Below are 144,179 nucleotides of genomic sequence, written 5' to 3' on the forward strand. Positions count from 1 at the left end.
GAGAATAATATGTACAGAAAGCAATGCTTTGGAAATCTTAGGAAGTACATCGCATGAACCCAGCACACAAGAAAAAAAAAACAAAGTTGGGAGATTCTTTGTCTCGAGGAAAAGAACACCCAAGACTTAAGTGCAGCTGGTCCAGGGTTGCTATCTATAAATTTCAGAAAGAAGAGAATATGTATGAATCTTCAGTGAGCATAAACCTGCGATAGATACATATGGGAAAATTACTATGGTCAGAGACGATGTGTACATGTAGACTCCAAGTCGCAAGCAGCCATTGTTTAAGTTTGCTTGCTGGAGTTCGTAAGTACATGCGAAACTTCGACTACAAAGAGGTGTGATAATTTCAGAAGTTGACCAGAAGTAACACCTTTTGAGCAGCGAGCGTCACTTCCAACGGAAATTCCGCCAGCCAGAACCAAACCTAGGATTTCGCAGCTCCCCTCACCTCACCAGAGAAAAACCGAGGAACGGAGCATTCCATGTAGAATCCTTCACCCCTGTAGATAATTTTACTTCCACAAGTAATTCTTTCAATACTGTAAAGATTTTCTTGGTATTTCGCTATTGTAGAATATAGCTTAGGTTAGTCGCTGTATTGTGTTATTTTAGTGTCGTATCAAAAAAGGCTTATTTCAGTACAGGACGGCAAGTCCGGCAGTACTTCATGGAAGGAATGCATGATAGCTGTAAGAGCATAAACATCCGGTATCTTAGCAGGCGACGTCCTGAGGGGAAAAACTGCACCAACAAGGGAGAAAATGTAAAACTTCTATGGTTTTAAGATATGACAGCATGTCACACTTGCAAATAAGCTGTCTTATTGTATATAGGTGTTAGTTCTCGTGTGTGGTATGTTGACAAACATTTTAACTTAACAAAAACAATGAAAATATGACAACTTCACATAGCAACTCCTCCAGAGGTGAATGGGCGAGGAGAAATCCCGCTAGGTGTCAGGACCGTCAGGTCTGCATGAGAGCAGCGTGTCCTCTCAGCCGAAAATTAAGCAATTTTTGTGAGAAAAACATAAAATACATGGTTAATAAGAACATGATTAGTGAAGTGCTATACATCATTTTAAAGCTAGACATTTCAGCTATACTGTGGATACATCAGTTTGCGAGTATCTATTAACAATTTTAAATGATATACATTAGAAACAGTGAAAGTGTAAATTCAGGTCAGAGGGGACAATGACCTCTGTAGGCAACCCCTTTTCTTCCCCACTTCGCCCCGTCATAGGACTGGCAAAAGCTATAAGGCGAGCCCAGTTTTTTGTGTGGAAGGTGGTTTTGACAAAACCAAGGAGGTAGGGGGAAGAAAGGCAATTCGTGTCTGGTGATCGGAAGAGAGGTATCGCGCTCGCATAGAGAAACTCGGTTTTGACGGATAGAGAAATTGGTGTGTCTGTTATACTAAGAGACAGTGTTAGCGACAAACATTTAAGCCCGTCAGATCTTCGTAAAATGTGTATATATATTATATCTCGTTGTTAATCCTGCGCGACGAACTTCGCAACTGTGTGCGTCAAGTACAGGACAGTGGTGTACGAACATTTAATAACGTATGAGCAGGATATAATATAATCTGTTAAACGAACCTTATAGTGTCATCTTCCCCTTTTCTATTGGGGGTGATGAAGTTAGATAGTCGAGCAATAGCCACCTAACAGGCTGGATCGCGTTAGGATAGGCGAAGCTACCTGTGCTGAGATCCTGATCCACTGCAGGCACAAGATCCAGAGATATGTTAATTATTCTCTGATTATCCGACCGGAGACAAACCAGGAGGAAAGCAGAGTATTTTCATGTTCAATGTGGAAGAAAACGTGACCTCCGCGGGACCTACGTTCTGCTAAAAAGGGAAGACAGCAGAGCCATCGGAAGCAGCAAGAAGAGGACCAGGAGGACATCCAGGAGAAGAGGAGAACCATTGAAGATGCGCTAAATCGTGCACGAACATTTAATCTAAACAAATAAGGCCTTACTTTTGAAATTAAACATTTCGGCGAAAGTTCAAAATTTAATTTTTTTTTATTATTTTATCACAGTGTATAGTGTTTATGCGTGTGTTGTTACATCTCATTAAAAGTCTATCTCATGAATCTCGTGTGCACTTCATTCTCCACAGGAAGTCTGACAAGGTATGTGCTCAGTGTAATATTCTCATGTCTTTCTTTCAGCTGCTCCGGAGTTGTCCATATCCGGTAAAATACGGTCTCTCACAACCAAGTGTTGTTGTGTGAGTGAGAAGTAGTATTGTCTCTAACCACCTGGGGAAACACGTAGACCAGTAAAATAGAGTCTCTCTTTTGGATTTTGAAATGCTATACTAAATTATTTCATTTTGTTCATTAAATTACTTTATCTTTTTATATTACATATTTTGCTCTACCGACATTTTAAACTTAAAAGCTCTACCGACTTAGCTAGTTATTTACATATTCATCAGAACATTAGCATTTCAAGATTAGTATATTCAAATTTATTTAAATTTTGATTTAATTTGCATAATAATTAATTTATTTTTCACTCTACGGCCATTCCCCTTTACAAACTGTCACCATAAGATAGAACAACTAACTGTATTTGGCTATAATTTTCTCGGTTAACATCAATTCTAATTACCGGGAGGGTTTGTTGTAGAGGAATAGAAAGCAGTCACTGTAAAGGCCGACGAAATTTGAAAGATATCACCTACAAGAATTTCCGTCAAAGTGAAGTCAGTTTCGTAGAATACTACTATGTAGGCCTATAATGGGATTTTCAAGCAATAGTTGAAATTAAACTGTGAAACGTTTTAAAGTCATAAATAAATAAATAAAACTGGGAGAAAGCGGTTTCAGCCTTTAATCGGCGTTACTTTGCACCGGTCCAAAGTAATCCCTTAGATAGGAAAGTATTACTACTGGAACCTCCTGCATTCTAAATTTAGGTAAATTTCCTATCTAAGTAGATGTCGGAATGAATTTCTTGTTGGAAAGTAAATTATGGACAGTGGCGGATCCAGGAAAGCAGTTTGGGAGGGGATTCACTCACAAAGCCTTCGTTTTTTTTAGAAATCACTAGACTTGCGGGGAGACTTGCAGCTTATACGCATAGGAATGACTAACATTAGATTTGTTTTTTAAAAAAGAAACCATGCAATTTGGGTGGATTTCAGCCTAAAAGTCCCAAACCCCGTAAATCTTCCACTTATTACGGTTGGGATAATATTCTAAGACATAAGGAATAACCAAGACCTGTTATTCCAAGACCAAGATGTTTTTTATGTCCTTTGAAGGTTACAAAATGTTTCATGTTTCTATCTGCTTTGGTTTCTTCAGAAGACGGGCCTTAGTGTTATTCGTGGAACGCACTGTATATGTACAGAGTGTCCCAGGAGGAAGGGGCAATATGGTAGTATGGCTGATTCTAAGCAAAACAGTTCATATGAACATAGTTCCTAATCTTAACGGTTTGAGAGCTACAGGTTGTGAACCAGTTTTGACTTTGTTTCGTATTGGCCATCCTTAATTTTCTTTACATCCGTAAGACATAGCGAATTTGAAAGGTAATGAAATGGCTTTTCGAACGGTATCCAACATCTGGCAGTGGTATCTTTGGAAGGAAAGCTATTGAGGGAAATTTGAACAAGTTAAGGTTATTTAAAGAAATTGGAGGCCAATACTAATTCCCAAATATCCCTCAATAGCTTCTCTTCCAAAGAAAACACTGCCACATATTGCATACCGATGGAAAAGCCATATCATCATCTTTCAATTCCGCTATGTCTTACCTCTATATATTACCACAGGGTGAGCAATATGCAATATAAGTTCAAAAATAGTTCATAACCCGTAGCTCTCAAACCGTTGGGATTAGGACCCATGCGCATATGAACTTTTCTGCTTACAAGTGAACATTCCGATTTGGTTAATTCAATTGCTGAAAATGATTGCTAGCACTGGATTCAGCACCAAAAGAAACAGGGAAAAAGAGCGTGTTTAGTGGCAGACCATATACAGAGTGGGAGATAAGTTAAGGCAAAGTGCGAAGATAGAACGTAGGAAATGTCTAGAAATGCCATGTCAATTTTGAAACAAGTAGAGAGATTGAGGTCAAATGTTGGTCATGAGGAATACATGTAGAACTCCACTGAATAGGTGTACTCGAATCATGGGGGAATCTGAAAAGCCGCCATGTTGAAATTAGCGCAGGAAGAATATACGGGAAAGGGGTCATGTGACATATAGCTCTTGATGCACATCATCTATTGAATTCAGTTTGAGATCTCTGTTTAATTGCAGCTGCTATGCACCTTAAGAATGATTGTGTGGTTGATACAAAATTGGAGACAACAGAGAGCACATTTGAAAATAATAAAGATGGACAATCGGGCTTGTCACAGCTGTCTCCGGTATTGAAATTGAAGCAGTAGTCGAAAGGTCTCATGAATGCACTAGCTACTGTTTGCAAATATCCAATATTGTAGAAAGCATATCTAATCATAGCGTGGAACTTTGGCGCTGTGAACTGGAAGTGGGTGAGTGATTACAGGTTAATGAAGTTGTTCCGTTGTCATATTTTAAAGTCAGATGCAGAAAAACGATGACTGTTATATGGCTTATTTTACGAAATTCTTATACGGACGAGACGTGCAACCATCAGGAATAAGGAGTCGGGTAAGTCCTACATTGTCCGGTTTCTGCACCAACTGTTCATCTTTATTGGTTCTCCATAAATCAGCGAGGAGCAGCAGTTCTATAAGAAGTCAGAAAACGACAGTCATGAACTCTTTCAGGTTGTCCTTGGTCATATTTGAACTATTACCAACATAGGAACGAATAATGTAGGGGTCCTCCTGGTCAGTGAAATGAGGGAAAACTTAGGGGGAAATGGTGCAGTTCAGGGAAACGCAGAAAAAGAAGACTGCAAATCAGTGAAAGTCAGGGAAATTTTATAAAATATATTTTTTCTAACATTAATTGTACACCAATTTCAGCTTAGCCAATCATTAATGATCACAGTATGGAACGTTGCTCAGATTTTTATGGATGATATGTGGAATGTACGTATGAGCAATTGATTATTGTTTGTCTCTGTGGAATAAATGTTTTCATATATAAATGTTCAAACTTATTTATTCCTTATATGTCAACGTCATCTGACACCTGTTATGAAAGTCGGGGAAAGTCGGTAGTTATTTCCTACCAAAGGTCAGGGAAGGTCAATTAGAAGTCGGGGAAATAGATTTCTCCAGATCAGTAGGAACCCTTTGTTGGGTGGATCGAGAGGTTTGTTGGCAGGAAAGTGGTCACATTCACGTTTGTGGTTGTTCTTCATTCAAGTCACCTTCACTACAATATTGATACATTGACATAGCGTGGAACGCCTTCTATCACAGAGGTTTCGAACTGTATTGGCCACGATTGCAATAGACGTTGTTGCTCAAGAGCTATATACCACATGGCCCCTTCCCGTATATTCTTCTTGCGCTAATTTCAACATGGCGGCTTTTTTAGATTCGTGCGGCAATGCTTCCGCATCCAACAATTGAAAGATTCTCGGCCGCATCAACGTGTCCCTTTTCTTTCGAGGGAGGTACGGGAAATCACATATCGACAACAGCGCCAGCAAGGGCACAGTTGAAATAAAAAGGCTCTAGTCACCTCTGCTGTGTCCTAGCTTTTCGACCAAACCAGAGCACTAATTCTGGGATTTGGGCAGTACTTCTTAATTAAAACAATTTTTAATATTAATTATCTTTACCTTTAACTTGGTTTCCTCCAACTTAACTCATGCGTTCTTGCAATATCTTTCGCATCTCACGAATCAATATACAGAAGGTCGTTTCATGTTCATGGTAACGATTTCTAACACTAGAAAGCAGCACATATTCATAGGAGAGAGCAACCAGAGCTGTTAGTGCGAAAGTGTTGTGTGTTGACTTGCAAAGGCGACGTATCGTATGTGCGAAAGTGGTTACATGGCACCGAAAATCCCAGTCTTCTGGAAGGGGTATATCTGTGCCCTTTTCCATATGAGTTATAGCCAGATAATTAAACAGTGCAAGACGAAATCCTTCCATGTGTCAAAGAAGGGCATAAACGCAGTGTTGAATTACCGAAAAGCGTGCACCGTACCTGTTTCTGGAACCAGTCAATGTTGACCTGGAACATATCGGAAGCCTAAGTATCCCCTCACTGTTGTACGGAAAGTGAGCTCCCTGGTGCGATGTCAAAACCCGGTAACACGAAGAGTAATTGCATAGGCGGTGCTTCCTCCGCAACTGTAAGTGGGTGGCTATTTGAAGCGATCGCAAAGCGCATTTATTGCTCATGCGTATGCTTGAAATACGCTGACCATGTATTTAAATCTGAGCGGCTAAACATGAACGCGAAAGCAATAAAATCGCTAAGAAAACGCCGGCTCGAGCGTATTTGGTGCAGGTCGGAACAATAGACCGCCTGCTGTTTAAAAGATTTCAAAAGGAAGGACAGAAAGGAAAGACGTGTTGCCAGGCAAGGGGATTGTAACAAGAAACAGCTGCTTGGAAGACGCTTTGTGCAGAGATTGGAACTCTGCTGTTATAAAGTATCTGTGTGTATAACGAAAGAAAATTCACAAAAATAGAAGGAAATTCCGAAAATTAGCTAATCACAGAAAAATCTATGTAACACAATAGGGTGATTTCTCGTGATACACTTGATTGACACTTAGCTGGTGCCATGGTGATCTGTAAGCAAAATATTTGGCTTTAGGCAAAAGATGAAACAACGAAATAACTTGAATTTGAGCCCCTATCTCCGAAGCTCGAACTCCACCCCCAAACAGATAACCACAAGTGTAATCACAAAGAGAAATTTTCAGTTGTGTTTGAAAACGTGTACTGTGTACATATCCAGTCATGGTTAGTGTGTTTAACACAGAGGCGTTTATAATCGAAATACAAAATAGGCCATGCCTATATGATTTAAGAGATCCGAACTACATGAATCGTGACTTAAAAATAAAAATGTGGAGAGAAGTGGCTGCGATATTTGTTCCAGACTAGGAGGGAATGGAACGGAATTCTCAGAATGAAGAAAGTAAGAATATTCTTATTTTATGATTTCATTTAATACTGTTAAGTAGAGCTACATCGAGCCAAATTGTATGTTCACTATGAATAATAATAATAATAATAATAATAATAATAATAATAATAATAATAATAATAATAATAATAATAATAATAATAAATACTTTGTTAAAGTTGTGCCAACTCCAATATACCTAATATATACCAAACCTTAAGGCGCAACAGCTCGAAAGGGCCAGGGTCGACTATGCGTCATTTTATGGGGTGGATATTTTAGATGATGGAACAATTGCCCTTAGATGGTCTAAGCCATAGATGTGTGCACAGTAGAAAGGCGGAAAATGCCACCTCTAATAGTTTGGTACTTAGGTATATCGAAAATGTTTTAAACAGCAAAGACCATAATTTTAAATTGGGATTCAATACATCTTATTCTCTTTCCAGTCTTTGAAATGACCGAAAAACTACGTTGCCTAATTATTTCGAAACTTAGTTTTGTAAAACAAACACATAATGTTTCAGTTTCCAGACATTTCTTCCCATGCAGCTTAGAAATATTCCTGGGAAAGATATGTTTATTTTATTTTATTTATTTATTTTAACTGTAACTGCTCGTGTTTTATCAACTTTGTTCTGAAACTGAAACTAAGGTGCTAAAATTGGTAGAGGGTAGGAATTTCAGAAGAAGCCAAAATCATGAGAGGAAAAAATTAAAAGTTTAAACCAGAGAATTGGTTAAAAATATCATGATGTAAATTTTATAGTTGGTGGCTTGGAATTTAGCGGTCCTTTCAGCACCGAAGCTATACAAGATGTGAACCTACAGTTTAAGGTGGAATCTAAACTACCTTTATGCGCTGAAACTTTTCAATGATCTCCCACAGGATTCGAATCCGGAACCCCATTCTCCAAAGGCACGTGCATAGCTAGTAAAGTATAAAGTAGTGTAAATGTTGGAATGTATTGATTGGGGTCTAATATTTGTTTTTGATACAGAGGATATCTTTAAAAACAAATGCCTCTTGCTCCGTCTCTTTCGACTATATCAGCGAGGCTACATCAGACGTGAACTACAGCTCAACGTGGGATCCTAACCACATAAGCTCCTGCCTAGAATCGAATCCAGGTCTACCACTTCTGGTGCGGGAAATGAAAAAAGACCTGGAAACCCTGACTGGCTCATAGTATGATTTACAACTTTGGTGAAACTAAAATTACCGTGTAGCCACTTAGGCCGCGTTCGCTGTGGGGGGTAACGCTTTGTCGACTAGCCTAGTACTAAATCGCATCATAGGCCAAGATTTACAACTCGTGCGGAAGCACAAGGCTCATCTTCGTAAGCTACGTGCTTTGTTACTAGAAAATACTATAACGGGAAACTCCCATTACACAGAGTGGGCATAGTGGCTAAATTCAATGCTGTCTATTACCAGAAGAACATTTTGGAGCCACTCTAAAGATATGATATTCTTCTCTGTATGGCAGCGACACATGTGTGGTCATCCAGGTAGACATCCTGTCATACAGCAAAGTCCACGTAGGCATACATGGGTCAGATGGCACGTGAAACAGGCATTCATGCAATAACCTTTACAGACATCCCTGTTAAATCCTTCGGTGTCACTCCCATTAACTTTTGTGGATTTCCGTTGTGGAAATGGGCCTTGGGAAGCAGATGTCCCCGCACAATTGAGGGTCTTTGGGAAGCGTCAGAAGGAATGGGATCATTTGAACCAGTGTTCTTTAACGCGGTCTCCTGCAATGAAAACTCCGCTGCAGGGCTTTCACTGTAAGAAACGGGTATCATGTGGAACACAATCGCTGGTGGTGTCACGGTTTGTCTTAAGGTGATGTGAATTCAAACTTTGTTACCATGGACGTGAAACGACCTTCTGTAAACTAGGTAACCAAGATACAAGCAAGAACGTGTTTATTCTCTGATTCCTTTATTTCATTCATATTAACTTAATTAACAATATTCATTTATATATATTGCCTCCAAGCCTTTAATTGCTTGTACTCAATTTTGTATTACGTAAATTAATTAATTCTTCTTATTAAGAACCTAACATGTAATCATAACTACTAGAATCATAACTTCAACACTTCTTCTTCTTCTTCTTCATACACCTTTATCGGTGAAAGTGTAAGTGCACCAGACATAATGTGCTAGTGTACTACAAATGCGAAAATTGTTTTATGATTAAATGTTTTTAAGCGTATGATTATTTTGAAATATCATAGAATGACGGCAGATATGTATTTTTCTCTAGGTTGTCTTAAATCTATCTTTGTTTTAATCCAGAATTATCTTATATTGTTTTATATTTTATTCTTATAGTCTTATATGATGCACAATGTCGTCCGCCGTCATTTGCATTATAAATGCTGAGTTAAATTCGTAAAAAGTAACATGTTATTTTTATAAATGATATTGTATCTTATATCTTCGCTTGAACAAATGTCAAAATGGGCTTGTAGTCATAGCAAGTGTGTTTATAATAATAATAATAATTAAAATAAAAGTAAATTCATAGTTAATTGTATTGTCATTAATTAAGTTGATTGTCACTTGTTTGAGTTAAAAATATTTATGATTATTTTTGCATTTTTAGCACAAATCATTATTGTATTAATTGTTTTCTCACTAGTAATTAATTTGATACAATTGGTAGTGCAAATAAAATAACTAAAGCGCCACAAAGTACTTGTGAACGATTCGAAAGCAATCACACACCACAGATACTCTTGCTCACACAGTCGCCATCTTGGATAAAATACCAAAAATAATTAACTTTTCTTCCTTTTCTTCTTGAGAGTTCCTTCCAGTTTACTGAAACATTTATAACTCAACCTACTCTTTATTACTAGAAGTTCAAATATGACAGGGCCTTACTTTGAAACTTTTTCTGAGCGGGTAATCCTTAATATTTAGGGTCCCTAGAAAAATATGAAATTTAGGCTCCGTAGCATTTTAAATCGTAATTAACATTTTTATTATTTCTAGGGTTTCCAGTTGGTCTTTTTCTGAAGTAGAACCCATACTGCATATATGTTCTATCTTACGGAAATATGTTTTGCTCAGATGAGAGGGCTGCATAGAGTAGCATTTTATTATTATTATTATTATTATTATTATTATTATTATTATTATTATTATTATTATTATTATTATTATTTTGAGGTAGTATGGTATGTCCAATCCAGGCTTCACAAGTTATTATTATGTGACTTTAATAATAGACATTTAGTGAAATGGGCCCAGACAGTCTTGGGAAGTAACGTAAGGGAAGTAACGCGTTTCTTTTTAAGTAACGTTTCCTAGTAACGCTTTAAAGTTTTCCAAAATAACTGTAACGGTAATGCGTTACAAATTTTTAAGTAACGTTACCTAGTTTGCGTTACATTTTGGATGAGTAACTACAATATATTATAACATAAAATTATATTATAATATGAATATTTTTCAGAAACAAATGTTTCTTTCTTGTAAGTGAAATTTCTCAATAATAAATAGTAACAATAATAGTGGAGTAGTAGCAGTAGTAGTAGAAGTATGGAAATTGAAATATTAAGTTTTTTTTTCTTATTTTACATATTCAAAATTTCGGACCTAAAAGTAACGCGTTACTTTCCAAGGACGATAATATTTACTTTTTGGGCAAGTAACGCGTTACATTTTAAGGGAAAGCAAAGTAACTTATGACGTGGTACATTTTTACAATTAACTTACCAAAGATTGGGCCCAGATCACATATTTGCTTCGTTTCAATTGAAGACGCACTGTAGGAAACAATGTAAGTGCCAAAAAGAAAAGTTACTGTAACAGTAGAAACAAAAGATAGTACTAAATTGTGCCCAAGCGTCGCAAAATAGAAAATATTATTGCTTAGAAATATAACCTAGCATATAACGATGTATGAAAATCTAACTAACAGTGATGCCAACCTGAAATTATAAAATCCCATCTGGAGAGACAGAAATTCCCATTTTCATCTTGAACTTCCCACGCTCTACAAGATTTTTAAAATTAATAAAATATGAAAAGTTAAGCTACTGCATGTCAGTTTATGAATAAATAATTAAGAAAGAGAATTGAAAATGCTGATGAAAGCAAATATCTTTTGTTGTTAGAAATTAGTATTTGCATCACGCATTTGTATCGTAATCTTTGATGGAACGCAATGAAACTAGACAAGACAAGCTTCATTCTCCAATAATTTCGTGTGGAGCGTTTTGGAAGATGGTTATTTCCGTTTGGTATTTTTTTAAATAGCAGAGTTGTTAATATAACTTCCATGGTGATTTTTTTATTCTCAAGTCACTGGATAAATCACTTGCATATTGCATTTTACAGTAATAAAATTTTGACATCGATGAAGTAATTGTAAATATTGTTATTTTCTACGAAAATTCCCTTTATACTTATTGGAGAAATTAATGTCAAAAAATCCCACAAAATGGGATTTTTCCCATGGGTTGGCATCACTGAGGCATAAACGTATTTAAAAAATAAAATAAGTGAAACAATTGCAAGGTGACACTTACATTGTTTTCTACAGCGAGTCTCCAATTGTTGTTTTTAGGATGTGAATATATTCCATGCTTTACTTATACATTCAAGCACTAGCGTATCTTTTGGAGTAGCTAAGTTTTATCTTGAAATAAGCACCCCTTCTCGAAACGACAGGCATCTTAAATGGGAGTACAGTTGCCCCTCCTGCCCCTACACAAGTTACGGACCTGAAGTCTAGCTAACATCAATTCAACGTGATAGTAACTCAAAATAAACGCAATGTCATTAAGATTGAATTACAGTTCTAACATAAAATTGTCTGCTGTGAGAATCATTAAAAGACCTTGTAATTATTCTCTCATCTTTGATTACGTAATCATGAATTATAGTGTTCAGTCACACATTATAAGCTTATTACAATTATTAGATGTGTTTTTTCCTTGCTAATATCCTGCCTGTAGCATTAGATTCTCTAAGGCATTATATCATTTCAAAGAGTTTTATTCGCTCGGGAAAAAATAAAATAAAGAATTAATATTATACTTGTGCTGTTATATGTACAAGCAGGGTGGGAAATAACTAGACATTAAACATTTGATGTTTTTTTAAATTTAAACAATTTCAACGAAACTTTGTGCGAATACATGGGTAAAAGCGGAGAGACGACGCGGGAGGACAGATGACGCATCACATAATTAACAAAGAAAGTATAGGCTGTTGGCGTCACTATCTCACAATTGAAGGGGAGTCATCACTGCCATCTGAAGAAGTAAGACTTGTGATCACCAAAAAGCAAAGAATAAAGAATCATCACATCTTATAAGTTGTCAGAACATACTTAGTAAGTGAAATTAATCGCTTTTGTATAGACACAGTGACAACAGTTATAAGTACATTTTTGGAAATCTGGTCTACACTTCTGTAGCTATGGTGGGCATTTAGATCAGTACTACCAACAGGTTAGATATTTTGAGAAACATTCATGGAGTAAGATGGCGTAATCTAGGTTAGGAGAGATGGTGGGGTTTTCTACTGCTATAGAAAATATTCCAAAGTCTAGGAATCAGTTCTAGAGACTTAAGCTACCCTATATTTTCCAGTGATCAAATGTAACGACACCACAACTCCGTACTGTACATCCAGAGATACTCCAGAACCTCCAAACGATTCCAAAACAACTAAATATACATGGTTACACTAGAGGTCAAAACAATTGGGAACTAATGACTACCATCAATACAACTGGATTTATTTCCTCAGATTTTACTGTACAAAGACCATAAACAACATAAAGAAAACTAATAGTCTAGCTGATGTAATCACTAACTAAAAGTTTATTTAGAAAATTGAGTTAAAGTCTGAGGCTCTGAAAAATAAAATACAAGGTTAAAATTGGATGATCTACCGAACACATTGCATCTCTTCACTTTAGTCATCATCTGCTTCTCCACTTTTGCTATCTGATAGGAACGATTCTATGACTGAAATGAGTGCCTAGAAGTATGTGAAGGTAGAGTGTCTACATCAGTCCTTATGGTTGCATGAAACTTGCTCACTTTACGTACATGAGTTCTCGGCATGTAGAAGGGTGAATAATCGATGCTAAGAAGAAGCTGTAGTATAACAAATTGCTGTTTTCAAATCTTGTATTTATTGTGCCATTTGTCCTAACTTGTTGGGGAAGATAGACGAGAGGAATGTCTTTTTTGGAACTATATATATGGACTCATAATGATTAAGAAATTAAAAATTTTACTTCTTTGATATATAAAGATTGAAATTTCATCTAATCTACATTGCAAGGTAATAATCCGATAAATAATCACTGTTCTCCCTTGACAAAAAGTGAGTCATCTATCCCCATTTACCGTATGAAATTTGCTTGAAAATCAATACCTCAATGACTATCTTTCTCATACGTTAACCGATTTTTCAAATTATTCTTGTAGATGATGGCTACATTGGTTCTTTATGGATCCGAGAGGTGTATGTTGTATATGTTCAATGTTCAGGAAAGGTAAGGGCACAAGAGATGCAAGTGGACTATTAAGGGTAATTAGTGAATGGTTTATGGAAATATTGAAAAAGGCGTATGTGGTATTTATAGACCTCTTTCAGTTTTTCTATAAACCTTTCACTGATTATCTTTAATAATCCAATTGCATCTCTTAAGCCACTTACTTTTTCTGAACCAGAACTATTACTCCTTAACTTTCTAATTTGTTCTTCCATACAACCTTCTGTTCATTTTCAAAGCAAAGTTTTTGTTGCATGATATATGAGACTAATAGTTCTATCTCACTACTCTTTGGGTTCGATTTGTTAGCCATCGCTATCACAATCGTTGTCAGAAAATCTTTTGGCCACTTTTCTTTTCTATATATTTCATTATAGATTCGGAACAATTTTTTCTTGTCCTTGTCTCTCTTTTTCTTTATGAATTCTATTGGTAGATTATCTATCCCGATTACCGTTCCATTCATAATCTCGGAAATAGCTTTTTCAAACTCATCCCGAAGAATGGTAAACCTTTGTCACCTTCGAATAATTCATTTTCTACTTCAATATCTCGGCCAATTGGTCTATCCCTATTCTCATATAAGTTCTCAATATATTCTTTCCATCATCCTTAAACTTCACTTCACGCAGAGTACCTCCCCATCCTTATTTTCTAGTGCCATCGTAATACTCTCTTTTTTCCTCCGAAGTTCCATACATTTCACCTCCATGTACATTTCCTCATATTTCCCAACTCTTTCTAATTCTTCTATGTCCTTGCATTTTCTTTTGTAAAACTCTTCCCTCGCTTTGTCCGTTTCCCTTCATAACTCGTTGTTTAACTTCATGTACATATTTCTGCTCTTTGATGTATCAAGCTATTTCCACATCTTCCTTTTCTTAATTTTCTGTAACGTCTGTTCTGAAACCCAAAACACTTTCTATTGAGGGATCCACATGATTACTGGCAGACAACCAATAAGAATTTAACGGCTTTGTGGCTACTGCAACAGATGTCCGGAGTTGTGGCACTTGATGTATTGTTTAACAAAACTTTCCGAGTTACTATTTACAGTGTTACAGATGTACCATCATTCTAATAATTTGTTCCATTCTTACATCTTTTAAAATTATAGTCCCAAGCGGAACACGCTTTATTGTTAGTGTTATTAAATCTAGGAAGTTCAGATGAGCAGATCATGTTGCCAGCTTCAAATTTGTTTACTGGAAACTCAATCGGGAAAGAATCGAGGCAAAGAAGGTAGGACTATTTTCAGATCGATGTTTCAGGAATAGGAATACAAAATAGAAATTGAATCCAGCTGGCCAGGAACAGATGTCAATGGAGAGCTCTCGTGAATGTGGTATTGAACTTCCAGATTCCATAGGCCATAGAGTTAGGGTAAAGACATGCCGAAGATGTTTCACGGTCGAGGTCGAGGTTTAGGTCGCGATAGCTGCCTCGATAACGGTACAAACACATGGATTCAAATGGGTAAGCACGTGCCAGAGATATATGCTACCTGGAGACCTAGAGGTCGAGTTTGTTTTTACATCAATGTTCAGTGGAAGCATCGTTATGGCTCTTGTTCTCATTGGTTCTCCTTGAAGCGCTACATGGAATAAAATCTTCATTTATTCAGAATTTTGTCTGCAAAGGATTATGTGTGTCTATGCTCGAGAGTTTTTCTGGATTGTTAAATTTGATTATGAAAGACATATTAATAAAATAGTGAAAAATGTTTCAGTAATATGGGATAAAATGTACAAACAACATCATAATACGATGCTCGTTTTAAATAGAGAATGGAAGAAAATAGCAACTCAAATGGCAATATCAGGTAAGCTATTCATATTTATTTGAGAATTATGCTGTAACTTATTATTATATTAGGCAGTTGGGGAAGGGGCTTTCGGGCTGAAGGACTCAAATGCTCAAATTTTTAAAGAAAAGGAAGCTCATGTTAATCATATCTATTCTTAAAAACTTCAAGTCTCCCCAAATCTGAGATTAACAAAAAATATTTTTTCTCTAAATTTGTTACTGATATAGATAAATGAATAGTTGTACATGGTTTAGCAATACTTGAATTTACAAAATCAAATTAACAATAAAACATGCACGGAATAATTTCATACGCGTCATAGCAATGTTTCTCCTCAAACTAAGAACTTACAGCGAGGATGCGACCTCTTCGCTATGTGTGTCCTTCATTTATCGCAATCTAGACATCGAGATAGCGGCCGCGACTTAAACCTTTACCTCGACCGCGAGGCATCTTCGGCATGTCTTCACCTTTAGTATTAAAAAAGGATCTGTTGATGAAAGATTCATAAGTGTTCTTGTAAAAATGTCTGAGAAATTTCTTTATTGCTATCTATGTACAAAATAATAACACATATAATTATCGTATTGTAGTTTAGTACATTGTTTGCTGTTGATGATAAGAGATTCGATATACTTTTAAATTTATAATAAATAAATAAAACAGTGGTATAAGTATTAATTGAAAGATCTTCATAAGAATGACGATGACTTTATTGCAATTTATTTTTAACATTTTATTCACTTTTTTCAGCCTTTTTCTTCCTGTAAGCTTGGATATAAAAGTTGAGGAAAAGTACAATAAGCAAGAGTCCAATATTAAGGATGAACACAACGCCCATTTTAGGATAGCCACAGTCGTAGAAGAACAGAATTGATGCGTGTATGAGTACAATGAAGAATTGCACCTGTAAAAGGAAAAATACAAAGGGTGTTAATAACAATTCATGTTGTATCCTATTTGCTACACTAATACCTTAGGGTTGCCATTATTTCAAATTTTAAAAATCAGGGTAAGTTTCAACAAATGAATTTTATGACATAATTTTCACAGATTTCTCGCTATTTTTTTCTTCAGGAAACATGTTTCAGAAACGACACGATCATAATAATATCCACATATTATGTGTTTCAAATTATAAAAGGATGTGTCTATTTTTTTTAACTCTTTGGAGCACGGTGGTATATGAAATGTGGTATAATATTAGTACCACCGTGCTTCAAAGAGTTAAAGGCGAAGGACTTCATGTTGAAATATAACACAGAAAAATGTTTTTAATATATATAAAATTGGCTTTATTTTGACAGTAATTTTATGACATTAATGTTTGAATATGATTTCGGGCATGTGACCACCGCACCTATCGCGTACATGGAGTAATCTGGAGATATAATTTTCACACACTCTTCACAGTAAATCAGGCTATATTTCGGCATTAACGTGTCGAATATTGGCTTCCAAGTGCTCAATTGTTTCTGGTTTCTCGGCGTAGACACGTGACTTTAAATATCCCCAGAGAAAATAATCTTATGGCGTCAAATCGCACGAACGAGGTGAGGTGGCCAGTTAACAGGTCCAATTCGTGAAACTAATCGTTCGTAAAACGTTTCTTTCAGTAAATAATTGTAGCGCGCGCTGTGTGGCATGTTGGGCCATCCTGCTGAAACCACACGTCTGCAACATTAATGTCTTGCAGTTTAGGCAAGAAATGTTAGTAATCATGTCTCTGTACTGCTCACCGTTGGCTGTAATGTTATGAAAAGCATCATTCTTTAAGACATAAGGACCAATGATTCCACCGGCCCATAAGACGTCTTAACGCGATGCCTATTATCGTTTAGAGTAAACGCATTAGGGAAAAAACTATCCATAGTTTCTAGAATTAATCGCACTGATCGACGATTATGAGCACCATAAAATGCACGTAATGCCTGATGAGTTTGTAGAATTGAACCATGGTTTTGAAAATTAATTTGCACAATTTGCAAGCGTTGCTCCGGCGTGAGTCTATTCATGATAAATTGCCAAACAAAATAACCTCAAAACAACCGAAAACTGTAACATCAGCTGTCACAGAAGACAGTGTTGCCAGTTTAAAGTTTGCCGCCTCTAAAAAGACACTCTTTACAAACCTATTCAAACAACTTATTCAAATGATTTTCAGTGTTAACATTCAAACAAAACAGTAATAAAATGGTTGGGTTAATTTAATACAATGGGTCTGCGTTACCCTAGTTGTGTTAAATTCCGACATATAATTGGCATTACAGTACTTCATCGGTTTCTGAAGTAAAGTGTTAAAATGGTAGTCGGTTAAATCTACTAATTAACATGATGCGGAGTCATTTTAATAGCACATTGCTGGTATTATTTTATATACAGTTGCCAAATAATTACTTTTAATAAAACATTTTCTTTCGTATTAAACGGGTATGACTCATATGAGGGGTCATAAGATGAGCCTTATAACTAGTTACAACGAACGAAATATAGTCAGTGACGAAGATGAATATAGTGAAAATTGGAACAACAGATGGCAGCACATCTACTTATGCAGATGTTCTGGAGTCAATTACAAAATTTTCCAGTTTAGTATTCTATGATTATACTTTGAGGCTCGGGGAGACGGTGATGATGAAATGAACGAAATGATGACATGAAAAAGTTCGAGGAAAAGAGAGGCCTTTGAGAAAATCCACACACGCACATGGTGTTTATCCACCACAAAACCCACTTCGTGCGAGCCGAAATCGAACTTGACACATACTGATCCAAGGAGCCTAACCTCTCTTGTGTATGTTAATGTGCTAGCTAGGACCAAGTGTAGCATACGCATTTGTGAGCACAGCACACGTACAACACTTAGAGGGTTGACGGAAGTTTTCACTTTCGGAGGGCAAACTTGCTTTTTGAATCTCATTCATGATCTATTCTTTCATTTTCATTTTCATTTGGGCTTCGGCCCTAGGATTCATCATCACTATGGCGGACTCTGGCAATTCACTCGGACAATCGAATCTTGGTCGACATTCTGGCTTACCACAAACGCTTCATGCAAATCCAAGCACTTCACTATCACAACCGGCATACCGAGGACCATCCACTCGCACCCGGCATTTCTCGTGGGGAAACGAGCCTTTGCCAAACACATCTAAAGATCGACATCCATCTAGCGAGTCTACACAGTCTGCTAAACGTATACGGTTTCGTTCACCTCTAGCTTTAATGGATATCGAGGTCGATCCACAGCATAACCCTACTGCGGTGTCTTCAAATCCCGTTTCAACACAAGCTAATATCGAACTTCATCACTTCCTTCTTACTGACTACGACGTTAAATACACCAATCCAAAAATGATCTTTCTTCAAATAATGAAGTACGTTCCTCGAGTACGGGACACCCTAGCTCAAATAGTTAAGACCAAAAATGGCTATATTCTTAAATTGAAGGATCCAAATTTTGGAATAACTATACGGAATAAAGCTTCTTACGAAATCTTTGGTAAGAATGCTAAACTGTCGAAACTAACGGACAAACGACAGAAGCAGCCTCCGCCACCTAGAAAACCACCTTTTCTAACAGTTGTGATCAAAGGTGTTTCACCCGATCTAACAGATGCAGAAATTCAGGAGGAACTTAAACAAGAAGGCATTTCAGTTGACAAATGCATTCGCATTAGAAATAATAATGGCCCGACATATCTAGTCCGCGTTCTGTCACAGCGACAAGACACAATTGATTATCTTCTTCGTTTTGGTGCACCTATATATAAGCGAATACATCGGGTTGAACTGTCTAAGACTAACGGACCATTACCGATTCGCTGTGAAAAGTGTCAGATATACAATGATCACAATACAGCCAACTGTCCTAATCAACCGAAATGTGGCTATTGTTCGGGGCTCCATGACACCAAAACGTGCCCTAATCTGAAAGGGCCACCTAAATGCAACACATATGGTAGTGGACTTCATCCTACGTACAGCTACCGTTGCAAAGCTAAACCAGCACCAGCTCCTGAACGTCCATAATTAACTGTGCCATTAAAAACAACAGACACTACAGTTCAACCCAATCAATCCATATTACCTCCACTCACAGTAGAAGAGTTTCTCCGCTTTACCAATTTAGTTCTTCAAAACATTTTTCCATTCCAGAGAGCCCATATCACGCAACATATCATTTCTGCCGCAAAATCAATTTTTCACATAAATCTTCATGCCACCTACTCCAACAATTATGTTCATTTCCATGTTGGATCTCTGGAAACTGCTGTCTAAATTCATATATATATACTTTTCATTATGGAGATTAGTTTTCTCTTTGTTAATATTCTATCATTTTTTCAACATAGACGTTTATTAGAAGCTCTGTTACTCTAGGAACATATCAATGTATTTGCACTCAATGAAAGTGCGTTGAAACCAAATATAGTACCTCGCATTCCTGGATATCTACTACTACGTCATTATTATCACGACAACATGGCTCGTGCCCAAGGTGGAGTCGCAATAGGACATTCTCCAAAATATCCAATTAGAACATATACCCCACAAGCTTTCGAGAATATCCCGGAATACCTACTTTGTTCCATATACTTCCCATCAATAACCATAAATTTCAGCACAATCTATATTAGACCACGCCAACCTTTACCGTTAGAATATTTCAGATACATAGCGAATGCCTTTTCCAATATCATTATCATGGCAGATATTAATATCCACAGTCGGAGTGCCCGAGAAAAAGATGAATTTCAGCAGTATATAACTGATCATCATCTTTATATTCATATTCTTCCTATGCACACCAGGCCTATAAGCCAAACTACACCAGATGTTGTAATTACAACTCTGAATCTCATAAATAAGTGCCAGCTGGAGGTGCTTGATTCTATTGGTAGTGACCATCATCCAGTTAAACTAACGTTAACACATGGACTTCCAGCTCGTCCTGGTATTGCGTCTCGCTCCGTCTTGAGATACAATAAGGCTCATTGGCCTGAATTCCGACAAGAAATTGAGGATACTCTTCATAATGTAACACCACCTTCTAATGATATCGACCTCGCTTCTTGTCTCAACACTATAACTACTGCAATACAATATAACTCTCAACATCACATTCCAATAGAACAAGTTCATCCTTATAAACCGAAATTGCCTCCAAGCTACCTCGTACTTGCACAAAAGGCGCGACAACATTTTCGCGATTATTATCGAACAGGAAACCGTGAATCTCTTCAGCACCACCGTCAATGGCAACGCACAGTTAAGAACTATCTGGATGCATATAAACGCAGGAATAGGCTTAAAACCTGTACCAACTTATCTGAGGCTGCACATCCTTCTTGATATTGGAAGCCTTTCAATCAACTTGCTGGAAAGAACATCAAAACTACCTATCCTCTCATTGACCATGGCACACCTCTGTTTTCGGATCAAGATAAAGCAAACGCCTTTGCTGCTCAGTTACAGGCAGTATTTACTCCTTCTGCCGCTTCCACACGTTCAGAACGGATAAACATATCTAGCATCCCCGCTCTGCAGCCCTCCACAGAGCATGTCATAGATCCGGAACATCCTCTTACAGCACCTATCACCACTGCTGAACTTCACACCGTACTAAAGAGGAAAAGGAATACAGCACCAGGAATTGATAACATCTCTTACCGTCATATCCAAGAAGCTCCACAATCACTACTGGTCCTCCTTGTTGCAATCTTCAATTTCATCCTACAAACTGGTTACTATCGACTGGAATGGAAAGTATCGAAAGTCTGCATGTTTCACAAACCAAAAAAACCTATACATTCTGTCAGCTCATATAGACCAATCCAACTTACTTCAGTGTTCAGTAAGCTACTAGAAAAAATTCTCGTGTGCCGGCTTCATTCATATCTGGAAGCACACAACATACTAGCTATTTATCAAGCAGGCTTCAGACCACGTTTCTCAAATTAATGACCAATTGCTTCGCCTTAGCACTATAATCACAAACCAGTATAACAAAGCATTCCCATCATGTCTTATATTCATGGATTTAGAAAAGGCTTTTGATAAGGTTTGGCATTATGGACTAATTCAAAAACTTCAGTCACTCAACCTTCCGATGTGCTATTTGAGGCTCATTCTTTCTTTTCTAACACATCGTATTGCTTACGTCACTGTTGGTAATATGCTCTCTTGGCCTATATTTCCGTTTACTGGAGTTCCTCAGGGATCAGCTCTTAGCCCCTTACTTTATATACTTTATTCTTCCGACATACCTCCAACTCCGCACAATGTATTTACTTTTCAATATGCAGACGATACGGCTTTCCTCGCTCTTGGCAAAACTGTACATCAACCTAATACTGCTCTTCAAACTGCACTCAATAATTTCATCACCTGGTGTAAGAAGTTGCATCTAACTATCAACGAAGAAAAAACACAAGCAATAGTGTTCTTGCCACCTAAAAGACGTTCCAGAATTCACAGGAACCCAACTCTTTTCCGAGTCACCGTAGATGGATATCTTATACATCCTACATCGACTGTTACCTACTTAGGCGTGGTCTTCGATTCCAAGCTCACTTGGAACGCCCACTTGAAGAGGCTAACAGATAAGGCTAACAATAGAGTGAATCTATTACGCCGACTCACTGGAACAACATGGGGCCTAAAAGCGGATGTCTTGCTACACACCTATAAGGCGTTTCTCCGCCCCGTCCTCACTTATGGACATACGGCCTGGTGCAATGCTTCTGCTTCATATTACGAAAAGCTCTGCATACTAGAGAGACACGTGATTCGTCTAGCCTATCGCCTTAAACTACCATATCTCACATGGCTCACCTATGAATACATCTCCTTTCCAAAAATTACGGAACATCTTGCAGAACTTCGTATTAGATACGTCAACTCTCGCATACACACAGGTCATCCGCTCTTTTTAGACATCCTTCACTCCGACGCTCTCACCGACCCCACCTTTCGGTACAAACTTTCACCATTAAATATATTTATATCTCTATATATCAACAACACGCACCTGACACCGGACGAACGAGAAATCTACGGCATTTATTTCATTGGTGATCACATTCCTCATCTTTTTCCATTATTGCACAGAGATCCTCACCATTAACAAGGGCTTCCCCCTGTGTTCATCAGTCCCGAGCCGCCCCGGGACAGAAGATATAACCCTGCATCTGTCTGATTAACACATTTATGTTTGTGACGTTCTAGCACTTCATCTCATTTCTCATCTTCATTAGTTTACAATTTCTCTGGCCACATGTTGCACCTATTCCTTATCTTTGATTCTCTTGCACTATATCATATGTATGTTTTTTTGCACTATATCATTATGCACTGTAACAGTTAATGTAGTTCTAGTTCTATTATGTTTATTAGCATAAATAAAAATAAATGTAAAATGATGATATGAAATTAAATGATGATGAGTATTATAAACCCTCTTAATAGATGTTCCACTTCAGCTGATAATAAAGAATATTCCTTAGCCCATCCCACACCTTTTCCTGCGCCTATTTTGTATATAAGAATCACATGCCAAAGAGAGGGCGTAACCGTCTGAGAGGCAGGAGGATAAAATCTATTACTCATAGACTCGAATTCTCTCTAAGAGAAATATAATGTCTCTTCCTCCTTAACTAAAAAAAAAAAATCGAACTTGTGACCAGATGCACCAGAATTCAGTACTTTATCATTGATTCACCACGATCCCTAATACACTACTTGTATACCGAGATGTAATTTCGTAAAACATTCAACTTCTTACCATATTAATTATATTGTAAGGATCCCCACATCACAAGAAAAGCACATGTATAACAAACATGCCATTATTTACAAAAGCAGACGATACATTAATGAGGAAGACACGAAGGAAACCGAAAGAAGACGGACCACACGAAAGGATCCGAAGGAGGACGAGCCACCCGATGAGGACACATAAAAGAGGAACCACGGAGGACCTGGCATCAGTCAACCAACTGATCACAAACTATCGTAAACCCTAGAGGCTGCTATGAAGCTAAGGGGTTCTCCTAACCACAACTAAACCCTGGAGGCTACTATGAAGCTAAGAGGTCCAACTTAGGCTGTACCGAACCTCGCAAAGGCTGCTATTAGCCGAGGTTTCCTAGAACCGAATCCTTGAGAACCCTGGAGGCTGCTATGAAGCTAAGGGGTTACCCGTACAGAACATTACAACCTGCAAACCTTGGTCATTATAGAGAAACTTTGTTATTAGAACTTCTGTAGACACAAAAGAATTTATTTTACAATAAATTGGTGAAGGAATAAATCCCAGTCCATTATTTGACTCTACCCATAAAATTATTTCAATATTCATAGATATTTTTAAATTCAGTCCTCCTTGCCAGGTTCAATGTACACGATTACTAACAGAGGTCAGTGGTGAATATACAATGTAAAAACTGGGGGGAGGGCAGCCAAAACCCAGAGTATGATAGGTATATCATGAGTTTACGCAAATCATTTTAATTCAAAATCCATTTACACACTCCGTTAACAGAAACTATGAATAAAAAAAATAAAGCATTCCTTCCACCAGTTACAGTTTGACATGAAGTGCGAATCAGTAGTTAATAAATTGTAGGCATTTACAAGTATGATAGCTAAACAGATTAGTTATAAGACTAATTAATTCGTCGATTGAGTGTGTTTGCAAATTGTGTAAAAACAAAAACACGGATATATCATTATTTAAAAAGTATAATGATTCAATGTAAAAAAAAAAATGTTCCAAGCTCCCTCGCAGGATCCCAGACGGGGTCCAACTCAAAATGTTGAAATGGAAAGGAGTTCAAGTTGAGTATCGTATGAAAGCTGATGTAAGTGAAAGAAGAGAAAACAAGTTTCGATTCTTGATAAAAAAAAAAAAAAAGTCTATGACCACTCCTATTAATCTGAAACGGTGAGACAGGTCTAGAAACAAAACCAACAAAAAAAAAAAAAAAAAAAAACTAGAATGTATCAAAGGAAATGACCCGCTGCCATTTTCTACTGCTTATCGACAGTTGAGACTTGTCCAATTCTGTATCATTTAACACGAGCTTTTGTATGATGTGCTTATTTACCCCCCTTGGCATTTGAAACTTTTGAGTTGGACCTCGTCTGGGATCCTGCTGTTGAAACTGGGACATTTCTATTTTCTTTTGATACATTCTAGTCTTTTTTTGTTTGTTTTTACACCTGTCTCACCGTTTCAGATTAATATGAGTGGCCATTAACTTTTCAATGACGCTTGTGTTGACATTTTGACCCAGCGCTATTTTGCACAGGCTTATCACCTAGAGTCGATACTTGTTTCCTCTTCTTTCACTTAACATCAGCTTTCATACGACTCTCAACTTCCCATTTCCCTTCCATTTCAACATTTTGAGTTGGATCCTATCTGGGACCCTACAAGGGACCCTGGAACATTTTTTTTTACTTTGAATCATTATACTTTTTAAATAATGACACATCCGTATTTTTGTTTCTACACCTATCTCACCGTTCCAGATTCATACGAATGCCATAGACTTTACAATGAAGATTGTGTTTGTATTTTGACCCACCACTATTTTGCACAAGCTTATCGTAGAGAGTCGCGACTTGATTTACCTTCTTTTATTTAACACCAACTTTCATATAATATGCAAGTTGAAGCCCCTTTCCATTTAAAAATTTTGAGTTAGATCCCGTTTGGGAACCTGGGACAATTTATTTTACGTTGATACACTGTATTTTTGAAATGATGAAAGACATGTTTTCTGTTTTCGTATCTGTCTCGCCGTTTCAGATTTTTCGGGGGTTGTAAAGGGCTTTATGGACACGCTTGAAGATTTTAATAAAAATGAGTAACATGCTGCCCTCAAGCGGAATGCTTGAGACCTCCCCAATTTGGTAACCGGTTTTGATCTTACCTTGACCCAAGCTTGCAGGAAATATATACATCATCCCCATTTTGTGGGTTCAGGTTCAAGTACACCCCTAGTAAAAGTTGTCCGTAAGTTTCAAAGCGTTAAGATAATATAAGTATAGTCTATGAGGTCAAAATCCTCAAATTTGAATTTTGGCATTTTTTACTCTTAAAAGGACAAATTAAACCATCCAAATTTACAAAAGTTCTAGGGAACAATTATGATTTTTTTGACAATTCCAAAATTTCAGGGTGGGCTAAATATACTTCTAATGAAATTTAAGTAATTGAAATTCATTCAAAGTCACTTACCAATTGCATCTGAGTGAGAGACTTCTTTAAGCTGAGTTTGTTCTTGAATCCAGGGTATATCATTGTTGTGAGATAATAGGAATACATAATAACGTGGATAAAAGTATTCATTAATCCACACAACCATGCTTGGCCACCTGAAAAGAGAGAGAGAAAAAGAATATTAATTATTAATAGGTCAAATAGGAATATGTCCTAATAGTAACTATCTGCACTAGTCAAAAATGAAGTTTTGATAGGTCAATTCATTGAGGTTTAATGCAATTTTCTGCTCCGAGGCTATATGAGACGAACTTTCAGTTTAAACTAGGACCCCAAACACTACTTGGGGTTTGTATTCCGAACAAATACTCCCTCCCGAAATTGATCTCGGAACCACGTACACAGAAAGCACTTTGTCGGGATCTCATTCACGAAAGAAGTATAGTTTAGGAAGAGTTTTAAATATCATTTGAACTCTTATACGTTTATTAAAAGTTCATAAAAAAAAGTGATAAAAAAATCTACTTCAACTTGGGTTTCAATACTATAAGGTTCCGTACCCTTAAGTGTAACCACTTACTACAAACACATGCTTCAAACCACGAACACGTGTTATTGTGTTCAAAACATAATCAGCAACTGACGATGGAAGGAAGATACCAGGAAAACACAAAGTTGGTTCGGAAGGAAATTGAAGATGGCCTCTCCTCACGGACCTCCCCTTCAGAGAACATTCATAAAAGAGGACGTCAAGTGGGCGGAGGAATCAGTTCCAGTGCTGATCGCTAACCTTCCTGAACTATCTCCCGAGACCGCCTTGGGTTACGGAGATATCCTTAAATCCTAACTCATGAAGAAAAGTAGTATTTCTATAATACCTACTCCGGAGGTTGCAATGAGCTAATGGCCAACCCTTAGCTATACTATCTCCAGAAACTGCTATGCGTAAGGGAGATATCCTTTGAATCACCGTCCGACGCCGATGTGCACTAGGACATTTTTATCTTTTGTATCTGAAGCCACTTTTTGTGTGTTAAAGTTTTGTCTCCACACAGGAAAATATCTTATCAACTTTGTATTATTTACAAGAACTTTGTAAATTTTATAAGACATTACTTTTATAATAAGACGGTGAAAGGTTCCCAGACTTTTTATTATACTCTACCGAACAAAACATTGTAATATTTATTTTCATAAAATAAAACTAAACAAACTAAGGATAAAATGTTTTTGATATGGAATCAGCAGTTCAAGAACATGTTTCGGTTTCAGTCGTAATAGATCAAACACTTAAGATTGTTTTTGCTGTTCACTGAACTTTAGCGTCGGTTGTAGGCCGTGGGGCTATATCAGACAAGAGTGGTGGAATACAAACCATCACAATTTGTTCAATTGAACCGGAAATTGAACCTGGGGCTCATATGTACCAAGGCCCACCAAGATGTATAAGGTCCACCTGCTAGCCACTAGGCCAAGGAACAGGGTTCTAGTATTACTTCCTGGTTTTAATAGTGTTCTCATAGAGCGATAATGGTAACAGAAAGTGAGAAACAGTTTCTTCCGGTATAAATTTAGCGTCCCAATAATAGGTTTCAATTTCCACTCCAATCCCTTTGTTGTATCTTTAAGTAGGTCGTTACATGTATAGGCCGAAACGGTGTACGAACGAAACGGCATAGATTCGAAAACCTGTATACAATCCAGGGGGACGATCGGGGCAATCGTCCCTCCCCCACCAGCAGGGGAAACTTTCTTATTTTAAGTATATAAATAAAACCATCCCAGAGTTTGGTGCTCTTAAAAGTATCTCTAAGTAGCAGTATTACAACCCATCGCCCCCCCCAGAAGTATGTCCTGGATCCGCCCCTGATGCAATCGAAATAATAACAGTAAAACATTATTTTATAATTACTTAATATTAATTAATAATCACTGTCTTAAAGATTTATATAGAGGAAAATCTTCATACGATCGAAACGGTTTAGGAACGAAGCGACCTAGAACCGAAACAGTTCTGAGCTGACGTTTCGGTCGTATGGCGTTTCGGTTCTACGCCGCATTCCCTCTTCAAGTGACAGAAATCTATTTCCAGCTTTTTTTACAAGTTCATAGTTATTTCTTACCTGGAAAATACTTAGTGATACCCCATGCGAGTCCAACCATTCCTCCGTGGTGATATAAATGTAGGAACGTAACTTGACTTTGCTTTTTCCTCATAACAAAGAATATCTGAAATTATAAATTAATTATCTTGATTACTTATTCAAAGATTAATGAGATAACTTTAGTTGATTTATATTGATAACATATATATCCGACTATAAGACGAGAATTCCCGCCCCCCACCCACCCCTTAAATTAGTAATTTAAAAAAATACGGGGTCATCTTCTTAAATTAAGGTTTGATAGTTGAGGTCAATATTTTTATTTTGTGCAATAGCTTATACCGGGAAGTTAAAAAATCTCTCATTACCCATGCAGGGAGAATGGATCCTTAGCGCCTGGAATAGGACTTCAAATAGATTCATAGTGAAAATATTTAATCAGTTGTGCATATTATCCAACGCCATGCACAGGAAAAAAAGAACGTATGTGGTGTACGTAAAAACGTAGGTTACATGCGTAAATCCTGTAGTTTTTTGACTTAAAATACGACTATATATAATGGTAACGACGAGGGACATGTCAGTGGTACTACCGTTTAAAACCTAGCATCATTCTGAACAAAACAAAGTACAAACCATGATCGTAGGGCAAATAGAGATTTTTCAAAGAATTTCTGAATTTTTCCCCTATTACACATTTTTAGTCAATGTGTTTAGTAAAGTAGCTACAGTGTCATCCCTATTTGTCGTAGGATCATGGTAACTACCGCGTTTTGTTTGTAATGATACAACGTTTTCAACGGTACCAGTACCGTTGCGCTGTCACCTGAAGAGACTTGAAGAGACAAATTTCCGAAAAATGGAATTTTTGAAAATTTGAATTTCCCGCTGCTTCTTTATACATTTTATGCGGGAATTCCTTCTCTCAGGTACATGATAGGGACATGAAAGTGTTACGATTGGAAACGATGCTTCATTACGAACAAAATTAGGTACAAATCATAATCCTATAATAAATAGTCTTGATGCTACAGCTGATTTACTAAATTTCCCTTCCCATTTTTGGGTTATAAATACTAATGTATTGTTATTCAATAAGCTCTAGCGTCAAGGTTATTCATTGTAGGACCATGGTTCGTACCTCATTTTGTTTGTAACGAAGCAACGGTTCAAACTATACCACGTGGCGCTAGCATGTACCTGAGGGAACACATTCCCGAAAAAAATTTTTTTCCCAACAAAAGTATTTTTTCCCAATTTGAGCTGGAATTTTCCACTTCTGGTAGATAATAGGAAATTTGAGTGGCACAGTGGGGAAAATATTGCTTTATTACCATATAATGAGGTACGAACTATGATCCTACGATAAAGAGACTTGACACTAGAGCTTATTGAATGACAATAGATTAGGGAAAAAATGGGTCGGGGTAACAATAGTAAATGAATTTTAGCACCAAGGCTATTTACCCAGGATCATGGTTCATACATCGTTTTGTTTGGAATGAAGCAAAGTGTTTTGGTAGCATTCGCACGTCCGTGTCGTGTACCGGAGAGGAGAAATTCGCGGGAAACAGAACTTTAAAAAAAAAAAATTTCACCCCACTTTGGGTGGGATTTTATTAGCTTCGGTACAAATTAGGGAAATTTGACTGATACAGTTGGAAACACAGCTTCATTCCAAACAAAACAAGGTATTAACCATGATCCTACGATAAATAGTCTCGACGCAATAGCTGCTTGACTGAAAGTCTAAAATTTACCTAGAAAAAAGTGGAAGTCTTTAAAGGGTTAAAGATAACATGTAAAAATGATCAAATCGGGCATTGTGTTTTCGTATTGAATTGGATTAACCCAAAACATTTCATTGTGCTATAAATCATTGCAGTGAATGGCTTTCTGCAACTCGATTGAAACATATTGCACTGCAGTTTGTTCATTTTACACCAGATAGGGGTGTCTTACTGTTGTAACAAAATACTGTGCCAATCTTTACTGTTATCGCAGCCTAGGCTTGTCAGGTATAAGATAATTTATCATGATATACGATATTTAAACCTTAATGTTTTTATACGGTAATCCCTTTGCGATAATAGGTGAATATAGACTGCGAAAATTTTAGAACGCACACTTTTTTTTTCAGTTTTTTGAATCTGGAAATAAATTGTGGACGTGCATTAAATAATTATAAAACACACACGCTGAGATTTTAAACAGATATTCTCGCTAAAATAAATCAATACCGATTTGACAATTGGCAAATGACAACCCTACATCCATTCTTTATTTGGACTGTTAAGGGTCTTCACTACAGCGAAATTAAACTACCGCTAATTTTAGAGTTTTTCTGTAATATTTTCAAAACAAATAAAAATATTCGAAAAGCAGAAACGTAGTGAACTAGACAAAAAGATTTTGCATATGATACCGTTATCACAACTCATCTATCTGCTTTCGATTTGCAACTGTAGATAGATCTAGCATTTTTTGCGGGTTCTGTAAATAGCGGCATACCAAAAGCAGGTAAGTGAAATGTGGTAAAGGTATCACATGCACAATTGTATTGTCTAGTTCACTACGTTTCTGCTTTTCGAATATTTTGATTTGTTTTGAAGATATTACAGAAAAACTCTAAAATTAGCGGTAGTTAATTTCGCTGTAGTGAAGACCCTTAATCTCTAAATTTCATCTGCGTATGGGGTCTACCTTGCTAACGAAATGTGTGAAAGGATTTTATAGGTTGTTGACGAAAGAGAGATACCTCGTTGTTGACGAGAAAATGGCGGGCCACCGAAAAAAATGGTTCATGTATAATTTCATATTATTTTCAAATAACAATAAATATATTATCAATTTTGACCTTCAAAGACCTAATATTCTGTGTTCCAAATCTCATGTCCATTTTACTCGTGCCAAGTTATCAGTCCTGGTTCGAAACTTCTGGGATTGTCTCTGAGCAAGTACATTTAATTCTTTTATTCTTTATTTCACTTCCAGAAAGCAGAAAGGTGCTAAGCGCCAAAATGAAATTTTCTCATGAGATGAACAAAAACAAATGAAACACTAATTAATTCCGATTCTTTCTTTCTTCTAGAATTCAGTTTTCACTGCAGACCGTTCATATTGTCTCATTTCCTCACAACGTTAAACATGAATAGTCAGGATATGCACTTAGTTGGAAATCAAGGAGAATGGCGCTTAGCACCTTTCTGCTTTTTGGGGGCGATTTATTTATTTTTACAGAATAAACCTTACTCCAACCCCTCAAGCTGGAGTGCCAACCTTTGTCGTTTGTCCACGACTGCTTATTCAATATATTCGCTAGGGATGCGCACGAGACGAGTCGAGACAGGATTTTCCTGACAAAATTCGAGTCAAGACACGGCTCTTCCAATAGAGAAATATACATTTTTCGAGTCGAGATAGCCACAAATCTTGTATTGTGCGCATCCCTAATATTCGCAGCCAACCTCCATATTTAGAGGCCTTCTCTTCGATATGCAACTGAGGACGCGCCATGGCGTAGCGACAGGAATAATAATAATAATAAGGAAAATTAATAAAATAAAATAAAACTATTGATTAATTCTATAGGAAGCTTCCCAGAAAGGTGAAAGTTTTTGTAATATGCAATGTTACTTACAGTATCTAAGAGCTCCGATATCTTCAACATAAAGTAAAGCCAACATGCTCGTGCTTCCTGCAATAGAGAAAGAAAATATCAATTTTTCAAAGTACTTAATCGACGTTGAAAGAGTAACAACAATTGATGGGTTCAGAGCACAAAGGAATCAAGTCCATCTTTTTTTGGTCATTTTTGTCATATTTCGTATTTAAGATCTCTATCAGAAGCTCCTTTCAGAACTTAAAAGATTTATGTCCAGATATTGTAAGTAATTCTTATAATGTAAGTAAATGTTAATTTTTCGTGTACGTATATTTAACCGTCTTGTACGAACTGTGACTCTTTCTGTCACAACTTTGGTAATTTGATTTGATTCTGTTGTGCTCTGAACGCCCAATTGTCATTGCATAAGTTGATAATTTCATATTTTGTGTCACCAAATATGATTTTTACCATAACAATAAATTTCAAATATATTCAGTACATTAATTTTATTCTGTTCATATAATCTTGTTTATATATATATATATATATATATATATATGGCAATGTCCTATATGGTTAGCATTCACTTCTTCCGTGTAGCAGACTCGGGTAGGATTCTTTGTGGAAGCTCATATGGTTCCGATCCCATGTTAAAAATAAATTAAATCTTACAGGTTTATGTCCCACGATTATGCCATGTTAGATAAAGGTAACGGTGATTATGAGAATTGAACGAAATCGTGGGATGAAGCAAGTGAGAGGAAACAGAAAATCCCCGAGAAAACCCACGCACGCGGTATTTGTCCACCACAAAGCCCATTTGACGCGAGCTGGGAAAGAACCAATGACCAGAGGTGCCCGAACTCATGAGATCGGCGTGAAGTGAGCGTGAGGTCGAGTGATATCGACATGCCGATGTGAGCGTGATGTCGAAAGGATGTTGTAAGCATGAGATCGAATGAGCGTGATGTCGAGATAATGCTGTGAGCGTGAGGATGGTTGAGCGTGTTGTCTGGTTGACGATGTGGGTATGAGGTCGAGTGAGCGTGATGTCGAAAGGATATTGTGAATGTGAGGTCAAGCGAGCGTGATGTCGAAAAGATGTTGTAAGCGTGAGGTCATAATGATGTTGTGAGCGTGACGTCGTGTGAGCTTGATGTCGAGATGATGCTGTGAGCGTGCTGTCGGGCTGACGATGTGAGCGTGAGGTTGAGCGAGCATGATGTCGAAAGGATGTTGTGAATATGAGATCGAGTGAGCGTGAGGTCGTGTGAGCTTAATTCGAGATTATGCTGTGAGCGTGAGGTCGGGTGAGCGTGATGTCGAGTTGACGAGTAATCGTGAGGTCGATTAAGCTTAATGTGGAAATGATGTGAGCGTGATGTCGAAAGGATGTTTCGAATGTGAAGTCGAGTAAGGGTGATGTCGAAAAGATGTGAGCGTGAGGTCATAATGCTGTGAGCGCTAGTCGAGTAAGCGTGATGTCAAGTTGACGATGTGAGTGTGAGGTCGAGTGAACGTGAGGTCGAAATGATGTTGTGAGCGTTAGTTTGAGTGAGGTTAGTCCGAAGTAGGCACATTTGCCACGACTTCACGCATGAGCACAACCACTTCGCTATCAAGGCTGCATGATCCCACATTAACATGTAGATGTACGTTTCAAATTGCCTTAGTGTGCTGAAACTTTCCTGCAAGAGTTACTACCTAGGTAAATTCCAACACAACCAACTTTAAAAAATGGCAACCCATCTTAATTTGTAAGTAAAATACGCATTATCCTAAAACATTGTTCTTCATTGGATTTTTTTTTGTATGTCCAACACTAGCTCAGTCCAACTATATTTATTACGTTTTATTATCCTTAATGAATTCATTTGGAGCGCTGATTGAGCCTTACTTAGGAACCATAAAGTTGCACAACATAATATTTTACAAGCTTATTTAACATAATATTTCGCAAGCTTATTTAACATAATATTTCACAAGCTTATTTAACATAATATTTCACAAGCTTATTTAACAATATTTCACAAGCTTATTTAACAGGTCAAGGTCAACTACCATGCAAAGTTTGATCCCAATCGGGTGAGTTCGATGCATTTCTTTTGTTTATTTGTTTTTGTTTTTAATAATTCGAGGAATGATCGGAAAAAAAGTTACAAAGCCTATTATGGCTTATATGTGAGACATATCTGGAAGATGAGCACTCAACAATAGCCCTCGATGAAATCACAGCTTTTATTGAACCACTTATCAGAACGGTAGATAAAGTTTGCTATACCATTTGCATAGAAATCCGCGTTAAGTTGTCGTAGCCAACGTGAGGCAGTGGTTTTTAGATGCCAGATAATGATGGCCAGCCATTTTTTTTTTTTTTTTGCTTTAGAACAAGGAAAAGGTGAAAGTCACTGGGGCTAGATCAGGGCTGTAGTAGGGTTGCTCTAGTCGTTCCGAGCATAACGTCAGGGTTGAAGTACCGAGTCTACCGCTGTATCCCAGGTTGTTATTAAGAATATTGGTCCATCTTTCTTTGAAGGCAAGACATCACTTCCCTACATGTTGTTTTGAAACTTAACCCTTCCCCATACATCTCAACAATCTGCCTTTAAATGTCAGCAAGTTTGACCCACAGGAACAGCAATATTGACCTCACTTTTACCCTTGAACAATTTTCCAGACGAGTCATCATTTTAATGTCCGCTTATCGGGTATAAAAGATCATAATTCGAAGTTTTCAAACCTGCACCAAGACAGACATGTTTTAATCTACAAATAAATTTTCGTTAAGTTACAATGGATAACATAGAAGTTTCATGATTTGTAACCATTTTTTCGATCATTCCTCGTATATGACTCAAAATTATTGACTACCCATAATTCTGAAACCGACAATATGTACAGCATAACATTTCATTCTCTTAAATAGCAGGTCAAGGTCAAGTAGATGCCAAGTTTGATTCCGACCAGGTCCTTGATTATTCTTTGGAGAAAATCGAAATAAAGGACGAGAAAGTAATATTCTTGTAACGTTATACAAAGTCTTGGAAGCTATAAGATTTGCACAAGTAAAAGAAATGTAACCCAAATTTTGATTGAGTATATTTTTTGAAGTAAGGATGATAGAAAAAAAAAGTGACAAAAGTTAGCGTTGTTTATGGAAATAGTTTGATAATAAAACCAATAAGAGAAATTGTAATGCTGAATATAAGTAATTGTTAAATGACCAGAAATGAAAATAAAAAAAATGCAAATTGCTTATCAATTGCGAGGGAAAAAAAAAGAATTAATCGCGGTAATTCTTAATGTAAATGTTTAGTACGCATCAATATTTACAGCATGGGGCAAAAACTGCATGTTGTTGTCCAGCGTTGACAGTTGTAAAAGTTATTTTTTAAGTATTCAGAAAAAAACGCCTTTTTAAGTAAAAATGCATTCTGGCAACAATGTTCCAGCAAAAATATTACTACAGGTATAACTCATCCTCGCACATTTTGAGCAATGATTTATCAATAAAATAATAAATATATAAATTGGTCTCAAAGTTTGGGTTGCATTTCTTTAGGATACTCTGTAGTAAAACTTTTGATAGAGAAAAAGCGTTTTTTGATAAGATGGAACTTATTTTGTGAATGCTGACTCTACATTCACAAAATAAGTTCCATCTTTCCCTTGACTGAAACCGGAACTAATAATAAATTATTATTTTCGGTTAGAATATTACACTCAGGGCCGTCGCGTGGGTGGGGCGATCGTGGCGATTGTCCCGGGCGCCGATACCAAGGGGGCGCCGGGACTACAAAGAAACAAAGTTCAAATAGGCTAATTCAGATTCTTCTGTCATTTAAGCAAATGATTTTTTTTAATAATGTTAATTGAGATATTTTATTAATGATCAGGCTACGGCTAAGTAAAATTACCGGTAATGCAAAACATCGTCTACGATTATTCAACTGGAACTATGTCCAGCCCTCTGTGAGAAGAGATGTTATCGTGGAAAGCTGACCGAGATCTGTTACTACTTATTTCTTATCCGTATGACAGTTTGATACAAATTGAAGAAACTTCAGTAGAATTCAATAACATTTCTATATTCCTATTCCGTAAAAGAAATGCTCAACTAATAGATTGGGTATTTACGCTCAACAATGGCCCAGGAAAGACTTAATTCATTGGCCATACTAGCTATTGGAAATGATGAAACCAGAAAGTTAGATTTCAAATAGGTATTGTCCACATTTTCTCACAGAAAAGTCAGAAGAATGCCATTTAGTGTTTGAATACAGTATGTACATGTCATAACGCAGTTAATTTTGCTAATTTATATTGTAATTTATTAGTATTTTTATGTTATCATTATATGATCCTTACACTAGGGGGATCTACATGTTTTGGAACAACGTATCGTTAACATAGTCTTGTAGAACAAACATTAACAAACCGCACATTTTGATTTTGAACATAAATTATAAATGTAGGATTGAATTGAAGCAAATGCTCACAAATAATTAGACATCACCTGAAGAAAGTTACTTAAGTTATCCAACGCTATGATAACTTTACTGAAAAATTGGTATTAATCACAAGAAAAAAAGTTTAATTTGATGGATTTTAGCGAAAGTCAGAAAACTACAGTTTTTGTTGTCACTTACAGATTGGATTTTAATATTTATATATTTCTATGCTATTATTAAATCTAAGAGTACAGAATAAACTGTGGTTGTTTTTCATAACACAGTGCGGGGGAGGGGGCGCCTGAGAATTCTCGCCCCGGGCGCTTAAAACCTACGCGGCGGCCCTGATTACGTAGTTTTAAATATATACTGTAATTTTCACATTGTGAAACGAAACTCAACTTGTTTTTAAGTATAATATTTTAACTTATGTAAAAGGTCTGACAGATTTTTTTTCTATGACCTTCAAAAATTTCCATCTACAAAGCTATTGACCTGTGTTCCAACACTATAATAATACAAATCTCTTTCACAATTATAAAGATGATGACTTTCCTATGATCTACCCGCAGTACGCTTCCCACTCATGGAAATTCTTTGCAGCAATAAGAATCTTCAATTACAATAACGACAGTAACGATAAACGTAATTATACGATAGAGAAGGGACATTATGATGAAAAAAAAAAACGCAAATTCTCCGGGTAAAACCTAGGATAATTAATTTCAAGAAAAATGTATAATATTTGTGTTGAAAGGATTATAGCGTACAGACAGACACAAGTAAAGATGGCAAGCAAACATGTACTGCTGCCAAATAATGAAAGGGAAAAGTTACAAAAATCATAATTTTAAAATGAAATGAAATCTTTGAGTTTTACGTCCCACAGTTATGCCGGCTAGGCTAAAGGAGACGGTGATGATGAGAAATGAATGAAATGGTAGAGTGAAGAAAGTGGGAGGAAAGGGAGAATCCCGATAAAACTCATGCACATGGTGTTTGTTCACCACAAAGCCCACTTGGCGCGAGCTGAGATCGAACCGGGGGTACCATGCGGCCGAAGTGAACGCTCTACCACCGCGGCCCCATCATAATCTTGTATTACGCAAGATGCACTCATAAAGTAACTGAATTTTAACAAAAAGCAGCCAACTTCCACCTCAAACATATAAGTCTCAAGAATGTTACAGTAGCGAAAACATTGCAAAGACTCAGTGTTGCCAAAACGTTTACATAGAAAGACGCTAAACGAGAGATCAAAACATTGTAATTTTGGAGAAAAGTTGCCAAAAATTATTCCTGAAATCTCTTGTCTGTATTCACTATTGTCAAGGAGGCCCGGGTTCGATTCCCGGCGGGAGCTCATGTGGTTCGGATTCCACGTTAATCAGTAGGTCCACGTCTCATATAGCCTCGCTGCTGAACGGGACGTTAAACTCAAAATCAACTCAACTCAACTCACTATTGTCAACTTTCGTACTTAGCTCTGTAACTTGCGTTTCCAAAAGGGCAAGGTCTATTCATTGCTACTACCATCACACAAACTAATATGCTCTATCAGGGGCGCCCGAAGAAAATTTTCTAGGGTGCCCATCTCCATGTGGTTGCTATATTACGTCTGCTCTTTCTCATATTTAATATACGTAGTTTGCTGTATTACGTATAAATTTTCGTGAGCCAGGGGGGGTGGGGCGAGCCCCCGCCACCCATTTGGGCGCCCATGTGCTCTAGTCATGTCTTTGTTGACAGGACGCAGCCAACCTTGAATTCGAGAATTTCGCAACCAACCATTTCCTATATCTGGTACTTTTGTTCCTATTTTGAAGCAATACCGTCAATTCACGTTTTGCCTGGGTGGGTTACAAGACTTAGCCATATGTAAGTACAATTTTAGCTTTTATATTAATATATTGTTATGGTAATACCCACTTTATTTTTAACTCGCATTTCTGCACTTGTCGGCTGGCTATCGGAAATGATGTATTACTTATGCTTCTCAATATAAGTTCTTCAAACTAAAGGACAAAGATAGTTGGAATTGTTCTTCATTAGAGGGCAAAGGGTAACAGAAAATTAAGTGAAAGGGTACACAAGTAGTATATTTGCACAAATTCTTGTCATATTCACTGATTAAAACAAACTAAAAAAACGTAAAATAAGCATATCAAACTTCTTGGAACTAAATAACAGTGCATGATTACAGCAGGACAAGTTTGCAGCACAAAAATCGCTAGATTCGTAGGTAAGCCCCTAGATTGCTATTTAAAAATCACCGAAAAATCGCCATTCGGAAAATTGATTATTCGTCTCTACCCTGAAAGCTAAATTCCCTAGATTTATCGACTTTTGCCAACAAATTGGCAACACTGGAAAGACACGCGAAAATGAGGATGATCCAACGCCAAAACTCCCTTGAAGGCCAAGGAATGAGGAAAACATGGAAAAATCTTGTCCACTGGTAAGAGACAATAGACATGCAACTACATAGCAACTGTCATCAGTGTTGCCAATTTGGAGGCAAAAGTCGTAAATCTAGGGGATTTGCCTTCCAGGATAGCGACCAAAAATAATTTTTCCGATTAGCGACTTTTTTGGTGATTTTGAAATGACGATTTGGTGACTTACAAATCTAGCGACTTTTGCGCTGTGAACAACTTGTCATAAAATAAGTACTATTTGCTCGAATCAGTTTAGATATATATTTCTTTTCCTTCTGCTTATACGCCTTATACACCTTTTTTGAGCACCTTATACGCCTAAAAAAATAGTACATATCTGTCCATTCATCTTCTTAACTATTTGTTTTTAGAATTTGGCTCCATAGTTCCTAGAAATTAATCTTAAAAAGCTTATTGCCGTATCATGATACAGCCAAGAGGTGCCTCCTTGTTTCACATGAGTTGAAGAAAATATACGTAGCGTACAATCATCATCATCATCATAGGCATTCTGCCATTATTGACAGGTCACTTGCCGCAACTGGCAAGCTTTCATGCTCCACGGTCTTCCGCTGACCTCTTCGTCTTTATGTACGATTTCTCTGTTTTGATATCGTTCATTATTTGTAGTCTTCTCCGCTCGCTCCATCTTTTTTCCTGCTACCATACCCTCTAGCATGTCCCTCATGATACAGTTTCTTCTTAGCCAAGTCCCAACAAGTTTCTCTTCCTCTTCCTAATAATATCTAAAAGTGTTCTTTTCTCCCCCGCCATTTCTAACACCCTCTCACTCGTTTTCCGCTCAACTCAGCTGATTCTCTTCATTCTCTTCACACACACATTACTGTATTTAAGGTCCCATAAAATAGTATGTTCTTCCTCCTAAAGGTTCCTTTCGCCACTCCTATCCATGCTTTTATTTCACGTTCACATTTTATATCATCACTAATAATACTACCGAGGTATAGAAAACTAGTAACCTGTTCTATTTTCTTCCCTCCTACTTTTATATTTGACACCGACCCCTTCGTTCCAATCACCACGGCTTTTGTCTTTCTACAGGGTGTCCAATATACAATGCAACCCGATAGCATAACTTTTGAACCTGAGGTGATACACAAATAATGGTTATACCAAAATGAAGCCTTGTTCATGCATATATTTTTAAACTAGGAATCAACGATTGAAGTACACTAAGAACCACACAGTGTTGCCAGATGTAACCGAAGGTGCAAATCTTTTTTTTTTTTTTTTTTTTTTTTTTTTTTTTTTGCAAAACACGTAAATTCACTCAACTTATACGTATGGATGTTCTGTCATTAATTTTCAGTTTGCTTAGTTGGAGTAGCTTGCAAAATATGGACCACAAAAAAGAATTTTTCGTTTCCACCGATAACTAATCGGATGAGGCCTCTGTAAGGGGAAACTAGGGAAATCGTAGTTTTCATAAATTAACACTCTGAATTGGCAACTCTGCTGATGTTTCAGTGCATCAAAAGATGTGTTAAGGATCTGTCTACATTATGCAATTCCTGAAAACAGTGAAAAACAAACTTTGAATTTATCATGATAAAATTTTTACTTACATGTATACGGCAAGACTTATTCATTTCTATGGGGCTATTTAAAGCAAGAGGTATACAAGAACAATTCTCTAACTATTCAAGACCTGGAAACGAACATTCGCAGTTCCAATGAGAACATTAACATTTCTAATCTTCCTAAAGTTGTTGCCAACCTGATGAAACGTGTGAACCAGTGTTTGAATCAAAACAGGGGACACTCGCAGCATCCACTGTAGAGCTGGTAACTCATTTCTGATAGTAGTAGTGTTGCCGGGTGCATATAAGTAAACGTTTTATCATAATAAATTTCAAAGTTTGTTTTCATTGTTTTCAGGAATTGCATAATGTAGACAGATCCTTAACACACCTTTTAATGCACTGAAACATCAGCAAAGCTGCCAATTTAGAGTGTTAATTTATGAAAACTACGATTTCCCTTGTTTCCCCTTACAGAGGCCTCATCCAATTAGTTATCGGTGGAAATTAAAAATTCTTTTTACTGGTCCATAGTTTCCAAGCTACTCCAACTTTACAAACAGATAATTAACGTCGGAACAACCATACGTATGAGTTATGAGTAAATTTACATGTTTTGCAAAAGAATTGATTTACACCTTCGGTTACATCTGGCAACACTATGTGGTCCCTAGTGTACTTTAATCGTTGCTTCCTAGTTTAAAAATATATGCATGAACGAGGATTCATTTTGGCATAATCATTATTCGTGTATCACTTCAGGTTCAAAAGTTCTACTATCCCAAACACCGGGTTGTATTGTCTATTGGACACCCTGTATCATTTATTTTCCTTCCCATATTCTTCACAGCCCTTCCTCAAGTTTTCTAACATTTTATTGAATTTCTTTTCTGATTCCACAACAAGCACCATATCATTGGCAAGTTATATACATCTAATCATTCTACCTCCTAAAGAAATGCAGTCTTCGGTATGTAGACTCTTTTTCACTATCTCTTCTAGATAAATACTAAATAATGTTGGGGCGAGAGATAGCAACCCTGTCGAAGTCCCCTTTCAATTGTACTCCCCTCTGTCATTTCCTCCCCTATTCCAACACTTACTTGTTGGTTCTTGTACAAGTTTCTTATAAGTCTTCGATCTTTCCATTCCAACCCAACCTTCTTTTCGAACTTCCAATAACAATTCCCAATTCACGCGATCGAAAGCCTTTTCTAGATCAATAAAAACACCCTGTATACCGTATAATTATTATAAAATTGTATTAGAAATAAAGAGGACTTACCCGTAAACCCAACTCTGTGGTTCTGTCGACAGTTTGGCATTTAATATTTATTCCTCGTAGCCATAACGTGTGGAAAACCTGATACATAAAAATAAAAACAAATAGTAATAAAACGTTTGAAACAAAAATTCATAATTATGAAAACAAAAAAAGGTTTCTCAATATATTGGTCGCGTAAAAATAGTCATCATAAACGTAGTCCTTATAGGGGTTGAGTATTTTATTGCCTTGTAAGTTTATTTCCATTCATATACGAGGTATGTTCAAAATATATCGAACCTTTGATTGGCAATACCCTATTGATTTGAAAATTCAAACACTAATCCCCTTCAAAGTAGTCTCTTGGTAATGCACACACTTCTCCCAGCCCTCACGCCACTATTGGAAACACTTCTGGAACCCAGTTTTTGGAATGGTAAGCAAACGTGCAATCGCATTCAGTATGATGTCTTCTCTTGACTCAAGTCGGGTCCCTTTTAGTGCCATTTTCAGCTTAGGAAATAATCAAAGGTCACATGGAGCCATGTCCTGTGAGTAGGGAGACTGACGACACAGAGGAATATTGTGTATGGCGATGAAAGCCTGAATCAAATTTCGCGGACACTCTTCTCATGCCCAGATTCTCGTTCAAAATTAAATGTTCCGATCCGATTGAATGGTTTTCGCTTGGGTATAGCCAAGTTTTTGCCAAAATTTGATGAAATATAGCTGCTCAAGTTTTCCTCTCACTTTACAAAAAAAAAAAAAAAAAAAAAACCTGAAATCCAATAACCGTTCACTATACGTCTTCATTCGTTGATCGACTGCCAGCGGCTGGCGGGAAAAAAAATCACGACTGCGCATGAGTGTTCCCTCTACATCTACACTGAAGAAAGCCCCGTGCTTCATTAGTTTATGCGGGAAAGGTTAGATACTTTTCGAACACACCTCGTATACGAGAAATTATCACTATACAGGAATTGGTATGGATAATTTAAGTATATGATCACACTAGAACTATTCAATAGTATCTCATTCAACAAGTTAAGAACGGTGCGCAAGAATAGGTAATATGGAAACTGGAATTATGAAACATATTTGAAAATACAAGTGCAACAGTTGGGAAATCAGACCTTTTATTATTATTATTATTATTATTATTATTATTATTATTATTATTATTATTATTATTATTATTATTATTATTATTATTATTATTATTATTATTAACATAGATTTAGCACGAAATTTTTCCTTGGTGATAGATCTTGTGTGTGACCTTTGGAACACATGACAGAAATTTCCAGCTCGGCCAATAGCCAGTGTATTGCTGCTACGTAAAGCTGGAGTGATGTCTTGATATTGTTTCAATATTGGAACAAAGAGTCAACATTGAGAAACCCCACGAACACGATGTTGTCAACCACAAACTTACTTGGCCGGGGATGGAACCAGAGACCCCCACGCACCAGAAGTAAGCGCTCTACCAGTGAGCCACCGTGCCCCATTTGCAAAATCCTGTTTTTGTTCTATCTTTATTTTCTAATATTAATTTCTAGTACTCTGAAGAAGGCATGAAAATTTATGACCTAAGATATGGTCTGAAAGTTACACATTCATTCAACTAAGAACTTTACTTTATCAAATTTTACTGTTGATGTCGAAGGCATTATTAGAAACCGAAATATGGATTATTTTTTACATTAATTTTGGAAAATTGTTAGTACTGAAGTTAACTTCTTAATAACGACCTTTTTGTCAATAATTATTAACATACCTTTATTTATTTATTATTATTTATTTATTTAACAATCACTAGATACAGCTCAGAGGCCATTTTACACCGGATATCCAACAACAACAATAACAATGGAAAGGATTTGGGAAGGTATCGGCCAGGGCCTGTTTAGTAGGTACCATCCCGGCATTTGCCTGGTAGGACTGAGGGAAACCCTAGAAAACCTCAGTCAGGATGGTCGGCAGCGGGATTCGAACCCACGACCTCCCGAATGCGAAGCCAACGCTCTACCACTTGAGCTTGGCGTCCTTGGACTAATTTTAAATGTTGATTTTCCTTTCTTAAAATTTTATGAGCACTCAAATAATGTACCTGTACAACCTTGTAATAGTCAGTAAATAATAAAAAAAAATTACCAGGAAAGATTTTAGGAATAATGTACAGGGTGACCCATCATTAGGCGTAAGATGTTTCAAAGACTTCGGTAAAGAAACTAGTAGCATAACTTGAATATAAACACATTACTCCCATACCTTTTATTACAAGAATTTTAATTTATGTTTTCTATGACATGGTTCATTAACGCATCACCTAAATCGAAACATGTCTGGAGGTGAAGAGAAACGTTGACAGAAGCAACTTGAGAGACCCCGTACTGGTATCCTGTGGAACTCTTCTGTGATAGCTTCCCGTAATTCGGCCAAATTGCGTACTAATTGATGTTGATACACTTTGTTCTTTAAAACAACCCATAAGAAAAAAAAGCCTGGTAGTATTTAAATCGGGAGATCGAGCTGGCCACTCCACAAACCCACGTTGACCAATCCAGCAGTTTGGGAATGTTTTCTTCAGCCACTCTTGCACTGGTATGACAGTAACGGTTCTAAGTCCAATGACCGTTATCCCCACTCTCAGACTACACAGTGTTGCCATATCGAAACTTTCTGTCCAGAATTACAAATAGGGCTACTACAGTCAGTCAAAAATAGTACACATAATTATGGATCACCCTGTGTAATCTTATATTAAAGAGTAAATCCGGGTTGCATAAACCTGAACAAAACTTAAATATTCTTAATGTTTATTATGAACGTAAGACATGCTGACAATCCCGCTAATTTCTAACAGTTCAGAGTCAGGCTAAATAATTGTTTCTAACTTTTCTGCCTCCTACCTGATGCCAAAACAATGTCGTTACCGTGCAAGCAACTTGTACACAAACCGAATCCTTACGGAGAATACCTAGTAAACAATTAACGAAGTTACTGATAAACGGAACTCACCTCACAGAAAAGTAATAAGTTTGACATTATTTGTACACAGTTGTATACTTTGACCAGTGTGTCTATTTCAAATCGCTTCCTATTGGCCATCAGTTGTGGTCCCAGGAATTTACATATATATACATATGTAAATACTAAAGTAAGCCATGGGATTGGCGAACTGACCATAAACCAATTATTTGTTCTGGGATCTGAAATGTAAAGCAAAATTAAGAGTTGTACTCAGTGGCGGTTCGTTAAATTGCACCAATGAAAATTGCAAGTTTATAGCTACTATTGTGTACTATTAAAACAACAGATGGCAGCACTTTTATTCATGCAAATGTCAAGAAATGAATATTCTTACCAAGGATGTTATAAAATAGAGGATCTGCCCATACGTATCTTCAACATATGAACTCAATGAAGCCAAAAAAACAACCGAGCATCGTCTGATCCGGCAAGTCTGATTGGCTACTCTCGTTTTCATCATGATTGTTGGCTCAAAACATCGCGATCTTAGTGGCGCGAAGTGGGCAGAGTAGGTGTGGTGAAACTGTGACGTATGGCTTCACGATTTTGCTGTATGAGCAGATCCTTTATTTTACAACATCCTTGATTCTTACAAAGTTATTTTCTTGAAGGATTACAAGAAATATAATTCATTGTTCGTTACTTGGTATAAAGGCCATATATACCGCATAAAGCTTCGTTCATAGCAAAAAAAAATCTTATGATTAGTTGTTAAAACGTGGGACAAACTTGTTGACATATTGCCTAAGTCAATGAACTACAAGCTGTGACGCGGCGTTGTCATATGGTAAAGAGGTGTGGCTGAGCAGACGCACTGCGGTGCAAGCAGGTGGCAGATAGACTAACATAAATGTATGCACAGAGGTGGCAACAAATGCAGTCCTCTCATTTGCTAACAGCGTTTTAAAAAAGCTACATTCAAATGTCAACAAGCTTGTCTAACGCCTGAGATATTTCTGATACACTAGGAAAGCGAAGACTTTGGTGTTGACATAACACGCTAACATTTGTAGACAACCTGAGTTCTTTTTAACACTTCGTTGTTTGCTATGTACATCGCATTTATTAGTGAAAAGTCATTTATCAAATCATACGTAACTTATAGAATAGTTCTGGCCAACTACAAGCAAAAATTCATTTACATTATCTAGTTTCGGCCAATCAGAATCAAGCATTTGTTGATGTTTTGAGTTCCAATTTTCTAGTGTTTCATACCCATGACATTCTAGAAGTAGACTGAATATTTAAATTCAATTCTTTTTTCAACGAACAAGGTTTAAATAAGGCATATAAAACAATGTTTCAAACTGAGATGAAAATACATGTTTATCAAACAGGTTAGGTAAATAAAAGAAAAAACCTCATTCGTTCCCTAGATACAAATATTCGGAATGTATAAAGATAACCAAGAAAGTTCTATCACTCTTTCACCCACCACCTTCGAACATCGATATGCCACCTAAGACGGACCAAGAAGATCAAAAATAGTCCCCATCAACATCGACGACTTTCTGTCAACGTTCTGGAAGGCCATGGATTCCATTGCGGTAGACATTGGTGAGCTGTGAAGCGAAGAAGGTATAAAGTGCATTTTGAACCTTTACTAGAGATATGAACTGGCGTCCTCTAAGGTGATTGTCCAAGGAATGGGACAGGTGATAATCGGACGGTGCAATGCTCGGTGAGTATGGCGAATGCGATAGTGTTTTTCATTCAAGGCGTAGAATGGTGTCCCAGGTCATCCTAACCACGTGGGGCTTAGCGTCGCCCTGTAACAGGAGGACCCCTTTGCGATTCAGAAGTCTTGGCTCCAGAGTTTTGAGTTTTTCTTGAACACAGCTCAACTGCTGACAGTACATAGTTGCATTGATACTCTGATCAACTGGTAGCAGTTCCCGATACACAATGTCGCGAGCAGTCCACCACACAGGAGGACCTTCTGGTGCAGTGCTGGTTTCGGCTGTTTTGGAACCAGTTCTTGGGATGCTAACCAATGATGATGGCGCTGTGGAGCTTCGTACAGGACTCACTTCTCATCACATTTCAACACCCTGTCCAGAAATGGCTTCTTCCTCAGACGAGACAGCAAAGAAACGCAGGTGTCTGCTCACGTCGCCTTCTGGCCCGTTGTCAAATCATGTGGGACCCATCGAACAAGTTGATGGAGGTGCTTCCGAATGTTTCTCCACTCACACTGAATTGTAGTCCCAGTTCCTTACATTTCTGGTCACTGTTCGCCTCAATTGCTGCCTAAAGATATTTATTTTGTACATGCGTTGGTCTTTCGGCAAGTGCTGCCTCTTCGAGTGTTTCGTCACCGTCCTTAAACTTGTTATACCACCGCTGCAGTATCCGCGTAGTCACGACACCCTTACCCAAGGCCTGTCATGTCTTCCGCCTAGCTGCAGCGGCGTTTGACCCTAGTTTGAACTAGTACAGCATACACGCCTTTATAATGCTCTGTGCAGGTCCCATATTCACTCTGTCCTGACGCAATTTCACGGTGTAACTGAACTCTCACAACCAGATGTACGTTGGATATACTCACACCAACAACTGACCTTCGCCTTATCTCCATTCGCATTGAACTTACGGTGTGAAGGCCAATTGAACAAGACCTCCACAAAAAGCGACAGAACTTTCTTGGTTACCTTTATAATTAGGCATCTTTCCAAATTACTTAGAGCCGTTATCTCCAACTTTTTTGATTAACGACACATGTTACGAAATGCCCACACCATCGTGAAACATTGTTTGATTTGTTATTCTCCATGCCGTAGGCGTTGGAGGACCACCAATGGGCAACTAGAGATATCTCGCCAAAAATTGGCAGCCTCGCAGCGACGATCTGCGGTGGCCGCACTTCCATTTTGAAAATTATACCACCAGCGGCAGAGACGCGAAGAAACGCCAATGAACAACAAAATTACTCCCCCAAAATATGTTAAATCGCCTATATGCGTAATTTGTTACATTAAGGAGAGTAAAAAAAAAAAACACTTTAAAAAAGTAAAAAAAGAAAAACGTATCCTAGAGTAGGCGCGAACCACCAACCTTTGAAATATTAGGCGCGTGCTCTTCGACTTGGCCACAGAGGCGATGAACAAAGTGTCGCTTGTAGAGGCTCGTTGAGGTATTTCTAATTTAACTAATCAGAGTGCTCCTGTAACCGTGTATATTCGACAATAACCGTTTGAGATTAGATAAAATCCGTTCACCATGTAATTTTATAACAAAATGACGCGCGTCTATTTACATGTTTCTCCCATATTCACTTTCAAATGATCGGCTACAGTTGTCATATAAATCCATACAATTATACGCACTCATCTCAAGATTTTTACTTCATGATGTAGAGGCAGGGGTTATTATTGACCCCCGTAGCTCACTTTAGGAACAATTCGTCAGGAAAAAATAATATATAATAATAACCGCATGCACATGACTTGCGATAGTTCGTGTTGGTCCCTTCGCGATTCTCCGCGACAAATCGAAGAAGCGCGGACCAAAATGAAGTTCTCGCTGCTATGCGGTGGTAACTTCAATACCCCGACTCTAGAAATCTCCTTCGACTCGACGAAACCCTGCAGCCAGTGGCGCACTAGCGGCAGTCCTTCGACGCGTCGCTGCAACGACGATCGACATTTACCGGCAAGTGGGCCACTAGGTGTTGGCGACATTTACGGCATGGGATTATTATTAATAGTAATAATAATATAAATTATAATAGTGTAAACATGTAAGTTTTTATATGGTAGTGACTATGTGAGATATTCTGAGTAGTAAGGCCAAATTTAACACCGGATCACTTGTTTCATTTTCGAGCGATAATCTATATATATAAAAGAGAACGCACAAATCCTTTGTTACCTCATCACGCTAATACGGCTGAACCAATTTCTTTTATTTTTGGGGGGTTATTAGGATTTGGACCCTAGATGGTTTTTATCATATCACTTTAATTTTTAATTACCAGTGTCTTGAGATAATTGACCATTCAAGTGTCCATAACGTACAAATCCTTTGTTAGTTCATCATAGGTAAAAATAAACGTATTTATATGCAACCCGCATGACCGTGTCACTCGGCGGGTTAACATAAATGACAGGCGATATAATGTTAACATTTACTGCAATCTACTATGATTTTTATCATATCACTTGAAAGCGAAAACTTCCGGGGTGACCGCAGCGAAGCGGGGCGGGTTAACATAAATGACAGGCGATATAATGTTAACATTTACTGCAATCTTCTATGGTTTTTATCATATCACTTGAAAGCGAAAAAGTAAAAATTATCTAAGTAACAAAGTTTATTGCGTTCCGGGGTGACCGCAGCGAAGCGGGGTGAACGCTGCTAGTAATATTATATATAGTTTTAAACTTAACTCATTAACTACCGATTTATTTTATTTTTTATTTATATTTGAATTTTTTCCCTTTAATACCATTCATTTACATCAAAATAGTAAGAAAGGCACCCATTTTCAAGTACTGCAGCAACATTATTTGGAGAAATTTCAAATTCTAGTCCGATTCCCCACAATTTGGGAATGGTGACACACACATCATTTAGGTATTTTTGATATCATTGTACCCATGGAAAAGTGTTATTATCATAAATAATCAACATTCAGCAAAAATCGAGAAAAAGCACGACTACCTAAATAAGCCTCGATTTGCAACGTCTCATCTGATTCAATTTGCAACGTTTCGCGTTTGTGATAAGAGGTAAGTGAGGCGGGAAAATGAGCAAGTGTGCTCAACATAAATCACGCACGTAAACACGTTAGGTTCGTTGCTACACGTGACATCCCGTGGAAGAAGAGAACGTCTTAGTTTTCTCTTCTAGACACACAGATGGTGTTGTTAGCCGGATTAAAGTATATGATTCTAAATTTCTTGAAACCGGTTCAAAATAATTTTATATATTTTCCATATACCAATATCTCTAAAAAATTTGTAGTGTAGCATGTCATTTCTCTGGAGGGAAGAAAAATCAGAAGGAGTAGTTTACTTTTCGAGGTTACTTGTTTCTGGACGATTTGGTCAAACATAACTCAGTTGATTTTATTCATACTTCATAAATAGGGGGTCTAAGTGTTTTATTAAGTGACGGACAATATGGATAATTTGTTTGTTCTGAAGAACCTCAAGGAATAGTTTGTTCTTGAGCGGAGTTTTCAGATGATTTTCTCAAAAGCGCCTAAAGTGTTTTTGTTCACTAGAGATGACATGGGTCAATGAAAACGACCCACGACCCACTGACCCACACCCACCATGAACCACTCTGACCTATGATCCACCATGAACCACCATCCACCGTGTCCCACTGGTGAGATATTGAATTTTTCGCAAAAATTCGGAACCCCACCAACCCTTTAGGATATGTATTATAATGAAAGCGATATGATAACATCACAGTTGGGATTGGGGCCTAACTATACGGTATACCAAAAGTCATTTCATTTGGTTTTGCCATTTGGCCGTGATGATCACACACACATAGCTACATTTATTTTATATATATATATTCATATATTAGAAGTGATTCAAAAATATATTTTCACAGTAGTCAGCTCCTCAAAAACCGCACAGGCACCGCGGCCCCCTGCGTACTTTGAAACGTAGAATGAGTAGTAAACAGATTTCACTAATGCAATACTTAGATGCTGTTGCTCATTGTATGTGGAAGACAAATAGCATCTTATATAGATGTTCTGTACTTATTTTGTTAAACGAATAAACAAATCAAATTGTATCTATGAATGTATTTGCAAGCCTACCAACATAAAGTTCGTAAGGCGAAACGGGAAAATTCACATCGAAATTTTCCGTTCTGCCTTACATCAAGATGGAAAGTGATAACAGGTTTTACATGCAAATTTCGTTGCTAGAGGTCATAAGGCGAAACGGGAAAAGGCGAACAGTGCAGGAATCATTCATGAAGTATGAACCAAACTGACTGAGTCATGTTTCAGAAAATCGTCCAGAAAGAGTTAACCCTGAAGATTAAACTACCCCTTTCGAATTTTTCTCAGCGTTAGAACTTACACAACTATAGAGTTGTTAATGAAATGCCGAGCTATGAAATATAAACAAAATTCTCAGAGCCATTTTCAAGACACTTTCATTTTTTTTTTATTTTCACCCTTCAGTAAACTACCCTTATTTTTGGAAGTAGGAAGAAAATTCGAAAGCTTTCTAATCAGGAATCTTAATGAAACCCTTAAGTTTAAAGTCTTATATCCTATCGTCGCTCGCAAGTGAAAAAAATAACCTCATGTTGAGTTTGCTCCTTACTAGAGTCTTTCTATTTCATATGTGCCCTCGGAAAATATGTGAAGTATACTTCGGCCTCACCCCCGCCGCTCTCTTACGGAGAAAACCAAGGATGTTAATAGAGGATCTTGCCCATATGTATCTTCATCCTATTAAATCGATGAGGCCAAAAACCAACCGAGCATCGGCACGTCTGATTGGCTACTCTCGTTTCTGCCATTGTCTGATTGGATACTTTCGTTTCCGCCATGATTGTTGGCTCAAAACATTGCGATCCTATTGGGTGGACTGGGCAGAGTAGGGGTGGCGAAACTGTGACGTATCGCTTCAAGATTTTGTTGTAAGGGCAGATCCTCTATTTTATAAGATCCTTGGAGAAAACTCTCCCTTTGCTTTAGGGGAAAAAGTGATTGATCTCGTCTATTTTGCCAATTTGTCATTCAATCATTTGGTCTTGACGAGTGAAGATTGTAGTGTACTTAGAATGGCTGACAAGACAGTGCACAACAGAGCCCATGAAATAATTCGGAATATTTCAATGCGGCAAACCCTCTCCACATCCAACTATTGAAGGACCTCAGCCAAAGCAATTTGTTCTTTCTCTTTCGAGGGAGGTATGGGAAAACCAAGGATGTTATAAAATAGAGGATCTGCCCATACGTAGCTTCATCATATGAACTATATGAAGCCAAAAAACAACCGAGCATCGTCCGAGCTGGCACGTCTGATTGACTACTCTCGTTTCCGCCATGATTGTTTGCTCGAAACATTGTGATCTTAGTGGCTCGGAGTGGGCAGAGTAGGTGTGGCGAAATGTGACGTACGGCTTCACGATTTTGTTGTATAGGCAGATCCTCTATTTTATAACATCCTTGGGGAAAACACATATCAACAGCAGGGCCTATTTGAAATAGATAGGATGAAGATACATATGACACATACTTTACTTGAAATAGGAAGGGTCTACGAGAAACGCCTGAAGTACTGAGCATTTTTGCTGCCACTGGAGGCGTTGATTGTAGTCTTCAAAATTAATTTTCACAAATTATTGAATAATTCATAATTTTTAAAATCTAAAATTTCGCAACAAACCCTATCGGACTGCGTGACACACGTGTGGTCCCACGTAGCGTAGTCGCTAAACGGTTGCGTCTTTAGTGTGAGCGGTCCTGTTTCGATTCTCGGTGGGGACATTTGGTCGAAAAAGTGTAAAAGCTTCGTTAGTCAGTCATCTGGTGTGACATTTTTCTCATTCACACCAGCCAAATACCGGAATGATACCTAACATAATTGTCCCAGGTCGCTTCCTTCTTTTCTTCCTACCAGATTCCCCGGGTAGTGTGATTCCTGAGGGATGCCATCCCTCAAAGTCATCCCACGGCATGAGCATAGATGCCGAAAGCCCAAAAATTTATTTCCTAATCCTAATCCTGTGCGATACACCTGTTAAGAAACACTGACTTAGAGGACACTACGTATAAATCTAACTTTTTACTCAACATTTGTAAAGAAGGCCACGGTGGCTCAGTGGTAGAGTGTTCTCCTCTGGTGTATGGGGTCCTTTGGTTCGATCGCAGCTCGCGCCAAGTGAGCCTTGTGGTGGGCAAATATGATATATGTTGGTTTTCTCGTGGTCCTCCCGTTTCTTCCCACTTTCTTCATTACACCATTTCATTCATTTCTCATCATCACTGTCTCCTTTAGACTAGCCGTCATAAGCGTGGGACATAAAAGTTAAACATTTCATTTCATTTCCAACATTTATTTTTTTTTATATATGGAATATGTTTTTGGGGTAAATTAGGCTATTTACTTTTTTTTTACACATATTTAAAATTTTCTTTTCATATTTTGGGGTTTTGCTTCTTCTACTGCCTTGACACATTTCCTCTGTGTAATACTCCTTCAATCCACCCCTGCTGACCTACTCCAACTACATCATTTGCAAATTAACACGTGCTTGCCAGACAGTGCTGACCCAGACTCGCGTAATGTACAAGAAGAGAATGAAATATTATTTATTAATTGATGTAACTTTTTTTTTTTGTTTTGTTTTAACATTTATAAGCTAAGGTTAGCAAATTTACGTAATATCGTCATTCTTAGAATTCTTGTATAGGCTACATTACATAAGATTTCTTGTGTATAACAATTTAGGATATTAGATAAGAGTTCTTTCCTGAGCTTGTAATATTTTATTTTTTTTTTTGTATTTTTATTTTTTAATTTTTTTTCCTTACCAATCTGACTCCCTTCACAATTCGCAACTGGATTTACTACTAGGAAATTATGTATTAAAAAATGTATATAACATATTATCTTATATAGCAGAAATTAAAAGGGTATGAAAAAAAAGCAGTTTAATAAAAATATAGTGAGTGAACAGAAAGAATGTAGAAATTTAATTGATACTTCAACGTTATATTAGACCGTCTTCATGTATAATTAAGGTTAGTAACAAAAGACAAAAATCACAATTTTTTCTCTTTGTTTTAACCTTAATCATAAGGTTAGTAACAAAAGTCAAAAATCACAATTTTTTCTCTTTGTTTTAACCTTAATCATAGGCCTACTGGAATTAAAATTGCCTTTAGTATTTCATGGACATTTAGTGTATTACACACACACACACACACACACACACACACACATATATATATATATATATATATATATATATATATATATATATATATATATATATATATATATATATATATATATATATATATATATATATACAGGGTGCCTCATATATATTACATACAGGGTGCCCCAAAAGTAGGTATACAGTATCGTACTGTTCAGCTCACTGTATATCATATCATTTCTTATTGTTATCCATTAGGCAGACTTAGTTTCTTTATTATTTGTTCTTAATGTGTTTTTACTTGTATCTTAAGCTCGGAAGAGCGGAAGCAAATAAACCCATAAACTAGAATGTTATACTTGATGAATGCAGGGTGTATACCTACTTTTGGGTCACCCTATATATATATATATATATATATATATATATATATATATATATATATATATATATATATATATATATACCTGTCGAGACTTGGGCCGTTTCTGCTGTTTCTTTGGGTCGGGCCGGGCTTGGGCGGGCCGACACTGTTATTTCTTTGGGCCGGACCGGGCTTGGGCTGGCTGACACTGATTTCTCTTCAGGTCGGGCCGAGCTGGGGCCGATAAATTGCAATTCTTTAATAATTATTGACTTTCGTTAAACGATAATTGGAATAAAGCCAAACGTTGAAGAAGTGTGTTCGTGTAAAATGTTACAAAGAATGCAATAGCTATTTACAGTTTGTGTTGCTTATGGGGCGTTTACACTTGGTCGATTTAGTCGCACGGCTAAATCGACTCGCTGCATTTGCGACTAAATCGAAGCAACTAGACCGAATGAGATCGATGGATGTGTTCAATTGTTTCAACCGAAATTAAATGCTCCTTGTCGACTCGCTCTCCTCTGGTCGATTGGAAATCGACTGGCAATTTTAAAAATGTCCAAGCAAAAAGTAATTGGTACAATTTGCGGTGTTATAGCAGAAGAAAATAGAATCGACCACAGAAAATAGAACGTCTTTCAATTCAGTTACTAGTCGATTAGTCGCTTTCGATCAACAAGCGATTAAGTTGAAGTCCTGTTTACACGGTCGATTAAGTTGAAAGTGACGTCAATTCAACTGAATCGAACGCAAATCGACTAAGTGTAAACGCCCCATTAGCGGCTCCACATTCACTATAGAGGATTGCTGGCATTATGCGGTAAATTGAGCTCTGACCTTGACCTTCACTGAACTCAAAATATAAAAAGAAGGGGTGGGAATGCTTTGCCTGTCGCTAAACAATATTGCCATCTTCAGTTTATGCTAAAATCAATTAAGTTAGATTTTTGTTACAGGGAATGGAGTTTTTGTTCTCTCGATGACAGGCAAAGTTCTAGGAGGCAATGGTACCATTCGGGAGGCAAACGACAGGTTGTAAACCAGAGTTTAGAAAATGTTTCTGAGGGTTAGGTCAAATTTAGTACTAAATTTTGAGAAAGATTGGGGCTCGAGCTAACTTTTTTAAAAAGTTATCGGGCCGGGGTCGGGCCAAAAACTTTAAAAATTTATCGGGCCCGGGCCGGGCTTGGGCCAAGAATTGTAAAAAACTTATCGGGCCGGGCTCGGGCCGAAAATCTCCAAAACTTTTCGGGCCCGGGCTGGGCCGGGCCTAGGTACGTTCGGGCTGGATTGGGCTCGGGCCGAAAAATTCGGCCCGTGCAGGTCTCTACTGTCGAGTCCTCGTCTGGAGACACAAATTGAACTATGTGGCAAAGTCCCAAATAATTAAAAAAAAAACATAGATTAGATCTACCAATCTATTCAAAGTTCCATCGATTCTTTCCAGATGGCAGCTCAAGTCGATATTGATTAACACTAGCATCACTTATTAGTATAGCAATCGATTCAACTGCTTGTTCTATTCGTAAAGTAATACTAATGGCTCCAAGTTAATCTGCGACGTTCCCCATAAAATATGGGCTATATAAAATAGGTGTCGTAGTAACACAGAAGCGGAGTCAAACTAACACCAGAAAGTGTGTTAATCTGGTGGTCTGACCTTGAATTTTAACACAGGGAGTGTTGAATTAACACCAAAACGGTGTTACTTATACGGCTTTGACCTTGAATTATGACACAGATTGTGTATTGAAATAAAAAGGAAATGATGTTGAATGTTGTAATATTAACAGTAAATAATTAACAGACTACACACTGTGTTACTTTCTTCTTGTTGGTGCAACACCACCACAAATAACAATCAACACTTTTCCTTACACTTCCGACCCTGACATGGTGTCGAATCAACACCAAAAATACTAACACAGATCCGAATTTAACACCGCTCAACACCGGTTGTGTGTTAAAAACGTAACACAGCCACTGTGTTAAACGCCAACACCGCGGGATCTGTGTTGAATTATCACCGCATAGCTGTAGTCACGCTGGAACCACTGCCCTGTGTTAAATTTGAGTTGAATTAACACAACCATTTTTTACTGTGTAGAGGTGTCCGGACCCCCAGAACCCACCCCCTACGTACGTTCCCAGCAATAAATGCATTCTCAGATTTGACCTCCAAACGAGTCAATATATATATATATAATATATTTTTAAGATAACCTGATAGTTCTACGAGGGTAATTTCTGATCCTCTAATAAAGTTTATGCTTTCTCATTAATTATATTTTAGTTCATCTTACTTGCTTGAAATTTATACAACAAATCATAATACGTTGATAACATCATTGATAGTTGCAGTTGAAGTTTTAATTGACATGAATTCCCGATTAATTTCGAATTCTAACACATTCTTCAAAAATAAAAATTAATGTAACTCATGAAATGCATTTATCGGAGACTTAATTAATTCTATTAGAATTAGGGATTAGATTTCTAGGCTTTCAGCATCTATGGCCATGTTATCCCGTCACTAGGATTAGAATTAGGAATTAGATTTCTAGGCTTTCGGCATCTATGGCCATGTTAGCCCGTCACTAGGATTAGTATTAGGAATTAGATTTCTAGGCTTTCGGCATCTATCCCCATGTTAGCCCGTCACTAGGATTAGTGTTAGGAATTAGATTTCTAGGCTTTAGGCATCTATCCCATGTTAGCCCGTCACTAGGATTAGGATTAGGAATTAGATTTCTAGGCTTTCGCCATCTATGGCCATGTTAGCCTGTCACTAGGACTAAGATTAGGAATCAGATTTCTAGGCTTTCGGCATCTATGGCCATGTTAGCCCGTCACTAGGATTAGGATTAGGAATTAGATTTCTAGGTTTTCGCCATCTACGGCCATATTACCCCGTCATACATATGAGGGATGACATCCTTCGGCGATCACACTACCGGGGGAATTGGAGAAAAAGAAAGGAATGGGGAAGCAGCCTGGGACAATTGTTAGGTACCATCCCAGCATTTGTCTGGTGTGTATGAGGAAAACCCAAGAAAAACCTCACTCAGGATGGCAGGCCTGAGAAAGCTGTTACACCTTTCGAACCGAGTGTCTCCACCGAGAATCGAACCCTGGGACCGCTCGCACTAAAGGCGAGAGCGTTAGCGACTACGCTACGCGAGGCCACTTATCTGAATCGAGACAGTAGATAATAATATCTTTTATACCAAAGAATGACTGATCATTTGCTGAGATATAAATAAAATATAATTAAAGCATCTCTGTAAACTAGTTTTGTTTTAAGAAAAATCACATTAATGGTTTTATAAACTGTGGTGTGTAATTACTATTATTAATAATATTTAATACTATTTTATGTTATTACTGAAATAAAGAACAAAGCTTTGTATAATAAATAATATGGTTTTTGCATGAAAGCAATTAACTAGTCGTGTTTTATATAACTCTTACTTGTAGCAACTTACATACAAAAGAATTTACTGTTAGTTACAAATAAAAGTGTTTAGATAAGACGTACCTGCAAGGTCAGTGAATATATAATTCCAAGTCCGTGTAATGCTCCCTATAAGCTCCGTCATTTTCCTACAGAAAAAAGAAAAAAAATAGAGAATGAATGTTTAGCAATTAAAAGTATTAGTAAAATAATATAATATAGGGGTGTTGATGGTATTATGAGCCTGTCATGTATTATGGCCACTGTCAATATCTATTAATACAGCCCCTCAACCTGCTAGTGGCGACTTGAACTGTTAGCTTAGTAATGCACTTTGCCATCAGAGTGTCCTTAATCAGTTGTGGACTGTAATTTGTCAATGAACACGTTTTTTTTCTGTTTTTTCTTTTGTTTTGTTTTCTCGATCTGAAAAACTTTGAAAAGTTATTGTTTTGCATTCAATTACAGTGCAAGAAAAAAACAGAAAGAGTTCAGGCTCAACAGAAAAGAAAGAACTTAAATTTAAAAAAAATGGCAACAGCCTATTAAGAAAACTCAAATTAAAAGAAAGCAGGCAGTAAAAAGAAGCTTCTTGAAGATTCAGATAAAAAGTAATTATAATGTTAATCAGATATCGTCTCTGGGTAATATGTCTTACGAGGGAGAATCAGAAACTAAGGTTACAGTGCCAATATTTGTGGAGTTTCGTCTGTTATAGAGGACTGAGGAGTGTATGGTAATTTTAACACATGGGGTTTGGAACTGTGTGCAGAGTTTCAGTCACCCGCCACCTAAGGCACTAGTTTGAAAACTCTGCTCAGGTATTCGAAACATGTAATCGCGGCTGTAATTCACCCACAGCTGTTGAGGTTTACGGAGATACTGTAATATCTCGTCAGCATGTCGTAGAATGGTGTCGAAAGTTTGTGGCTGGTAGCGAAAACGTCACCGGCGAGAAGCGCAGTGGCCGGCCCAGCACGGCATCAAAAAGATTTAAACACAGCTCGCGTGGAGGACACACAGCGCATGTCCCTATAGCTCGGGCCTCCCTCCAAGGACATGTTCTCGCACTTGAAGGAGCCTGTAGGAGGCTGTCCCTGCGCTTCAGACGAGAAGATTAAACACTTCACGTGGAAACGTTTTGAGCGATGCTAGTATACCAAGGTTGCATTCTTACGAGAAAATGGAAATGATATTATTATTATTATTATTATTATTATTATTATTATTATTATTATTATTATTATTATTATTATTATTATTATTATTATTATTATTATTATTATATTAGTAATAGTAGCAGTATAAAAGGCAGATACATATGAACTGGGTGATCCAGCTCAGGTATAATGGGAAATGTTTACTGTTCTGCTTTTGTTCCAATATGGCTAAGGAACTTATCTGACCTTTGTACACACTGACAAAAAAATTGTAGGTGGCATACTTCAAAAGGTAGGTTACATGCGCAATTCCTGTAGTTTTTGGACTTAACGTACAGCAGAAGTATAACTGAAAACTCATGTTTTCTAATACTTTCCGTATAAATGTTCCATCTATACGTACTTTCCGTATGAAACAATGTAGGCGGTCAAGATCTCACATACAAAAGGACGTATATAACATGTAGCTGAGGAATGTAACATAAGTAGGGTAACTTCGGCAAATAACGCCAGTCGGGTAATAACGCCATTTAAAGCTTTCCACAATGCTAGCATAAACACGTGGTTCGTAAGGTGACCGCTTATGAGTGTGTCATAAACAGTGATGCCTGTTGTCTTTGTAGATACAAAGACTAGAGGTTAGCCAGGCGCCAGTAAAGAGAAACCGGTGAACAAATGTTGACGTGACAGCCGCGGAGCAGAGGAAACAGCTCGCAAATTTTAAGTGTGTCAAACGAGGTAGGCGAATTGTTTGGGTAAAAGTGAGATTTTACTATTACTAAAGGTATACGTTGATAGGGCCATACTTGCATAATATTATGATATAGATAAAATATGCAGGACCGCTATTCTTGATATAGAAATAATAACCAAAACAAAGTCTATTGTTTCTGAAAATAACGCCACTCCATCTAACCGCTAATCGAAACTAATACTAGTGTTAAAAGTTTGTTTTTCTTTGTGATAGACCAGAAAAGTCTAGTTTTATGCTTTCATGGCAAGACATTCGAATATCGTGTGCAGAAAAGCGGAGAATATGAGCTATGGTAAACTCATGCGTTTCAACAGAACTATGAACGAATTGTATACGCTATTGGGAAATACACTTGATGCTATGAACCTTTTGTGACAATCCTGAACTTATTTACAATGCAGATTAAATGCAGGACTATAACTAACGTACAACAGTAGCCTAAAAATTTTGGCACAGAAAGGGAGCAAGCGAGTACTTAATGCCACACATGGTGAAAAAAGTGAAACTGTGAGTGTTATTGCGTGCACTAATGTATCAGATTCAAATTAGATCCCTCCGATGGTGTTATACAAGGGAAAGTATAAAAAAAAATAGTTTAGTGATGATCTTCCTCCAGGTAACACCTATTCAATGGCACCTAAAGGCTATGTTACAAAGGGAGAATTCCATACATTTCTGAAACATTTCAACAGACATCGGATCTCTGGCCGAGCATTGCTTATTGTAGATTGCCATCGCAGTCATCTAAATATTACCATTTTAAATGCTGCTGAGACCATGGATATTAAACTGCTGTACTTGCCTGCACATTGCACCCATGAACTTCAACCGCTCGACAAGAGCTTCTTCAAATCGTTAAAATTGTACTGCTCTGAAGCAGTTGACAGTTATCGACGAACGCATCCCGGAATAACACTTGGGAAGCTTTCCAAAACTTTTTTCACAGGCAACCGTTCAGGAACACCTCAGACCACAATTTCAGGCTTCAGCGCTATAGGGCATCCTCTTAACAAAAATGCTATATCCGATATCGCGTTTTCCCCAAATGATGTCTCAGAGCAACAACAACCTCCACCAACACCTCCAAGCACATAGCCAGCCTCCATATCTCCTTCAGCACCACCGAGTGCCCACTCCATCCACGAGCTTCTGCCTACAGCTAAAATAACTAGGAGCAAATCTCATCCCAGGTGGATTTCTCTTACTGCCAGAGAAGTATTGGTAACACTAGATCTATCCGCAAGAGCGGCCCTTTAACTTATTCCGGCACGAAGAAAAATGCATCCTCTGGAAAGACGAAGGATGGAAATATGATCCGTGGGGACTGTAGAGGATATTACTATGATCGCAGGGGTCTTAAAACGTGGATTCAATGTAATGAATGCAAGATTTGGTTTCACGAATTATGTGATTCTGACAGCATTGTTAAATGTGGCTTCTGAACATTTGTGACGCTGGTTGTCTGGCTCCGACGAGTAGTGCTCCATATGACTGCAGCTGTTATGTTAAGAGGTTCGCAATCATCAGAAGACTTATCGGTTAACGACATGTACGATGACCATGAGTTTTGTGTACCAGCAAAGCAGGTAGCACATTGCCAAAGACATTGTTTAGTTGTGTTCAAAATGTATTTCGTTACGATTTCAACACCTTTCCGTTGTTGTAAAGCAAGTGGCGTTATTTGCCGACAAGTCTGGTAATAACGCCATTTCATACTCACTCCGATTCTCAGTGCATTGTGGTCGACATTATGTATGTAGGATCTTTGTTTTCTCATTGCATTATAATGGAGGGTTCACTCCATCTTCCATGTAATTAGCACGGTTCTAAATATAAAAACACTTAAACACCAGAACAATATGTTGCATTGGTGGCGTTATTTGCCGAAGTTACCCTATATGCATGTGATATACGGAAAACTGTTAGATGTCAGACATCCTGCAACGGCATGATGTAACATCTAAGGGCAGTGCATATGCAGTATGTGGATAACGTATGCTCCATACTGATTTCTGTAGTAAGCAAAAGGATTCCGTATACAATATACCGCTGTCCGGATAACGGATTTTTCTCAGTGCAGTGGGTACTTGGTGGAAACTTGCAGATAGATTAAGACGGGTGGAGAGTAGTGTTGAATTCATTAGCTAGTGAGGAGCCTTTCACTCTGGGCCTCGTATGGCCTGTTCCCAATGAGGAATGTCCTTTACCTCTGTTTTTAATTAATAGTTAGTAGTCCCAGACCGCTGTAGTAGGGTGTCTGAAAAACTTCTGTACCCTAGTTTTTGAGTATCTCAGAAATCAATGTCAGTGTCATTTTAGTGTATTTATTTACTGTGCTAAATGCTGTAATTGACTATTTAGATACACGAAGTTAGATTAATACGAAAAAGCTAATTAGATTAATTAAGATATGTTTAAATGAATCCCAAAGTAAAGTCTGGTTAGGAAAATACTTCTCCATGAGCTTCCACGTCGAGAATGGCCTGAAGCAAGGAGATGCGTTGTCGCCATTATTACCGAGTATTCAACTTTGTACTGGAGTACGCTATAAGAAAAATCAGAGATAGTAACCAGGGTCTTGAGTTGAATGATATTCACCAGGTTAAAGCGTATGATGATGATGTAATTTTAATAGGGGATGACAGGAGAGTAATAGAAAGAAATGCGGAGGTCTTATTAAGAGGCCTTATCACTGCGAAATTAAAATACCGCGAATTTTACAGTTATTTTGTGATATCTTCAAACAGAAAAAATATAATCAAAAATGTGGAACAAGATCACTCTAGACAGTATTATTTTGTATGAGGTACCCTTATCACGAATCACCTAGTAGTTTTCTGTTTGCAGCCATTTAGGAACGCGAAAATAAATGCCGATTATCTAACTGGCTGAAAATCGAAAGCAGATAAGTGAATCGTGATAACGGTATCTCATGCAAAATAAAATTGTCTAGGGCGATCTTGTTCCACTTTTCGATTATCTTTTATCTATTTGAAGATATCACATAATTACTGTAAAATTCGCGGTATTTTAATTTCACCGTGGTGCGGCCTCTTAAACGCTTGCAGGGACATGGGTTTAAGAAGTAAATGCAGAGAAAACTAAATACATGGAAATTCGTTGGGATTGTAATACGGCAAATTATGGATACGTTAAAATATGGAGCAATACTTTCGACAGAGTGTAACATTTTCAAGTATAGTAAATCAACATTAACAGACCAAAATCAAATTTACGAAGAAATTAAATGTCAACTAAAAGCAGGCTACTCCTGTTATTATTTAGTTTAAAATCTTTTGTCATTGCGAATTCTGTCGAGAAATTTGAAGCTTAAAATATATAAAATGATAATCGTGCCTGTTGTCCTGTACGATTGCGAAACACGGTCGCTTATTCTGAGGGAAGAATGTAGACTTAAAGTATTTGAGAATAAAATCCTGATACGAATCTCGACCCAAGAAGAACGGGAATGGTGAACGGCAGAACTGTATATTTTTACCAAACATTGTTAGGGCCATCAAGTCAAGAAGGCTCAGATGGGTAGGTCATGTAACTAAAATGGAAGAAAATAGGACCGCTTTCAAATTTTTAAGTGGAAATTTTCAATCGGAAAACGACTATTAGGAAGACCTAGGTGCAGATGTGAGGACAATATTAAGATGGATCTCGCAGAAAAAGGAATACAGGTAGAAATTAGATACAGTTGGTTAAGGACAGAAATCAGTGGAGAGTCTTTGTGACCGCGACATTGAACCTCCGAGCTCCATAGACCATAGAGTTAGACAGATATACAAAGTATGTGTCCAGCGGAATGTATCTGTGGATGTACCCACATGCATATACCGCTAAACAATTCCTCCTACAGATGTGTAGCTGCAACCACTCACATTAATCATGGCTTCACAACGGTGACCTTAAACGTAAGAGATACCAGACAGTACTGACATTACAGCAGTGTTACTAGTATCTCTCTACTAAATTACATTGGCATTGTTGATTGTGATATTCTAATCTAAAGATAGGAGTACTTCACGGGTCTCTGTAGATAAAGTAAAGTTTGCCGCCCTTCATCTCTTGGAGCAGACCATGATGGCCCAAGGGTTGTGTGTGGACAGGGGCGTCGTTAAGGGGGGGTAAAGGGGGGGGAGCCTCCCCCCCCCAAAGTTACCAATCGCTTGACAAGTTGGCAAATTAAAGTACATAGTTGGCAATTTGAAGAATGCCGTTTTGTTCAATTGACTTATTCGGTTTAACATTTTCTTAGGTAGCCAGTTGCTGTAAAACATTATCAGTTCTTTTATAGACTTGGCATAAATTTTGTGTAGTTACCTATCTTGAAATAAATTGATTTATTCGTTTAAAGCTTCTTTACTTGTTGCAAGTGATTACACTTCACTTTTCTTCATTTGATATTCGTAAACATTTTGAAGAATCTTTAATGAAAATCGGAAATTGTACCACTGACAAAAGCAGAATGGAGTTGGCATGCAAAGACAGACAGAAAAGGCGTTTCGGTGGCAAGTAGAGAATTTACGCAAAAGCATTTGATACAAGAGCGTATACAAGGCAACAGGTAGTGACTGAAAGAATTGATATTAATAAAACAAGAACAAGGCAGTGACTGGTTAGTATTAAGCCTACTGTTCGTCCCGTATAAAACGGGACAGTCCCGATTTTGGGCCCGAGAATACCGCGTCCCAATAAATTTAGTCAGGACAGGCAAATGTCCCATATTTTAATTCCATCCCATTTCTCCTATCAATATAAGCTTATTCGAAAAGTAATGAAGTGGCTGGGATAATGTGAATGAACGATAAAGTGTAGCATGTAACAGTTTTGATCAAGTTATCACAATACCCTGTCCGACTTGATAGCGAGCGAAATTTGCAACAATGCTTTTTCCATTGTACCTGGTGGAAACTCGGATACTCTCCAACATAAAAAAAAGAAAAAAAAGTAAGATGGCTTTGAGTGTTTCTACATGTACAAGCACAGGAAAGATGAGTGACTTTTTCTTCATAGAGACATTAAATAAAGTAACAAGAATTATAATATTTTTGAGATGTTATGGGCACAGAATTGTGCTTGGTCCAGGGCTTAGAAATATGTAAATCTGGTCCTGATAATTATACACGACACAAGGAGAAAAATCAACTTTTCATCAGATTAAACTGACAAACGTAATTTTGGCAAATACTACCATGTAAATAAATATTGCTAAACACGCGAAGAATATTGAATGTAGATTGTATGACTGATTTGAACCGTTTGCATATTGTTTTTCTGTAAAGCATTTATATAAGACATTATCTTAAGTTTTTAAGGCATTTTTTTATTGTAGTTGGATTGTAAACATCTTCAGTCCGTCAAGTTAATTGCAGGGAACGACGAGAGAAAAGTAGCTGCAGCTTAGGAAACTTCCGCCTATTATATTGTTGAAAAAAATAAATGTTGGCTAGGCTAAAGGAGATGGTGATGATGATAAATGAATGAAATGGTGGAATGAAGAAAGTGGGAGGAAACGGGAGAACCCCGAGACGCACACGGTGTTTTTCCACTACAAAGCTCACTGGAAGTGAGCTGGGATCGAACCAAGGATCCCATGCACCAGAAATGAACGCTATACCACTGAGCCACCGCGGCCTATTATACTGTTATTCATAACCAGAGGTACAGTTTATTGGATTTTGTTGGAAAGTTTTTGGGGGGAAAGGGGATCTAAGATCCCGTATTCCCATGAAGAAAACATGGCAGGTTTATTAGCATAAACCTTTTACTATGTATAGTATGTGAATTTGACAAATTTAAGAGTTTTTTTCTAATAGTAAAGTGTCAAAGGGAAGTAGATTTTTATACCAGAGTGAATATACTTTGTATTGTGTAACCGTGTATGCTTTGTGTGTGAATAAACCTTTCGCTTTGAAACAAAAGGTGGTCATATTAATATAGAGGACAAGGATAGCGTATTTCAGTTCTGTTTTGCAGTAAGACTTTCTATTTACAGGGCTTTTCGAGTAGGGAGAACTGAACAAAAGTGTGTTTTGGGAATGATATCATCAGTGCCTTGCATAACGGGGGTGATAGCTCCGGGCTCCGAAGAAAGGGGGCGCAAAATTGGGGAGAAAAATGAAAAAAGAGAATGAAAGAAAGAGAGAGACAGGAAAAATTATTTGGAATACAACTAGTATGTACTTAAATCCTCTTTCTGCTTTAGGAAATGGTCCTATAATGTTACTCATGTTAGGAAAATATATGTGCACATATATAAAATGGAAGGAAAAAAGTAATAAAAGGTGTTCAAAATCAAGGAAAAGCAGGGTTTATTTTTGAAAATTTTCTTACGCTTCGCGCCAACCATGGTGGCGCTTCGCGGATGATCTGTCCCCTAACTCATATGTACGAGGACGCCGTCATACTCTCGCCCCGGCTGCTGATTTTCCATGCCACGGCACAGGGGAACACAGTAGGTTTCTGGAAATGTTGTTCGATGGACGAAAGCTACAATTCATGAGTCAAGTCGTTCTGTCTCTTCCGCTATGAACCTAAGTGCATGATTCCAAAAGTCACATTTTGGGGGGGCCAAACAATACGTCTGCTGGGTGAAAGCATAGACCGGTGTGTGTTTCACTTCATTTTCATACAAATGTGTTGCCTGTCCTACTTCATTTTTAGTCACGTAGTTGGTTCTTTCGGAAAGTAAAACAAAAATTGCAATTCTTCCTTTCTTTATAGTATTTATAAGTCAAAGCATTACGTAATCATTGTATGTTACTTACGTAGCTCATGGGGGAGCAAGTGGGGCACGTGCCCCGGGCTTGTGGTTGGAGGGGCGCCTAAAAGGGAGGTTATATATTAGTATTTTTCTTGCTGGTATTTAATAATTTTCATCAGAGTGCGAAATTATGAAATCGAAGTGGGAGGAGACTGGAGGACAGAAGAGAAAAAAACTCTCCGCATTTCTGGTGAGGACTGACTGGCGCAGACTATCAAAACTAGCCATAAGTTGTCAAATTAACAGTTGTATATCGTGGGAGATGATAGTGATTCTGAGTTGAGGTGTGAAACTTTACTCGAAACCGGGGGCTGTTCGTCCGTCACTCAGATGGGGCACGGAATGGGGCGAATATGAAAATAAGGTTGCTGTGAAGTTTTCCGCAGAGTTGGTAAAAGTGAGACTAAGATTTTCGAAACACTTGATATATATATATATATATATATATATATATATATATATATATATATATATATATATATATATATATATATATATATATATATATATATATATAATCAAGACTTGGCAATTTCAAGTTTCATCCCCCCCCCAATCTTGTAATGCTCGCTACGCCGCTGTGTGTGGAGCTGAAGGCTCCTAAACTGTGTTGAATTCGGCACTCATAGAAATGATGTAGTCAACAGTACGCTCCGATATTTCCTCGGTTTGCCCCAGTTACCCATTTTAAAGAGGCTGGGTAGCGGCATTGGAACAAGGGTAGGCCTATAATGATAAAAATTTGCCATCTACATCAGGTATTGAACACGTGTCCCCCAACTGGCACATGGATACCAATCGATGCCCAGACCAATTACTTCAACGGAGCTCTAGTAGTAGTAATAGTAGTAGTAGTAGTAGTAGATGATAAAGTAATTACAAGGAAGTTTCGAAACTGATAGACCTTGCATTATTTCCCATAATTCTTTCTTTGTAGCGATCTTTATTTGAAAATGGTTACTAATCTCTGTGACTGCTTGCATAAACTGAACACACAATAGTCACATTTACTAGTTACAAAATGAAATAAAAATGCATTTATGCTCTCACTATGATTGTTGTAATAATTTCAATTTCCGCTTCGTCTATGATGTTCACATCCGCCTTAACTAATTTTAGCATTATTTCCTTTTGAATATTTCGCAATGGACACCACAGAGATATTAAGCAAACTCTTCTATGAAAGAAAGGTTATGGAAATGTTAATAAGCGTATTTACTCTTTAAAAAAAAAAAAAAAAAAAAAGTAATCATTAAAGCAAATGGGAAATCCCAATCAGATTTTACTACCTTCATGTGAACAATGTTCAAAAAAAAAAAAAAAAAATCTTTAGGAAGAGTACCCATGTTTCCTTCTAGATGGTTACATCATTACATTGTTCCGTCTTTGAGATGGCAGCTCATCATAACAAGTAAAAGCTTAAAAATAGGGGCAATGGGAAGAATAATTGACGGATAAAAGCTCCTACTCCAAAAGAAGGGAATACTCAGACCCATAGGGTTTGGTTGACAACAACAGAACCCTGGGTCCACATTGTGAGGAAGTGTTCTCCGAGGTCGCAGAAAGATAGGACAGGCTACAAGTGCAGGTATCCTATTATGATAATTCATACAAGGCGCGCACCAAAAATTATTTGTTCGGGAGGGTCCCAAACCTTGAAGACTGGGCTCAATACTACAAGCTACTACGTCTATTAAACGGGAATTATTCTGCACCCCAAAAGACGATAAGTAATTGTAAAATACTTCCACCTATATTTTGAGAAAAATAAAACTAGATTCTTTTCATAAGAGAAAAAGTACGAATGAAGCGTAAGATCAAATTTTCATGTTACATTAATCATTTCCCTGTTAAACAAGTAGAGTTTTATTGACAGATGTACAAATGCAAGTTGACTTAGAAAGTTTTTTTTTGGGAGGGGGGAGTCAGGATCCAGTGGACCTCCTCCTCTTGGGTGTGCCCTGAGTAAGGGCGCCGATTTATCCTTGCACGTACGTTGCGTCCCTGCATACGTGCCCAGTGTGTTCGTTTTAGAAGGGGCCTGGGAGAATTGATTCATTTGTACTTACGTGTCTTGTCAACAGTGAAGCTATATAATGTTTAAAATCAGTATATAAACACCATTTGGTCAAGGAAACCTGTTATTGATTGATTAATACTTACTTGTATTTATTGACATAGTGCGAGTTATGCAACCCCCATTGCATAAGTGGTTACGGGCTACCGTTTACAAATGAACACACCCATTCCCTCACTCTAACACGGTCCTTCTCTTCTATTCTCCCTCAAAAGTCATATTAGCTACAAAAATTGTCCTAGGTTCGAAAACCGTGAAATGAACTGAACTTTAATGATAAGCGACCCTTACCCATACCCTTCCTAAGAAACAGCTCCTTCCACAAGCATGACCACAAGTGACCACAAAAGTGTTTTCTGCACGTGCTGAGGGACAAGGTTGTCACATTTTTTTCTTGAAAATGTCTGGACACCATATGTTCTTTCTTCTAGAGAGAGCCATTGAGAAAACCGTAGTAGAAACGTATTGACTCGTGAATTGTGTAATAAAAAGTGGTCTAAGAAAAATGTTACGATCGAGTGCCAACAAAATTCAAATAGGGCGAAAATACCAAAACTGAACACGAATTATTTATGAGTTTTTAAAAAGATATACACTATTATATTTAAAAAAATAAAGATTATATCTAAAGTGACTTACTCATCAATACCTTACTCAAACTATTATAGATAGAAACATGGATTTGTACAGAATATTCCTTTGTCAAAAGGCAAGGGCTAATAAAACAATTTTAAAAATATATGTCCTATAGGAGACAAAGAGAGGGTTTTTTTTTTTTTTTTTTTTTTTTTTTTTTTTTTTTTACAAAAATAGAATATATCATAAATTCTTGAGGTTAAGAAGATGGAACTAAGGGATAAATTCTTCATTAAAATTAACAGAAAACACGTTTCAATGATTGCGAGAACTTCGCTCCTATAGGAGAAAACAGAGGGTTTGTATTAATAATCAAATTACCGATTATTTGTTTAGAAAATGCCGAATGTGAGGATTCGCTTAAGAAGGCGTAAAATTCGGCACATACACTTCTCATTAAAAAAAATTACAGGCCGCGACCTTCGGATTTTCTTTCTTTCTTTCTTTTAAATTCTGTTCCTGAGAAGGGGGAATGGGGTCAATTTCTATAATATTCTAATTTTAGTTTTACTAAAGAAATATCCTCAGGTAATTAGAAACAAAGATTAGTGCAAAATGTCAGTAAAATTGCAAATTTGACTAGCACTCGGTTGATAAATCTGTCAGTACAGAAACTTAAAATAAAATTGAAAACAAGCTGTTGAGAATTATATCTGTAAATACTTTACTTTTGTATTGAAATCAATGTAATTCAATTGAGTGCAAGTATCTTACATGAAAACGTATCCTAAGGTTAGTGACGTGGGCTGGCTGTATGGTTTCATCATTGAAGCCAATAAACTGGTGATATTAAATAAATGTTGTTTAGAATTATTTTATATTATTCCGATATGCGATCTTCTTTGATTAAAGTAAGGTCACTGGTTTGGGACGCGCAAAAAGTATTTAACTCAGCCTTGACTAGTGTTGTCCACGAGAGGAGACGTCTTGTTAAGGTTGAAGAAGTCTCGTTTTGTCTCGATTCTCAAATAATCTTTGTCCTCTCTTTCGAAAATGTTCTCTTTTTTTTATGTAATTTTATATCCTTGACTTTTGAGAGTAATGTACGTCAATTTTTACACTTAGTAATAAGAAAATTAAATGCTTTGTGGGGATAAGTGTTGAATAATTAGCATTAATTAAAAAAGATACATATCGCCCGGATTTCTTAACCAATATTCATATCGAAACCAGACCTTAGCTAGGGGCAGCTAGGGTTTGAGCCCTTTTCGACCACCTTCAGCCCTCTGAAACTTTCATGTTTTGCTTCCTCTGCTTTGCTTCACTTCCAAGTACACGATTCTTTTATTTGTTACTTAGACTTTTCTGGCCAGAAGGACTAGGTTGCTTATCCTTTGGTACCCCCGAAAGAAATTAGACATTTCCAATCAGCAAGAAAATACGTAGACACCACCAGCATACTACAATCTCTTCGAACAAAATCTCAAGGGAAAGTAGGGAACTAAAACTTACCAACTGACAACTGTGAAAACCATTGATGGCCATAAACAATAAATTGAAGCGTTCTATAAGGAATGAAATTTTTTGAGAAAGCATTCCAAGCTAAGATTTTCACTTCCTTCTCTTCGTTTCTTTAATTTGCAAAACAATACAAAAAAGTTTTAACTTTTAACTTCTTTTTGTGTTGTTACTCAATCGTGGATGAATACGTAAGACATACTGTGTTTCCTTCTTTCTTTCTTTATATATACACTTCAAAAAAATCATGCTTAAATTTACAAATATATGATTCATTTTATTATGGCTTGCAAACATCGGAAAACTATAAAGGGAAGAAAGGAAAATCACCCTACTACCTGCCTTAAGTTGTAAACTATAGCGCCAAAAGTTAGGCTCTTGCAGAAATTGAGAATAAATCAATAAATATTTACCTTTTAAGTGCGTAAATTTTTCCCTTTCCATACTTTTTTTCCTTTAAAAAAAATGTCACCCTGAAGAAAATAGAATCCGTTTTTAAAAAAATGAGATACTTCGTTAGCTCATTTTCCCTACAGATCTTTTATGGGCAATAAATAAACATATCACTTTATCGAAAACTTTCGAATACAAACATAATGCAAGTTGGGTCTAGGTTGAACTAAAAAGTAAGTTTTTACTTCTGCTCTCTGCTGTTCCCATATGACAACCTGGAATGGAAACCTTCAAAACAGAGAGGAACCAGTACATTCAGTTTAGAAATCTGGCATCATTGAGTCCTTCGCGACCTCCAGTGCAGTTTGCGGTTGCTAAGCCACAGGGGGTAGAGGAAAGTCTTCCTTCTTCCAGGAAAAATAGTCGCTTATCCATGGCCCCGACTTTATATGGTTAGGACATGTTGAATTTTTGGATTTTTTTTTTTAAAAAGATCCAATATTGTAACCAAATACAAAGTGTCACTTAACTCAGTACGATTTGCTTATTCCGTAAAAAAATATCAAAACTAGATTTAGGCGCCGTTCAAAAATTTTGTAGCCTTTGATCCAAAACATCCAATATATTTCAATCAAAAATGTTCTTGTAAGCCTTACATCTGGAGAACTACATATAATGTAGCCAAAAGCAAAATATCACGTAACTCAGTATGATGTGCTTATTCCGTAAAAAATACTAAAATTTAGGGACCGTTCAAAAATTTTATGGCCCCTGCTTCAAAAACTAATTATTGACCAAGTTCGCAATCTTTTGATCCATTCTTGGATCATTCCTAAAATCCCTGTTCAGGGTATATTTCGTTCTGGTATGTGGGTGATTCTATGGCCGATTTTTTTTATTTTATTTTTTTATTTATTTATTTATTTATTTATTTATTTTTTACAAAAAGCTACTTTTTGAGAAAAATGTGCGAAAATTTTCTTGAATTTATGGGTCATGATCCATGTGTGTGTGGTATCAGTCGAAATCTTGCTGCTTCATTCTGAAGACAGTAATGTAAAAAACAGAGGTGGATCCAGGAGGACTTCTTGGGGAACGGGGAGCGGTGGGTTGTAATACTGCTACTTAGAGATATTTTTAAGAGCTCCAAACTCTGGGATGGGTTTCATTTATATATAAAATAAAGTTTCCTCTTCCGAAGGAGGGGTCAATCGCCCCGATCGCCCCCTCCGGATTCGCCCGTAGTAAGAACCATGAATCTAAAGTAATTAGGGTCAAGTATGAGCTTCCTAAAGTGTTTTATTATTAATATTATTTACCCAATTTTAAGTTGGAAAATACTTTTAAAAAAACCTTCATAACTGTTAGCTATCCGCATTTCAGTAATTCGAAAACCATCTCATAGCAAGGATATGTATTTTTTTTTTTTTTTTAACAGGACGGATTAATCCATAGAGGCACGGGGCTAGAAAAAATGTGTCCCTTGCTGATTTCACCTAATACATTTCTGTAAAAGTACAGCAGGAAAGTTAAGGAAATACACGTAGTTCTACGACATCAACTATGCCATGCATTAGATGATATTATGCCTTATGGAAATTTTCAAATACATAAAAAAAAACATACACACAAAGCTTCCCTATTATATAAATGTAATAAATGAGAAATGATGATTATTGAAACTTGTATGATTCTTTTTAGACAGCTAGTTGAGATTTTGATCGGAGTGGAGGCCCAGGGCTACATCTTCCTTAAGCCCCCCTTAATCTCCTCAGTCCTAACGTCTCCTACAGGGAACATGAAATAGCTGTTTTTTTAAAAGAAGTCTAGTAAGCAATGATTGGAGTTTGCAACATTGACTTCCGTCTCTACATATTGTTGATAGATGTCAGTACCTAATGTGATGTATTTTTCGCGCCAAAATTTTGAAGTTCGCTTCTCAAATGGGTTGGAAATATGTCGTAGTCAAAAAAGAATGGAATTTCAGCGAGCAGATGTAGTTAAGTACATTAATTTTTAGTTAGAGTTGTTCCTTGAATATTGAAGATAAGTTTAATTAATCATAAAAAATGGGGAAGACATACGTAAGAGTAATATGTCATTGTACTCTCGTGGATAGTACAGTAAACTGTAAACTTGAATGTCCCCTACAGGAGGGGACATGGGGTTATTAGTAACCCACCGTAAACACTAAAATTTTGGGGTCATTTTACGATCATTTAGGGTCTATATTAAATATATGTAAAGGAAAATTAGAAATTTGAGACAAAAAATTTTCCCAGGACTGAGGAGGTTAATCCGACTCTTCTTTTTGAGATATCTTTCTTGTGGCAGTTATATTGGCTTGGAAAATAATTTTCTTGAAAATTCTCATAAATTGACCGAATTTTGCAACCGGTAAGTTGTATGTATGTGGTAACATTTGAAATCCTGATTGATTCTGAACACAATGATGTCTTATTCAACCCTAGTCACTGGGTACCCACTTCTCTTTGAAACACTTACATTCTTACCCACAATCAGAATTAAATAGAAAATTTGTTGAGCTGAGTTGAATTTAAGTTTAGCGTCCCTTTCAGCAGCGAGACTATATGAGACGTGGACCTACTGATTAACGTGGAATCCGAACCACATGAGCTCCCACCGGGATTCGAACCCGGGTCTCCCACGCCAAAAGCGCGTACACTAACCGCTTAGCCACGAATGAGCTCCTAGAAAATTTGTAGAATTTGTTTTTAAATCAATTTAAATGTTTATTTAGAGCTAAAGAATAAGAATTTTCTTCGTACGGACGCCAGAGTATGGTCTATTAAATCAAGCCAGGTAGCTAAGACGTTTTAAACAAGACTATATTAATTTATAACAACTAAGGCTAGAGCAACATGTTTCTTGGTCAAAGTCTATAATTTCCTTTAAAACCCTTGATTTTAAAAGAGATGCAGAACAGGATCTAATATTTAAAGTGAGGTCCAAGGGCGCCCATCAGGTGGGGCAAGGTGGGACGCTTGCCTCCCCTTTTAGAGGAAATAGTGCTTCGGAAGATCGAAAACCCAATAGATATTTTAGAATAGTTACCGCAAAATGAGACTACATTTGAAATGTCGCTTATACTTGCCCCCCCTTGGAAACCACAATATGGTGGGCACCCTTGGTGAGATCTGAGCTCCCCACTTCCTGCACTGGAAGCATGAGCGTAGTGTTAATACTCTTGGAAAATGTATACACGACTGCTACTGAATTATTCTATACCTTTATTCTTAATCTGTACCAACCGCAACTCAGTTAATTATCTCCATGGTATTCTACAATTACACTAACATGGGTATTTGTCTCAATCAGGGTTGCCACACTCGAGACTCGCGACGATGCCAAACACGCGTCTGAATTATGCTAGATTTTTGTAAATTATGCCAGATTTTCAAATTATCTTTCCTAATTAATTTTAAAGACCCGCCCCCTACTTATCTTCATTATTTTAACGAAGTGTTTTAACTGTATTCGAGTACAAAGCTAATATGACGCTGTCAGGAATGACAATGAAATAAATTTGAAAATGACACATTATAGAGAAGGAAGGTCGAATTTATATTTTATGAATGGATAACATTTTAAGAAATATATGCACAACATACCGCTTCGGACACAGCCCTGAAGAATTCTTTTAGTGTATTACTAGCTGTCCCCTGTCGCTCATATCCCTCCCCTCTCAAGCTGTAAACTGAAAGGGACAGAAACATTCCAGATAACCACACATTCAGGTTTCAGTTGACAGTAATAAAACTATAGGTAAGTAAATATGTTTTGCAGGGTCACATTTTGCTATTTTTGAACATTTCTCTGAATTCAACAATAAATTACAACTGTGGAAATACTGACTGGTTTTCATTGCTCCAACCATCGCTTCAACTAAAAAGAATAACTCCCGACGGTCCTTGAACCATCTATATTTTCGTTCTTTTTCTGTTCTCCAGAGGAAAGAATGAAATTATGCTAGATTTGGCCAAGATGCTAAAGTCAAGATGCTAGATGCTAAATGCATGTAAATTATGCTAGATCTAGCACCAAGATGCCAGATATGGCTTCACTGGTCTCAATATTACTCTAATAAACAAACCATACTATATCTTCAGTAAATAATCTTTTCAGATCAATCTATCTTCAATCAATATCTAGTTATTTAATATTCCTAATCTTTATAGTCAACTTGTATAAACAAATCGATCAATATGTATTACAAATCGTGATTCCAAATATTCCACATTCATCTAGATTTCACTCAATCCATTTTAATCTATATCCATTTCATGAACTAACTGTTCACACCGTATATCCCTTAGCAACATACCAATATGGGTATGTGTAATTATATCAAAACCTTGTAAGCACGTGGCCTCATATTATACCTACCAATAAGTAGCAACTATAAAGACCAGCGACGAGGGGAAAACAAAGGGAATAGAAGGGAACCATAGTGCAGGAAGTTTCTAATTTTATCGCCAGGTGAGCTAGCAGTAACTGTAAAACACATGATTCATTTGCATTTGATGGCCTTATTTTGAAATCAATGCGAGCACGAAAAAATTGCAATATTATTAATGATGCTCTGAAAAGCTAACACAAACACTGAAGATCAATAAAAGATTAAACCATGACATCCTAAATTCTTTTATCTAAACCTCTGAACTCCACAATTTTTAATCAGGAAAAGAAGACCGATTTTCAAACAAGAATAGGCAATGAAGACATCTGCAGATGTTTTGAGATTGGCAGCGGAAGAGATTTACTCCAATACTTGGAAAATATGCTATTTTCCAGTTGTGATCATTGTGTGGTTCGTCTTCAGGAATTGCAGTGGTCAAACAGAAGAAAAATTTCCATAAAATTTCATATCATGAATGGGCAAAGTAGCGCAAGCTCTCTTCCTCTGTGTTCACCTCCGGTGCTTGGGGTCCCTGGTTCGACTCCCAGCTCGCGCCGTGTGTGAACTTTGTGGTGGACAAACACCGTGCTCGTGGGTTTTCTCGGGGTTCTCACGTTTCCTCCCACTTTCTTCACTACATAATTTCACTCATCTCTCATCATCACCGTCTCCTTTAGCCTAACCGGCATAACCGTGGGACGTAAAAGTTAAAAATTTCATTTCATTTTTTCTCTTTCTCTGCTTGACGAAATAAACTTATTGCTTTTGTTTGTTCGTTTGGCAAAAATCAGCAATATTCCTGCTTCTCATCGCACAAGAAAACAGGTCAATGAGAAAAGTGTCGAATAAAAACATCCATTTACATATATATATATATATATATATATATATATATATATATATATATATATATATATATATATATATATATATATATATAAAAGGATCAGTCAAATTGAGAAGGAGAAGCCTTCAAACGAGTTTACGTCCAATGCATAGCTTATAATAATGAACACACAACTTATTAAAGGGGCGGATCCAGAGGGGGCGATCGCCCTCCAGAAGAGGAAACTCTTATTTTATATGTAAATAAAATCCATCCCAGAGTTGGGAGCTCTTAAAAGTAGGTCTAAGTAGCAGTATTACAACCCACCGCCCCCCCAGAAGTCCGTCCTGGATCCGCCCCTGATTGTTATTACTAACATTTTGTTTTAATCTCTGCTGCTTATAGGTGTACATACTTAAATGTTTACTTTTACTTAGCGCTATATCAATATTTGATTCTGATTAATGTTTCATGTTTTTTTTTTTAATTTTAGATTCTTTCAACATACATTTTTTTTTTTTTTGTATTTTTATATCATTTTGTTTCATGTTTCTGAAATATTTCGCCGTTTCTTTTTAAATTAAGAAACGTAAGGAAAGTCAGTTAAATATGAACATAGTTAATGAAAATACTAATATATCTCAAAAATGATGTATTACAAAAAGTAAAAGCTCTTACTAAAAAAAAAAAATCGTCTGCAAACGCTAAAAAGTGAAAGGTTAAATAGGAAGATTTTTTAAAAACTCATGGATTTTATTTGGCCCTAGAATTTCTAACTGAAGTCCGATTTTCATGCGGTTTGTGATCAATGGTCAAGGAAGGATGGGAAATTTATGGCACTATGTTTACTGGTTTAAATTCATCCGCAGTAATGTCGACCACGCCCCAAGAAAAATAACAAATATTCGCCAGTGTACCTTACAATTGGAATGAGGTTTTGGAGCTTTGAAGGGAAATGAGGAATACAAATTAAGTGTAAGTGAGAATACAAATTAAGTGTTAGTGGTAACATCCACAAATCACATATTGAATACCTATAGCCGGGTTCTTGCGACAAACAACGGAGAGATTTACTTGGGCGACCTAAGAAGTCCTTAACTGACATCTTCCTCAACACCAGCCTGCGGAGTCTGATGCTTCCCTGTCTTACTCAGAATAGGGGCGGATCCAGGATGGACTTCTGGGGGAGCGGTGGGTTGTAATACTGCTACTTAGAGCTACTTTTAAGAGCTCCAAATTCTGGGATGGGTTTTATTTATATATAAAATTTAAAAAGTTTCCTCTTTTGGGGAGGGCAATTGCCCCGATCGCCTCCCTGGATCCGCCCCTGACTCAGAAGCGATCCATTTTCTTCCAATTTATTCACTAGCGACCATATGTTCCTGTCTGGGGCAGAACGTTAGGTAAATTTATTTCTAAATGCCCTTTGCGCAGCAACGACAGATTCCGTTCTCTAAAAACTTTTAACGATAAACTCACGTTGCTCCAAAGAGTACGGTACACTACTTTTACTGTATCCTGATCATACTCACACAGTAGCACAGAACTATATAGCACAATTCTCAATACGACGACTAGCTTTCCTGTTTCTTATTGACTTGGCAAGGTTGCCATCTAACGAAGAAACCTCAAATCTCCACACCGCACCGCACCTCATTCCAATTGTAAGGTACACTGGTTAATATTTACTGTTTTCCTTGAGGCGTGGCCGATATTACCCCGGATGAATTTAAACCACTAAACATAGTCTCATAAATCTCCCATCCTTCCTTGACCATTTGCAACAAACCGCATGAAAATCGGACTTCAGTTATAAATTCCAGACCCATATGAAATCCGTGAGTTTTTAAAAAATCACTCTGTACTTTTGTTCGTGAATAATAAACACGTTAGTAAGGCAGGTGGGCAGTGCTCGTATTTTCCGTAGTACAAGGGTAATATGAAGACTTCCTAGGGCAAATATGACCAGTATTTCTTTTTTTTAATATTTTCACATAAAATACAAAGCAGATACATAAAATGTACAAAAGAAGAGATAAAACGTAAATTATTACAATAACGAGCAAAAGATAGTTGCATATACACATAAAACACAGTTCATTTCAAGAGTTCTGTCTGTTGATGTAACGTAAATAACTCGGCATTAAATCTAATACAATAATCACAAACGAAGAACTTAGGACACTGAACGTTCACACAAAGAACATGATACCAGTCTCGGCACATATCACACTTGATCCATTCTTCCTCTTTGGAGTCATCACTAAACTTTCCTTCACAAATATGGCAAATACTACCATTTTTCTTACACTGTGTGTATGAGCCTGTCTTCTTTCTTGGCGTAGCATTTATGAGGTTTTCTTCAATAGAACTATCATTATCCGCCTGAGCTTTAGATTTATTTATGGATGTCTGCTTGTTCTCCTTTGCAGGAAGTCTTAATTTTGAAGTGCCTTTGGACTGAAATTGTGTTATGAATTAGCTTGATGTAAGTTCTCGTGCTTTCCCTTTACGTCTTCCTTTTATTGTTGCTTTGACTTTGATTAGCAGAAAGAGGAAAAAGTGATATCACAATTTTCCGCGATGTTTGAGGAACTTACTTGATACTGTTTCCTGAGTCGCTTGATGGTCCATGTTAAGGTTCAGTGTTTGCGAAACAGGCAAGTTCTTGACCTGTGGATGTATTGGTTGGTGATGTGTGCACTATAGCAAGATTAGATAGTGTAGAAGGGCTTGTTGTGTCATTATTATCAGCAGATGATCTTAAAGTGTCATGAGAAACATCGGGAGAATAATCCTCTGCAAAATAAGCACAATCTGGAATAGCATGTACATCTACTGGCCACAGTCTAGTCACTTTAAACGCACTCGAAAGAATTCCAACAGTAGCATTAGTATTCCATGCTTTCGTGATCATTTCAGCAAATTCTAATTTGGTAAATGTCCTACTATATTCTCGAATAAAATTAGAACAATGGAAATAAAACTTGCTTTTGAAAGATGCGAAAAATGCACTGTAATCAGCCAATTGTATGTGGAGGAAAGCACAAAATGCATACACCACTTTAGGTAACATCTGCAAAAGCTGCTCACATTCATTTCTCTCATTACTTTAAAAAAATACCTGTGCCCATATTAAACTGAATTTAAAAGTTCATATTTCACCGACTGCTGATATTTTAACGTGTTGTAGTTGGCAACTCTGTTAATAGGAAAGAAGTGAACAAAACACTGTTTTCCTAGACAGAACAGACTATAAATCCAGTGAAAACTTATAAACAACGCATATATCAGGGTTGCCAACTGGCCGGTTTTTCACCGGCCTGGCCGGAAATATTGCTGTTATTTTGATTGAAGCCAATGACCGGTAGAAACTTCTTACCAGCCCCTTTTTGATCGTTTTTTTTTTCAAATGTGTATGTTCGAAGCAAACCCATCTAGTTCATAGTATAGATTTAAAAAGTAACTTTCATTTTGTAAATCCAAAACTGTCACCTTTCACCATCTATCAACGATTAATATATTTTGTTCATTAGTTTAGATAACTCTAAAGAGGTGACAGGGAAAATTTGAAATTTACTTGTAAGGAATTTTATACATTTATTGAGAGTGAAAATGGACTTCTTAAAGCAATTTCCTGTAGTTGAAGTTTAAGAAAGAATAAATTTCATTCTCCAAATCCAAAATTGTCACATAAAGATTAATATACTTTTGTTCGTCTGTTTCGAAAATTTTAAAGAAGTGGTAGTTACAGGTAAATACAGTAAAATAATCAATACAGACTTCAGTTTCTCATTTATAGTACAAAGTATCTATTAAGCTTATTAGTGAATGTACTAAGGATATGCAGAATACAGATGTTAATGCACTTTTGTTCACGATACTACATTTCCTTTCCATGCATGGGTCCGAACAGTGATATTTCACACTTAGACCTATATTGTTGGGAATTTTGAGGGCGTGCCGGTTTTTTCTTTTTCCAGAGTTGGCAACCCTAGCATAGACACCAAGTTTTAGCTTATTATCCATTACCGTGATTTAACTATAGCTTCAAAAAGCTACATTTTTTAAAAAAAAATTCTACATACCTGTAAATTTGTCTTTTATTTCACAAGAAGTGAGGCGAATGAGCTTGGGCTCCTCTCCGCAAATTCATGGAACTCCAAACAATGCTACCACCTTCGTTGTTTTCCCCTTGAGCAAGGTGTATATGTGCGCTGTATGAGTTTATGCTTCGTGCTGCTCATATTTTTGGGACTGCTCATCTTAAACTGACCTTCCCTATTGTTGTATATGAGGAATATATGGGTTAAAATCCTTTGCTCTTCGCATTGTTTATATTCGTCGTGTAGTAATGTATTCTAAAACAACGTATGTAAGTGGTAAAGGTCTTAGGCTAAAGAACCTTAACTTCACCACGTAAAGGAGGTCGTAAATAAATAATTCTCATATAATTACTTCTTTGATGTTGTTGGTTTTGATAATAAGACCCATCCTGCCATTAAATCATTCATTCGTTACATTTGTCCTTCTTAATTTCACCCCCCCCCTCTTGTACCCCGAAAAACAAAACAAAACAAAAAAGCCATAACTTTTTAGTAGTGAAATAAAATTGTTACCGTAGACCAGCGTTTCCCAACCTTTTTCAACTTGCGGCACACCAGGGTAACTTGAATTCTCGCGGCACACATATTATTATTATTATTATTGTTATTATTATTATTATTATTATTATTATTATTATTATTATTATTATTATTATTATTATTATTATTTGAAAATATAAAATACTGTAGTATTATTTTCTGATTACTGACATCCTTCTCACAGAGAAGAAAGCTAGACCACTGTTTTTTCCCCGTGGTAAATCATTATGCTTATTTTTCATTTTAATTTAAAAATAGAAAACAATTACAATAAGATATAGGGCTCAAGTTGTTAAAAATACATTTTTTTTTCGAAAACTGTATCCAACCTTTCATTAAGAAGGAGGATCACTAAATAACGAACGAACAAACGAACCTCTTTTACTTTTAAAACACAAATATAGGTAATTCGTATGCATGTTTACTTTGCCGGAAGGATTGAATAATATTTTAAAATTTCAAGTTACGAAATAGTCTGCAACAATAAAGAAGCAATAATGGTCATAACAATGATAACACTTTTTTTTTTCAAAATTAGAAATTTACAGAAAAATGTTCTACAGAAAAGTAACACAGTATGAAACTTTAAATTTTAGATTCATAGTAGTAATTTGAAATACAAATATACCTTTTTCTGTATGTCTTGCAATTTGATTGCTATAGAATTAATAATTTTGTTCCGATTTCCTCGCGGCACACCAGCGACCCATTCGCGGCACACCACTGTGCCGCGGCATACCGGTTGGGAAACGCTGCCGTAGACTGTTTCTAAGAAGTTACTACGATCAAATGATTTCCCTTTTTGTGTGTGTGAATTGCCATGTTATATGCTGTGATGATGTAATGCTTAACACCGTACTGGTCTTGTTTAACATTTTGTAAGTGATTAGAAGTTAGTTATAAAATTTTAAAGATTTTGCGTTTTCTTTTCACTACTATAAGGCGGGGTGCCCTTCAGGGGCAACAAAATATGAAAAGAATTGCAGAGTCCTCTGTCGGTAAAACCATGAACTGTAAAGAGAAAGTTTCAACTGTCACCGTAAGATAGAACATCTAATTGGATTTTGGCTATAATGTTGGCGGTTAACATCAATTCTAATTACTCGGAGGGTTTGTTGATGTAGAGGTGTGGAAAGCAGTCACTGTAAAGGTCGACAAAATTTGAAAGATATCACGTACAAGAAATTCCGTCAAAGTTAAGTCAGTTTCGTAGAATACTACTGTGTATAATGGGACTTTGAAGCAATAGTTGAAATTGAAGTGTGAAACGTTTTAAAGTCATAAAAAGAAATAAAACTGAGAGAAGGCGGTTTCTGCCTCTAGTTAGGGTTACTTTACACCAGTCAAAAGTAATCCCTTTGATAGGAAATTACGACTTCTGGTAAGTTCTGCCTTCTAATTTTAGGTAAATTTTCTATTTAGTTAGATGCCAGAATGGATTTGTTGTTGGAAAATAAATTACGAATAGTGGCGGATCCAGAAAAATTGTTTGACAGAGGTTTCACTCAGAAAAGCTTAATTTTTTTAGAAATCACTAGACTTTTTCTGAGGGGATTGAAGCTAATATGCACAGGAATAACTAACATTAGATCTTTTAAAAAAGAAATCATGCAATTTGGGTGGACTTCAGCCTGAAATCCCCAAATCCCATAAATATTCCACTGATTACGTTTGGGATGATATTCTTGGACATAAAGAGCAACCAAGGCAAATCAGTTCACTTTTTTTATATGTTTTTTTTTTCCTGAGTGAGCATTTTTGTAAGGCACATGTTAAACTATCAAAATTTTCTTTACAAATATCGATAGTTCATACTAAGTACTGATACCAGTACCATCATTCTAATAACAATGTTTGTAGACTGCATGCAGTTTTGTGTAGGAAATGAAATGTATAAATACTGAAGGGAAAACATTGCACAGAAATATTATGTGTTACGTTTGTAAGTTACATGTGATTTTCTTTATAATCTGCTGCAAAGTCTTTACAGCAGAAAGAAAAGATAAAATAAAATCTTTTTTCCTATTTGTAATAATTTTATTTTATTTTTTTCCCTTTCCGTTGAGATTCAATTTTCCTTCAGAGTTACACTAACCATTACTATCTGTACTAGGAACACCCTGTCTATAAATCTGAAATGCATGGGATTCTTCCTATGAGAGTGGGAACATAGTGGGATAGTGGTAGGGCGTTCATCTTTGATGCGAGAAGCTTCTGATTCGATTTGAGGCCATGTGAATTTGTGAAAAATCTTTTATGTTTTACGTCCCACGATTATGCTGGCTAGGCTAAAGAAGACGGTGATGATGAATGTAATAGTGGAATGAACAAAGTAGGAGGAAACGGAAGAACCCCGCGAAAACCCATGCAAACGGTGTTTGTCCACCACAAAGTTCATTTCGCGCAAGCTGGAATCGAATCAAGGGCCTCATGCTAAACGTTCTACCACAGAGTCACCGCGGCCCATGTGAATTTGTACTGGACAATATCGTCTGAATGTGTTTTCTCTGAGTTTTCCCGTTTCCTCCTACTTTCCAATTCTACTATTTTTCCATTTTCATTAATGATCCATCTTATTTTTCTTTTTTAACCTAAAGCACTGGTTCTCAAACTTGTTCTTACCGCAACCCACGTTAAACATTAAAATGTACTTTGTGGCCCATCTACTTTTATTCGTCATTCTACGTAATGGTGGTATTTCAATTTTGTAAATCATAATTCTAATTTTTCCATATAAAGGTAACACAGAGCTCACACTATTCTCAACGCAATGCCCTACCCCGTGACAGATTTTGACTCGCACATTCTCTTTCCATCCTAACACAGCATCTCTACTGATAGTACTTTCTTTAGAAGATATGTTTCTACATCAAAATACAATGTTCACAATTCAAAGGCAAAACTTCTCGCGACCCACCAAAGAAACGGTCCACGACTCACCAATGGGTCGCGACCCACACTTTGAGAAAGACTGACCTAAAGAATATAACGGTGGGACTTCAATAAGTTAAAGATTTCATGTCATTTCATTCCTTTATATCATATAGAATTTCAGAATCTCATATTTGTACTACGAGAATCCGGAATTTGATCAGAAAAGAAGTTTCTCATTTGTATCAAAAGATCCAATATATTTCAATCAAAAATTTTCTTGTAGGCCTTATATCTGGAGAACTACATATAGCGTAGCAAAACCCAAACTATCACTTACCTCAGTATGATGTGCTTATTCCGTACAAAATACGAAAACTCGATTTAGGGGCCGTTCAATCATTTTGTGGTCTCTGGTCCAAAAACGAATTATTGGTCAAGATCACAGTCTTGTGATCCATACTTTGGAGATCATTCCTATATATATATTTATTTATTTATTTATTTGTTGATTAAAACTTGCTTCCACATCACAGCTGTAAACGAGCTGGTCTACGTAAAAATAGTTTCAAGGTCAAACATAAATTCGGTTCCCGGTCAGGGTAGAATTTTGAGAGTTCCTGGAGAAAGAGAGAGAGAGAGGAAGACTCGGGGAATACACTATCCGTGGAATGGGGGAATTAAAAAGAAATCAAGAAGGAACGAAGCGATTGGGGACCTGTATGCTAAATCCCAGGAAAAAACTCACTCAGGATCTCTAGCCTGATAAAGCTGTTATACTTTTTAACCGAGCGTTCCCACCGGTGCCAATAAATAAGAACAAAAAGTCAAAACTTACCTCTATAGAAAACAGGCAAAGAACCTTCCATTACACGAATCGCTATACAATCTAGGCGAAGTACACACTAGAAGAATTACTGTTGTAAAAGCCGGTAAGAGATCATCTTTGTTAACAGTAGAGGAACTTAAGAAACAAAATGCTCTTAGATCGCGTTTAACCTATCCAACAACATATCTCAGATCAAATTCCATTTTACTAAATTTTCTTACATTCTAAGTTACATTCTACCAGTCACTACAAACACGAAAATAAAATATCGGTAGAACAGTGGAAATAATAAAACATGAAATAGATGATTATTTTTTAAAATGCAAAGAAATATAAAATTAACGAGTTTTATATTTACGTATACTATTATCGTAAATACACTTTAGCGTTTAATTATAACTGAATTGATGAGGTGCTTATGATGAAATCAAAGAATACACTTCTACATCCATTTCAGGGTCAATGTTAATAATTAACCCCTGATTGATTAGAATTGTAGTTTCATAAAGTAAACTGCTATACCTGAAGACATTCTTTAATTGAAAAATGATGACTTCTGGGTAATTATGATGATAGAAGATTTGACATAGCTATTCACACATACTCGAAAGAACTGATGACTTACATTTAAGAGATCTTTCCTAGCGTGGCTGAAAATAATTTTAGATGTACACAGAGGCGGGTCGAGAAGGCTAAACCTAGGGGGACAGCCAGAACCCAGAATATGATGGAATATCATGAGTTTACTATAAACTCCCAAAAATATGTAAGTACTAACTTGAATTATTTTTGTCACTCAAAAAATTGAGGGGGCAGGCCCCATGGCCCCGGACTATATCCGCCTCTGCACAGTAATTAAAGAAGTTGAATTGAACCTAGTTGTGACTTTGGTTGAAAAGGGACTCTCTCTCTCTCTTGAGAAACGAGCTAGAAGGTACAGTGGAAGGAAAAAGATGGAGGTAGAGAAAGGGGCTGCAGTCGATGGAAGGTATTAAAAGATAAAATTCCTACTTGAAGTTGAAGAGGTTAGTAAAACATCCCAATCACGACAGGTTGAAATTATGTATGACTTCGAGGAATAACTAGATCTCGTGCAGCCGTCCACGCCAATAAAAGTTTTCTGTGATTGGCCCACCCTTTCTTCCAATTTGTAATGCTTGTTATTAATGTTACAAGTAGCATATAAATAAAGAAGTATGTCACCAATGGCGTAACTGTTCGGGCAAACGGTGCTTGTGCTCCGGGCGCCAGATTGGGAGGGCGCAAAATCGGGCAAATATTTAGGGGAGCGTTTTAGTTTGGTTGGTCAGGGAGGCACTATGGCGAGTTCTTGCTTCGGGCGACAACTACCATAGTTGCGTCGATGTATGTCATAGTTACAAGAAAAGAACAACAGACATGAACTGTTTTATTATTGATTTTCTCAAAAATTACTCATGAGAATTTATACGGTGGCAACTCCTTCAGTTTTTATAATCTGTCGATTAATATATTTCTTATTTTTGGAGAATGTTATAAGCGAACAATAATTAAATTTGAAGAGTCGGTGTTAATTGTTGTATATATCTCATTAATCGTAATATTCCTTTAGGCATTATTGTCATCTAGCATCATAGTAGAGAGCTTAAGAGGCAACATCACGGCGAAATTAAAATACCGCGAATTTTACAGTAATTATGTGATATCTTCAAATAGATAAAAGATAATCGAAAAGTGGAACAAGAGCTCAATAAACAATATTGTTTTACATGAGATACCGCTATCATGACTCACTTATCTGCTTTCAATTTCCAGCCATTTAGAAAATCGGCATTTATATGCGCGTTTTTAAATGGCTGCAAATAGAAAGCTACTATTAGGTGACTCGTGATAACGGTACCTCATGCAAAATAATATTGTCTAGCGCGCTCTTGTTCCACATTTCGATTATCTTTTATCTGTTTGAAGATATCATATAATTACTGTAAAATTAGCGGTATTTTAATTTCACAGTGATTAGACCTCTTAATATTGACAACTGCATTCCACTAGAATGTGTTTAGGGACGAGAAAAAACTAATTTAACTTTTAATACCAGTGTGAGGAATCGATTCTCCGCTCACACTCCTTTGTGAGTAGTAAAAATGAATAAGCGTAAACCCATTTCGTTTGCTGTGTAGTGGATCCAAATAAAAACAAAGATTTTTTAACGTACGAGAAATTTAATGTAAGACTCAGGGTTGATGTATGTGCATGGGTGTGTTTCCAAGTGGTTCTAACTAGTGGTGCTATTCAACCGGTTGACAACGAGTTCACAAGAATCGATTGTTAAAATAGTTTGAGCTGGAAGAATGTTTGTTATACCCAGACATAACAGTAAATTTTACTTAGTTATACTTGTTTTTAAGAAATTCTTACAGCTACAAGGTTGAACATGTGATCTCTCGGAACATGGTTTAAGCGTTTATTTTTTAATCTCAAATGCTCAGATATCAAGAGTGAGAACTGGGATCACATGAGTTTAGTGGTGAGGGTTATTTATGTTTGAAACGGGCATACCCCTACATACCATTATCAATAATTGTTGCTGGATTAACCCTTCAGTACACGGGTTGTGCCTGAGAAGCACAGAGCAAGCCGTAAGAATATATTTATCTGTTTTTTCAATAGATGGCAGATGGATACAATTGTGTCACTCAGTGTACCTTTTTTTGTGATTACCGAGAATCAATTGCTTATATTTATATAGGTCGTACTTGAGTTGTCTGTGAGCGGGAAGCTATTGTTTTTGTTGTGTGCCTGTCAGGCACCACCTGTGTACTTGCGCAACATAGAAAGCATTGACTTAAAATTACGTTAAGACACTTGTAAGTTGTGTTTTATAGAAAATGTCAAAGAAATTGACTGTAGAAAAGACGAAAAATTTGACCGAAAACGGTGACTTGTTGACATTAGAGTTTTCGGACGATGATTCCACTTTTCAACTTGCCAGTTCTCATACTAGTGAAACTGAGTTTCAAAAGTGCACCCTGGTTTCTTGTGTTCCGAAGAAAGGGGAACGTGTAGTAGTGTTACTTCCGCCAATGCACCACTAAGACAAAATTGACAGTGAAACCTGCGATAGTAGAAAGCCTGAAATTACTGTATAACATTTTACGACAGGATAAAGGGAGGGGTGGATGCGGTAGATGCAATGTGCGCATTATATGACGTAGGTAGAAATGTACGCAGACCGCCACTGCGTTTATTCTATACATTGATTAACATTTCTGGAATAGTGTCTCGATCAATTACTATTTCACAGAACTCCATATCAAGGCAGCTTCTCAAGTACTTAGGACTTATAAGACGTTCGTTAAGGGTTTTCACTACAGCGAAATTAAACTATCGCTAATTTTAGTTTTTTTTTTTTTTTTTTTTTTGTAATATCTTCAAAACAAATAAAAATATTCGAAAAGCAGAAACGTAGTGAACTAGACAATACGATTTTGCATGTGATTTTTTTCTTACAATTCACCTATCTGCTTTTGGTATGCCGCTATTTACAGAACCCGCAAAAAATGCTAAATCTATCTGCAGTTGCAAATCGAAAGCAGATAGATGAGTTATAATAATGGTATCATATGCAAAATCATATTGTCTAGTTCACTACTTTTCTGCTTTTCGAATATATTTAATTGTTTTGAAGATATTACAAAAAAAAAAAAAAAAAAAACTAAAATTAGCGGTAGTTTAATTTCGCTCTAGTGAAGACCCTTAATTGTGATACAAAAACGAAATTATAAATTCAAGAACTCACCTAATCCTCCGGACAAGAAATAAAGGTAGGAACACTTTTCAAAGTGCAAAAAGCAATAAGAAGTAAAAGTGGAACCGATCGTATCACATATATAGTGAACTTTCGATCAAAAATAAAATTAGAAAAACAGTTTACTTAACGGACACGGTAAAAGTGTAAACATATATTATTGGAAAGCACGGAAGACCTTGGTGAAAATCAAACTATTTCATAAACAATTCTCTCTTCATGGCCTTCAACTTCCGCGAGAATGAAATAACAAATAGAAAAAGGAAAGTGTGGATATTTGTAAGAAAGTGACCATAGAAACCCTAACAAATTCTACTAGAGCATCATTCAACATTCACTCCCGATCAAAGAATTATCTGGCTTTCATCCTTCGGACTCACTTCGTTCAGAACTTCAACATGGAGTCTCTGTGTAGCGGTCGTCAGTAACTCAAGAAGAGAGTATAACTAATGTACGGTCTAGTATGACAAGTTAAAATTAACTATTAGCAATTTACATATTTTTGTAGTAATTGTATGCTTCTTTCATTTAGTAATATATTTGTGCATTTGACTTATAAGTAATTGTTTCTTTTATTCTAGATATTAATTCATTACATTATGCATTCTTATTATTTTTTATTCAATCTCTTTTATTCTTCTATCTGTCATGTCTGAATGAAACGACATGGATCGTTTGGGTACGGTCTCCATGTGACAGGCAATGCAATACACTATAACTATATTTCCACTATACTACCTGTTCCATTATTGTGGTACACTAATACACTTTTATCTATCACACTGTTAGGACTCAATTTATTTATTTATTTATTTTTATATTAGTTGCCGAACAAATTAGGAAAGGAGCTCAGCTGCGTTATCTGTCGCGCTGCAAGCAGGGGAGGATCCAGGACGGATTTCTGGGGGAGAGCGTTGGGTGGTAATACTGCTACTTAGAGTTACTTTTAAGAGCTCTAAACTCTGGGATGGGTTTTATTTATATAAAGTTTCCTCTTCCGAGGGGGAGGGGGAGCGATCGCTCCGATCGCCCCATCCTGGATCCGCCTCTGGCTGCAAGACTGTTAGATTTTATACCAGAACAAAAGGAAAATCCACTGCAAGGAAAAAAGATGGAAATGCTGGAAGTGCAAAAACAGTGGAACGTTCTTTTTTAAGTTGTGCAAAAAGTGGCTGTGCCTCAAACACTATGAAATGTTATGCTCGGAATGAATTCACGACAATTTGCGTGGGTGAAAATGGGTTGTTTTTGACTTGTGGTTCAAACAATACACTGCACACTTCTGAGTCTCAATACGTTTATTTATGTTTACACATTTTATTCTTAATGTTTCATGTATGTAATCAGATGCTACTTCTCAGAAGTCGTAATTTTACTGCCTAATATCTGATTGTATCCGTTATTCATGTGGTAAAACAAACATGATTGCTAAATATAAAAAAAGAACATATAAATAAAGAGTTTCGTGTTTCCTTCCAACATTATATATCAATAAGTAATACATGTATCCCTTGAAACATAGAAGTATCTTATTTAAAAAAAGTATTTTATGTATTTTTAACTTAATTAAATTTCCTAGCCTAGCCAACAGTCTCAGAGACACAACCCGTCCACTCACGTAACAACAATTTCACTCGTGTACTCTAGGCTTAAGGTCTTTCCAATAGTTTTTGACAACCATTTTGGATAATTCGTTTCCAAGATATTCGCTGTGCTAGCTAATTTCCTCACACCACTTTGTATTAGGATGCTGTTTAGGTTGCAATTTGTCACTTATGGCATCCAGTAAAAAACTTTGATTTCTAAGAATTTTATCTATCTATCTACCTATACATATCCATCTACTATCTCTCTCTCTCTCTCTCTCTCTCTCTCTCTCTCTATGTTTGTGTTTGTGTATGTGTGTGTGTGTTGTTAAAAAATTAGAATAACACCACTGGTTCTAACAGAACCCACGAATTGCCAGCAAGCGTAACATTTCATACGAGCTAGACTAACCTGCTAGTGTCGTGACTTCTTTCCCACGGTGTTGCTGTAGTACTTTTGCTGTTAAGCTTGTGATCGGCGGCGGCCGCGATGAACCTATATATTTCCGTTGGCTCTGCTGCGATGAACCCGAACAAAGTTCTGGCCTTATCTTCACTCATCTTTGAATTAGTAATCGAACAGATGTAGTTGGTCTTGGAGTACAGCAAAGTAGTTGTTAAACTGATTAATAACAGTCGCAGTCAATAGATTACCGGCTGAGAGTACAGACGAAAGACTAAGACCGATAGCAATAAGTGGCAGCAAAAAGACAAGAGCCAAAGACCCAGCGTGACAAACGGTCCCAGGCTGATGATCGACGTTGGACAAATCCCGGAATTATCCAAATCTTAATATTTCATATGGGTTCAACGCCTCCTTATCTCATTGTTCTGCCATTCTTGAATTAGTTGCTTTGTTTATGGTTTCGGCATCGGATGATTCTCATATTGCTCAATGCGTGTGCGTAAGATGGGATTTTTTTTTTTTTTTTGACAATTCGTGGACTCTACTACGCGTTTCTTGAAAACGCACAGGAAATTACAACGTGGGCTCTTTCTCAATATTTCCGCGTTACAAAATAATATTCGTTTACATTTGTATTCTTCTAGAGGTTATTCTCTTTTACTTTTGTTTCATCTACTAGACTTTTCCACTTTCCTAGTTCATTGTCCTGAGTGACTGTTATCCTACACATAAATTAAGAGTAATACCACATTATGAGGTTAAATTTCAATGTTAGTTTAATCTCAGTGAAGTGGCATAGTTCTCATACACAATTTTTTTCATGGTTCTCATACGCGCTACCCTAGCCAGCTCTTTTAAGTTGGTCACAAGCAAGCAGGTGAGGTTAGATTTCATGAAAGTTGCACTACCCAAGTGTGACATATTATCATGGGGGTCAAGGTGGAACAAAACTATGGATGCGCACGAGTCGAGATTTAATCCTCTGTCTTGACTAGTCTCGACAAAATATGTTTCTGTCTGGACTCGTATCTCAACTCGACTCGAACTCGAGACAAGACGTCTCGAAATTCGAGTCCGAGACAAAATATAGGCGTTAAAATATACGTACACATCAGTCAGAACATTATGATCACCTACCTAATTGTCAGTATGTCCACCTTTTGACACGGATAACAACGGCAACGCGTCTTGGCATGGACGCAATGATACTTTGTAGGTCGGTGGAGAGAGTTGGTACCACGTGTGCACATACAGGCCACCTATTTCCCGTAAATTCCGGTGAAAGAGCGATGCACTCTGACGTCATGTTCAATTACATGACATTGAAACTCGCCCCTGTGTCGACTCGTCTCGGTCGCTCAGCTATGTTTAGTAATGCAAGTAAATTACTTTCTTTATCAATAAAGTTGTATGTGCAAAGTCTTTCCCCCTTCTGGTGCCTCCAGCACCTCCTCCTCTCTATCACCCAACTACCTCCTACAAGCCCTCGCTTTCAGGGCCCCACTTCCTACTTTCCTGTTGGTTCATATAACGTCATTGCTTTATAAGGGCTATCAGAAATCTCTAGGTAGATGGTGGAAAAAGCACAATTTATGCATTATATATTACGTACAAGGGAAAATTAGTATTATTTTCATCTTATTTTAATGAGAAAAGTTTTATGATTTTTTTTTTAAATAAACCTTTCCTTGGCCGAGTTTGAACCCACATCAAAAAAGATTTTCATTCTTGTCCCACTTACTAGCACACTCGGCTATAAGAGCCGACAGGAGCTGGTCTTTGCTTTGTGCTATGTATGCTACGTGGCGATAAACGAATAACTCCAACCAATCAGAACCATGTATGTAGTTCCTATCGCTAGAGTCGAGCGTGATTGAAATATATGCTTCTCATGCAGCGTCATTTTTTTAGGTTTACAAATAAATTTATTTTCCTCCATTTTGTCGAAAACTACGCATGAGATTTCATACTCTCGTATATCATTTCGTTCAGCTCAATAAGTCTTATCAATTGGAACATGTCTCATCTTTGAACATTTTATTTCTTTTCTTTCTTACTTTTTTTTCTTTTTCTTTTTTTTTTAATTCTAATAATATAGAATTTCTTGTCACCTCGCAATGAACTTTCACGTTTAAAGTAGCCATTACGGTTAGCGTTCGCGACTTTGGCGTGGGAAACCCGGCTTCGATTCCCGGCGGAAGCTCATGTGTTTCGGATCCCATGTTAATCAGTAGGTCCACGTCTCATATACTCTCGCTGCTGAACGGGACGTTAAACTCAACTCAAAGTAGCCACAAGTTTATTGCCAAAAAAAAAAACAACTACAATTTAGATTTTTTGAGGGTATGGTCCCTTTCAGCAGTGAAGCTATACAAACGTGTGAACATACAGCTTAAAGTACAATCCGAACCACATGAGCTTCCGTCGAGAATCGAACCCAAGTCTCTCACAAAAATCTTTATACAGGCTGATCTATTATTATGCTCCTATATTTAGCACACTAGACATATGATGTACTACGGTTCTTCTTGCCATTTCATATTTCACAGCATTAGTAACACGCCGTCGCCGTCGCCAACGTTCGTGATATAGCCTCGCGCATGACAGATCTCCCAACACTGTTTCCATAGTATCCAAATCACATGGTTTTCTGGCACATACTTTCTCTCTAAAGTACCTCCAAAGAAATTAATCCAGTGAGGTCAAATTAGAATTTCCCGATGGTTACTCAACATTTTCGCGACGTCCGATGAAGGACGAGTGACGGCCGTGCCAAGAGATATGGGATTTAGGATTTAGATTTCTGGCCTTTCGGCATCTAAGGCCATTTAGCCCTTGACGTTTTGAGGGATGACGTCCCTCGGCGAGCACACGATCCGGGAAAAGGGAAAGAAGAAGGGATTGAAGAAGGAAGGAAGCGACCTGGGACCTATAAATTAGGTACCACTCCGGTATTTGCCTGGTGTGAATGAGGAAAACCCAGGAAAACCTCATTCAGGGCGGCTCGCCTGAAAAAGCGTTGTACACTTTTTCGGCCGAGTGCCACCCCCGGGAATCGAACCCGGGACCGGTCGCACCGAAGGCGAGAGCGGTGTCAAGAGATATCTTGTAACGGTCCATCATGTACGTTGGACTTCGTCTGCTACGATATGTTACTGATGCTGATCCCCATGTCGAAATGTAAAATGGAAAGGATTATAGTAGGCTATATCATACAATTGAAAGTGACCATGTAACTTCATTAATGACATATTTATAGAGACAAATAAAAATAAAGACACGGTAATAGATCATCCTGGATATCAGCTCTTATATTGCTATTCCCCTTTCTAAGGGCCTATTCGCAATGACTTCACTAGGAGAACGCCATATGCAAGCTCATGAGACTAACATGTCTGGCACATTTTAGAAATTTCTGATTAATTATCTGTTAGCACAGAGTAATATCGTTTGAAGTAGCATATGATTACGCAGTTTTAAAGGCTACGATAAAAAAAAAGAAAATATTTAAAAGAGTTTAAACAGGGTTGTCCAAAAGAGTGAAAACACCCAATTTAAATTGAATTTTGCTGAAAATATGAAATAATAGCCCACGGATGAGGTAACAGGAGAGAAGACAAACACAGAATATATGAGGACCAGATCAGATAGCTTGAAACGGTAACAGATATCGACAAATGCTTTTTATTTCAATCCGTTCATTGTGTCAAGAGAACATATCACCACCTGAAACACTCTAACGCAAGCAGAAGGGGATGAAATTTACTAGTATTTCCGGTTTCAAATACAGATTTCCATAGAATAAAAACGGTAATTGATATCAGGAGATGGTTTCTAACAATCGATTTACTGTCTTAAGAATAGATTTCATCTCTTCCATTGATTTCGTAAGTGGTAGAAATCAACCACTTCCGGTTTCAGCGTTTATCGCTATATAACAGAAACAATAATAGACATCGATAAGTGTTTTCTTGCAAATCAATTCAGCGTCTTGAGAGAACATAGCACAGACAAAACTCTACAAGACACCGGAAGTGGTTGGTATTTACTATAGCACTTCCGGTTTCAATACTTGTTTCCACAGAACAAAAACTGTTTCTAACAGGTGTAGTTCCCTAAGAATGAGCTTCATCTGGACTTTTAACTAGTGGTGGGCACAAAAACCGGTTTTTCGGATTTCTTCAAAACCGGTTCGGTTTTCTCCGAAACGGTTATCGGTTTTCTCCAAAACCGGTTCGGTTTTTCACCTGATCCGGTTCCGCTTTTTTCAAAACTTGTTCTATTTCTGACCAGAATGGTGTTTCGTTGTTTTCCGGAAACCGAATCCATTTCCACAGAAATAGTCTTAGGTGTTTTCGAAAAGTTTTCACCGAAACCGGTTTTGGAGAAAACCGAAACCGGTTTCGCTGAAAAACCGAACCGGTTTTGGAGAAAACAGAAATGTAGGTTTTTCGGTTTTTATAGAAACCGGTTTTCGGTTTTTATAAAAACCGGTTTTTCCCATCCCTACTTAACTAACTGTTGATACTGGAAGTAGTGATAATTCCTTAATTTTTCGATTACAACTTTGACTCCATAATGGATAAAAATGGAAATAGTTAGCGAGAAACAGATTTTTTTATATGGATTCAGTACCAAGAATATGTTTTATTTTCTGATTTTATTCTTTTTATTGCATCCGAAAGTGATATACATCAATTATTACTTCCGATTTTAATATTAATCTCCATAACAGTAAGATATGGATTCAGTGTTTAAGGAACAGAATCTATTCAGTGCCGAGGAACAAAATCCAAGCGAAGACATCAACCTTTATTGATTTATTCTTAGAATTTTTAGTGCATCAGCTGTTTTCGTGAACGAACACAACATGCAAGTAGTTGCATTTGGCATATCAGCGAAAAGCTTAAGAGTCCTCATCCCGGCGAAATTAGAATACCGCTAATTTTACAGTAATTATGCGATAACTTCAAATACATAAAAAGATAATCGAAATGTGGAACAAGAGCGCCCTAGACAATATTATTTTGCTTGAGGTACCGTTATCACAAGTCACCTAATGACTTTCTGTTTTCAACCATTTAGAAACGCGAAAATAAAAGCCGATTTTTCAAAATGGCTCGAAATCGAAAGCAGATAAGTGAGTCGTGATAACGGTATCTCATGTAAAATGATATTGCCTAGGGCGCTCTTGTTCCACATTTCGATTATCTTTTATCTATTTAAAGATATCACATAATTACTGTAAAAATTAGCGGTGTTTTATTTTCGCCGGGATGAGGCCTCGTAATTGCTTAGAAACACTGTGTTCGCAGAACAAAACGAAAAGGGCTTTGCCCTATTTCTAAAGCTAAAATTTCTATTTCCCATTGTTTACAATGAGAATTCGTGCGCCAAATGCTTTTCCAATATTAAGAAGTCTATCGGAAGACTAATTTTCGGTGATTATTCCTCAAAATGATATGTCCGATCGGGACATGTGACACCTTTACGACACTGAGCGCGCGCTCTCGTCTCACCATGTCAAATTTGGTTAAGAGGCCTCATCCCGGCGAAATTAAATTACCACTAATTTTACAGAAATTATGTGATATCTTCAAATAGATAAAAGATAACACTAGTTAACAAAGGTTTCGTTACATAAAAGGAAATACCTGTTCTTAAAGGAACTTTTTGCGCTGAATTCGAATATGCACTCGGTTTTTCTCCATCACGTACGATTTTCCCGTAACAGAGGGATTTTCGGGAAAATCCCTCAAAAATTTCCCTTTTCGTTTATTTTACACCCCAAGATCTTGTCCCCTTGCATATACTAACATAGAAATTATACCTAAGTATACTTTGATTCATATTTAACAAACCCTCCAAGTTTCGTAATAATCGCTTTATTCTTTCTAGAGAAATAAATATGTTTGTATGTATACTGTGTGTACTGTTTATTGCACCTTATAGTAATGCTTTCAGATCTCTTAAGTTGAGGTAAAACGTTTTGCTTTATTACCACAAACACATATATAAAATATAATACAATATAATTTACAAGTGTGACAATTTACAATGAACAATAATGCAAATGTACCAAAAGGTCATGAAAAGACAATCAAAACTATCACAAAATATGAAACTTCCATTGGGTTACAAAAACGTACACTACTTCCTTCTTTTGTAAGAAATGTTGCATTCTCTAACAAGACCCCAACAATAGTCCCCCATCATTGAAGGATCCCATCGTCCCTGGTACCTTTTCTCCATTGCCATTATATCTTGGTGGAATCTTTCCCCCTGTTCGTCGCTGAGAGCACTTAGGTTAGCAGGAAAGAAGCTGAGGTGGGAGTGCAAAAAGTGGATTTTTAAAGACATCCTACAACCCAACTCTTTGTATTTCTGTATCATGTCCTGTACGATTTCTGTGTAACTCTCAGCTTTGTTATTGCCCAGAAAGTTACGCACAACACACTTAAATGCTGTCCAGGCAGCTAGCTCAGCACTGTTTAACTTGCTGTCAAAGCTATCATCAAGCATTAATTTCCTAATTTGGGGACCAATAAACACTCCCGCTGAAATCTTAGCATCACTCAGGTTAGGGAACTTATCTCGTAAATACTTGAAACCTTCACCAGATGTGTCCATGGCTTTGACAAAGTTTTTCATAAATCCTAACTTGATATGAAGTGGCGGTAGTAATATCTTATTAGGATCTACCAAAGGAGCGTATTTGACGTTGCATTCTCCAGGTACGTAATTCACTCTAGGTTCCCATTCCTTCACTTCATAATGTTTGTCATCAGCTCGGCTATCCCATAAACATAAAAAACATTGGTACTTCGTGTAACCGCACTGCAGTCCTAATAAAATACCAACTATCTTGAGATCACAACATATTTGGCAACAATGGTCCTTGTAATTTATAAGATTTAGCAAAGTTGACATGGTGTCATAGGATTCCTTAATCTTCATTGAGTGCGCAAGTGGTATAGAAGGTTTTTTATTTCCATTATGTAAAAGGACAGCTTTAAGGCTGACTTTTGACGCGTCGATAAATAACCTCCATTCTTCTGGAACGTAAGGAATTCTTAGCTCCGCCATCAACCCATTTATATCCGTACATACGCACACATTATCTTGCATTGAGAAATAGCTTGAAAATTGAACATGCCTTTTCCTGTACACTGATATGTTCGTTTCTGCATTCAATAAGTTCCACTGCTGGAGCCTTGATCCCAGAAGTTCCGCCTCTTGTTTTGTCAGGTGCAAATCACGGACTAGGTCATTAAGTTCACATTGCCGGATGAAATGTGGGTCGCGAACACAGTCAGGGATGAACGTTGGATCCTTGGATCTACATGTTGATGTCGATGGTTCATCAAGGTCATGATCATCATCAGAGTCTTTTGGCCATATCTCTTCCCAGTTGGTAGGGGGCTCGGGAAGTGGAAGTTCATCCCCGTGTGGAATAGGTCTAATTGCGGATTTAACGTTGGGATAACTTATTGTGTATTTGCTTTTTTTTTTTTTTAGAATGTCCCTTAACTACTGTGAGACAAAAATAACAATCATCCAGATGGTTGGTGGGTTCTCTCCACACCATTCTGTTACATTTGATAACAAATATTGATAACCATTTCATGAACAAAACGAAAAAACTTGGAGAATTGTATATATATGTATTAAGATATACATATATTGTACGTTTTAAAAAAATATACGTTGGAAGTACATTCTATTTTTATACACGTTTCTAATTTACAGAGAGCAATACAAGTGTGTTGTTGACTATTGTAAATATTCATTTTTATGTCTGTGTTTGTAGTAATAAAGCAAATCGTTTTTACCCCAACTCAGGAGATCTGAAAGCATTACTATCAGGTGCAATGAACAGTGCACACAGTATACATACAAATATATTTATTTCTCTAGAAAGAATAAAGCGATTTTTACGAAACTTTTAGGGTTTATTAAATATAAATCAAGGTATACTTAGGTATAATTTCTATGTTACTATATGTAAGGGGACAGGAGCTAGGGGAATAAAATATCTGAAAAAGGGAAATTTTGAGGGAATTTCCCGAAAATCCCTCTGTTACGGGAAAACTGTACGTGATGGAGAGAAACCGAGTGCATATTCGAATTCAGCGCAAAAAGTTCCTTTAAGATCAGGTGATTTTTCTCATGTAACAAACAAAAAGTTTAAATTTGTTAACTAGTGTAATTGAAATGTGGAACAGGAGCGCCTTAGACAATATAATTTTCGGGTGAGATACCGTTATCACAAGCCACCTAGTGGCTTTCCGTTTTCAGCCGTTTAGAAACGCGAAAATAAAAGCCGATTTTTCAAAATGGTTCGAAATCGAAAGCAGAAAAGGGAGTCGTGATAACGGTATCTCATGTAAAATGATATTGTCTAGGGCGCTCTTGTTCCACATTTCGATTAGCTTTTATATATTTGAAGATATCACATAATTACTGTGAAATTAGCGGTATTTTAATTTCGCTGGAATGAGGCCTTTTAAGAGAGGTTCAAGCATGTCGGAGGATTATCCGAACAAACGAACGCCTAAGTGGAAAAAACAGGAACTATTATTATTATTATTATTATTATTATTATTATTATTATTATTATTATTATTATTATTATTATTATTATTATTATTATTATTATTATTATCAGGGCTATCAAACATGTAAATCCATTCAAATCTCGTGCTAATTTTTTTTGGTAATCGTTTTACTTTCTTCTCTCGTATCGATAATCGCTAAAAGCAAAAAATAATATTTTTTTAAATAAATACTTACGATGACTTTGTAGAACTGATGATGGTATATGGTTTTTGAATTTCCATTTTTTTTTCCCTCAGTGCTAAGTTGACAACACAAATAACACAAATTTAAGCAGTCAACGTAGAGAACACACGTATTTTCACCTATGTATGCATAAACTATTTAAGTAAATACATCTGTATTCTGAACGTAAATCTGACCTTCGTTTGTTCAATAAAGGTAAAAGGTTATCCACTTTTTTTCCGCTTCACTAGACGTTCAGTCCAAGCACGTAACTCGTCATGGCTTGCGACTGTTACGCTTTGTTTAATAGAGATAAAACTGATTCTTTAATTGTCTCATTATAGACAACCAATCAGCAACAACTGTAATAATTTGATCCACTAAAAAGAACGTAGAACGCTCTGTGAGTGCAAATACGTACGTTATAATACAGATTTTTGTTCTGGGAAAGCGGTTCTTTATTGCAAACAGGTATGACACGAAATATTTCAGTTTTACGTCCCACGATTATGCTGTATCTAGGCTAAAGGAGAAGGTGATGATGAGAATTGAATGTAATGGTGTAATGAAGAACGTAGGAGGAAAGAGAGAATTACTTGACAACCCACCACACGATTTGCCCTTCACAAGATCCACTTAACGTGAACTGGGATCGAACCCGGGACTCTACGCACCAGAGGTGAACGCTCTACCACTGAGCGAGCCATGGTATAAATCCTGTAAGATCTATAAGTTTAGACTAGTCGTTCCAATCTATGAAAATGCGTGGTCCACAGTGGCGGATCCAGGGGGGACGCCCCTCAGAAGAGCATACTTTCTTATTTTATATATATATATAAATAAAACCCATTCCAGAGTTTGAAGCTCTTAAAAGTAGCTCTAAGTAGCAGTATGACCCACCCCCCTCCAGAAGTCGGTCTTGGATCCGCCCCTGGTGGTCCATGGAGTGTGTCGCGAAATTTTAGAATTTGAAAAATATGAAGTATTTAAATAATTAGTTAACAATCAATTTTGCGACAGAGTGTACCAACTAACGCCGTCCAGTAAAGTGTCGTTAGTCGAAGAAGGTTGGGGACCTTCAGTCTAGATTTTATACACATTTAATTTTTACGATGACGCCTTTAATCTTGGAAGTACTCGCTGGAATCTGTAGAATAGGGCTACCGACCCCCGTTTATATTTGTACTGTGAATTAACTTTTACAAGTCTATTGCAGGAAACTTACTGTAAATTAATTCCCAGTCTCAGGTTACGAAAACATATCTTTATGTACTAAATCTTATGAAACGTATGCTGTAATGTTACGAGCAGCGAGTTCTGCTTGCGAAGGTGTTCGTCAGACAGTTGCACGGAGAGAAAGATAGAGTGTATTTAAGGTTGGATTAAAGGGACAAGTTTTGCCGATAGATGTCACTACAGTCTTCGTACCTCTCTCATGTATTTTTTACCTTTCACGAAAATTTACGATTTCTCTTACAAATTTCAACCTTGAGACTTCAAATTTTTAGAGAAGGAACTTCATAACCTATCGAAGGCAACAATCCGTGCCGATTTTTTATTTAGAATTTTCTTCATTGTTGAAATGGCTGGATTGTTGAAATGGATATCCAAACCGTTAACAATATAACTGTTTCACCAATGAAGAGTCGATCAAATTTTCAACTGGGAGGTTCATATCATTTCACTTTGACAGTGCAACTTAAGGGAGGGTGTTAAAATGATCGAAAATGACCGATATTAGTGTTGAATCTATAGTTTTCAGGGTCACTGAGATGAATAGTGACACTTTCGATGTTATTTAAATCCAAAATCAGCCTCTATTGATTCTCCGAATGGCGAAGGATGGTGAGATGTAAAAATAATTGAAAATGACTGACATTAGTGTGGAATTCTTAATTTTGGAAGAGGCTCTAAGTTGATTGCTGGCAGTTTTAGTGCCCTTTATGTTCAAAATGTAACACATTCTTCCCGTGCGAAGAACGAGCATTCTGCTAGTATACAATAATTTTTACAACATATATTAAAAAGATACAAGTAGTCATACTTGAAATCATGTTTAACAAGCTCAACACATCCTTGTTTCATCATTATTATTATTATTATTATTTTGGAGATAATTGAAAAATTACTCTCTGTGCAAGGTCGTGGACATGATTCTTTTTATTTTTATGTATTTTTATGCATGTTTTTATGCACTCGAAATTCAAGGTTATAATGGCAACAAAAATGACTAGTTTTTATTTTTATAAATGTTATTTATAATATTAGAATATTTTTCTACAGGATTTACCGTATTTACTCGCGTAATTTTCGCACTTTTTTAGAGGAAAAAAGTTGTTTTGAAACAAGGGTGCGTAAATTATGCGGGGAAAAATTAGCCACATCAGTCAACATCATCTAATTTTTTTTCCCCAGTCAAAATGACATGAAAATACCGGTACACATTTTCTTTGTTAGCAAGAATTGACAACAAACAACTAATTCTAAATTTGTAGAAAAATAACATTAAAAAATTGATTAAGAAGTCGTGTGGTTTCTTACAAATCACTGTCAAATCCTCGCGTGCGCAAATTACGCGAGGAAAATAAAATATACAGAAAATGCCCTTCAAAATTGGGATGCGAAAATTATGCGAGGGCGCAAAATTACGCGCGTATTTACGGTAAGAATTCTAAGAAGGTGGGTGTATTTTAAGGATAGGAAAAATAAAATAAATTAGTTGAAATATTTAACAATCTTGTAGTTAACAATTGTAACTCTCACCCTTTTTTCGTCCTGCTTTTCCCGTTCCCTTGTAGGGGAAGTGTCAAAATTTGCTGAAACACGTCTTTAATTATTTGAAATGAAAAGTCTAAATGACAAATTTCATATAGCTCTATATCTTTCCTTCAGAGATTTCGATATGTCAACTTTTTACTGTAATAATTCACATCCCTACTTCACAACCCTTTATCATCGAATTAAAAAAAAATAATCTTGAGTTGAACCTTACACTGAGAAAAAATTGTATGTGGCATACGTAAAATCGTATGTTACATTTATAAATCCTGTAGTTTTTGGACTTAACGTACAGCAAACGTATAATTGAAAACGCATGTTTTATAATACTTTCTGTATAAGTGTTCCATCTATACGTAATAGAAACAATATAGGCGGTCAGGATCTCACATACAAATAGACGTATATAACATGTAGCTGACGAAGGTAACATACATATATGTATGTAATATAAAGAAGACTGTTAGATATCAGACTTTCTGGAACGGCATGATGTAACATCTAAGGGCAGTGCCTATGAAGCATACGGATAATGTATGCTCTGTATTGATTTCTGTAGTAAGCAAGATGATTCCGTATATTTGTATCATACAATATACCGCTGTCCGGAGAACGGATTTCTCTCAGGGTACGCTACAAGTCCTATACCCTGTCCAAATTTCATTTCCTAGCTTAAGTGGTTCAGCCTGGGTGCTGATCAGTCAGTCACTTGTTCACCCAGGACTTCTTGTATACATAGAGATTACAATTGATACAGAGTGATCAAAAAGTCCTGTTACCCCATGCATTTCATAGATGTTAATGAATTGTTGTTTCTTATTGTTGCAGGTGCTGATATACATCTATAACAAGACTGAAGAGTCGACTTACCCAATGGAGGAACGGATCGTAATGTGGGCTCACGAACGACCCCGTATGGGAAAATCAATGAAAGATAGTCAGCATGATTTCGCTTTAAGGTTTCAGAAACCATTCCCCAACAATTTCAAGGTTGCATCTGGTTACATGAAAGATAAGTCCCGTTTAGAACGACCACCAATACAACTGGACATGTGTGTGGAGCTGCAGTGTCTTTCGCAAAAAAAAAAAAAAAAAAAAAAAGTCCATTCCTAAGCGGTCATAGGAATTGGGTATTCCATACTCGATATTACAAAAACATATGAAGAAGAATTTGCAATTAAAGGTATTTAGACCTTTGTGTGTAAACAAATTGAGTGATAGTAACATGCAAAAACACCAGCAGGTTTGTAGGCGAATGTCTATACAATTCTTCCTTCAAGGGGATGTTTTTCTTGGACAAGTGTTTAATATATCGCAGTGCAAAAGCCACAAATGTTTATTTGTGGAGTAAAGAAAATCCACATTTTTTATGAAGAACTTAAACACAACCCGCCACATGTCATGATCCGGGCTGCAAGGTCTGCAATCCACTTGGTAAGTCTATATTTCTTTGATGGTGCTGTAAGTATCTCACCATGTTAGATGATTGGTTAATTCAACATGTCCAAGGTCGGAGAGTGCTCGGTCGTGTATGGTTCTAGCAGGATTGAGCAACAACATTATGCTATTGTTGTCAGAGAATATCTGAATGAGTTATTTCCTGATAAATGGATTGGACGTGGTTCTGCCCATTTGCCTGCACCTTTGGAGTGGCCACTTCGAAGTCCTGATCTATCATCTTGCGACAATGCATTATGCGGATTCGTAAAACAAAAGGTTGCTATCTATTTAGCATCATCAAGTCAAGATATTGAAGAGAATTTCACATCGTACATGGAGGAAAAACATACTCCATTATGAAAACGATGGTGTACACGCAGACACCGTGGAATAAATAGTAAAGAATAGTCACACTACCTCAAAGTTATTCTTTGGCATAATCCCACATTAATACAATGCGACTATCTATGAATAAGTTGACACGTGATAGATAGTAACGGAACTTTGTGATCACCCTGTACAGTTCATTATTTGTATAATCTATACATTTTGATATTATCAACTATGTTGTGTGATATATAAATTCACTTTAATTTTATTTTATGTCTTTTTTTTTTTTTGGATTAAAGTTTAATCTAAGATAATTTCACTCGAGGGCCATTTGTGGTTCGAGGACCATATCGTAAATACTGTAAAGCAACACTTAAACAGCCAACTGTGATGTTCGAGCGGTTGGCGATAAGATGGTTGGGAATTGCAAGACTGTCTACCAAGGGCGCCGATCCTGGGGGGCCAAGGGGGCCCCCAAAGCTCATGTGGGCTCCCTCCTTGTATTTGTAAATTTACAATATTTGGCATAATTTGAATGCAATTTGTCTCAAAATCCTCATATATGCTTTCTGCATCTGAATGGGGCTCCCCAAAGTTACAGAGAAATCAGCGCCCTTGCTGTGTACCTAGAGTTCGTAACCCGCTTGGAGACGTCCTTTTACAATTCATTTAATCATCATTCATTTCTTATCGTTCTTGAACCTAAAGAACAAAACTGTATGACGTGAAGGTCAAAAACAAATTAACAAACAAGGAAAAACCACAAAAATATTGTAAAATCTTTCCACTTTTACGAGAAATCATCTATTTTCTGCGAGGACAACTTCACTTTGTCTCCAGTTAATTAGTGGAATATGTGAGGTGTCCCATTCACTTGTTATGTAATAATTACCAAACAAGATGCGATTTATTCTTTCTTTCTATTTATTTCCCAAGGTCAAGTTCGAAATCTGACATTCTTCAATTCTTCAAGGGAACTTTTTCTCTCTGGGTCATTTTCACGCGACCGGTTTCGTGACAAACAATGCAATTTTCTTTCTTTTTTTTACATGTACTATTTTAGTATGCTTGTTTCTGCATAATTGTATACGTGTAAAAAAAATTGCAGGACGTCATTTGGGGAGGAAGGGGAGATAATTGCCCCCCTGCTGAATTTTAGAAGCATGCTTTCTGATAAATCGTGTACTAATAGTATACGCTAAACTCTTCGTATATGTTAGTGGATAACCTTGCACCTCTAGCCTTCCAGCTCAATCGGAAATTACGTAGTCTTAACATTTAAGCTCATGTCCTTTAGGTTAAGAGAGAAGGATAATAATTAATGAAAGAGAACGAAAATTAAAGAATCGGTGGAACGACAATGTGCGAGGAAACGGGAGAACAACGAGAAAATCCAGGAAAATGTTATCCTAATGCAAACTCGCGTGACCGGGAATCAAACCGGAAGCCTTTCTCTCATCAGAGATTAGCGCCTTAGTACTGAATAACCGAGTCACCTATATACAGGATGTTAAAGGATTTTACTGACAAACTGTAAAAGGTGATTTCTCACTTCAAAATAACAAAAGAAAAAGTTTCGTATAGACCTGTCGTAAGAAAAAGTGTATAGTTTCGGAGCTAAGGCCGTCCAAAAAGCGTGAAAGTATGTGTCGTAAAACGCGTTTTCTGGAACACGAGGAACCGTGGAATTGAAAGTCCGTGACTGCGTAAAAAGAAGTCACATATAAACATACCGTAATATCTACAAGTGCATACACTGTAAAAAATATCGGGAAGGTTTCTCACCTTCGGGGAACCTTTTTGCAAAGAAAAGTCTAGGTTTCCGGATAAATTAACAGAACGTTTCTCCATTTTAACAAAAATAAGACATTTTCCGTAAGAAATCAGAAAGGATTCGGTGTGGTCAGAAATATGTACAATCCTTTTATCATCGGAAACAAGTTTTCTTTATTTTTAAGGAATTTTCTCATACATTTCCCATAATTTGATGTTACTTTTCCTTTATTTCACGGTAAACTGGCTTTACCAGGCTACTCGGAAACTTTTTGGTGATGCATCATGGGAGTAATAACATCCATGTTTATTTAATGAGTAGTGCTATTATTTATATTACGCCTTTTTGTCGATTAATTTGGAAATAAATAATCAGAGCGTCGAGTAAATGGTAGGGTACAATGTATTAAACAGTTTTATTATTTTTTATTATTTGTGGTTACAGTTGTGATTATTTAATTCATGTTTTTAGCATAATGAATGAGCGTAAACAGTAATGCGGCCTTGTACATAATGCGCGTAAACACTCATAATATTATTAGTTTTGGGTTCACTCAAACACGCAGTTCGGGTTATGTTTAGCAGAAGGGTCCAGAAGCACGTAAAAAAAAGCACAACATTTACAGGAGAAGTGGATGATGCAAGTATTTAGACCAAAATAAGGTAACCAAATCTGGGTTCAATCGAGCAGATGGTTCTACCAGATAGAAAATCTATAGGTAAAATACGATGTGAAACACTTTTGTGAATAAATGAGAGTGTGAATATAAGTAGTTAGTGTGAGTGCACAGCATACTGAAATGACAAATAGGCATATGCTTTATAACTATCCTCGTTTATGCGTATACTCTCCATCGCTGACGCGCCTGCTCCCTACGGATGCACCCCTCGCCGACGCTCGTGCCTCCTTACTGCGCTCCTGCCCTGACTCGGTTAAATAGCATTCGTGCTTTTTAATGGCCATCTAGCACATATTGGTACGTGTTTTATGCACTGTAGTTTTTATGTTACATGTCCAAACTGTATTTATACTAATCCCTCCTGCAGTCAGTTTGTAAGTGATGATGGAGTTCCTCATTTCGTGCATGCTCTGCTAAAATAAATATAAAGATTTGACCTAACCTGAAAAGGTAAGAAATATATCTAAATTTGGTAGAACCGTCTGCTCGAGTAATGCCTCAAATCTAATCTAAGCTAACCTGAACTAGCTGATATTAACCTAACGTTAGTAGAAGTAAGCAAAATTCGGTAAGAGTGCACTTTGTGCAGAACGTTCATAGTTGGGCGTCCGCTTTCGCCACGTTTTTTCGCTGTTATCTCCTTTGCACACTTTCTGCAATTTGTTATTAGGTTCATTAATCCGTGCTCTTCACAAACTTATAAAAGATTTTGCTCGTTATCAACGTATTGCTTCACAAATGTTAAAACTGTTAGTTCATTGCCCTTGTACATTCGCCATGTTGATGACATAAATGCTCGTTTCTTTCCCTCAATGCAACTGTTCGGTTACCTTGCACCAAGTAGTTCCCTCCGCTCGCCGTATAGTCCCATGTTTATAGCCACTTATATATAACAAATAAACATATTTTTCGGGACTCTCATATATTATCAAGCGCACAAACGATCAAATTATCCATATCTTTCATGTAAATTTTAAAAATTTTGCTGGAAACGGACGCCCAACTTTGGAACTTAACCCGTTAGGAACTATAGCTAAACAACCCTACGGGGCTTCTAACCTCCTTCGCTCGCTCAATTATGTTTCGTGAAATAAGTAACACTTCAGATCTTATATTTGCAAGATTGGGAGAAAAATTAAAATATACCCACAATCTTACCCGGAATTCTATAATTTTTTTCGAAAATTTTGCTAGACCTCTACACTACCGTAATCTAACATAATATAACCTAATCTAAACTAACCTAATGTAAAGACAAATTACCAAAATTGTAATATTTTTTAGAAACAATTGCTGAACTCTTTCTGCTAAATATAAGCCGATGGTCAAGGGAGGATGTAGAAGGTGAAATCTGGGGGGGGGGAGCAGCCAGAATCCCAGACTATGGTAGGTATATCATGATATGACTACAAGCTTCCAAAAATATATAAATAGTAAGTAAAATGATGTTTGTCACAAAAAAGGGGGATCCTAGGTTCCCCCGGCCCCGGCCTAGATCCACCACTGACGACGGATCTACCAAATAAAATTCATTTCAATATGCTGTAGACTGACAGTAATTACTTATATTCACACTGTCGTTTATTCATGAAAAATGTTTCACATCGTATTTTGCCTATAAATTTTCTGAGTGAGAGTAAAAGTATTGTAAATGTGCTCTTCCACTATTCTCGTTTATGCGTATACCCCCGTCGCTCACGCGTCTAATCGCTACGGACTAACCTCTTCGCTACCTGGTCTTCCTGCTGCGCTCCTGCCCTGACTCGTTTAGCCCTTTTAGGATTTATGGTATGTTTATATACCATGGCGGAGTATCGTGTTTGACAACTTATTTAGGTTCTATACCAGGTATGTAAGTCATTTTTTACTGGTCAAATCAAGGATGGACCAAAGAACAACCCAGGTGCGTCTTGGAAGCGGATGGTCAACTTACTGGCGCGGAGGGGCATGACTTTTTTTTCCTAAGGCAAATTTCTCACGCTCTTAGTTTTCAAGATAACAAATTGAAACTTTGCACATGGATTGTGTGTACTTTTGTGTATGTATCAGATTTTTTTAGATCCTTACGTGAAACTGGGACCGGGCCCGAGGCGCGCAAGTGTTCCCAGAAATGACTTTTTCAGAAAAATTCCCGATTATCCGGGTTCACATGTATTGTACGGATATGTGAGTGATACCGTTGAAAAACGCTCGTTATTCTAAGCAAGATGACGTTTGAACCATGACTTTAGGCCAAACAGTAATGACGCAGTAAATTTTTGAAGTATTATATACGCACATTATTTATATCTTTTTTGGAAAAATAAATCAGATCCCTACGTGAACTCAGGGCCGGACCAGAGGGGGAGGGGTGAAAAAATCTAGATTGTTTTCGATAAATCTCCCGGTTTATCCCGTTTCAGTTTAATACGAACACCGTTGGCGAGTGATACCGTTGGAAAGAATGCTCTATCGTAAAAAAAAAAAAAAAAAAAAAAAAAAAGAGAGAGAGAGAGAGAGAGAGATGAGTCATGATTCTACGATAAATAGTAAGGAAGCAGTAACCCTTTGAGTGAAAGCCTAAAATTTACCTCAAAAATGTAAAATCCTAAGAGAGTTGGATAGCATTTTTGCTTTTTAGTGGCCACCTAGCACAAGTTGGGTTGTACTTTATGCACTTTGGTTTTTAAGCCTTACTAAGCCCACATGAAATCAATCTGGAAGTGGTAATAGAGCTCCTCATATAGTGCATGCGCTGCTAAAAAAAAAAAAAAAAAAAAAAAAAACTTGACCCTTGAAATTGTAAGGAATGTGTTAAAATTTGGTAGATCCGTCTTCCCGACTAAAGCCTTATTTTTCACAAACGTCCTATACATGGAGTAGACGTCGTATACCATTACCGTATAATTAATGAGAAGTGTCTTTCTTAAGCTTAAATGGCTGCGGGCACGGGGGGTGGTATGTGCGAACGAGCTCATCAACTTTAGAAAATTTTGGACTGTATATATAGGCGAAAGGAATACTTGGCGCAATGGTATCAATAATACCAAGACAACAACGCCTAAGTTTACCTAACCTCCGTCAGTGGGAACGCAAAGGTTCAGAACCTAACTAACTAACATATGTCACTGGAGACGCAATCAATCAGTATTTTCGCGCGTTTTACTTTGTCAGCGGCAGACGCAAGTGGCCACTAAATCTGGCGGACTAATCGTAAGACTATGACATATTTTGAAGTCTAAACAGTTTCTTCTGACTTTTTTTTTTTTTTTTTTTGTAAATAATGTGCAACGGGACATATTAGAACGCAGGACATCAGTGTAGTATTTAGTCGTTTCTACAAAATTTGCTCGTGAGCTTCTCCGTGGCTAAGCGGTTAGCGTACGCGCTTTTGCGTGGGAGACCCGGGTTCGATTCCTGCGGATGCTCATGTGGTTCGGATTCCACGTTAATCAGTAGGTCCCGTCACATATAGCCTCGCTACTGAAAGGGACGCTAAACTCAAAATCAACTCAACTCAATATTCGATCGATCTTCCAGTACTTACTGCTTAATGAGCTTCTTCGGCACATTACTCACGGTGGGTATATTCTTTTTATTGAATGGTAAATCATAGAGACAGATAGGATAGATAACATAGGATTGTTTGAGCACAAGGGAACGTTACGCAAAGTGTGTTTGTAGGCTTGTACAGATCCTTTTTCTACCGTATGTTTTAACATTATGGATGTCAATAGTAGGCACACACACACACAACAATGGTAGGCACGTATACACCTGAAACTAATTGTATTAAGTACAAGAGGCAAAACTGTACTAATCAGTCCTCAAATCATAAATAAGTTTTGGTATCGTTTTTGTCCTTGTACTTAATGCAATTCTGACAAACTGGTTAGGTTAGCTTATCTTAAATCACCTATTGTTATGATAGAGCGCGGTAGATCGAGGGTATGTCCAAGTGGGCCCACCCCAAAAGAAGCGGTTTTTTTTTCGATTTTGACCCACTTGGAAACCTGCCTGGGTAAGACAAACGAAGTTCCACTATGAGCGTCTTACCAAAGGGTTTTAGTGTATGAGCACTTTCGGCCGACATCTTGGAAAATGGCGTTTTTCTCTACATCTTCGGTACATATGGGAAAATTTTGACCCAACAAGCGAGGTTCGATTCAGAGCGACTAGACATCGGGCTTACTACAATGATTTTATTTTACTTTTTCTCCCTTTGCTTCGCAATTTCTTGGAATATATTTACCAAACGAATGTTCTTTGGTTCAACTTAATGTGCTTAAATGTGTTTCGAGTGATATCTTCCAGTGCCCAGGACGTAACAGGGTTTACCCAAGTGGGCCCAGCCCAAAAAAAAAAAAAAAAAAAAAAACGGTTCGGATTGGACGCACCTGAAAACCCACCCGGGTTTTTGAGCTTTTAGTTAGTGTATTATTGGTACAACTAAGGTGATCACATTGAAAGTGATTTTTATCAGATTTTGGACTTTCCTTGGGCGAATTAGATGATTTTATGTTAAAGTATACAACAACAACATAGTTCTGAATGCACGGATATATATTTTTTATTTTGGTTCATTATAGACCAGAAAATTGTAGATTTGTCCCTTTTTGCCTTTTTCGGCCTTTTTGTTTTTTATATATTGGTCATTTTAAAAACTTTTTATGGGTCTTAACGTCATTTTTTTGCACTTCATCTTTCAACAAAAAAATTACTGGCCATTAACACGAATCACCACCATCTCTTAAACATCTTTTCTTTAGTAAAAAATTTCCAATGATAAGACATCCTTCAACGATTGGATTGATAAAACCAGATCTGTATCAATCACAGATCCGAAAAGGTGGCGTAACAATGTCCTCCACCAAGGGGGGTGAGAGGGGAAGTTTTCTTATTTTAGTTTGTACTTCAGTTTGTGGAAGAAGGACAGACTGTTAAGCTTCCTGAAGTTTGTATTTCTTGAGCATTACTTTCATTAAATATGTAATTCTAATTAAACTAGGTGTTATTTTTACGTCCTTTTTTCCAGTTTCTAGATCCTTTTAAAGATATTTTTAGATTTTTTATAGGTCCTTTTTAGACAGTTTTTAGGTCTTCAACATCCGAGTCCTAGCAATCATGAAACAAGCTGTCGACTCTCCCCTGGAGTCTTCCACGGGGGTTAAAAGCAGGAAGAAAATGAATAGAAACATCAAGTAATAAAAAGGAACGGATTTACCAAGGGGAAGAGCTGTGTGCAACACACAAAAAAAGGACGTCAGTCTTACGTACCTAGACCTTAATGTAGGAAGACAAAAGAGCAAATTCATTACCAGTGTGCACCACAAGCCAACAGCAGGTACACAGTACATTCATTATAAATCTGCACATTGAGCAAGTACCAAAGCAAATTTTTTTTTTTTTTTTTTTTTTTTTTTTTTTTTTTTTTTGCAAGCCATACCTCTTATTTCCTTAAAAACAGACTAACACACAGAGATTGAATTCCTGATGAAACCGAATACTCTGAAGGGGTATCCAGCTTCATTATTATAGATAATTGTTATAATCGGGTTGAAAGGAATTTAAGTTCCGATAAAACTGAAACCAACATAAAGGATGAAAAAATGGAGTGGATTGCCTATTTTTCCCAGATTGACAACTGCAGTAAATAGAATTTGCACACAATATGGTTTTCTTACAGCTTTAAAGCCACCTAAAACTTTAGAAAAGAACATCACCCGATTTAAGTTATTACACTGATTTCAATGAAAAATATGGTATTTATGAAATAAAATTCAGTTTCTAAGAGAGTTATAGGCAAAATGAAAAGAAATTTAAAAGTCCGAGTAAAGGAGTACATTAGAGATTCGAAAGCGGAAAATCCGGTGTGAGGTTTTTCGAAACATTTAAAAGAAACGCAGCACAGGATAGAAGGAAGTAGAGAGACTGATTTTTGAAAATTTATTTATTCATTTAAAAAAAATTAAATCTAGACAAGGAATAACTGAGTAACGAATGGGAAGCGGTTATCATAACGTTTTCACAGCATTGACATGACAATAAAAATAGCATGAGTTGGCAACCTTCCAACAAACCTTCCAGGTCTAGGTACGTAACTACCGTCCTTTTCTGTGTGTGTGTGCGCATTGCACACAGTTCTTCTTCTTGGTAAGTCCGTTCCTTCTGATTACTTAATGTTTCTGTTCTGTTTCTTCCTCTTTTTTAACCTCCGTGTACAAGACTCCAGGGGAGAGTCGAAAACTTGGAATTTTAAAGATTCAGGAATTACAGAAACCTCTGTAAGTAGGAAGGAGCTCCTTCGTGGCTAAGCGGTTAGCGTACGCGCCTTTGACGTGGGAGACCCAGGTTCGATTCCCGGCGGAAGCTCATGTGGTTCGGATTCAACGTAAATCAATAGGTCCACGACTCATATAACCTCGCTGCTGAACGGGACGTTAAACTCAAAATCAACTCAACTCTATAAGTAGAATAATAGTTACAATTCCTGAGCGTGCTTTTGCAATGTCTTCCTTCTTTTTGTTTAAAATTTGGGGTAGAATGGGTTGAATGACGGTAATGTATATGCTATAGTTGAATGATGGTAAACATACGGTATAGTTTTGGTCTTAAGGTTTCGCTATAAAACTTCATTTTTTTTTTTTTTTTTTTGAATAATATAAGACTACATTAAAGAGAACAGTGATTTTGGAACAAATAAACTATTTAAGTTCAATCCTCTGCTTTTTGCTTTCCTGTGGTATTTTACCCGTTTCGTATTATCTCACCATCTTTTCTTACGAAATGATGCCTGATTTTTAATTTTATACAGCACAGAGTCCTTCTGGATTTTGTTTGATCCGTCAAAGATGATAGTGCAATGTATTTCCTGTTTTGTTTTGTTTTGTTTTGTTTTGTTTTTAATTCCACAAATCCAGCTGTTTTCCTCGGATACCATGAACTATTTAAACTGATTAAAAACATGAAGATGCACTTATAGCTGGCAATTTCTATTTTCTTCTTTCAATCAACTTAAAAGTTTCAATGTTCTCCTAGGGAGATATATAGGTTTGACTTGCAGAATTGAAAACAATCAAGAGTAGAGATGCAAAAAAGCCGGCTTTTTTGAATCGATGGTTTTTTTCACATAAAAAGCCGGCTTTTTTGGGGAAAAAACGAGAATTTTGGAAATTTTGGCTTTTTTCAACTTCATGATTTTTCTATCTAAATAGCTTTCTTATAGTATATTCTATAGTTAGATAAGAATTCCATGACCTGAATGTGATATTTCGCTCTGAAATTCACCATCAAGATGGATGGAGCACATGTTTTACGAATTAAAGCAAACATGAAGAATGTAGTATTTGAGGGTAATTTTAGAGGCTATTTAACTTTATTTTAACTTTTGAGTTATCGACATCTTTTTTCTTCTCTAGTTTGTCATCCGTGTTTCATTTCTAAGAGCTTTTAGTACTCTAGCTTCTAGCGCAAAAGCTAACTTGCTCGTTTTTCTATTTATCCGTCAAAGCGTACGTTTTTCAATATATCCGTCAAACCGTACTTCCACATTTCTGTTATACTGTAGCTGTGAAGTGATTTAGCAATAATTTTCCGGACACAACTTTGAATACCAATTTATACAAATAATCAGTAGCGGGTTTAGAAAAGTACTTGAGGAGGGGTTTTTCTGATTGTTTCGTTTCCTAAAAAGTCCTAATTTTATTTGGGAAGTGCTTGAAGTTTATGAGTACAGGCATAACTAATATTTCGTTTCGTTTATATGTTTAGCAATAATCTTCCGGATATAACTTTAAAAATCATTTTATACTGAGAATCAGTGGCGGATTTAGAAAAGTATTTTGGGAAGGGTTTCTTACTAATGTTTAGTTTTTTTAAACATTCGTAATTTTTATTTGACGGGAGCTTCAAGTTTATGAGTAAAGGCATAAATAGTAGATATTTCGTTTGTTGCAGACATTCCGTAACTTTGGGGAACGGGCTTCAGTCCGAAAGACCGCCCCCCTAACCTTCGCAAAACCGTCACTGCTGGTAATTAGTAATAATAACGATTTAAAAACAATAAAAAAGGAAGTCGCCCAACTCACAGTACACGCACTATTTCTACATTCACAGATGGAATGAAGAAAAGCTTTGTCAGAATGGTCGAATGCTGGTTGAATCCCGGACTTCCCGATAGAAGCGCAAAAGCTAATCACTCAGTCATGTTTGTTGTGCAGTTGTATTTAGCTTAACTTAAATATATTCCGTAGTCTTTTTTTTTTGGGGGGGGGGGGAGTTCCGTAATGATATGTTGAATCCCTCTTGTTAAAAATTCAGAAAACTTGAGGATTGGGTAAACTGTGATGGTGGTTCTATAAAACTTAACTGTAGAATTTCAAGAATATACAGAACCAAAAGCTCTAGATGTGCAGCCTTTAAGTGTATCATATAAATCTAAGTATTTCTCTTATGTTTTATTTTAATTTTATTTTGTTTCAAAAAGAGAGTATGGAATATTTTGAAGTAAAAATTCTACATACTATTTTGCTAGTTATTTGTGTATTCTTTAAAAAGAAGTGTTTACTTTTAGGATTGGCTGGTTTACACCAACTTTTTTTTTTTTTAATAACTGGTTTAAACCACAAAAATAAAAAGAATGAAAAATGCGAATCGCGTGAACTTCATGGTAACGTTTCCAGATATCAAACTACCTGCATTAGTTTTATTTCCCTTTCACCTTTTAATCAAGGTGTCCCATGTTCAATTCTCGGTCGAACCACAAACCTTCTTTCATGCGTAACCCAAGTAGCGGTTCGGATGTCAGTTTAAGAGAAAGTCTTCTCCTTGATAACCTCGGTATTTCGTAAGGATGTTAAGCCTAAATATACGAAACAAACCAAATTGTATATTTCTGCATGCCTAAATGCGTGTTGTTTTATAAAGAAGCCAATATTGTTTAAATATATTGATAGAAATTGGCAAAATTTATCGATTGCCTACGTAGCTTCCAACATTAGCTTCGATTGGACTTTCAATGATATCTACGTACCGGTACTAAATTTGTAATTTAATACCTCAGTTTTAGCGTACTGATTATGGTACGTTGACCTTTAAATTTTACATGCAAAGCAATAACAGGATTTTCCCGTTATTGTCTTACATTTCAAGTAATGACGGGATTTTCCCAATGGCTAGGGCGGGAGATTCTCAACTTAAGAAATTTACTGACCGCACTTCTTTAAGCTTATGGGAGTTCTTCCGGCATAACCCCGCTGTTGCATAATAACATCAAGGCGAAACAAACTTATTTCTGTGAATATGTAATATAAATACATAAAGCAAAAAATCTAAGTCAAAAAAGCCTGGTTTAAACATCCCCCAAAAAACGGGTTTTTGACATTTTCAAAAACAACCACGGTTCTTGCCAACTCTGCTTACTTTTGTATATAGAAGGTTAAAAAATTCTTATTATATACATTGGTTAATCCTGTGGAATTCATAATGTGAATATGTTGAAGAAAAATTGTTTGAAATATTTTTTCGAAATTCATAGTTTATTTTCGATGTTTTATAGTCTATTATTATCAGCATCAACCACTAATTAAATGATTTTTTGTGTTATAGAGAAGCGATACAAAGTCTGTTTTATCAATTTAAAGCAGTATTTTGAAAAAAGCCCAAAATTTCCCAAGCAAAAAAGCAAAGCAGAAAAAACCGAGTTTTTTTTTTCCAAAAAAGCCGTTTTTTTTCGAGCCCTTGCATCTCTAAGAGTTTTGTGGCAAAGCGATAAGCGTACGCGCCTTTGGCGTGGGAGACTCGGGTTTGATTCCCGGCCGGAACTTATGTGGATCGGATTCCACATTAGGTCTGATCTCATATATCCTCGCTGCTGAAGGGACGTTAAACTCAAAATCAACTCAGCTCAACATCGAAGACTTCTTTTTTTTTTTTTTTTTAAAAAAAAAAAGATATAATATAATTGTATTAGCATCTTTGATGGATCATAATATAATATTCAGAAGGTCTCTATTGCGTATAGAATTTAAAATCAGAAAGAAAAAAATAGGATGTTTCCGAAAGGAATCGGAAAAGCTTTACTATGGAACCTTTCCGGGAAAATGCGGGCAGCTCCGGAGGCAGAGACGTTTCCGAAGAATATCGGAAACTACATTTTTCCAATTCGCTAAGAAACACGTATGTTTCCGAAAACTATGGGAAAGACGTTTGGAAACTTTTCCGACCCAAGTCAGAAAACTTTTCCGATCGTTTTCGGAAACCTACAAGTTTCTTAGTGAGTCGGAAAACTACAGTTTCCGAAATTCCTCGGAAACGTCTCTGCCTCCGGAGCTGCCCGCATTTTTCCGGAAACCTAGAGAAAAATTTTTTACAGTGTAGTTTAGCAATGTGCAATGTGGATGCGCGAGAAATTTCCCCCCAAGGCATAAGGAATTCGTAGACATGCTTAAGAGTCTTCATCCCGGCGAAATTAAAATACCGCTAATTTTACAGTAATTAGGTGATATCTTCAAATAGATAAAACATAATTGAAATATGGAACAAGAGCGCCATAGACAATATTATTTTGCGTGAGGTACCGTTATCACAAGTCACCTAGTGGCTTTCCGTTTTCAGCTGTTTAGAAACGCGAAAATAAATGCCGATTTTCAAAATGGCTCGAAATCGAAAGCAGATAAGTGAGTCGTGATAACGGTTTCTCATGTAAAATAATATTGTCTAGGGCGCTCTTGTTCCACATTTCGATTATCTTTTATCTATTTGAAGATATCACACAATTACTGTAAAATTAGCGGTATTTTAATTTCGCCGGGATGAAGACTCTTAAAACTAAAACTAAGTAAGCAAAAAATAAGCACTGATAGCAGGGAACACGAAATTGGGTTTGCGGGAAGTTGAAAGTGTAATAGGCAGCCAGTTGCACAGTTCCTCGTGTTCGAAATGACACGTGCTGCAGTGTATATTTTCTCGTTTTTGGATATACTACGAAACTGCAAACTTTTGCCCACAGGTACGGTCAACAGCAAAAATAATCCCCGTTTGACAATTTTAACTCGGGCCAAATACTTTAACTGGTATCGCAAACGCCTGTACAGATGCAACACAACTTACACTTACCTTTTCAACCATGAGGCGACAGTTCGTAAGCCTGCGAAGCATTGAAAAGTACGCTTGATGCGCTTGATGTACGTAAATTTCTTAGTTTGAAGATTTATCTGTATTGTTTGGAGATGTTGTCCAAAGAGTACCATATATCAATGACATCACACTGACTATGGATACAAATTGACATCAAAACATGTTAAAAATTTCAGTGCTACATGGATTCGAACCCGCTTCACCTGGGTAGAAATACAATACAGCAGTCTCTTACCTACGCTAATCACTTACTTGATAATATGGCACAGAAACATTTACTGTTAGTTAGTTGAAAACTTTTCTTGTAAACTAGTTCAAATCAGGGGCGGATCCAGGACGGACTTCTGGGGTGGGGGCGGTGGGTTGTAATACTGCTACTTAGAGCTAGTTTTAAAAGCTCCAAACTCTGGGATGGGTTTTATTTATATATAAAATAAAAGTTTCCTCTTCGGGGGGGGGACAATTGCCCCGATCGCCCCCCTGGATCCGCCACTGGTTCAAATACTAAGGCATGTACATGTATAAAGCGACGTTCATTACTAATTTCCATCATGTCAATTATTTTTCCTAATTGACGAAGCTAGACATATGTGCCATGGAAGCCAATGTGCTGACTACAAATCATCCATCTGAAGCAGCCTGGTAAGTCGTAGTTTTGACTGTATTGCCAAGAAATTCAAAGTACTGAAAAATTAGGTTGCAAATTAAAAAAAAAAAAACAATATTGCCGTTAATCATTTTAAAAAGAAATTTCTAAGAAAAAACTCAAAAAACTGGGACGTTCTAATTCTTCCAATTCTTTCAGTATAATTACTCATTTTTATTACCGGTAATCATCCGACTACTTTAACATAAAGGAGAGATAACTGTGAAGCGTAAAGCTAAAAATTGCATTTCATTAACCATTTCGGGATTTCCACTTTTTGAGGTAAATTTTAGATTATCAGTCAAACAGATACTGCTTTCTTACTATTTATCGTAGGATCATGGTTCATACAACGTTTTGTTCAGAATAAAGCATCCTTTCCAACGATACCACTCTCTTGTCCGTATTATGCACCAGAAACAGGAAATTCGGGGAAAACCGGAATTTTTTCTGAAAAAATAACCCCCCTCGGGCCCAGACCCGGGTTCACGTATGCATCTATAAAAAAAAATTGAGAAATACTCAAAGGTGCACACAATCTGTATGCAAAATTTCAATGTGATACCTTGGAAACTAAGGACGCGAAAAAGTTTTGAAATTTACCTTAAGAAAAAAATGTCATTCCCCTCCGCCTTCCCTTGGTGCCGCGAAGTGGCGCACCTGAGGTATTCTTTGGTTCATGCTTGACTTGACCAATAAAGACACTGGCTGATACCGCCTCTGGTTTTTCAGTGATGAAGGCATACCTCCTCTGGTTTTTAGTGATCCAAGACATACCGTCACGGGATAATAGATGCTAAATACCATTTAATTTTTATACACATTAATTGACGAATAACTTTGCACGTAAAAGGATTTTATTTCTTATGTAGAAATAATTTTAAGTTGACAACGCCGACATTTTTGTTATATTTTTTCCTATCATTTGTTTTTGAAAATGAAGTGTCTTCAAAGAAGTTCAACTAGTTTATATTTTGATCTGTCATATTGAATTGTTTCTTTCTTATGTATGTGTGTATCTTCTTGCCTTAATGCATATAAATGCCGTATTTTGAGCATGAGCGGATTTAGGGGTTGTCTACTGTGGGGGTGATTCTTCCGATAGTTTGGTATACTTCTCAGCCGAGTGAAGGTCCGGAAACTTTTGCGCATTAAATTGTTAATTTAAAAACTAAGTTTTTGAGCATTTTCGTGTATAATTCTCTATAATACAACATAAGGGGATATTTTAATTTTTTTGCAGAAAGTTGTTGGCGAGGGATCAAAGTCTCTCTATGTCCCCACACGTAACTAAAGAGAAGCTCTCCAGTGGTTTTCAGTCATTATATTTTAGGCAACATACCCTCATGTATTTCAACATTTAGATAGACGGTATGTCGAATTAAAATCGTAATAAAACATACCGTCTCTGCTTTTTTTTCACTTCAAACACTGCATCACGGTGTATATATTCGCAACTTCGCTTGAGTGTCGATTTTCACCCCTCTGCAGGTGCTTCTGACTGTTCCAGAGCAGTAGCTAGGAAGGGGCTGTCACTCCGGGCGCGAATAGCAAGAGGACACCGAACGAGCAAGAAGAAAGAAAAAGTGTTGGAAGTCGCCCCGAAAACGTATTGACGCTATATTAAATCAATATTGTTATTGGTTTGCAAAGAAATAGATTTGTTAAAAAATTTCTTACTCGCTCCGCTCACAACCCAAACGTTTCAATAAGAGTCACAAGTTTTTACTTATTACTCTAAAAACGTTATTATACGTATATGGTTTGTTAATGACGATATGATATACAACGTGACGAATAATGACTTAGTCTACACAGAGCGTTTTCAAAATCAGAATAGTCATGGTCTGAAATACGTGTTCGGCCTTATGATGGTGATGAGTTTGCTTAGTTAATCACACTTTTCTGACAAATAGGATTAATCACCACGGTAAGAATGGAGGATTTAAAAATTTCGCAAAGAAGACTCCTTCTGAATTTCCGTTACATTTCACAAAATATTTTTTACCGTAAAAGAATCGAAATTAAAACGCTGTTTGTGTGGGCACATACGGAATAAAATTACAGAAGTTACAATTATTACAGGAAATTAATGCTGTTACGCATTTCGAATATTGTAAAATCATGTTAGATCTAATGTATTAAACTTTCGTTTCTTATCGATAGTATGAAACATTGTGAATTTGTAAATTTTCATAACTGTTCCCCAAGTGGATTTGTATACAACCAAAGGTAGTTTTGTCAAGTTTAACAAAAAGGCCAAAAGAGTTTCTTGTAAGCAGCTCTTATTTCTAAAGGAATATGTAATTATCACTTTTGGCTATTGCAATGATCTATCCAAGGAGCTTGATAAAAATTCAGTGTAGCATAACAACAAAAGGTGATTCTCTTATATGAGAAAAAAGAAAAAAAGAAGAATTTTGTGTGTAGGGGGCGCCAAATTCTACTTCGCCCCGGGCACCGAAATCTCTAGCTACGTCTTTGACTGTCTCATATATTGTCAGTACTCAAAAGGGACGTTAAAACTTAACCAATCAATTTCACCTTCATAATCTACGATCAACTCGAACACTTTCCAAGTAGTTACAAACGATCTCACCTTTTAAAAAAAATCAGTTCTCACCTGTATCCGTGCCTTTGTTATTATAGTCAATCGTTTCGAACGTGCGAGGAGTAAAAATCCTTCTGCGCACCAAAAAAGAAAATCTTAACGTTTCGACGAACTGTCACTTATATATGCGAATAAATACATTAACCAGCACTGCATGCATTGGTAATAAAAGGTTACAGGAACATAAATGCTGTATCAGTTGATCTGCAGGTCCTATATATCTGTTGCATAATTGATGCGTCACTAGGAAGTAGAAAACCAACTTCTCATCCGTTTTTTAGTGGTCATTCTCAAAAGATATGAATATTCAATTTTAACCTATCAGCAGGGTTCATCACATTGTGTTAAAATCATTTCTTGTGAGCATTACCATTTATTAGCATTCTAGTTTATTTTTTATTTAGGTACTTTTTTTTTTATAGGTAGTTCCATTTCTTCCAATAGAAGTTCGTCAATTAATTTACGCAGAATCTTGTAATCTACGGTTACGCTGCACATATTCCTGGTTCAACTAGAGTTCATAATTTATTACAGCGAAATCTCTCTCTTTCTACGGCTGTCTGAAGACTTTTTTGAATGTGCTTTGTTTTTGGGTATAAAATATTCTCATTGGTAAATGACCGTGGACAACGCACATGTTAGTGATTGGTGAATGACCTTGTGTGTGTGTGTCTCATACGCACACACATTGCTGTCGGTATGTCGTATTTTTCTTCCTGAATTCTTTGTACTTTCTGATTCAATGTCAGATTCCATAAAAGTTTAATGCGAGAGGCGACAAAAGTAATCTTTTGCAGACGCATTTCATACCCAGAGTGAAGAGTGACAAAAGGAACTTATCCCATATGTATATAATATATACAAAATTCAACATTTTTTCCCAACCTTGGTGCGTAGGTGGGCATCATCAAAAAAAAACATTCGCTTTCTTTAGGTACGAACGACAATAACCGGAAGTAAATTCTATTCTAATTGAATGGTGTGTACAGAACTGTATTTCCCAGTTGGCTTAAAAGAGAGACGTAAGAACATTGCATGTAGCGTTCAGATGCCGAAGTATCATATATCAATGATATCCAATTTACCCCCTTTAATTGACTGTGGAGTAGGGATGTCCAAAAATTTTCGGATTCGGATATCCCGGACCCAATGAGATCTGGATCTTGTCGGATCCGATTTAGATGGGAATCAACAGGAAAAGAAACCAATGTAAGGGAAAATATATTTGGACTATAACACATGTTTTTTTTTTTTTAAATCGCATCTTCCCACCAAAAAAAGAGTTTTTATTATTAAAGTTAAGAAATGTTATTTTTAGATAATATTTATTGATTAAATTTTCAAAATCGTTACCAGCATAACGCACGTCAATTTTAGTAACTTAACTTCTTTGAATCTGGTAACACAGGAAACGTTATTCACTTATCAAAAAGTGAAATTTTGTCTGGTTGTTTAGTCAGTGTCATTTCTATTGCTGGTATTTGATAAACGTTTAGCTCTAAGAATGGTATGGTGTAAAAACGGTATCTGCAAAGTGTACACAGAGAAGGAAATAAATTGGTGGAATGTAAATTCTGCCAACGGCCTATAGATTTGCAAATATGGAGAAAATGTCAGCCCACGTATTAAAGTGCTGCAGGAATCCACAAGATGGAAAGGAAAACTCCTCCGAACAAGTCAGAAACTTACGACATCTCTGTTTAGTAGTTCTATTCGAAATCAAGAGACAAGATACAAATACTAGGTCGCCAAATTTAAACCAATTTGTAGATTTTAGTACACTGTAAACATGTAGTTCGAGTGGAACTGCATCGTCATAGTTAACTGAATTAGAGTCAGAATAAAGAAACAACTCACAAGAAAATTTACGATATCCAACCATACCTTAGTGGGAAACCAAACGTGCGAAATCAAGACTACATAAAATTCTTTTTTTTTTTTTTTAATAGACAGCATGACTTAAGAGTCTTCATCCCGGCGAAATTAAAATACCGCTAATTTTACAGTAATCATGTGATATCTTCAAATAGATAAAAGATAATCGAAATGTGAAACAAGAGCGCCGTACACAATATTACTTTACATGAGAACCCGTTATCACGACTCACTTATCTGCTTTCGATTTCGAGCCATTTTGAAAATCGGCATTTATTTTCGCGTTTCTAAACAGCTGAAAACGGAATGCCACTAGGTGACTTGTGATAACGGTACCTCACGCAAAATAATATTGTCTAGGACGCTATTGTTCCACATTTCAATTATATTTTATCTATTTGAAGATATCACATAATTACTGTAAAATTAGCGGTATTTCAATTTCGCCGGGATGAAGACTCTTAGGCCTACCGCTCACTGGCAACATTTTGTCGGGCAACTATCTTGTTGCTCTGGCTAAATGCATTGAGTCTTATGGGAGTCCGCTCACTGAGGCGACGGCGACAGAAAAGTTGCCGAGGTGTCGCCAAGCAGGGCGACAGCAGGGCAACAGCTCGGCGACGGAACAGTTGCGCAACATCTAAAAATGCATTGAGTCTTATGGGAGTCCTCTCACTGAGGCGACGGCGACAGAAAAGTTGCTGAGGTACCTCCAAATAGAAAGGTAAAAAATAAATGTTTTCTACAAGTTTTTTTCACGTAACAGTTCGTTCCGTGTGTAGCGCGTGAAAAGAAGTGTTCGCAATAGAAACTAATACATTCTTTGATTAGTGACTAGCATTTCTTTAATTAGTGATAAAGAATATGAAAAATTAATTGACGATATAGAGAAACGTTCAGCGTTAAAAAAGAAATATATATAAAGAAGAAATTATGGAAGAAAGTGTGTTTCGCTGTAATAAGAAACTAGAATGAGCTTTCCAGCTAAGAAAAAACAACACAGGTAGGTACATTTTTCAATAATGACATATCGCTGTCATACTACATACTACTACTTTCATTAATTTCCCACAACTAGAAAAAATACAGATAAACTTATCATTTTCAAGTTTCTTTCCATTTCAAATATAAAAAATAAAAAAACTGTACTGTATAAAAATGGCCGATTTTAAAACGTGAAGAATACGCGGGAAGAACGAAGAAAGCCAATTTTTATTTTATGGCTATACGTAGAACATTGAGAGTACTGTTACTGTACAGTGTTGTCGGATTGCCGCTTTTGTTAGTTTCGTTCTGTTAATTATTTCCAGTCGTTTTATATTTTCGTTATTCTTGTTATCTTTTGATACGAATAATTGTTCCCGTTCGTATTAGCTTACACAATGCTGTTATTTTTGTCACTCATTGACGTTCAGGGACGTCATTTAGGGGGGGGGAAGGAGGTGCAATTGCTCCCCGAGAGTTTGAGGAATACATATACTTTAATCAATTGTCTGCTAATATACTAGTACAAAACGTGAAAGTCTTATGTCACTGGTGCTCTTGCCCCCCTCAAGTGAAGTCTGAAATAACGCCCCTGATGACGCTACCTTCGAAAGTTTATTTAACTTTATTTATTTAACCATTGGAATGGGCGGTAGTTTTTTTTTATGTCCGATGCCGATTATGTTCCGATTTTTTTTATGTTCCTGTTGCCGATTATGTAAATTGTGATATAAAATGCTCGGTGTAGAAGGCCGATGTCCTTCTCCATCATCTGCATATCAAAATGCAGATGAGGGGCACATTAGCATATTGATATGTAAATATGATAATTTTGTGGTTTAATTATTTGCTTAACAATAGCATATGCAGTGCATATTTATTTGATATTATTAGTAATGAAGTGTGAAACACCTAGCATAGTACGTAAATATTAATACAATATTGTATTATATTGTATTTATTTCATTGTGTTTATTCCATTTATAGGCCTTATATAGTGTATTAATGGGTTGCATAAAATTACTTCGTTGTTGCATAATGCATAACTTACAGGGGATGATGGAAGATAATGAATATAAAGCAGAGATGAAGGATTAATTAAATAGAAAATGAGCAGATTCTATAAGAATCATACTTGATTTTTCTGAACGCTTGGAAGAGAGCTAGAGCTGAGAAAAGTTTTTTTTTCTTTCCCGACTTACTGTCGCCCATACTATAGGATGGGAGGTCTCTCTCAACTCACCACGGAAAGAAATACCCAGAATGGAAACTAAATACGTATTGTATACCCAGGAAGTAGCCATAGACTTCCTTTGGTGAATCTACACTGAGTTTGATACAGTGTGTTGAAACACGGAGTTCGTATTGTTTAAAATGCCATAAAGTTTTTCACTTCTACATGCGAAAATTTAGGTTTCTATAGGTGTGATTTCCAATGCACCTAGCGTCAGCGTCTCTTCCTCCCCCCCTGTTCACCAAAAACCAGTAACCTGGCTAGCGAGCCTCTTGCTTGGTTCCCAACATGCAACACCAATTTTAAAATGTGTACTCTAATTTGACTTATTTTCTGTGTTTAATATTAATATTTACGTACTAAGCTATACTCGTTCTTGGAAATACCGCATAAAATTCTGTTTAATTTTAACAACGTGTTTCCCTTATCGAACAAGACACTTAGATCTTGTATTTGTGAAAAATAAATAATTAACAAATATGTTTCCTTCAATCTCTCTCCAAGAAAGCATGGCTGCATTAGAAGCAGACACTTTGAACGACAACCACAGAAATTGGGTGTACCGCTGCTTCTGAGAGAGATGACAGTTAATAAATTGTATAAATATGTATTCTTTGTAGGTTTAACTTTAGTTTAATGTATAATATCATATGTTTCTGTAGTTTATTCGTATGTAACTAGCAAAGGAAAACAAAAGTAGGCGGAAATCTTTCATAGTTTCTGCTGTAAGCAAAAACTTTCCGTGCTGGCCGTTACCGGAGAAGGGGCAGCACGTATCAGCCAAGAAAGGTGAAGTTGGCTACGAATGGTGGCTGAAGAAGGGCATTGACACAGGAGACCACCCGCAATATTCGCCCCAAGGCAAGTACCTTTTGTCAAAGGGTGCTTGGAGAAGCGAGTTTCTTCGTTTCCTGTGTTTTGCCAGAAACATATACTCGTTTTCCTTGGAGAACGGAGTAGTTGAAGCTAGACTCGTGAAGTAACAAGAGATAGTTTTGCGGTGTAATAGGAAGTCACCTGACTTCCCGTACAGAGTTCGATACCCAGGACACGGTGAGAACAATTGTTTCGGTTCCCCGGGATTTGTCCTGTGAACAACTGTATCGCGAGTGAGTTGTACAAAATTCTTCAAGATCACGATATAGTCCAGTGACAAACAGTGTATGACTTACACACATTTGTAGTTATACGTCAGTGGTACTCATTCTATTCAGTGACAATGGAAGTTTAAATTTTGAAATCATTGTTTTAATATTCATCCATTCTCTGAGTGCTTAGAACACTCAGTAGAGATCAGATAATTTGAAGCTTATTTGTAACTCCCAGTGTTAATATGGGACACTCGCATTTTGCCAACTATGGGAGAAATATATATCCTAACATATCTCAAATAGAGATATAACACCGAGGCAAGTAACGCTATTAAACTGTGCCTGTCCTTGGACATTTTTAGCACAAGGCTGCAAGTAATTACTTTTGCTTGCTTTTTAAATTGGAGCTACTAAACATTCTTTCATAGAATGCTTGAAATTCAGCGTACCATATCTTCTACCAGAACATTTTCATGTAGTGGAATGAGGATCTAGGAGGACACTGTGTTCAATCAATATCAGAACTTGCGTATGTCAAGTGGAGTTGTGAACAGTGCATCAGTATATAGAAATTTTGTTTTATTTGTATCTTCAATGTGTGTTGTTTACCCACAACTAGAGTGAAATATGTTTCTTCGACAGTTAAATACATCTCTCCTCTAGAACTGTTAGAGACGAGAAACTAAAAATTATGAGGAGATAAATAATTCTGTAAATATTTCTATAAAAGTTTTTTTTTTAAAAGGTCAGACAGACCTTTTCAGGTTTTCAGTTCATTCTACATTATTTCTCATTCATTTATTTTTTTTTTATCAAGTGTATCAATATACAAGTAACATGTTTATGTGATAGTGCACTACAAAGGTGATAAGTATTTAGTGTATAAAGTGTGATATCATCTCATCTACCATGTGTGAGATGCCTGTTTCCTATGTGGGAAATAAATCTGTCAGCTCATACCAGAACATCTGTCTATTCAATTGCTGTAGGGTGAGTACCTGCACTAATGATATCTTTGTTTCAGGAGTGTGATTCAAGGAGACATTTTCCCCTTGATTGTGTATGTTGACCATCTCTCTGTATGGGGGCTCAGAGAGAATTCTGCCCAAAAGAACAAAGTAACAGCCATGAAATAGTGAGATCATTTACAGGCTGCTACCTGTAAAAATTTAGAGAATAGATTTTTTTTTTAACCTATTTGAAACTTATAACTGACTCACTATTATAGCATCCTTGAGCATGGTTGTTATGCAGATGGCCCTGAGATCTGCTGTTCTACAGAAATATATAATTTTTGCTCTATCGACTTTATAAGAGAGTGGCGGCCCTTACAGGAGAGAACCTGATCTCCAAGAGGGAATAAGTAACTTCTTACATTTTTTTTATTTGCATTTTATGTAAATATTTCAGTTAATTAAATATTCCTAGCCACTCTCCTTCAACATTTTTTTTTATTGTGTTGGTGTCGTTAGGTAAACAGTAGCTTCGGCTCTGGCCACCTAGCACCTCACAAAAATAAGTGGCGCCATCAGCGTTAAGGGCAAGTGAGTATAATTCTATATACTCAATGGTCAATATACAGTTGGTTTAAAATTTCGGTATATGTTTTGTTTTCTCTTCCCGAAAATTTCCAAGAACGTAGGTGTCTTGTGTTAGAAATTTATTTGTGACTTGAATTTTGTTTTAACATTAATGTGTTTAGAGAATTCAGTTTATTTAGAACTTTGGGGGGAAGAAACCTTGAAATTCCGTTTACTCGTAAATGGTGGTAACGCGAGCACAGGCTCGAAGAGTTGGAAATATGGATAACGAGTTCGTATTTGAAGAGTTCGCTCAGAGAGCTGGGGAGCTCTCAGAGGAGAATAGACTTGATGACGCTCAGAGCGCTAACGAGCGTCCAGTCAGCGTTGTGGGAGACGCTGACGCGGTAGAAACGTTTCCGCCAGTTCCAAGTAGGGAGCCGGAAGTACCATTGCGGGAGGAAAGGGAGGTAACCACGGATACTACAGAACGATGTGTTAGCCCAGCCGGTAACATAAGTAGTGCTATGGTAAACATGAGTAATTTGAATATTGCGGCCATGTTTAGTGAGCTTTTGGAAGGTCAGCGGAAATTAGAAAAAAGGTTAGAAGCAAAATTAGATGAGAATAGTAAAAGTATACGGGAAGATTTGAACTCCAAATTAGAGGAAAGTACAAGAAGACAAGAAGAAAATAATCGAAGTTTAAAGGAGGATTTGAATTTAAAGTTAGTAGAAAGCTCAAAGGGTCTGGAAAAGCTAGAAAAGAAAATCGAGGAAAGTAATAGCACGTTAGAGACAAGTTATCTGAGACTAGAACAGGCGGTTGAGTCCAGCAATGCTCGTCTTGAACTCCAGATGGAGGCTGTGAGTTCAAGACTGGAGCAAAGTGAGCGTCAGCTGACGGAGCGTCTAGAGCTCACGACTGCAGAGCTTAGGGGGGAAATACATCAGGCCAGAGAAGAACTGTCTACGCGTGTAACCGAAACTTCTAGCAGGATTGACGAAGTTCAAGAGAATGCTTCTAGCTTAGCCAGACAGTTAGATGAGAATTACACCGAACTTGCTGAGAGTGTTAGACAGGTCTCGTCTCGTGTAGAACAGACCACTCTTACTCTGAATAATCAGGTCAGGCGAGTGGAAGTGAATTTCACTTCCCAACTAGCAAGGATCCGGGGGGAACTAGAGCAGGAAACGCCACTCGATGAGATCAGGTCGGAATGTAACGGCAGCATTCAACAGATGCAAGAGACCGTTCATGACGTGTGTGCACAGCTCGAGAAGAAAATGGAGGAGTGGAAGAGCTCCATTCAGAAGGAGACCAGTGAGGTGATAGAGGGGAGACTCGCTAACATCTCTGTCTCCAGCACACAAGAAAGACCACCATCTCCGAACAATGTCTCGAGTCGCGATCTGCCTGGTTCTCAACCTGGGAACCTCGCTACTTCCCGCGAGACAGAACCTGTCCCGTCGACGTCTCGCTCATGCAATCATGAGACGAGACAACACCTCGCAACAGCTTTTGGACTAATACACAGGGATGTTACCTTACCTGTGTATTCGGGGAATGAATCTGAGACCGAAACATATAACTTTCTCCAAGATCTCGACCGGTACTTTGAGGTCACTGGAGTACCGGACGAGATGAGGCTCAGCTTCATACCGCGAGCGATCCGGAATACTTGCTACCAATGGTTTCAAGTTAACCGAAACAAAATTAACACTTACGAAGATTTTGTGCATAACTTCAAACAGTGCTACCTTAGCGAAGAGCGGCTGGCAAACCTAAGGGCAACGATTCTCACCTCCCACTTCGACAATCGTATACACAAATCCCCCGCAGAATATCTGCTAGATTTATTACATAAGAACAGTATATTAGAGCCGAGGATGTCTGACGCTACATTATTGAAGGTACTTCCGCGTCATTTCCCGAACTGGCTATTTAGGGCGATAGTCTCTTCTCGCCCGAAAACAATAGCAGAACTTCTAAATCTTGTACAGGAACTGCAGTCGTCGATGACGAATCGCGACCAGTTCTTCCAGGGTAACCAGAGGAAAGGGGTCAACATGCTCCAAGTGAGCGTGGAAAACGAGGACAATAACCCCTCTGGCCACAGTGGGAAGCATGCTGCTCGTAAGAAAAATAGAACGAGAGAAAACCAGCGTCCTTACCAGAGACAGAGACATCAAAACACGAATAATAACAACCACCAGCGATCCCCGCCTCGCCATCCGAGCAGCGGAAGTGGGTCGTCTGGCTGGTCACTTGGGGGGAACTCCCACTCCTCTCACAACAACAACAACATTCGTGGAGCCCGCGGTAGGAGGGGAGGAACGCGCAACACGGATAGACCACAGGGAAATTCCTTCCGTCATGCGGACGAGGAAATCCAACTGTTGGAACATTATGTCCGGGCGCCTCCTCCTACCAGCCAGAATCAAAACATGACCAGGAGTAACCAATCCTCTTCTTCTGCTCCCAGAGAATGAGGATTGTCCGCATGTGCTTGGGACAACGTTAGGATGGCTATGGAGAACACGAGTACATCTGAGTTGACAAATGAAAATTCCAAGTATGTGCGTAATTTAGAAGAAAATGTAGAAAATATTCATTTATATGAAAATACGTGTGAAACCGCAGTTAAAGAGATTTTTGAAAATGTAGTAGAAAAGGAAGAAGAAAACTGTAATATTTGTTCAGAAATAATAGCAAAGAAGCATTTTAGTGAAGGCATGTTCAAAAATAAGTTAACCTTGTTAAGTAGGACTGGAGAACACATCGATTTAGATAGGGCTGTATATGAAGAGGCCAATGGCATTTTTAAGAATTTATTTGATTCAAGTAATGAAGAACTACCCAGTAATAACGTCATCTCACTACCAGAGATTAATGTACTTTTATTTGGAAAGGAAGTTAATTCTTTATTAGATACAGGAGCGACTTGCTCAGCTATTTCTAAAGAAATTTGGGACTCCGTCTCAAATAGCCACCCCACACCCGCATTTTTGAGTGCTAAGAATATACGGGTTACGTCTGCTTTCGGAAGTAAATCAGCGACGATCATAGGCCAGACGCTGTTAGTCATTCAGATACATGGGAAGGAATTTCATACATTAGGCATCATTATTTCAGGTCTGAACAGATCTTTGATTTTAGGTTCCAACTTCTTTACAGAATCTCGTGCCGTGTTAGATTATGATACTGGCTTTCTACATCTCAAACATCCTCATGATGTAGAAGTCAAATTTAGATCTGTAGATTGCGAGACTGAGGATCTAGTAGTTCGTTGTTTAGAATTGAATGGTGAGTGCGAGAAACCATATAGTTTCATTGAGGAGTTAGATAATTTTGAGTGTAATTTTTCCCCGTCAGATGAAGGACGGAAGGCCATACGGGTTAGTGCACAGAATGAGCATAAGACCTGCAGAGAAAAGGCTGCTCGTGCCCCGAACTTGGATGATGGTAGATTCCCAAGTGCCCAAGAAATGGCAGTTCATGTATTCCCACCAGAAGAGTGGCTTAAAGTGAAAACACGTGCCTCCCATTCAGATATAGAAGATTTTGTCGCGAACTACTCAGATCTCTCAGCCTCACAAAGAGAGAGTTTGAAAGCTGTTCTTTTAAAGCACCAGGCGCTTTTTGATATCAAGCCAGGTTGCATAACTAACTACGAGCACGAGGTTGGAGTAACGGACGAACGTCCCATAAAAACTAAATTGTATCCTTACCCAAAGAAATTCAGGAATTTAGTATCGAATGAAATTTCGCGTTGGGAGGCCTGGGGTGTGATCAAGAAGATGCCTACCGCTTTTATAAACCCTCTGGTAGTGACGCCGAAGAGCGACGGACGCATTCGAGTTTGTATAGATGGAAGAGCTCTGGCTAAAATTTCAGGGGATCTCTCCGACAGACCTATGCCACCCCTATCTGTTCTCCAAGATATTTGCGACAACTCTTGGTTCAGTTGCGTAGATGCAACCGAGATGTTTTTACAGATTAAGGTGAAAGAAAGTGACCAGAAATATCTTGGGTTCCTACATGAAGGCATTTCATATGTTTTTCAAAAACTTCCGTTTGGGACAAAACAGAGCCTTGCTTCTTGCGTAAGAGCATTAGATATGCTAATTGGATCAGAGGCTAGAGAGTACTGCGGCGCTTATGTTGATGATTTAATTCTAGCCGACAGGAGCTTCGAAGACCATTTGGTATACCTCGACAGAGTGTTGGGTTTACTCACTGCGGGCGGCCTAACTCTCAGGCTGAAAAAGTGCAATTTTGCGAGAAAATCACTGAACATACTTGGTTTCCATCTTTCGCAATCCGGTATCGGCAAAGATCCGGCGAAAGTGAAGGCGGTGTTAGATTTTAGGACACCACGGAACGTGAAGGAACTGCGTTCCTTCATTGGCTACTGCCAGTACTATCGTTGCTTTAGTAGGAAGTACTCGGAAGTTCTCCATCCGTTGTTCCAACTGCTAAAGAAGAATGTTAAGTTCAAATGGGAACCAGTTCACCAGGCAGCGATGGACAGGATTAAGCAGATCTTCCAGGAGGAAGTAGTTCTGAGAACCGTCCTGCATGACAAGCAACTGATTCTCGAATGTGATGCGTGTGATATTGCGTTTTCTTCTCTGTTGTACCAGCGTGATGACAATGATGACATCCGTGTCATTGCTTTTACATCACGTGTGTTCAATGCCGCACAACGCAACTATTCAATAACGGAGAAGGAATTTTATGGACTCATAGATGGCGTTGTTAAGTTTAAACAGTACTTAGTTGGTACTAAATTCATAGTACGCAGTGACCACCTTGCTCTTAAGTTTATTCTCTATTGTAGACTTACAAACCAGCGCATCACCCGGTGGGCGATGTTACTCTCAAATTTCAATTTCGAATTCCAGTTTGTCAAGTCCAATGAGAATCTGAGTGATTATCACTCTAGGTACCCTCCTCACACAGAAGAAGACCTCAGTGTTGCACGGAAGCCTATCCTCCAGGAGTCGCTGATGTCCATCCTGACGGAAATACCATGTGAGTTGAGGAGGATGATAGCCATACTACCGGAGATGCAGTCTTCAGATCCTGTCTACGGCAAGATCAAGAAAGACGTCGAAGAGAAGACGGACTCACCAAAGGTGAATGGTGCTTGTCACCGCTTTGAAGTATTGAACGGGCGCTTATGCAAGCGTGACCGGGAAGGAGTCCGTATTTGCATCCCAGAAGTGTTAGTAGTTCCACTGCTCGATTATTACCATTCAGATCGAGGGCACATGTCGGCCAGTAAACTACTACCGCTTCTATCAGAGTTTTTCGTATGGCCAAAGATGAGGGCAAGTGTGAGGCGTTTTTGTGCTTCCTGCGAACTATGCCAGAAAAGCAACCCCCCCAATGTTATCGTCCGGGACCACTGAATCCCGTCGTTGTTGAGAAGCCAGGCTATCTGGTCTGTGCTGACTGGTTAGGGCCTCTAACCAAGGGAATTGGGGGAGTCCATTACGTATTAGTATTTTATGATGCTTTCTCCAAACTAATAGGCTTGTACGCATGCAGAAAGGCAAACACTACCACTGCCATAAGGAAACTGAAGGAGTATCTGAAAGTTAACCCTAGTGTGGAACTAGTCTTAACAGACAGAGGGTCACCTTTCCAGTCTAACCGCTGGAAAACAGAACTAGCAGATCTTGGTATCAGGCACATCACTTCGACGCCATATTATCCGCAAGGTGAAATGGCAGAAGTAGCTGTCAAGGCTACAGTACGTTTGCTACGTAAATTGTGCCATGATAACCAAAGATTGTGGCCCAAATACTTGGAAAAGATAGAAAAGTGCTTAAACTCGGCCAAACACCTGACCACTGGCGTGTCAGCCTTTGAATGTCACTTTGGGCAGTCTATGTCAAGAGACATAACCAGGCTGTTTGAAATCCCAGAAGTGGATCAGCGCCATGACGTGCAGTACTATGTAGAAATTGCTAGAAAGAACCATAAAAGGAATGCTGCTGCACGGAAACGCAACTTCGACAAGTCACACCGTACTGTAGAGTACAAAGTGGGTGATCTTGTTCTAACTAGAGTTTTCCCCAAGTCGGATGCTCTAGCAGGTGTGTCGAAGAAGCTCTTGCTATTGTACTCGGGACCATGGCAGATTGTCGCCGCCACTGGTCATAACATGTACACACTAGGGGATCCAGCGACTAAAGAAGTAAAGATGACAAGGAATGCGTTTCTATTGAAACCATACATCTCTAGAGAAGAGAAGGATCCAAGTGGTACTGGTCAATAGAGAAGACACCGATCATACATATAAGCATCAAATACCGGAAGTGACAACTAGTGTATATAGTGTTAGTGTAGTGTATATTTCAGTGTATTAGTGTAAGTGTATGTTATTGGGAACTTATGTCTATTATGTTCATGTAACTCAGGGAACACTGAATTCTCTTATTTAGCTTTTGATTATTGATTTGCATTTATTATGTTTATTGTGTGTTTAACATTGATTTTTTTTTAACCTTGGGTGTATTGTGTAACTCTAATATTTCAGGAACGAAAATGTGCCCTCCGTATGATCTACGTCCTGTACTAGAAAGTACAGCACCTAGAATCATAGGGGGGAAATTTATGTAGAAGGCCGATGTCCTTCTCCATCATCTGCATATCAAAATGCAGATGAGGGGCACATTAGCATATTGATATGTAAATATGATAATTTTGTGGTTTAATTATTTGCTTAACAATAGCATATGCAGTGCATATTTATTTGATATTATTAGTAATGAAGTGTGAAACACCTAGCATAGTACGTAAATATTAATACAATATTGTATTATATTGTATTTATTTCATTGTGTTTATTCCATTTATAGGCCTTATATAGTGTATTAATGGGTTGCATAAAATTACTTCGTTGTTGCATAATGCATAACTTACAGGGGATGATGGAAGATAATGAATATAAAGCAGAGATGAAGGATTAATTAAATAGAAAATGAGCAGATTCTATAAGAATCATACTTGATTTTTCTGAACGCTTGGAAGAGAGCTAGAGCTGAGAAAAGTTTTTTTTTCTTTCCCGACTTACTGTCGCCCATACTATAGGATGGGAGGTCTCTCTCAACTCACCACGGAAAGAAATACCCAGAATGGAAACTAAATACGTATTGTATACCCAGGAAGTAGCCATAGACTTCCTTTGGTGAATCTACACTGAGTTTGATACAGTGTGTTGAAACACGGAGTTCGTATTGTTTAAAATGCCATAAAGTTTTTCACTTCTACATGCGAAAATTTAGGTTTCTATAGGTGTGATTTCCAATGCACCTAGCGTCAGCGTCTCTTCCTCCCCCCCTGTTCACCAAAAACCAGTAACCTGGCTAGCGAGCCTCTTGCTTGGTTCCCAACATGCAACACCAATTTTAAAATGTGTACTCTAATTTGACTTATTTTCTGTGTTTAATATTAATATTTACGTACTAAGCTATACTCGTTCTTGGAAATACCGCATAAAATTCTGTTTAATTTTAACAACGTGTTTCCCTTATCGAACAAGACACTTAGATCTTGTATTTGTGAAAAATAAATAATTAACAAATATGTTTCCTTCAATCTCTCTCCAAGAAAGCATGGCTGCATTAGAAGCAGACACTTTGAACGACAACCACAGAAATTGGGTGTACCGCTGCTTCTGAGAGAGATGACAGTTAATAAATTGTATAAATATGTATTCTTTGTAGGTTTAACTTTAGTTTAATGTATAATATCATATGTTTCTGTAGTTTATTCGTATGTAACTAGCAAAGGAAAACAAAAGTAGGCGGAAATCTTTCATAGTTTCTGCTGTAAGCAAAAACTTTCCGTGCTGGCCGTTACCGGAGAAGGGGCAGCACGTATCAGCCAAGAAAGGTGAAGTTGGCTACGAATGGTGGCTGAAGAAGGGCATTGACACAGGAGACCACCCGCAATATTCGCCCCAAGGCAAGTACCTTTTGTCAAAGGGTGCTTGGAGAAGCGAGTTTCTTCGTTTCCTGTGTTTTGCCAGAAACATATACTCGTTTTCCTTGGAGAACGGAGTAGTTGAAGCTAGACTCGTGAAGTAACAAGAGATAGTTTTGCGGTGTAATAGGAAGTCACCTGACTTCCCGTACAGAGTTCGATACCCAGGACACGGTGAGAACAATTGTTTCGGTTCCCCGGGATTTGTCCTGTGAACAACTGTATCGCGAGTGAGTTGTACAAAATTCTTCAAGATCACGATATAGTCCAGTGACAAACAGTGTATGACTTACACACATTTGTAGTTATACGTCAGTGGTACTCATTCTATTCAGTGACAATGGAAGTTTAAATTTTGAAATCATTGTTTTAATATTCATCCATTCTCTGAGTGCTTAGAACACTCAGTAGAGATCAGATAATTTGAAGCTTATTTGTAACTCCCAGTGTTAATATGGGACACTCGCATTTTGCCAACTATGGGAGAAATATATATCCTAACATATCTCAAATAGAGATATAACACCGAGGCAAGTAACGCTATTAAACTGTGCCTGTCCTTGGACATTTTTAGCACAAGGCTGCAAGTAATTAATTTTGCTTGCTTTTTAAATTGGAGCTACTAAACATTCTTTCATAGAATGCTTGAAATTCAGCGTACCATATCTTCTACCAGAACATTTTCATGTAGTGGAATGAGGATCTAGGAGGACACTGTGTTCAATCAATATCAGAACTTGCGTATGTCAAGTGGAGTTGTGAACAGTGCATCAGTATATAGAAATTTTGTTTTATTTGTATCTTCAATGTGTGTTGTTTACCCACAACTAGAGTGAAATATGTTTCTTCAACAGTTAAATACATCTCTCCTCTAGAACTGTTAGAGACGAGAAACTAAAAATTATGAGGAGATAAATAATTCTGTAAATATTTCTATAAAAGTTTTTTTTTAAAAGGTCAGACAGACCTTTTCAGGTTTTCAGTTCATTCTACATTATTTCTCATTCATTTATTTTTTTTTTTATCAAGTGTATCAATATACAAGTAACGTGTTTATGTGATAGTGCACTACAAAGGTGATAAGTATTTAGTGTATAAAGTGTGATATCATCTCATCTACCATGTGTGAGATGCCTGTTTCCTATGTGGGAAATAAATCTGTCAGCTCATACCAGAACATCTGTCTATTCAATTGCTGTAGGGTGAGTACCTGCACTAATGATATCTTTGTTTCAGGAGTGTGATTCAAGGAGACATTTTCCCCTTGATTGTGTATGTTGACCATCTCTCTGTATGGGGGCTCAGAGAGAATTCTGCCCAAAAGAACAAAGTAACAGCCATGAAATAGTGAGATCATTTACAGGCTGCTACCTGTAAAAATTTAGAGAATAGATTTTTTTTTTTAACCTATTTGAAACTTATAACTGACTCACTATTATAGCATCCTTGAGCATGGTTGTTATGCAGATGGCCCTGAGATCTGCTGTTCTACAGAAATATATAATTTTTGCTCTATCGACTTTATAAGAGAGTGGCGGCCCTTACAGGAGAGAACCTGATCTCCAAGAGGGAATAAGTAACTTCTTACATTTTTTTTTATTTGCATTTTATGTAAATATTTCAGTTAATTAAATATTCCTAGCCACTCTCCTTCAACATTTTTTTTTTATTGTGTTGGTGTCGTTAGGTAAACAGTAGCTTCGGCTCTGGCCACCTAGCACCTCACATCGGCAACTTTTCTGTTGCCGTCGCCAGTGAGCGATGGTATGGCAACAAAACTGTTTTGTCTCCGTGAAGTTGCTGACTGCAGGCGACAGCAACGAGATAGTTGCGCAACTGTTTTGTCGCCAGTGAGCGGTAGGCCTTAAGGAGAAACGGTAAGCGTTTATTTTGTCCACAAGAAAGTTTTCAGAATCAAAGTTTAAGGAAGGGGGGAGGGGAAATAGTCAACCTTACTTACATACTACAGATGTCAGGTTAGATAAAGTTAGGTTATTTTGCTTAAGAATGATAAAAGTTTTATGCAGTAAAACCTGTGAACTTGGCCACCTCTCTAAGTTGGCCACCTGTCTATCTTGGAATTTGGCCACATTGAAGCAATGTTTACCCTATGATGATAATGATAAATTTACCTGCGTATCTTCGCCACGCAAAATACCGTTTTGTTATTTATTTTAACTTTTTCGTATTCCCATATGAGAGGCAGATGTTCTGTATTTGTGACTGGACACAAAGAAGCATAGATTCGCGCGATTTGTTCTTGGAGGTCAATTACCAGAACACTACGCTCATAAAGGGGTGGTGAAGGAAGATGCGAATATGAAAAAGCACTACAGGAATTCAGGAAATGGTTGTACGTATTTGTTTACCCTGTCTGTTTTGGTAAAACCATTAGCTATATCAGCTCCTATCATCAGTGGGGAGCTTTAGTAATTCCGGAAAATTTTCAAGATTAAAGTTAACCATGTCAATTGCCAACTATTGGCAGCTGATGGCTTGTCGAAACTGATTTACTATTTTTTTCGAAAGGTATCTACAGAAAGTATTTGTTACTGTCGAAGAAAGTCATATAAATTGCACATAAATTGTTCAATTTATAATTTTGCTTTTCTGTTTTCAATCTGAATACCTCAGTGTGCTACAATGTCAATTTCAATAAACTGTCTACATATGTTTTTATTTTTATTGTTGTTTGTGTTATTGTGTTTTCAATCTGAATAACTAAGTGTACCAGACTAGTTTTCAGGAAGGTAAAAGTACATGTATTAAACATACTGTAGTAATTTTTTCTAGTACTGTATATTGTTATGATTACTCTATATACATTATTTAAAACTAGCTGTCGTGCCATTACTTATTAAAACTTTACAATCAAGTAATACTAGTATTCTTTAAAAATACACCAATCACACTTATTTTCTGTAAGTTGGCCATCTGTCTAAGTTGGCCACTTTTGAATGGAACCGATGGTGGCCAACATAGACGGGTTTCACTGTATATGGTGTGAAAAATGTGATTTGGTGACACTTTGCCGCTCGTATATGCGAAAAAAAAATAGAATTCTTACCGTTTTATATGTGTGGTAGACAGTTTCCTTGATCCTTGCAAAAAATGTACATTATAATCATCTTTTCACTAACTATGCACCATTAACCAAAACCAACATAACCAACCTAACCTACCTCCCATAATCGGAAGTCCAGCTGATATTTATTCTTCTAATATATATATATATATATATATATATATATATATATATATATATATATATATATATATATATATATATATATATATATATAATACAATGTATTTATATTAACAAAAAAATTTGGGTTCTTTTTGCTATATCTTACTAAAATCCACGTAATTTTAGTTGACCTACAGAGAAGTATGAATACAGGCCACCAACCACTATCTTCTAAACCTAACCCGAAATTAGGAATATTTGTGGTCGAAGGTCCGTAGCTAGCCTTCATAATCATTATTTATTAGCCATTAAGCAACGTTGTTACAATAGACTTCGTCAATCAATACGCAATTACAGACCTTACAAACGATATACTATTATTAACGTTCTTGGTATTCTCTTATTTCACACAGTGGGGCCGCGGTGGCTCAGTGGTAGAGCGTTCACCTCTGGTGCATGGGCTCCCGGGTTCAAACCCTGCTCCCGCCCAGTGAACTTTGTGGTGGACAAACACCGTGTGCGTGGGTTTTCTCGGGGTTCTCCCGTTTCCTCCCACTTTCTTCATTCCACCATTTCATTCATTTATCATAATCACCGTCTCCTTTAGCCTAACCGGCATAACCGTGGGACGTAAAACTCTCAGATTTCATTTCATTTCTTATTTCACACAAAAATCATTTGGCTTAGGTCAGGGTTTCTCAACCTAGGGGTCACGAAGCGAAGCAGAAGACATAAATATAATTAGAATCTAATACCGGAAAATATTTTTAAATATTATTTTGAATTTTGTTCTGACACGCATATCTTTATTTCTATACATACTGCTAAGAACAACAACAAATAGTTTAACTAAACATTTTCAACAGGTGAAGAGTTGTTTAAAAGTCAATTTAAATGAAAGAGATATGATACGAAACTAATGAGAACTGCGTATTGAGATACCACAAAAATACAAATGCAACTGCATATTGAAATACAATTAAAATTGAATGCTAATGAGATACCTGAGTATGGTGTGATTTCACAAGTGCGGCAGTGTCCGGTTCGATCTTTATGTGGCACATTATTAAGTCCTTTCCATCTGGTAAGAGACTTTTTGTCTTTGTTTTCTTGCTTACCATGGAAGAAAAATCACTTCGGCCAACATTATTTATTTTGTAACAGTATGACGAATCGGATTCGATAATTGTAATATACAGTAAATGAAATGACCAAATTTGATTTTAATCCATCCGCTTTTAGGGAAGTTACTATATCCATTATATACAAGAAATGGATTCTACTATTATAGAAATAGATGGATATTGTGAGATCTCCGCAATAGGTATATTAAAAATCCCACACAAACTTATCACAAACCAGAAATTGTGAGGTTCGCTAGCAAAAGGATGTGTTGAAACGGGCGGTGATAGGAATTAAACGGCGTGACAAACATCTTGGCATTTGAAGGCTGCGCTCCAAGTTCCCTTTAAACGCTGCTAGCAAATGAGAGACCAGCGGTATTGCCATGTTTATTTTGCACACATCCACGTCTATCCCGTGTCACCTGATCACGCTGAAGTTTGTCTGCTTGCCCGTAGCCACACCCCTTTACCACTTGGCAACGTCACGCCAGAGCTTGCGTTTTATTCGTTTAGCTGAAATGCCAAGATGTTTGTCACAGGCCTTAGGTTCAGAACCACTGGCTTAGGTTAAGTTGTTTTGCGTAGTATTCAGTCCGACTCGGACCGTGATACGGCCATACGCTACTATTTTTCTTTCTTGTATCGTATTTATGATTGTTTTCAGAAGTGTCGTAAGTGATACGTCCTTTTTAATGTGTTATATATATATAGTTCACAGATTGCTGGAACTATCATATTTTTTATGTTTTATAAATACATCTCGACGAAAGATATAATTTGATATTACTCTTGTGTATATACCTCATTACTTTCGTTTGCCAACTACATACTAATTTAGCTCATGTTCAATTTCTCAATGACATTTTATATTCATTGGCGTAAGGAAGGGGGTTCCGGCCCCCCTCCATAGGGTTTCGACAATGTACTTTGGTAGTTGGATGCTTGTATTTTTTTTTTTTTTTTTTTATCGGAAGAAACAGCAGTTGACATCCATGTACTCTATTTCAAAACAAAATATGTCACTAAACAGTTCCAAGACAAACTGTGCTCGCCAATGTCGTCTTTACTCTATAAAAATGTTTGCATTTTGGGGGCTATGGAAATCGAGTTTTTCAGAAATCCCTGCTGTTGAAAGGAAGAAATGAAAGAGAGTGAGGACCTATATGCATATGATGACCTTGAAGTTATTGTTCTACTGTTTGACATAGCAACGATCACATTTTCACGTATCGTCTTTGACTCAAAGCCTTTGCAGACTGAGTTAAAAGCAATACTGAAAAGAATCAGATCCTTTCTGATCATAAAAAAAGATTCCGAAAATTTACTTTAGCTTAGTTAAAGGGTTAAGAAGGACTGGACATATTTGAGCCCAAGAAATCATTAACCTCGACAAAAATAAGAAAATAAGTGACATGTCATCGTCTATTTTGAACCATTCACTGCGATTCTACAATAGGATTAAATACATCATGAAACCCCGATTTAACACTAACTTCTAGTCGCAATTGGCATCAAAGCAAGTAGCGATCAACGGATTTCGATATGTGCTCAGCATCTAGTTTCCTAAACCTACAAGGAAAAAAAAAAAAAAAAAGAATGAAAGAAAGCAGGGGCACTATTGTTTTGGTTTCATTCTGATGAAAAATATTTGAGGAAAAATTAAGAGGAGAGGAATTAGATTTCTGGGCTTTCGGCATCTAAGGCCATTTAGCCCTTCACGATTTGAGGGATGACGTGCCTCGGCGAGCACACAACTCTAGGAAAGGGAAGGAAGAAAGGATTGGGGAAGGAAGGAAGCGGCCTGGGAACTATAAGTTTGGTACCACCCCGGCATATGCCTGGTGTGAATGAGGAAAACGCAGGAAAAACTCATTCAGGGTGGCTGGCCTGCAAAAGAGTGTTACACTTTTTCCACCGAGTGAACCCACCGGGAAACGAACCCGGGACAGCTCGCACCGAAGGCGACAGCGTTAGCGACTACCGACGCGGGGCCACTGTTAAGAGGAGCGGGTGGAAAACAATAGTAAAGACTTGTAGCTTGTGACTATCTCGCAGCAATCTCTGATGCTTCATCAATTAGAGCAGTTCACAAGATTTGCTTGAGTTAGAAATGTTCAGAGTATCGAAATAAGAACTTACTTTGCAATTGCAAAATGTCGCAAAACGTTTTACAAAAGTGGTTAAAGCGGGAAAAAAAGACAATTCTGATAATCTCGGTAAGAAAAATGTGCAAACAAAGAAACCAGAAAACAACGGAGAAAAATCTAAATAAGATATTAATTCAAACAAAGACTCGAGAAACGGCTACAACGAAAGAAAATACAGTAGTGATGTTAATTTTGGTTAAGTTAATAAAGAAAATGTGCAAAAACAGCAATCGAAGGCCCCCTGAACAAAAATCCGTGTAAGAACGCACAATAAGCCAACAATATTTATTTATTTATTTTGTCTATTAGTGTTACATAAATATACAACTATCACCGGACGTGTCAAAGCAATGAAGGTTTGCAAGTGTTACGACAACTGCACTTTCAAAAACATTTTAGCATACAAGTCACACATGTGCTCAAGATTAGTAGTTTGAGAATTAAAAAAAAAAAAAATGATGTAGTTAAAGGGTATAACAAGGCAAAGAAATCGCAAACTGTACAGAAACACTGCATGGTAAGATTTCTTAAAAGTCTTACCAAACCCTGGAAACTTGTTTTTAATAAATACAGGGAGTTTATTATACGTCCTTATAGCAATGGAAAAGAGACTATTTCTGTGTTTTGCCAGGCGAAAACCAGTCACATGAACATCAGAAGATTACCATGTATTGTATATGTGAATATCATTTTCGTGAGCACATGAAGAAAAAACCCAATGAGGATTATCTACAAATGCGAATCCAAGTTCTTTACATGAGCCACGGTCGTTCAATAGTCTACCTGTCTATTGTAGACTACTAAATGTGTGTTCATTTGCTACATGAAGACTATTTTTTTTAATTTTTTTTTTTTTTTTTTAATCTTTTCAGGAAGTTCTGCCGAATTTATTTGCGAAAGCAATTTACGTTTCTGGATCACCATTGGCAAGAGAGAGTTATACACTAATAAATTAAAAACAGTAAATGTAGTTAAAAGCTAACATATTTTTCTCATATATGGAAAAACCTTCATATTTTCCCAAAATGGGGAAAAAACCGGATTTAAACCCAGGAAAGAAAAAAAAATATTTTCCCGGTGTTTTGCCCATCACTATGTGTACCTATCAATTGCCAAATACGAAGTTCAAAGGTAACATCGGAACAGTACACAACAATACTTCTCTGCATTGTCATTTGTGTGCAAACGAGAATGGTCACCATTTTGGTTTGCACTATTATTTGCGGACGACATTAATGTAAATCATAAACTGGAGTCAGCCCCGTGGTATGAACATAAGGTGCCTAAAAAAAAATTTGCCAATGAGTGACGGCTTCCAATATCTATATACCTCATTATAAAATTTGCAATGTCTTTGCAGTGTTCACCGTTGTGCGTTTGGCAATCCAAAAAATTTCTACTTTTTTTCGAAGGAGTTGCCCCAAACCTAAATGACTGTTCACAATTTACGAATTAATTCAAAATTTAATTTTTCATCAAAACCCGTCACGTAGGTTTTTTTTTTTTTTTTGTGAAATCCTAAGCACATTACTGGCGCCAGAAATCAAACTCGGGCCTCCCACATCAAAGTCGGGTAAGATACCCGCCTAGCCACAAGGAAGTTCCACTTTCCATGTTGAAAATGTGTGACACTGTCAAAAATCTTTAGTAATGCTTAACAGAAGATGAAATCGAATAACATTATTAATCACACTACTAATTCAGAACTACTCTTACCAAAACAAGTTGGAACATGCATTAAGCACGCAGCAACTAAACTTTTTCATCATAATGTTCTGGCTGTTAAATATTTAGCAATACTTTGAGGTTCAAATATTAAAACACTTGTTAACTAAGTTCAAATCTCAGTTATTGGAAAGGTGGCTACTAAACAAAAAAAAAATAAATAAAATAGTAACTTTTTTCCCACTATCTTTGTTCTATCTTGGCTACGAGACTTCTCACTCGACCCGAAAAACTGCGTTGGTATTGGTACAGATTGTTGCGTCGTCACGACCTCTCAAAGTCGCCGGGCAATGCAGGAGATCCAGAAGTAGGCTTCAAACGCGTTGCACTGTTCATATTGCAGTCACAGCCTCAACTTGTCCATCTTCAGGTCGTCGTCAGTACAGTGCGTGAGGAACTGTTTGGGAACAACGAAAGAGATCATTGCGTTTTTCACCGCATCGTCAAAACGTAATACTGTTCTTAAACTTACGGTTAGTGGCCAATTGGAGACATTATGTGAAACGAGGTGGGTTAAACGGAACGACGGCACAATTTCACGTAAAATTTCAATAAATAAGTAAGGCTCTACAGTGTGTTCCAAGTAGTTCGAGTTAGATACAGCAGCCAAAGCATGGGCACTTTCTTCTGCCATTCACGACAGCGAGTTTATCGTAACTATTATGTGTCTTCAGGGTGTTCTCACGATAACCCTCCCATCAATCAACTTTTGCAGAAGACAATTTTAGACATGAACGCAACGTCAGATGCCATTTAGGACACTATCGCAGCATTAAACAAGAAGCGTTCAAACAGCAAAGAATTCAAGGCAACTTTCCAAGCAATATCCAGAATGGTTGCCAGTGTCGACGTGCAGATTCAAACTCCTCATCTCACCCAAAGACAAACACATCGTACTCACTTCAGGGCAGATGACACGACATCTTACTACTGAAGAACTGTCTACATTCCGTTGATAGAGTCGGTTGTAGAAGACCTCAAAACTCGTCTTGCGCAGGAAGTTTTAAATGTATACGGACTCAACATTATATTGCCAACACGCGCAAGACTAAACTCTGAGCAACAACTTCCGCGTTCTAGCAGAAAGACTTTACAAAACTATCGGAACTCAAGAAAAAAAATGCTGTTTTCCCCTCTTTAGTTCTGAATTTGCAATCTGCACTTCTAAATGGAAGAGAATTTAAAAAAAAAAAAAAAAAAAAAGTGGAACTCTATCACGAACTGGGTTGGAGGCCTTGACCACCAGCGACGAAGATCTTCACGTGATTATTCGAAAACTGCTGCGTATACTTGTAACCCTGGGGTACGGATTCCAGTAGGTCTCATATAGCCTCGCTGCTGAAAAGGACGTTAACATCAACTGAATCTGTAACCCTGCATTCGAGCCTGGCCAGTGCAGAACGATCTTAATCCACATTGCACCGACTGAAAACGTGGTTGTGATCTCGTTCTGGCGAAAAGTGACTGAATGGACTAGCACTTTTAAATGTCATAGGGACATTGTCGTAGATCGCGACAATATTATATCGACAGATACGTTTTGGGTGGTGTTCGCCGAAAAGCGTGTTTTGCATTGTAACTTGCAAGTTCTTTTTGTCCTTTTGTTTAATTCATTTCACTAAAATACAGAAGCATTATGAGCATTCTAAGAAATGTTTAACCTGATATTTTTTCTAGCGAAATATTTACTAAAGCATAGACACGACTAGGCCTGTAGACAGAATATCTTTTCGGGGGAGGGGG

General features: G+C 37.2%; 1 protein-coding gene across 3 annotated transcripts; it reads right to left on the minus strand.

Moving 5' to 3' along the window:
* Positions 1–15,925: 15,925 nt before the first annotated feature.
* LOC145672931 (very long chain fatty acid elongase AAEL008004-like) lies at positions 15,926–119,732 on the minus strand. 3 transcript variants are annotated; one of them, XM_081742151.1, is made up of 8 exons: positions 119,561–119,732; positions 56,858–56,922; positions 44,070–44,260; positions 41,070–41,147; positions 31,388–31,444; positions 27,766–27,871; positions 25,661–25,797; positions 15,926–16,318 (listed from the first exon to the last, which is right to left on the minus strand). In XM_081742151.1, the coding sequence occupies exons 2-8, from the start codon at positions 56,916–56,918 to the stop codon at positions 16,148–16,150; spliced, it is 801 nt and encodes a 266-aa protein (XP_081598277.1). In that variant the 5' UTR covers positions 56,919–56,922; positions 119,561–119,732; the 3' UTR covers positions 15,926–16,147. The 3 variants fall into 3 exon arrangements, with proteins under 3 accessions (XP_081598277.1, XP_081598278.1, XP_081598279.1); XM_081742152.1 differs by lacking the exon at positions 119,561–119,732 and adding an exon at positions 87,394–87,469; XM_081742153.1 differs by lacking the exon at positions 119,561–119,732 and adding an exon at positions 79,358–79,532.
* Positions 119,733–144,179: the final 24,447 nt, after the last annotated feature.

This window comes from Thermobia domestica, chromosome 16 (genome assembly GCF_964235325.1).
Source record: "Thermobia domestica chromosome 16, izTheDome1.hap1.1, whole genome shotgun sequence".
Classification (NCBI taxonomy): Eukaryota; Metazoa; Arthropoda; class Insecta; order Zygentoma; family Lepismatidae; genus Thermobia; species Thermobia domestica.

What these genes read in the sequence shown, in the direction of transcription:
- LOC145672931 (XM_081742151.1), bottom strand. Translation starts at nt 56,918, where the DNA reads ATGACGGAGCTTATAGGGAGCATTACACGGACTTGGAATTATATATTC. An exon ending in ACTTATTACTTTTCTGTGAG is followed by an intron (nt 41,148 to 44,069) that starts GTGAGTTCCGTT and finishes TTTATGTATCAG; the next exon opens with GTTTTCCACACGTTATGGCT. An exon ending in CTCTCACTCAGATGCAATTG is followed by an intron (nt 16,319 to 25,660) that starts GTAAGTGACTTT and finishes TTCCTTTTACAG; the next exon opens with GTGCAATTCTTCATTGTACT.